The 124,325-nt window shown below is 33.6% G+C and overlaps 2 protein-coding genes across 2 annotated transcripts; both read right to left on the bottom strand.

The window, feature by feature from the left end:
* Positions 1 to 58,913: 58,913 nt before the first annotated feature.
* On the bottom strand, positions 58,914 to 103,788 carry stnB (stoned B). The gene is made up of 13 exons (XM_089642417.1): positions 101,685 to 103,788; positions 93,002 to 93,176; positions 81,579 to 81,760; positions 73,508 to 73,685; positions 69,989 to 70,204; positions 69,269 to 69,413; positions 68,936 to 69,170; positions 66,384 to 66,552; positions 65,519 to 65,633; positions 64,535 to 64,698; positions 63,654 to 63,808; positions 62,928 to 63,138; positions 58,914 to 62,447 (listed from the first exon to the last, which is right to left on the bottom strand). The coding sequence occupies exons 1-13, from the start codon at positions 103,786 to 103,788 to the stop codon at positions 62,303 to 62,305; spliced, it is 4,194 nt and encodes a 1,397-aa protein (XP_089498543.1). The 3' UTR covers positions 58,914 to 62,302.
* A 34-nt stretch (positions 103,789 to 103,822) lies between these two features.
* stnA (stoned A) lies at positions 103,823 to 107,477 on the bottom strand. The gene is made up of 2 exons (XM_089642812.1): positions 107,333 to 107,477; positions 103,823 to 106,507 (listed from the first exon to the last, which is right to left on the bottom strand). The coding sequence occupies exon 2, from the start codon at positions 106,478 to 106,480 to the stop codon at positions 103,823 to 103,825; it is 2,658 nt and encodes an 885-aa protein (XP_089498938.1). The 5' UTR covers positions 106,481 to 106,507; positions 107,333 to 107,477.
* Positions 107,478 to 124,325: the final 16,848 nt, after the last annotated feature.

Below are 124,325 nucleotides of genomic sequence, written 5' to 3'. Positions count from 1 at the left end.
ACTTTAATATTGTTGTGAGTTTTTGATGAGAGTGGAATTTTGTTGTAGAGTTTAGTACCATAATATAAGTAGATTTGTAATTACATTTTGTTTTTTTGTTCAATTGAGTGACTTCAATCTGTATTATTTGGAGTCAGTATGTTTTCTATTTCTGATCTCCCTATGTTTGGTATCCAGCTTTTTATTCGAGATTTAAATGCTATAATATTGTTGTGAGTTTGGAATGAGAGTGAGATTTCGTTTTAGAGTTTAAAACCATAGTATAGTAAGATTTACTGCCCAAAGTTCGTATTTGTAGTAGCTTGTGGAATACGTCTTTGACCCTGAGATGTAATGTTTCAAATGTAACTATTAGTTGTTATTTCTTGTGTTTTGTATTTATTAATAAAATGTTGTATTGTTTTAGAAAAGAGTTAATTAATTGATATGATGTTAGGATTGTTGAATATCTCTTCAATTTATTTTTTATCACGAATATGGGCTCATAATTTGTTTGATTGTAGTTGTCTAGGCTGCATCCTGGTTAACATTATTAATAATAGTCTGTAAATATAAGCAGCAGGAAATTCATGAATTCAATAATGGTGAGAACACCATCTGAACATTTCTAATAATTAAATGGTGAAATTAGGGTACCTAGATATAAAACAATAATTACATGTGAGAGGAGGTAGCAGAGATTTTTGTAGCAAAAACTTTGAGCCGGTACTTCCTCTAGTAAGGTAATATTTTAGTAAAATCATCTTGGGCTAACTACGAGCTCTGTAAACTTCTTGGCTCTATCTCCGTACATTAGTCGTCAAACAAGATCGAGAGATAAAAGCACATTAATGATCGATTATTGCCTTTGATAACGATTGTATAATAATTACTCGAATCGCAGTTACAACACTACAACAACAAGTTGAAATGAAGTGTGTAACACAGTGCTTTCTCCATGTTTCGGTCTATGACTCAAACCAAAATATTTATCGTAAATTATAAATTATTCATTTTTTTGCTTATTTTAACAGAACTGTTTTTGTGAAAGTTGCGCCGTTAAAAACTAGAAAGATGAAAATATAATAAAAACACGGTGACCGGATAACTCAACACAATGAGAACTAACTAACCATCACTCCGTTTCTACGCAGGGGTAGGCAGAGAGGACTGGCCGCCAAACAACTCGGTCACACCACACACTCCTTGCCTCATTCACATTCATACATATTCTTCTATTATTCTGACTCTTGACATGGCCCGACTCAAGTAACTGATTCACTTGGTCGTACCATACCTTCCTCGGGCGTCCCCGACTTCTGCTACAATTCACATTTGCATCGTATATATTTTAAAATGTGGTACTAATTCATTAAAAGCGGTGAAAAATTAACATATGAACTTTATCTAACCTATTTAACCTTGTTTTGGTTTCATCACTTTACATGACTTTATATCACTTTTCAAAGGTGTGTTGAATTGTCATTATGATGAGTTATACAGCTTACAATTCATCAACAAGCTTACTATTCAGCAACGAAGGTTGACAGCATTAAGAACAACCTCCGAAAATAAATACTACGCAAGTGTTAGCAGGGCCGGTCCTGTGCAGGCGCAATTGGAGCAGTCTGCTCCGGGCACCGACTTGCCAAGGCGTCAAAGGAGTCAAGGGGCTGATGATACCCAACACCAAATATAGCGTCCTTGAGGTTTTTACTAGCGTCAGGTGTTGTTTAGCTGAGGGCCGGCCCTGTGTGATAGGAAACCTGAAAAACATAAACACATAAAAATCTGCCCTGATGATGGACACTGTAACGTTGTCCGAAACATTGGCTAAAGAAGGAGTTAGCGCAACACGGCATAACACCCTAAAAACAAATCCAAAAAAAAACATTCCAATATTTTTTTCGTGGATGTATTTTGTCAACCATTCTCCTGTTTTAACTCGACCGTTTAGCATTTCAGATTTTTTTTAAAATCTGAAATCGTCATGTTTATTTGGTATCTCTTATTTAGAATTTTACCAATACTGTGGTACCTACCTGCCTGCCTAAAGAAAGTTTGAAAAAAAAAATTGACTTTGAGATACTGAAGTTCCTTTGAAAAAATTGTACAATTACTTATTTGATATATTTTTTAAATGTTGCATAAAATATAACAAGGTTTAAAATTAAGTAGATGGATATTGAAGTAACTACCAACTTTAAAAAAAATTAATTAGTTATCGATTTATTAAGAAAAATTAGAAATATGACTCTTTTTGGATGCGAGGTCAATATAGTTCCTAACTAATTTAATGCAACAAATATTAATTTGTTTACTGTACCTTTACTTTCGTGCTCAATGGAGACAGCGAAAAATAATAGACCAATTAAGAGTAAGACATGTGCTTCCGCTAATCACCGAAAACTCACCTGTAAACTAGAAGCCTTTAAGTTCACCGCCCAAATTGTCATTCGGCTCCTACCTGCTGTACTTATAGTTCTACTTGCCTCGCCTTGCACGCCAATGGGTTTTGTTTATGGCTCGCTTAATTACACCGCCGATTAAATCTCAAACAATCGATTAAATTGCTAACACAGATAAAGATATCAATTGAGAGGCGATTCGAATCAATTTTCTATTAGTGAACTTATTGATTTTTTAAAAGCATCGAGTTTTAAATGCATTTACCGAATTTGATGGGTGTTCATTGAAGCTGTTTCTTTGTATTTTTTCTGCGGGAACTCGAGACAATTAGAATTAGGTTTTGAGGTAAAAACAGACGGGTACAATGTATGAGTGAAGGCGTTTCTTATGAGCTGTAAAAACTCTCGACGGGTTTAGTCTGCAGGACGAATTTATTTAGGGATTAACGGAATCGTTAAGACGTTTCTTATAAGACACAAGAACTATCGAAGGGTTCAGATAGCAGGGCGGATTTATTCGGGATAGTGGAAAGTACAATAACACTCATCTGCTGGAATTATATATTTCGGAATAACTCAAATTAGGTTTGAGGGTAAAAATAGTATTATAGAGCGCAATAAGCAAGGAGGAAAACCTGTAGGAAGGATAGGATATTTCGAAGGGTTTAGTTTGCAGGACGAATTTTCGTCAGGATAACAGGAGGTAGGAGGTAAGGCGTTTTTTAGAGCCTTTAACAACTCTTGAAGGGTTTAATCCGCTGGAAGGATTTATTAACTAAAATAAGGTTTGGAGGTTAAAATAGCATTATTGGGCGCAACAAGCCGGAGGAAGAGCACGGGAGACCGGTAGGAGGGAAAACGTTTATCATTGGCTACAAGAATTAATGTTTATTACGCCAATTGTGATAATAATGAATGAAGAATAATACCTTTTCTAAACATCACAAAATGACCTGTTTGAGAACTTGGTGGGCGATTAATAAAAATGAAAACCACAAAATCCTTTACAAACAAAAGAAAAAATATGACAATGCATAGAAATTTTATATTACTCACGAGAAAGAAATTATTTAATTTTTAAAACCTACGACATCATCTCAAAGGTTGAAAAGTATTATATGTTTTAGTAAAGAGCTTTTATATGTTTGTTTCTATGAATATCACTCAAGAGTACCAACTGCTCACTACAGTGCAGAGTCAATGGGACTATGGCGTCCCAAATTGGGGTATTTTCTCTGAGTAAAGGGGTTTGAGATGAGAAAAGAAAGGTTGGGAAGTACCTGGCTATTTAGAACTAGTATGTATATAACCATACATGGCTAAAGTCATTTCAAGCAACTATTATCATTCGCTATCAATGTTTTTAAACACATCTATTTTTCGTGAATGAATGCACATATTGGAAGCAAAATCCCAGTTCCCAGCCTTCGATCGAGCTGAAATTCGGCAGATAGACTCTTTGTCGATGATAATGCATTTTGTCAACTTTTGGTGGCAATCACTTATACACAGACTCTGAAATTCGATGACATTAACTATTCGCAATAAATGTCGGTCCTATCCAATCGGGATTCGTTATGGTTGCTAGGCTTTTCGATTCCAGTTTCTGGGAAGGATGGTTCGATCCTCAGTCAAACCAAAAAAAAATTAAGATATTAAAATAGATATGTTATCTATCTCTCTATCTATATAAATAAAAATGTAAATGTTCGTTTGTTCAAAATCTTAAATCTCCGAAAGTTTTTCACCAATTGCTTTGAAATTTTGACACAACTTTGCATTCAAATACGTGTCTATTTTTCTACACCTATATTATACAAGTGACGATATGTAAAAACATGATTTTTAACGAAGTCCTTTCTCGTGCAATTTCTGTCCTTTCTCGTGACACAGCAATGCGTGGCAGGGTACAGCTAGTAGTAAATAAACTTCCTTTCTTACATTTTCATTTTTATTACATTTAAATCCTTAGCTCTGTGTGCCCAGAACCAATTTACAGTCTTATACATACATATCTACCACGAAGGCCATACAAATCATATATATTTAATTCAATTGAAATAATACGTTACACCTCTGATAGAGACACGTGATCAAACGTGCTTTAGATTTGTAAAGGTTTTTTGTGCCGACAAACGACATTTAATGGCGCTAACAAGTCTATGCATTGCGCAATGACTACTTTCTTGGTATTCGTTATATTGCTAATGGTTATTTTGCTGTAATCAACTCTAACTGTATTATTGTGTTAACTTCACGTTGAAATGATATTAACTCACTATGTGAGGCATAACGGCCTGTATTATTATGTTAAATTCGCGTTGAAATGATATTCACTCACTATGTGAGACATATCTCCCTGTGTTATTGTGTTGAATTCACGTTGAAATGATATTCACTCACTATGTGAGACATATCTTCCTGTGTTATTGTGTTCAATTCACGTTGAAATGATATTCACTCACTATGTGAGACATATCTCCCTGTGTTATTGTGTTCAATTCACGTTGAAATGATATTCACTCACTATGTGAGACATATCTTCCTGTGTTATCGTGTTCAATTCACGTTGAAATGATATTCACTCACTATGTGAGACATATCTTCCTGTGTTATTGTGTTCAATTCACGTTGAAATGATATTCACTCACTATGTGAGACATATCTTCCTGTGTTATTGTGTTCAATTCACGTTGAAATGATATTCACTCACTATGTGAGACATATCTCCCTGTGTTATTGTGTTCAATTCACGTTGAAATGATATTCACTCACTATGTGAGACATATCTCCCTGTATTATTGTGTTCAATTCACGTTGAAATGATATTCACTCACTATGTGAGACATATCTTCCTGTGTTATTGTGTTCAATTCACGTTGAAATGATATTCACTCACTATGTGAGACATATCTCCCTGTATAATTGTGTAAAATTCACGTTAAAATGATATTCACTCACTATGTGAGGCGTATCTCCCTGAATTATTGGTAATTCTGATTGCTTTATACAAATTATTAAATATTAGCCGTACCCCACCACGCGTTGCTGTGGTCAGTCTCTCTGTCAATAGAGAAACAATGGCGCGTGTTGCTTTTTCGTCCAACAGATGGCACTGTTTTTACCTGTCACAGGTGACATCTATGCAATATATTACAACACACGCGTATTCGAATCGTCAAAATTTTTAAGCTATCGGTGAAGGACATTCGGAGATTTAAGATTTTGAACAAACGAATTATTTCATTTTTTTTATTTTTTGGCAAAGTAGTTACTTTGTGGTTTGACATATTATTTAATAAAAATAAAAAAAAATTGTTTAAAAACCACGAATTATTGTAAATTTTATTAATACCGACTGATTTCGCTTGGTAGAAGCATCTTCAGGGTTCAAAGTATAATCTAAATTTTGAACCCAGAAGATGCTTCCACCTAGCGAAACCGGTCGGTCTTAGTAAAATTAACAATAATTAGTGGTTTTTAAACAAAATGCTTTTATTTTTATTTAATAATTACATTTTTATTCATTTCCACGCAAAATAACAAGCAAGTAAACAAGTTTTTGGAGTATACTCGGATATACGACGATTACATTGGTAAACTAAAATCAAGCTTTATAGCGATTAGGATAACCTTTACAACATTACAGTGACCATCATCAGGCAGGTGTGTAATTGAAGATTGTTGTTAAGTGTGTGATTATCAGAGATGTGCAAAATTGGTACAAAAAACCATTTGAAATGCAAAATGGAAATGGGTCAAAACTTTTCCATTTGAAAATGCAAAATGCAAAATGGTTTTTAGAAAAGCATTTCAAATGCAAAATACCTATTTTCAAAATGCATTGAAAATGCAAAATGGTTTCTCAGGTCAAATAATTATAAAATTTTTAAACAATTTTGTCATTTAATAATGGACATCAATGTAGAACAAACATTATACATGATGGTAAATCCAAAAACACAACTCTAGATTATGAAACCACAAAAAATTTGCGCGGGACTAATGTTGCCTACGTAAAAACATAGAAACTGCTATCTAACATTTAATATTACAGCGTCATGGCCATGTTCAGTATTTGAATCAGTATTTTTTGAAATGGTATCACTCAATTGCCAGGGCTCCTACCAGAGAGCAACTTGACAAATGGAAATTATCTCTCATAGCGAGGTTGAGGACCGACTGATATTTGGGGCTTATGAAAAAAAGATGAGTGGAGATAGTAGGAAGAATGTTGCAAAAAAGCATTCAAAATGGAAAATGCATTGAGAAAAGCATTTAAAATTCAAAATTCAAAATAGTTTTTAGAAAAGCATTTAAAATGCAAAATGGAAAATACCTATTTTGCATTTCCATTTGAAATGGATTTATTTGAAATAAAGCACATCTCTGGTGATTATCTACGCAGATGCAATAGCATTAGGAATTAGGACTGGTATAATTAGTTAATTTAAAGTGGTTTACGGCGTTTATTTTTTGGTGTAACTAATGAATTTCCTCCGTAATTAGATGCTGATGATGGTCACTTTAAAAAGAAGAAGGAGGAAGTAAAGAAGGAGGTAACGTAACACGACAAAATACCCCAAAAATAAAACAACAATTGAAACAAAATTCCAAGTAAACCTGCAATATTGTTTTTTTCCTATGTAAGTCCCACCGATTCTATTACGAAAGCCCATATTACGCGGGAAGGTGAACCGGCAACGCCGCCGTTTCTATTTACGCCTAATATGGTCTTCCACTTAGGCATTCACTTTGCGTTGTGTTCTACACGTCAACTATGACTCAACAAACCTGAAACCTCTAAACGATTATAACCCATAAACAACTATATAATAAACGCTCATCCAGCACAAAATAGAATAGCACTAACACTGTTCTGATTTTAGAATATATTTGACTATGACTCAACCTACTAAAAAATCTGCCAATTATAGTCCTTATTCAATTAGATGCTTGGATTTTATTATGTTAAAAATATGAGGAGTTGGATTGTTTTGATTGTTGGAAGAAAGAACCTTATTAAAATTACCCGATCATTGTTTTAGCTAGATATGGTTGATAAAGCACCCAGTGAGGCCCGCACTATCTACAACGGGTGGTCATTGCGGTTTCAGGTACCGGAGACCGATGTGGAACCGTTTCTCTGTCCAGTTACTTTGGAACCGTTTCCTTTGAAAATAAAAAAAGTATATGTTAATATATCTGAATAATACGTTATCGCGCTTTTAAAATTCTTCTAATATTTTTCATTTTGATAAATATTCCAAAATAAACCGGATAAAAAAGGGACCAGTTCCAAAAATAACCGGTTCCTCGGGAAAACAATATCGGCGGTTCCAGTAGAAGATTTGCATACAATATTAGTGGTAAAAATAGAGCATTTCTTTTCCATACTTTCTCAATTTTTTCTTCAATTGTATGCTTATTGCTGGGATTGTAATTCCACGTCAATTATTATCTGGATGACCACAAGATGTTTACAAGAAAGTATATCACTATTTGAGCTCCCGAGCCATTGCAGCACTTTGCCAAAGTATGTCGACAGCCTTAACCACAACTAAGCCTCCTTCCTGAGATATCTATTTGCTTATATAATTTTTTTAAATGGGTTCCAGCCATTGACGAGTCCCAGAGTTATTGCCACATTCCATCGATCCTACAATTACTATACTTATAGAGGTTCGAGTTATCAATTATTCAATCAGCGATGAATCTAAAATTTCTCATAACAAATGATAGTACTGAACGTTCCTAAATATACCGAAACACTATTTGTTCTCCCGTACTATTCCAGCGCTTCGAGGACTTGAGCCTTCCTCCTCAATTACGGCTCCCTCTTTTGCACGGCGTTTCTGGTCCAAATGAAAGGAAACCAGTGCAACAATTCCATCTTTCGAGAAAGGACCGACAGCGTTTGCACGAATGTTAGGACTATATAATATGTAACGTGAACTAAATACATCAATGTAAATAAGAATTGATTCCAATCTGAGAAGAGGGTTTATCACATAAGTACGTCAACTCAAAAGTATATATAAAAACTCATTAAAAACAAAAAATGTCAAAAGTATCTGTTTAAAACGAGTACCGTAATATTGCTTGATAGCAAGTACCTCCTTAAAACCAGATAAGTTTAATGTAGGTATAAGTATAATAATAGACATAGACAATGTACACAGCAGTGCGCAGGACTTGTGGACGCCATATACAGAGTTCCAGTTCAAGCAGTCAATAATTTTTCTTGCACCTGATGTATCCACTGGTTTATGTATTACGACAGGCTCTGGTTTGTACTGTACTCTGAGTTGTATGTCCAGGATGGGAGCAAGAAATCATGTCCGTTTATCGTACAACATACATTTTTCATATGATTAGTTTAACATTTGAATTTTTCCGATAAAAAGCTTTAGTTTCCCATGGTAAATGACATTATTAACTGTACCGAAAAATATTTTTAAAAGCTCCAACATGCATTCAATTTTAAAAAGACGAATTTCATAATGTTCCGATAACAACGCTATACTTTATGCTAACGATTGCAGTAAATTGAATAGTTAAAAGTGTAATTGATATCCGACTCTGTCACGCACGAAGTTTTTTTTTTTTTTAAACACGTGTTTACTGATAAAACAGTTCTGTTTCCTGTGTTTTTTTAAAAATCATTAACCTGCTTTCAAAATGCAATTAATGTTTCCTTATATTTATTTATTTATTGATACATTACTCTACAGTACTTCACATTTCAACTCAGCAACGTTGGCCTCACTGGGTTGTTCACCCGTGCTGAAGCCCCCATTTTAAAATATACGAATTTATACATTTAAACAAAAAACAACATTAAAATAAAGATAAATTTACACCAAAAATAAAGATTAGAAATCAAAATCCAATTCTCACACCAAAATAAAAACATTAGAAGGGAATGGAAATCGGCACTTACAATGATCTATGTGCTTGTGCGTGCCGCTTGCCTTATACATTTTTTTGTGTTGCGTGTATATGTTTTTTTTTTTTTTTTTTTTTTTTTTTATTTATTATAAATTTTTAAAGATACAGGTATATGCAGTCCCACAAAGCTGTCACACATGACGGCTTGTCTGTAGGTTCTACAAATAATATATATAAAACATTTTTAATTTTTAATACATGTATGACACAAAATTATACAATAAACAATATCACAAAATAATATATATCAAAGTACCTACCTATATACAAATTATTTAGGCAGGTACGTTGAGATGTTCAGGAATACATCAATAATAATGTTCAGAGAAACATTGATTCATCGCTTATTAGCCAACGCTTAGTGTTTTTGGGGCAGGGTCTCTCATTATTCTGAGGTTTAAAATAATTATTAAATTTATTGAAAATCTCTGGTATTAAATATTTAAGCGTTCGGCTTCCATACTTATTTGTTACTCTTGGAATAATGAGGCCCTTATTTTCAGTGAATCTTGTTGTGTGATTATGCACCGGTTGCTTTTTATATTTGCTATCTCCCTCATTATCCATTATAATAATGTACCAAAGAAGACCCTTTATTGGAAGTAGGCCCTCAGAACCATACAGTAGTTTTAGATTACTTCTTTGTCTGTAGATATTCGGTGGTACAATTTTTTTTATTATAGCAATTTGTAAGTTTTGTATATATTTAATATAAATATTGCTTGAGTGCCCCCAAGTTCGTATGCCATATCTGAGTATGGATTCGACCATAGAAAAATAAATTATTTTAAGAGTACAATGAGGCAAAACAAATTTCAGTTTATAAAAATTACTTGCAAAAGATCGGAGCTGGTTACACATTTTAGCCACTTGTTTATCCCATTTAAATTTATTGTCTACTATTAGTCCCAGATAAGTATATTCGTTAGTAAAGTCAATTGTTTCACAGTGGCAAATATTTTCAATTTTTCTATGAATACATTCAGAATTATGAGCAATTATTTTGGGTATATTCCATATTCCCAGGCTTGGTGATTTTACATACATACATTTTGTTTTTTTAACATTAATAATTAAACCAACATCATGAGCCCATTTAAGTAGCTCGTTAAAGTCACTTTGCAATTGTTGAATAGCTATGATAGGATTTTCATTGGATACTACAAGTGCAGTATCGTCAGCAAAAATGAATCTAAAGGCCTTTGTAAAGAGTTTTGACATAACAATAACATATATAATGTACAATTTTGGACCTAAAATTGATCCTTGCGGTACTCCTGATTTAATATGTCTTCCTTTACTCATATCATTTAAAATCTTTACGTTCATTTTTCTATTAGTTAAGTAGTTTTTAAAGAATGAGAGGAGTTTACCCCGGATTCCAATGTTTTCAAGAACCTTAATTAATTGTATATGGCTGAGAGTGTCAAAAGCTTTTGAGTAGTCAATAAAAAGCACCAGTACATGTTTTTTAGAATTAAGTTGAGAATTTATAAAATCAGAAAATTTTTCCAGCAATTTATCACAACTTTTTTTTTTCTGGAACCCGTACTGGCATTCATCTATAATATTCAAATTATTCAAATATTTATCTAAATTTATCGAAATATATTTTTCTAAAATTTTTTCTAGTGCCGGGAGAATAGAAATTGGCCTGTAATTGTTAATTTCGGAGTGATCTCCATTTTTGAAAATAGGTCTTACAATGCTATTTTTTAATTCATCGGGGATGAGGCTGGTATCGATTATTCTGTTGATAAAGTGAGCAATAACAGGGCTAAGTAATTTGACATGTTTTTTTAAATCAAACATACGAATTAGATCTATGCCCGGTGACTTTGAATTTTTCATACCTCCGATAATATATTCAATTTGCTTAGCATTAGCTCTAGGTAAGTACATTGAATGCGGTAGGGATTCTTGCAAGTGATTAGACGCTCGGAAATCACATTCATGTAACAACTTATTAACTCCTTCATCAAAAAAGTTAGAAAAATTTTCTGCCACTGCATCAGAAGATTGTGACTTTAGGAAATATTTAGATAAGACTTCATCGCAACCAGATTTATTTTTCCTACCCAAAATTGTATTAATTTCATTCCATGTTTTTTTAATGTTCTTGAAACAGTGATTAAATTTGTTATTATAGTATGCCTTTTTTGTGTTTAATATTTGTTTATTAAGTTTATTTCTATATTTTTTTAAAGAGATTTCATATTTTTTATTATTAGGCGTGTTTTTCCACTTTTTCCACATGGCATCTCGTATTAGAATACTTTCAGCGAGACTGTCATTCATCCAAGTTTTTTGGTTATTTCGAAATTTTTTTGTTTTTAATTTTGTAAAGGTACTTTTTTCATAAATATTTTTAAAAATCGATTTTAATTCTGCATAAATAATGTTTGGTTCAGACAATTTTAACATTGCATTCCAATCGGTGATTTCGATCAATAAATCAATCCTTTTGTCCGATAGTGCAGTGTAATACTCTTGGTGCGATTTGTCGACGGTACATTTATCATAGTAACAGAAGTTAATACTAGCTGCAGTTAGGTAGTGGTCAGCTATTATTGAATCGCATACGCATGAACTGATTTCGGTCGTCTCCTTCACTCTTACATAGATATGGTCTAAACATGAAGCCGTTACATAATTAGTCAATATCGCTTCTCTAGTCACATCATTTATACATCTGGTCATTCCAAAATGAGACATGAGGTTTTCATATTGCATAGTTATGGGTTCGTGTACATTTAATAAGTTAATATTCGTATCACCTAGAACCAATACGGATTCTTTTATATCAATATTTCCCAATATTGTCTCCAGCTCATCAAGAAATAATTTTTTTTTTGTATTAGGCGGTCTATATATTGCTAAAAGATGTAAGCGAATATGTTTGTTTACTGAAATGGTTCCGTAAACGCATTCAAAATTATTAGTCATAATATTTATTTTTTCAAATGTAAGGTGATCTTTCACGTACACAATAATACCGCCACCCGATCTTTTTGTTCGACAAAAATGGTACGAATTAAATCCCGGTAATTTATAAAGATTTATATTATTTTCATTAATAGACGTTTCGCATAGCGAAATTAAGTCGATGTTTCTCAAAGAGCTAGAAACAATTAATAGTAAAGTGTCCCAATATTTAGATAAAGATCGTATATTTAAGTTGAGGGCAGTTATTTTATTATTTCCTAACACATGTTTTTTTGTAGCCCAGTTTTCAAAAATTGACGTGCGTTCATAATCTATTTCTGCTGAATCAAAATCACAGTTCAAGTCACCCATATAGAATAATATTTTAATTGGCAGCAATAATATATAAACATGTATTGGGATTTATAAATATAAATACGATAGATACATAACAATATAGCAGTTAGTATTTCCGATATGTTCCAGGTTAGATTATAGTTTTGTACAGAACAAGGTAGGTTTACTAATTGGCAACAATAATTACATATTGAACTTTTTCTACACATACGAATACACGAAGAGTGCGCGAACATCAATATAATCATAGATTTCAGTATACTAGCGTTTAACACTGTGGCAATGGGATAATGCATTGTAACATAAATGGCAAAAATTTTCGGCAAGGATATGAAATATTTATGTCTCAATAAATTATATACATTACGATGCATAAATGAAAGTGATAATATGAAGTTAAAAAATGAAAAAATTGTGATTAGCATTGTAATTGTTTTTTAGAATTATAATACATACCTAATCATAGTCTATACGACTTTGAGCGATATGCATCATCTTTTTGTAGTAAGAACAATTAGTATTATTAGCTTTGTGATTGGTATTTAGGGTCATCTTGAATAAGGTGTTCTGATGTGCACAGTTACTACATTTTTCTTCAGTGTTTTTGTTAGGGCATTCCTTCCATTCGTGATCTTTTGCGCAATGTAAACACGTCGCACGTTTGTCCTTATTAAAACATTTTAATGCAGTGTGACCAAATTTGAGACAATGGTAGCATTGCGTCAAGGGGCTGGCATCTTCCACTCGTACTCTGCTAAAACCAATGTTAATTTTTTCCTTTTCCATGAGGTAAGACCTTACTGCTCCGCTGGTTTCAAATTTTATTCTCTTATGTTATAGAATTTTGGAAATATTGTATTTTTTGTTCTTTAATCCATTTTTTTTATTTTGTGTTTGAATTTATTTTTATTTTCCTCAATTTTTGTTTCAAGTGGAAGACTGTTGAATGCTTTAATAGCGTGGTATGTTACCGGCCATATTTTATATTAAATGCCATCCCGAACTTTGCAGATTTTCTGCGCGCCAATACTCGGTCCTCGAGTAATGTTCGGGATGGGCAGAGCATGAAACTGTCGCCAAGGCATGGGCACACAAAGGATTACAGGTTCTACTGATTGTAGTGAAATGAAAGCAGTAGTTTTGTTTTTGCACATTATAAAACATGGAGAATATATTTAAGTAAACATGTTACATATTATGACTCGGCACTTACCCCCAGGGATCAAAAATTGGTTCTTAATTCTATCTAAAACTGATTAACCACTTAATTACGGAAAGTGAGCGGGGAGCTTCCATACGGCCGGCGGTGGTCTGTCCCAGACAGATCGAGCTGGCACCATCAGGGCTTTGGTCCAGGAGACGGGTCCAGCGTCTCCGACAAGGTGGCTGATAAGCGGTTCTGGAGCGTATCGGGTCTATCGTTTATGTAACATTAATGGAGCGAATCCATCCATTGAGCTGATCGGCAGATTACTTGAGCGGGTGCCGTCCGGGCTTGTGATTTTATTATCCGTATCTTATTAAGAAAAATACGGCTTGTATCGCGCCACTTGAGGTGAATGCTTCATTTCCCGGAGTCCGCGGAATAACGATTTGCAAGGGATCGCGTATATAAACTTCAGTAGAACATTATTTGTGATCTTCACGAACACACACACGGTCATCCATTATACGGACGTTTATTTAATAGAGCCTGCACCGACTTGGTTTTTGTAAAAAAGAACCGAATAACCCGCATCAGGAATACTGATGTACACTTTTTTAATACGATCGCCCATCCAGGGTAAAAATGAATTATAATCTCATTGACTGTGCGATCATTACACGGCCGTCCCGCTCGTGTAACAATTCCAGAGTACCCAGCGAAAGGAAACGGAAACAAACAATAGACTGCCCGGCGGTCTATTTGTTGCCAGACCGTGCTCTCTATAATTTTAATCAAAATTAATGCTATGAATGGTACTTGTTCTGAAGAGGTGTTTTAAATAATTACTTTTAAATAAGACTTAACACCGCTTCATAACATTACCCCCCGCGCCACACAAATGTTTGTCCCCAAACATTAATACAACTCTAAAAAAAACTACAACTGCAATAACTAAGCTTGAAAAGATCCTCTGGGTTTCTAAAAAAAACAATCAACAATTATACATGAGCATCATAATTTGTAAGATAAGTAAGGAATAAGACAAAATCTACGATTTGGATAGCAAAACTTATGATGAATGGGTGTGCCGCAGCTTCAATCGCACCCATCGAGCGTGCAGCCGGATGGTTGAGCCTGCGATTCATCCATTCTAGAACTTAAAGATAACTTAAGATTAATGTAACTTAATTACAAATTTTAGAAGATATTACGTGAACGGAGTCTGCAAGCACCCACAGTATCGGAATACCGGGTGATGATAAATTGACGATTGTCGAAGACTGCCGTTAGCGTTACATCTGTGACGGAAAATATTCTTAAACAAAATTGTAGGTAAACCTGTAGGTATATAAAAAAATATTATTGTTCTTCTCAACACATCTAAACAACTTAAGCGTTAAAGCTTCACTGGCCCTTTAATAGGGCGATAAGCCACTCAGGCAACACTTTTTTTTTTTTTTAGGGAGGTAAACCAACCCTCACTTTTTATGGTGTCTTTGTCCAAAGGTAGTGTTTACCGTCGGAGTTTTTATGTTTTTTTTTATACGCTTTTCTGACCGGTCTATTAGTGATATTTTGTGTTTGTTGGGGATTGTTTTTTTGGTCGAAAATGTAGTTTAGTAGAGTTTTAACATATAATTGGCGTATATCAAGTATGTCACAGCTTTTAAATATTTGGTCTGTGTCGGTTAGTTTATGTTTTTTGAGTATTGCCTTTAATATCGTTTTCTGTGCGATTTCTATTTGAGCGATAGCTGCGTTTGTTGCTCCTCCCCAAGCAATTATTCCATATTCTATTATTGATTGGCATAGTGCATAATATATTGTTTTCAATTGTTTTATTTTATATATGTTTCTTATATTTAGGAAAATGTGTATTGTTCTGAGGAGTCTATTTGTGATTTGTTTGATGTGAAGTGTCCATCTAAGATTATGGTCAATTACGATTCCTAGATACTTTATTTGTTCTGTTTTTTCTAGAGGGGGGCAATCGCAGATGTTGGTGTTTATGCATTCGTGTATTTTTATGGTGTTTGTATTGTTTTTTGGCTGTCCTGTGTTGGTTATACTGTACGTTGTGAATTTTGTTTTCGATATGTTTAGTGTGAGTGTATTTGAGTCCATCCATATTTCACTTGCGTGATTCCTAGATTCGCTATGTTATAAACCTTATTCCAATCCTTAGATTTAAATAGTAAAACTGTGTCGTCTGCGTAACTAATTATTTCTCCATCTTTTTCCATGCTGCAAAGTTCATTTATGTAAATTGTGAAAATAACGGGCCCTAGTATGCTTCCTTGTGGAACTCCGTGTGTAATCGGCAGTGGTTTGCTAGTATAGTTATTAATTTTGACTTGTTGTGTTCTGTCGCTCATGTAACTTTTTAATAGTTGTAGTTCTTTGTCTTTGATACCCATATTTTCTACTTTTTTAAAAAGTGTTTTGTGGTATATTGAATCAAAGGCTTTAGCCAAATCTAGATATATCGCTATGCATTTAAACCCTTGATCTAAGTTGCTATGTATATAATCTATTGTGCTTGCTAAAGCTTCTTTTGTGCTTCTTTTTTCTCTAAATCCATATTGTTTGTCCGAGATTATTTTGTTTTCTTCCAGGTATTTTATTATTTGGTTTTTTAATAGGCTTTCGAAAATCTTTGATAGAGAGTTTAATAAAGTGATTGGTCTATAGTTAGTTATTTCCGTTTTATCTCCGGATTTATACATAGGTATTACCAGTCCTTTTTTAAGAGTATTAGGAAAGCAGGCATGTGTAATTATTATTATGTGTAATTATTGAAATTAACTTTGCTAAATTTCATAACAAATTATTTCTGACATAAAAATCTATTTAAAAATAATGTTAATCTAAATTAATTTTCAAATTCTGCATATTTCTTGATTTTTTTTCCAAACCCTTGCATATTTTCGTCATGTTTTCGGAACCGAATATTGAAACTACGAGACTTCTGTTAGCCAGGTGACTGATCTAGGTTACTGAGATATCGATACTATTTTGTGTCAGATAAATTTATTATTTGAATAATGCACAAGAGTTTCAACTGCTCCCCACCATCTGTAGCAATTGAGATTATGGCATCCTCCATTGGTATATGTTCAGAATCTGAAGGTAGAGGGGAGGGGAATGAGATGGGAAGAGGAAGGTGTGGGAGTACCTGCTATTCAAATCCGGTTACCAAACACGGTAAAAACCGTTTCAAGCAAAGTTTCAATTCTGAATGGTGGTCTTACACCAGGGCGATACTGAGAGTATCTTCTACTCTGGAATTTATTTCTAACTATCGAGATATTGTTATGAAGTCCATTCTGGGTGGCTATTTCCAGCTTTGTTGCGAACTATCCAGTTGTTCGCACGACAAGAAATTAAGTAATGCGTTGCGATACTAAAACTATTACTTCTGTGAATAGTAGACCGTTTTCTCTCATTTAATTATTCAAAATCAAAAATTGCCTCCAAAATCAAGATTATAAGAATACAAATTATACAATTTGTTCAAAGGAAAGTCACTTTCTCTTTCTTCTTCTTTATGTGCCGTATCAGGTCCCCCCGACGTTGGCGATCACTCTAGAAAATGTTTCTTTGTATTGCGCTGCCCGGAATAGCTCCTCCACACTTCTAATGCCGGTCCACTCTCGTATATTTTGCAGCCAAGGCATTTGTCTCCTACCAGGCCCTCTGCGACCCTCTATCTTCCCTTTCAATATTAACTGGAGCAAGTGATACTTCTCCCCTCGAAGTACATGACCCAGATATGAAATTTTCCTGATTTTTATTAATCTAAGCAGTTCTCTCTCTGCTCTAGCCCGCCTGAGAATTTTCTGTCACTTTCTCAATGAGAGTATTTTTTTTTTAATTCTTATACAAGCAGATAGGTACCATAATATTGAAAAACACGACTTTTTAAAACTTGAAAAAAGAATCTTCACTTGATCGTTAAAACGGCCACGTGAGTGGTTTATTTATGACGGCCACCATCTTGAACGGGAAAAGGAACATAAAACAAATTTACAGAAATGCAAAACGGAGAGTTGAAACAGATTTTTTTACAAAATAACACAAAATAGATTTCACACATTATTATAAAAGTATCATCCTTATTATTTTATTACAGTGTAAGCTTACAAATGAAGAAATATAGATACAGATTTCAATACAGCCCTGCTTCTAATATTTTCCTCCATTTTCGGAAAATCTATTAGCATTTGTTTGGTTTTGTAATAAATTTGTAAATGTTTGCAGTATTGCTCAAGTATTTGCATTTTCCAAACAAAGATACAATGGAAAAGTTTTAAGTTGACAACAGTATTGTGTTTCAATTTTATTGCATTGTCTTAGATAAATAATATTTATATTATTATAAACAGAAATTGAATGCAGTAAGCCGACGTTACTTAAGTACTGAATGATTATTGCAAATGTGATTTTTATTAATATTTTCACAACAAAATTTACTATAAGTTCTGTGAACATTAGATCTCATAAATCAAATTCAGAATTAACAATAATATCTTCAACAAATTTTTCCCATATTTTTGGCTGCTATCTTTTTTTATTGATTACCAAATTCTAAAGAGTTTATTTGAAACCTAGATAGTGTAGAATAGATAGTGAAAACCTAGATAGGATAAAAAATTTCGATTTTTATTGATATTGATTTACTTTTAAAAGTCTCAATGAATATTCAATTTTATAAGAATAACATATTTTAATAACTAAATTAGAGTCGCTGTCCCGGTTTAGAGATCGTGGATTCGATTGCCAGTTGAGAATGTTATCTTTTTTTCCATGTCTTGTTCTGTTTCATTTTTCGTTTAGATGTATCTACTAATATTATATTCTTATTTACTGATATGCTGCTTTGATGGGTATAACCCTAAAAGTAATAAGAATAAGTTTTTTCAATAAAATTGAATTGTATTTGTAAAAATCATTAAATTTGTTGCTCGTCATAATTAACAATAAAAAACACATAAATTTGTTTTTGACCACTTTAATATTACTTAAGCTCTATCGGTTTTAAAATAACCCTTCCTTCATCAGGAGAATATTAAAAACTAATGTACGAAACAAAATATTGAAATATATTAAAAAAAAACTTTAGGTGTATGAGGGAGAGGTGGACAAAGTGGAAGAGGTAATTACGGGATTTACAGGAAGAACAGAGCAGTCAACTAGAAATATATCTACAATCGGACTAAACGATAGATTAATTGGTAAATTAACAAAAAAAGGTAAATTTGCTCTGAAACACGAAAAGTAAAACAGGATATTTTACCTTTTAGCCCTGACAAAGTCTTACGATGGTTTTCTTACCAGTGGAAAACAGAACCACCTCATAATTAATATTAAATGATAACCACAACAGGATTACCCCTAAACTACCCCAGGCAGTCCTATCGGTAGCATTTCCTGAACGGAAAAGTACCTGTACGCACATTATCGCGAATGATCACTGTACTAAAAATGCCATTAGATTTACAGATTTAACGGCTTATTACGAGACATCCGTTGCCAGGGTTTATGTGGGGGTAATAAAATCTTTCCATGTTGTGGATACTGAACAAATCTCTTAATTCAGCAAAAAAAATGGACTGCACCAGTTTTAAACATTGTTTTTGTGTAGGGTGAAATGATTATAAAAATATCACAACTCCAACATTATTTATACCTACAGACCGTTAGTATTATTATTATTAAGCCCCTCATTAGGTAAGTAAGTTGTTTTTAAAATTATTTTTACTTACAGACCGTTAGTTTTAATATTACTAAGCTCCATCAATATGTACGTAAGTTGTTAAAATATTATGTATACCTAAAAACGGTTAGTATTATTATTATTAAGCCCCCTCAATAGGCACGTAAGTTGTCATAGTATTATTTATGCCTACAAACCGTTATTATTATTATTAAGTTACTTCCATCATATTTTCTGTCTTTTTACATCCTTGTCCATTGTATTTTGTTATAAAACAACTAGGATATAGTAACAGTCGTTAATAAATCTTATACCTGTTCATTTAATAAGGTTCTGCAACCATTATTTTTAAGACCATATTCCATAAAAAAACTTTCAGAACAGTTCTCCCCTACTGCAAAACAGGCTTAGCTTTAACTTTTCAAAGTGCCTTTTTTAAATTACTTTTTGTATATCTTTAGGGTCGGATTATTGCTTGGTTATTCATTAAACTAGATTTATTATTTAGGGATTTTCTGATTTCGAGTGCTTCCAAACTATCCAATTTTTTTGCATTTATTGTTACGGTGAAGAATTTGAACCCCTGTGTCCTTATTAAAAGTATGATCGGTGGAAATAAGATGAATTGCAAACTCTGAAAAACTATTGTTATTTAAATGTCTTAAATATTTAGTGATTCTAATATTCTTATTTCTAGTTGTCTTGTCTATGTAGAACGATGGACAATCATCGCAACATAGTTGGTAAATGCCTGAGTGGATAAATTTATGATCTCTAGTATTTTTAAGTAAGTTGTTATCAGTATAGAACGCGGGTTTAATGTGCGCAGGCAATTTTGTACTAAATGAAGAAAAGTTGGATATATATAAGATTGAAAGGAATTTATGATTTTTTTATTAGTTTCAGTTGTACCAAATAAAGTGTATTCTCAACTGTAATAATATACTATTGCACTAATTCATATTTGTGAAATAACTCATCAAGTGTGCTTTACAAGCTAGAAAACACTTAGGTAAACGCAAAACTTTAAAAAAATTAATTTGTCATCCTTTATAAGTATAATTTACCGACGAAAATATTATGTATACTCACTAAAACACAAAATAAATCTGTCGTAATAATCCTGATTTGGTCGCAGAATGAATTTATCTCCGAGAATATAAATATTTTTAAATTGTGAAACATCGTCGTATCGCTGACAGCCATCGACACAATCATAAGATATCGATAAATCAACAGCGATATGAAAGTGCCGTGTCTTCATTCGGAATTATTATTATTATCATTGTATTATGTCAAGTCATCTGGGATCTTCTCGGAATTACAGATATGATAATACCGGTAGAATGTCAGACAAAGTTGAGCAACATCAAAACGAACTTTCGTAGTCCGATGTTCAATTATATTAAAGCTCACATTTGGGGCATAAACATACGAAATAATTACAGTTAAAAAAATTGTTTAAGGGCGCCCGCAGACAAGAGACTTTAGTTGCGGAGACAGTTGCATTGCAACAGTTAAAGGCATCAAAATCCATTACGGTACACGGAGTTGCCATAAAGGTGCGCACACGAGAGACTTTTTAGTTGGATGTCATTTTAGTTGCGTCTGCCGGCAAACGCTACTTTCTCCGCGTATATATATATATATGTTATGGTTAAGGTTTTCACGGGTGTAAGATGTAGAATAATGTTCTCGGTTTACCCGCGTAAAGTAGTCCTTAAAAGGACTTTTTAATTTCTGACGTTTCGGACAGATCTCACTGTCCATCTTCAGAGGCCTTATGTCCTGAATTTCGTCTCAAACTGAACGCTTTCGCGTGTCTGTTCGGTCCGGAAGTCAAGATACAAGTGGGTGCTTATCAATTCTTATGTCTAGGACGAAGTATGCGTGTTGATAGTGATTTGACGGTAGAGGGGGTGGGGGCGGGGTTGGCAATATCAAGCAGTATGTGTGTAGCGACCTGATTGGGTTGTTTTGAACTTGTTGGAAGTGTTTCTGAGAATTTTGGAAATGTCGGTTTTGGGTTATTTTGGTCAATTATAACTTTCCAGGTCATTATAACGTCAGAAATTAAAAAGTCCTTTGAAGGACTACTTTACGCGGGTAAACCGAGAACATTATTCTACATATATATATATATATATATATATATATATATATATATAAATTACAAACAATACAAACAATACAAACAATATGAACCTCTGTCTGTTCAACTGGGAAGGATTCCCGTTTCAGGACAGCCAAATTGTGTATTTAGTACATAATATTCTTACAATGCAATGGCGATGCTGTCATATATGATTATATCTAAAGTCTTCGAATACTGTTCCGAATTCAAATTATGCACATACTACCATATTTCCTTCATGTACTTACTACCCAGAAATAATGTTTTTTTATAATTCTCCCTTTCGAGGGAATGGATAGACCCTGACCCTGCAATTAGTCAGGCTAAGACAATCTGGAGCAGCCACCTCATAACCCAATGCGGCACTTCCCATAACTTTATGAGCGTACATGAAGAATTTTATAAGGATAAATGCATATTAAATCATTTGCACATCATACTATGTTTTTGTAAACTGTGAAATTAATATTAAGTTAAAAAGTGGTTAGGGTAGGTCGTATAAGGTTAGGTGAGCTTGAAATTATTTGCTGATCAATCTTGTTCAACATGCTGACCACAAGTGACTGCTCAATTAACTATATTTGATGGTAGAAAAGTGACCGAAACCTCAATATAATGAAGCTAAACTAAAATATATTACAGAATTAAGTTATAATGCAGTCTGTTCGTAAGAAGGTACTCATAAAATAAATACATATTTGTAGTAAGCATTAACTTTGTGGCTCGCCATAATTTACAATAAAAATATATAAATTTGTTTTAGACCACTTTAATTTTAATTACACTCTACCGGTTTCGGAAGCACTCTTCCTTCGTCAGAGAATATTAAGTAGAGTGTATTTAAAATCAAAGTGGTCTAAAACAATTTTATATATTTCTATTGTATAATATTATTAATGATACTTTTACGGAGAATGTCTAAAGGTCAAAAGATCATTGTCCATCAATTCTGATAATTTTTTGGCAGGTTTATGGAAGGTTTCATGGTGCGTTTGGTGATGTTTCCTAATTCCATATCATGATCTCCTGCTGATATCTGAGCCATCAAGGTGGAGGACAGATGATTTGGTGCTTCTTCGAAATTCATATAATGATACTTTACTCTGCAATCAGATGAATAGTCCTACTAGATCCTTCTGTATTTTTCTGTATTTGTCAATTTTGTTTGTAAACTAGCGTGGACCCGTGTAAAATCATTGGACGCTATAATTGTAGGATTTGTGAAACGGAAAATATTTGCCTCGGGATCATTGCCTATCAAAAACATCAAATATTTTCAATTTTCTTTACGATGTAATTGAATTTTTTTATTGACCCGTGTAAATGTCCGATAAAAAATTTAGTCAAAATATAATATAATAAAAATAATGGTCAAAACTATTAGAATTAAAGAAAAACTATTAGAATTACCTTTAAAAAGTTAAAAAACTTAAAAATCATTAGTAATTCGGATATACAATATACTGTAAAAAAAATACACATATCCTGTATAAATTTACCATCAAATTAAAATAATTAAGTAACTACTTTATCGCTCGCCTGAATTGATCAGTTAAAATTTTTCATTACTTTACGCAGAAATAATTCACGCACTTACAACCGAAATTTAGAATGTTTGATGATACTACAATTTATTAAAATTATTTATATGTTATGTTTGTGAAATGTTAAATGTCTGTTTGTACTGCATCATACTGACTGTTGTGTTCTTCTTTATGTGTAACATATATATGGTGTTCTATACATATACATTCCACATATATACATATATGTGAAATGTATATGTATAGCATCAATAAAAACTGCTTGTGGATGTATTATTTTAATGAAAAATGCTATTTCTAATTGTCAAGTCTCTGACAGCCCTGAACTGTGTACTTATAATCCAATGTTTCACATTACTGTAAAAGCCTTTTATGGCGTTTAATAAATAAATAAATAAATAATAAAATGTATTTTTTTACATTAATTCCACACAGGAGGCCTTTAGGAAATTAATTTCCCTTTTATGTCATCTCTGAGGATGCTGTGAGGGGGTCTGTTTGGGGAGAGGAAGGAGTGAACATGGGTCTTGAAGAGACTTAGAGTTGTCTCATTCTCCATGCTCAGTGATAAAGTTTGCCAGATATTTAACCCCTTAGGCTAATTTGTTCTGTTTTGGGAACAAACTACTATTATCCGTTGAGTTATATTCCTTACCGTCATAGTAAGAAATATTATTTGAACGGTGTTAGAAAGAAAAAATACCATGTTTTATATTCCAATCCAGCAGTTAATCACAAAGTAATTTAAATTTATACCTCTATGAAATCAAAATTTCCAGCCGCAATTAGAGAAAAATTTATGATTTTTTAATTAATTTTTTCTATGTTTGAAACGACGAAAAAATTGAGATGACGGCAATGTTTTTAATATATCTATCTTATAATTTATTTATTTTTGTCAATACTTTTAGTTCAGTGTTTAGATGAAAATACATAAATGAGTCATTTTTTAACTTTTTATGTTTGGATTAAAAATGTGAATTGATGAAAAGTATAGGCTTAAGCCTTTTAATAAAATTTTATACAAAATTTCATCACCTTTCAAAAACAGTTCTTAATTTTCAGATACGTTCAGAAATATTCCATCATTGCGAAGCGGAAATACGAACAATTTTTTTTACCATCTGACATTCGAGCATCTTTAACGTTTAATATGTCAGAGGCCTTAGTGGTTAATTCTCATTGTTATGTAGAAATATAGTGCATTTTCGCATCGACATTTATAATAAATCGGATGTGCGTCCTGTAAGTTCTTACAGGCGATAGTTTTAACTGATTTTTGGATTGAAAATGGATGCCAGGGTGCTCGGGCCAGTTATTGTTGCATAGTATTTGGTTCTGTTGTTTCCCACCCGCGTTCCGCGCCTTTTTTACCTACATGAGTCAGTTGTTAAAGTATCGCGCCGCCCGCAAGGTTCAACCGACCGCTTCCGCATAACCTATCTTGAGTTATTAAAACCACCGCGCCGCGCTATAAACGGCAAATGTTATACCGCAAAGAACGCCGTGAAAAGTGCATAAAAATAGCAATCTATAACGCATTGAACCATTTCGCAAATCCAATATCACTATTCCTTTCCTTGACCTCCTCCAATACTAACAATTACCCCACCGGTGATTACCGCAGTGCAAAGTGGAAAGGTGCCGACAGCTTGGAGATATTGGTAAGTCGATCAAACAATATCACAAAATACCGCAATTACAGTCCATTCACGCCGCAACACAGGGAATTATTTTTTACTCGTATGATTTAAAATCTTTATTATTTATATCTGACCAAAAGATTGTGCGGAGATAACCCGCAGATAGTCGAGTATCATTTTCAATCTGTCATATAATTTGGCGGGAAGACGGCGTCACGTGGTCACGCTCTCCCGCCAAATATCTCCAAAACAACAATAACAATACGTGTCACAATAATAATATTATATTATGTGTAAAGAGAGAGATGGCCGCTGATAAGAGCCGGGTCGGCAAGGGTTAATTGCTTTCGCAGGGACTTTAAACGATGCATGAATATATTATAATCGATCGAATTAAGATAATACATGCAATTATCTACAACTTCAATCTCATTCTTACCCTTTTCCTTCCTCCCCACATTGGCTTCATGCGAAAAATGTTCTACGATACTAATGTTTACTTAGAATATTTACTAGGTACGAAAACCTTATGAAAATGGTCATAAAACCGATTAATATCGCTTATTTTAATTTTTGCGTAACTAGAATCGCAAATAATTGTACGCGAATTAGTTTGTCGTTTTATTATTGTCTGTTATCAATATTTGCCACAACTATTGGGGTAAGTTAGAATTGAAAAGGATATTCTTACTTACCCTTGGTCTTTTCTGGACTTGAGGGACACTGCTCGGTCAACATTGCACAAGCTTCCTTAATAGACTCTATTTAAACCCACTGAAGGGACAGGTAATATATAAATTTGATTTTTGACCAAATCTTATTATTTAAAATTCTTTACAATGGCCTCGACTCACCAGAGCTAACCAATTTAATAAATATTCATATTCCAACAAGATCAACACGGCAATCCCATTTGTTTCATTTACTTACATATAGAACTAACTTTAGAAAAAAATCACCAATTCCACGTATATGTGCCCAATATTATACTAAATTTCAAAACATAGACATTTTTAGCAATACACTTCACAAATATCGATTAGAAGTAACACGTACGATCGAAAATTAATACAATAGTATGGAATGTTTCCAGAGCATCTCCTATCCTCATCCTAAATTCCTATTCCTCCCCTCCTCACCTAAAATATAAACATATATTTTTTTTATTCAATAAAACTCCATCTCCAATCAATTTTAATATAGGAGACTTTTTTGGCTTGACTGTATTTAACATGTGACTATATATTTATATTTATTTTAATTTTAACCAATAAATAAATATATTGTTGTAATGCAACTGAATGTAGGTTCTCCACACTGTCAGACAGGGACAGGTATTTGAGTAGAGGAACATGTGTTAAAGGGAAATACATAGTTGCATCAACCTCTATTATTATATATTAGAATACAATATTTTTCCGATCAGGTTACATATTGAAAAATCCTTACAACTTGCTAAAAAAGCTATCCAACTATTGATAAATAAAACACATGTTTGTAAAATACCAAAATATTACTTATGAATTCTCAACGCCAGGATGGGAACCAGACGCGATGCCAACTCAGCCACTGACCTGTCAATGTATTTGATTAATTTGTGTTATTTCACAATTTATTTATTTAAAATAATATATTAGCGTAGTTGCGGTACGTTCCAGAGTGTGAGATCGACATGATAAAAGGCCACTCTTCAGAATCTAAACGTTGCTTGAAATGACTTTAGTCGTGTTTGGTGACCCAGAAACTTCCCCACCTTCATCTCCCCCACCTCCTTCCCCTCCAACAACATTCAGCCTCACAACATACCCTAATTAGGGGCACCACTGTCTCACTGGCTCTAGACGGGAGCAGTAGGGACTCTTATATAGTGTTCAAATACCGCTATCTACATTTATAAAGAAATAGGTACACGGGGAAAACTTACTGATAAAATATTGCTAAATTATTAAAAAACTCTTCAAAATATTCGCACTCCTTTTAAACAGGACTGCAGGCTTTTAACGAATTAATTGATAGATTTCCTATCAAACTATCAGATGCATAAACACGTGTTTCGATACATCATGAAAGAACTAATATTTTACTAGGAAATGGTCTGCTTTCAACTTTTTAACATGATTTAAATAAATCAGCAATACTCATTTTTCAACCTGTATCAGGGATGTGTTTTCTTACGTGCAAAATAACCTATTAAATACCGTGCTGTACCAAAATGACTGACTGAAAACAATTCAAATTATATTATTTTATTGTCTTTCAGTTTTCCTTCTTTTCACTGGCTCCAGATATTAAACATAATAAAAAATATTATTTATGATTATTTGACTACCCAATGTTAACTCGACGCTGTTAAACAGATCCATTCTACCAACTCAACATAACAATGGCTGTCTTCAAAATTCTCGTGGGAACTAAACGCAATCTTGCTAACAGTCGTCGGACATCATAGACAATGCGCCACAATACCGACTTGTGTCTATATTGTCTGCCGTGCGATGTGCGTATGCGGCGATTGTGAAACATCTGATATGATATTGTACCTAAGGATATAAAATAATGCCGGTCATACACCTACAGACCTGTTGTCCAACAGAAAACAGTTTAGTAATCTATTTCAAAAGCAGGTTCAATCGTACCTCAAAGATATCGTACCGTAAAAGCTTTAATCTGTAAAAAAAAGTCGGTTGAACCCAAATCTTGCCACTTCACGTAATCACAAATATAATCTAGACTCCCCTTGCTTCGTCCATTCATGTATAATTAATTACGCATCTGGGAAGTAATGTCTATTGCGATTAGAAATATTTCATACCCACTCCAGGAACCATTTGTGGGATAACCTACACCTCTCCCATAGGTCACCCTAAGTGGCAAGCTACATTTAGTGATTTAACAGTGGTGCCTGGGTTCAAGGGTGAGGTTTTTTTACCAGTTATTGACGACGGATGCGTCTACCGACCAACTCCGGTTAAGGGAGACACTTCACCAGCGGGACTCTCGGAATACGTCTGTCACTTCTGGACTCACTGACCCTCAGTTTCCTACCCATTACTCATACCTTTTTCCTTCCCAGAACCTCCCCTCCTTCATTTCCTTAACCTTCATAAACTTCACTGACCATCCACATAACACTCCACAAGAAGAAAAAGATGGACTCAACCTCTGAACTAGTCTTCATACATCTCAATTTCCCGGCCTAAATGGGTGATACAATATTTTTCTAATATTTTAATAAAAACATTGCACAAATTCACATAACCAATACTTTTTTTAACAGACGTAAAAGCTGTTTTGCCTTCCCGAGACATTTAGAAAGAAAATTTCCGTGATTTTACATGAGAAACAACACTAATTTACTTATTGAAGACAATAATAGCGATTCCTAAACGAAAATTTGAAACTGAAAAATCAGAAAAAGATACGGTCACATCTAGAACTCGAACCCGTGACCGTTGCCTTGCCAACTGAGCTAATGGAACTCTTTCTCCTTCGGTCATATTTAACTGTATCATACTTCGAATAAGAACTACCAACATATTCTTCATTTTTCTCACCTCACATTTTCACTGTATGATCTTTATGCATGGTCGCAAGATTCTACCTCATGCAAGGGTCCTGGGTTCGAGTCAAGATGTGACCTAACTTTTTCTGATTTTTTAGTTCAAAATTTTTGTTTAAGAATCGCTAATATTGTCTTAAATAATTAAATATTTCAATTTGAGGTTGTACTCATTAAGTTATTTCAAAAAATAAAAACTAATTTAAATCAGTTCTTAACGTATCGTGTTGGACGACACATCATAGTTGTACGGCCTGTTTTACGGGGCTCAATACATTGTCTCTATGCTAATGAAATGAGGACATCTATCTTTTAATCGACAAAGATAAACATCAAATTTCCAGGCAGATGAATTGGAAATAATGAGCCAGCTTTGTTGTCTGACATTAATGAAGGTAAGCTGAAATGATTCAGATTAAAAACGATTAGGTCACCATTAAAATCTTCGATTAATATCTCCTTCTTGATAATATTCATGAATTTAAGTATTAAGTTTTCACGGTGGTTCGAATTTCGAATATGAGATTCAATTGGATCATTAAGGTAAAACTACCTGGTGAATAAGAAAAATGCCATTTCTAATTGACAATTTAAAACATTGAGGTATGGAGATCTTTTGAAACTAGAAAATATACCTATTTACAGAAAATCATATTACATAATAAATCATAGTACAGTTCATGATAGCTTTTTGTTTGACAAGCCCCCAAAGGGCACACAAACTCCAACGGCTCGGAGGGCTTTGAAGCAGAGAATGGACGGTTATCTCGAGAGTATTTCCTCCTGGGGTAAAAATAATCTCGTCGAATTTAATGTTTCAAAGACCCAATCCTGTCTGATTACGTCTAAAAGGGATCCAAATGATAATCTAGTCTCCTTCAACGGAAGCAATCTTCCGAACAGGCCTTCCATTGATATGCTTGGTGTAACTATAAGTGACCAGGAGGGCGATTCACGTTCTTTTTAAGGACACCAAAAGTAACCTCGCCTTCAAATTTATCCTTACCTTCGAATATTTCGTGAAATGCGATTCTCGTTCTCCCAGTGACAGTCGATAACCGGCATATTCCTTACATTTTGAAACATAACGCTAGCGTTGGCCAACGCACCGTAAGGAGAGCTCGGGACCTGTCTTTGAGATGTCAATGGCTGACCGCGGCTGTCATTTGACAAAGGATTTGTTTTACTGTGATACGTTTTTTTATTTAGTTTTCCATTTTTAAGTGGTTTTAACACGAGAAAACTTAATATTATCGTGAGTATTGACTGTAAACATGATTTTTGAGTTAATTGTCGCTTATAAACGCTATTAAATGATTCGAATTAACGTAATTGTGATGTTTCAAAGTAGGTATGCAACCTGCCAAAATACCGATATGTCAGAAATATGATAAATACAATAAACTTCACTTTAACTTCACTTTTTATGTGCGATATACGTCTATTTTAACCATCATGGATATCACTCCTTAAATGTGCAAATGGTGATTTGGATCATTCTTTGTGTAATTTAATATGCACAAGAAAGTCCTATATGATATTATAATAAAAAATTAATGTTTCAGATTTGAGACTTGACGTAAATATGCAATGGCGGCTAAGATGGCAGTAATCTGGCGCGGAGTGAATTGATAACAAAGTTCTAACTATATAGCTAGGTAGGGTACCTATATACAAAACGTAAATCTTAGATAAACGGCTTTATTATGATGTTTAAAACTAAAATAAGATGTGGTTAAAATGCATTATAATATAAAGTGAATGTTTTAAGAAGTTTTGTTTATAAACCTTGCGTCAATAGATTATATTCGATATATCTTTGTTTTCAAGCAATCTCTTAACATCTCTTAACCACTCTTGCTCAGGATTTTTTTACTAGGTCTCTCCGAAACCAAGCCTGTAAGGATCGTGAATCGCTTAACGGTCGCACATGTGTTTATGGTTGACCTTACAGGCTAAAAAAATCCTTTCCTTACAGCCGACGGCTATCGTTAGCGAACGCTAGCCATAGGCAAAGTCCAAAAGAACGTGAATCGGCCTCCTGCTCAGGTACGGGGGCTCCATCGAAGCTAGAGTAAAGTTGGCCTCTCAGAAGCTGGGCGTACTGTACAGGGCCCGCAGATACTTTAATAGTACACAACTGCTCACCCTGTACAAATCGCAAGTGCGCCCTACTGTCGAATTTGGCAGCCATCTCTGGTCTGGAGCCCCAAAATACCTGAAAAAAACCCTTGACTCTGTGCAGAAACGGGCGGTCCGTTTGATAGATTCCCCAATCTTAACAAACGGACTGCAATCTTTAGAGCACAGGCGTCAGGTAGGTATGCTGTCCTTGTTCTATCGGTATTACAATGGAAGATGCTCTGAGGAACTAGCGTCATTGATCCCTTCGGCACCGGTGCGTAGTCGGGATACACGCCAAACGCGCGCCCAACATTTGTACACAGTTGACACTTGTCACATGAGAACGGGTCGCTTCTATGATTCGTTCTTAAGTTCAACAGCTCGGCTGTGGAACGAACTGCCGGCCTCTGTGTTTCCTCCCTCCTACAACATGGGACTCTTCAAGACCCATGTTCACTCCTTCCTCTCCACAAAAAGACCCTCCACACAGCATCCCCTAAGATGACATAGGCCCTGAGGGAAATTATTTTCTTCAGGGCCTCCTGTGTGGAGTAAATATAAAAAAAATATATATACAAGGTGTATCGGCACTAACCCGACAAACTTTAACCAGCTATTCCTTAGCACATTTGGAGTAAAAAATGTTATGGGCACTTTGCTGTCCGGTAGCATTTTTTTTTCAATTAAAAACAAAAAAATTTAAAATTTCCACACTACATCACTGTCATTGGCATTGCGTTTCGTGTTAAACAGCTGTTATAAGCAAGTGTGTCAAAAAGCGTCTTCGCTCTTTCGCACACACTAAATAATAATAGTTAAAAATGAGACGAATGGTGCCGTGCTATTTCGTTGTGACTGTAAACGTGCGCCAATATAGGTACACACGTGCATTATTCAACGGAATTCGAATAAAATATTTGCCAGATGGGTTTTCAAATTTTGTCAAAGGATAAAACAGTGGTGACATGTGGTGAAAATATGAATAATAAATTTTTTATTAAAAAAAAACGTTACCGGACAGCAAAGTGCACATAAGATTTTTTACTCCAAATATGCTAAGGAATAGCTGGTTAAAGTTTGTCGGGTACGTGCCGATACACCCTGTATATAATATTTATAAGTATTAAGCATTTCATTAGTATTTGCTTATCTACGGCATTACAGGTTGGGGAGGATCTTACAAAAACAATAAAAGTAAAAAATTCTTTGTTTTGACTTTCACCCATTCAGGGGATCTTGACCATACAAAATTAACATTTTTTCGTATGAACAAATACAACAAATGACAGAATATAAATATACAACATACACATAACACAACGAATCATAAATAAACCTAATATAAACATAACATAACATAACATACCTAACATAAACGGTTCAGAGCTGGTAACAGAAGGTAATAAAAAAATTATATTTAGGCAAGCTTACATTATCAAAATGTGTAAAGAAATTTTTTTTTTTAAATAACAAGAATTCTTCAAACTTCCGCAAATGAAAAATGGAAATCAGTTTATTACAACTAATTTTTAAAAAAAACGAACCAGCTAAAAAAAATTTATCAAGCCATAAAAAATTAAACGCTTTTTAGAAAAAACTAGATTAAAAAATATATATTCGATTTTATACTTATTACTAATTTATTATGCAGAAAAAATATGCCAGATACCTACTACTTGCGTTCGTTTAGCAAAATGCCAGGTATCTAATTACGTGCGTTCGTGTAAACGTAGGTACCCTTTTATACATGGTGTCCGGAAACTCGTAGTACAAGCGGGAAACTGGTGAATCTACATCACATTTGGAGTCGATTTTGTAGTATAATTTTTTTTTGATTTGAGCTTTCGTTTTCGAGTAAATCGAGTCAGAAGTTGATTTTTTTTTTGATCAAATTCTTATAAATCATTACTGAAGATCAAAGTACCCAACTAATTAAAACTATTTAAAAATTTAAAAGTAAAACAAATAATGACGAAAAAATTTGAACCCTGAAATAGCAGAAAAATATTTTTTTTTGTTTTTTTTTATTTTTTATAAAAATTCTCAAATCAAAAAACTTTATGTTTATTTGGGTTCCCCGTGTGGTATACATTCTCCAGTTTCCGGCTTGTACTACGAGTTTCCGGACACCATGTATAGTACATTTGCGTCAGGTTCCAGAGTGAAAGATACTCTATTTGAAATAGCTTTAGCCGTGTTTGGTGACCAGATCTGAATAGCCAGGTACTCCCCCACCTTCCTCTTAGACATCTCCTTCCCCTCCCCACTACCTTCTCCCTCACAACATTCCCCAATCGGGGATGCCATAGTCTCACTAGCTCCAGACGGTTGGCAGCAGTTGGGACGCTTGTGCGGTTACACATTATATATTTTTTTAAACCTCCGTAAATAAAATGAAAAACTAGATTCTTACTTATTTTTACATATTGTAGATTGAAAACATAAACATTTATAAGTAAATAGTAGTAAATAATTATTTTTCACTCATCGTGAATCTATCCCTTCCACCGCAGAGCAAGGCTATAGGGTCGAGAGAGTCCGGCTGGAAAACCGGCCACTCCCGATCCGGACCGCCAAGATTATCGCCTTAGTTGTTGGATAGACATCCGCCGCCAGGGCCTGAACAAACCTTACCCCATGACTCCGACACTCCTGCTAATCTGGTTGATTTGACAAATATCGAACAGTCGCGCATTTAAAACCTAAAAAAGCAGTAATACCCATTTGCAGCACTAACAAAGGAATATTTTAAAATGAAATATCGATTTACCAAAGCAAATACGGAACGCCGAACGGAAATGGCCGAATTCCAAAACAATTCAAAATAAGCCCATTACATCGCAAATGTCATCTGAAGAAACGTGAAATTCAGATTTTTACCCGAGTAGTATACGGCCCTCTTCACCGTGTATCTATACCAATGTTGCAGCGGCGTATTAGGGAATCTTTATAAGTAAGACTGAATATGTTTATATTATAAATAATGATGACACCCAATATAACAAGTGTTCACAACATCAACTTAACTTGAAAATATCCACATTTTCTTATAAAAGGCTCCTGTGGGCTTCCTCATTTAAGTGACAATCAAGAATGAACACAACTTTAGGTAGTAAGCAATAACAAGGCCTATAATGTCATAATTCAACACGATGCTGTAGCTTCTATAATGTTGTCATTGAATGAAATATGTTGTAAGGTCTCTGCGCGCGCGGTGGGGTTCGGTTTGAGTCCCGCAGTTTTAGTTTTGACTTTTTAATGTGGCAATCGTAAGTCTTTCGCTGCGGCTTTCTTTGACAAGTTTTTATTTATTTTAATGTGACTTACGAGTCAAGCAAGCGGGAGCTATTGGTTTTATTACAAACACAATGCTGTAGAATGTTCCGCTATAGAGTGGATTAGTGGGTTGCTTCTTGTTCATTTTAAAGCAAGTTGTATATAATTTGACAGCTATTTGAAATTTTAAGCATGATAAGAAATCTTGTCCGATAAATACCGAAAATATGTAAGTTTGAATAGATCAGGTTAGCTATGTTGTATTTCTTTATGTTCGCAGTGAAAATAGTAGAAAAAATCCATGTCTAAGTAAGTTTTATCTAAGTAACCATTTTTCTGACTTGAGGGTCAAGCAGAGTGAAATTGATAACTTTACATTATTGGATCAATAGGTGTAACTACCGATGATTTTATACCGATTTACCGGGCACGGTCGCGCTGTTAATACCCAGACCGATATAGATAATGCAAATTGGCGTACGCTGGCAACACTAGCGCATTTGTTTCTGAATTGACATTCCTAAATATCAGATGGCTAGGTAAAAGTTCAAAATACTAATAAATTGACAATGTCCAATTAACGTAATAATTTAAATAAATATTGGTAATCCGGATGTAATTTTTGACACTTAAAGAACAGATAATTAGTTCATGAGGTCTTTAATTTTGACTAATAAATTTTATTCTCCAAGTTGGAACAGAATCAATTGATCGCGTGTTAGATGCATTAATTAAGTAAATGCATCATGTATACGACTTCTTTCAATTCTAAGAGCTTAGTTAGTTCACATCCATCCATTTATAAGCCAGTAAGACATCATTAAAAAAATAATGCACATTGGCAGCTTATTCGACACCTTAGAGACCGCGCTAAAATAAGCGGCTTTTTTCTTCCGACTGTCGGAATCATATTCTGACCGGGCTCGCAAATATAGCTAACTGAACATAGATGATGGATTTTGGCAATATCGTATTGAAATAGGACTTTATCGATCGTCCAAGCTAGACCTTCTGGGCAGACAAAAGGGATGGAATGCCGAGTACCTGAATCGTGGCACACACTATTTGCTTCAATCACATTCATATATCGTCTCATACATACCTACTCTTCTGTTTATTCATTTATTGGAAAATTTGTATAGCGCCGCTTTTGTGAAATATCATCTCAGGGGCGTTTTACAGTTGATGCAGGTATTACAAAAATATAAAAATTACAAAAATCAATTTAAATTAAGTTAAATAAAATGAAGTACAGGAACAGGTGATGAAGTACAGAAACAGGTGACACGAAGATGGAGACTCTGCAGCAAGAATCCTAGGTGGTGAGGAAACTGGACCAACTGCTGCAGCGAGAGAGTGCACCGCGTCCACTAACAGTACTAGCACGAGGTTCGTCATCCGTCCAGGTATGTGTCTGCTGCTAACAGAGCGCTGACACAATATCCTCTCATAGATACCAGACCTTGACAGCCCCGCTGTGACATTCGACGAAGATAGAGGAAGGAGAATCTGCAGCAAGAATCCTAGGTGGTGAGGAAACTGGACCTGACTCTTGACATGATCCCACTTAAATAAATCGTTTACTTGATTGTACCACGTCCTTCTCGTCTATTACTCCGACTTTTGGAATAATGCGTCCCAACTAACTAACTCACTTTACCCTGTACCTTACTTATTTTCCCTTCCAGCTACATACAAACATAAAACTAAGCATGTTTATTCCAGGTGTTGATGCTATTTTAAAGAATAAACTATTCAAAAACCGCCATCTAAGATTGTCGTCTTAATTGTAGTCGCTCAGCAAGTAGTGTTACTGCGTGTTGTTATATTCACTGTCCATAATTCAAGTTAAATCTTACTCGATAGGGACACCTGACTCGTTGCTCGTTACTCGTTTCCCGAGAAGATAACAAACACAAAAGCACAGTAACATACACATATTATTAGTATGGCGGACACGTGCCTGTCGAGAAGTATGCAAACACGCTTTCCTACGGGAATGGATTTATGTCCAATGGAAGGTCTACATTCAAAGCCATACGAAACCATTATATCTCTACGGGCAGCCTGCAATAATAACTCCTCCAAAGTCCTGCTCAGCTATCGCGGGACTTTGAAATGAAAAACATTTTTTAAATTGTCATAGAGCGGTGACGTACAATGGATAAGTCATAAATTCTGTTATATTTCAATAAGACATGCGACACGTAGCTATACAAATTTATGTAAAACGTTTTAAGTTAGTTCCAAGAAACACATCGATTAACGAAGTAAATATAATTATGCGTTATTTAGTAATATAATGAAAATATATTACTTTCTAATCTTTACATATTGTTTATTAATAACTTTTTTGATGATTGCTGTAAAAGACAATGTTAGTAAAATTTAAATGAAACATAAAACAGAACGAGACACAGAAAATAAAAGGTAACGGTCAACTGGGAATCGAACTAAAGTTCGCTGTCTTGCAGGGACAACGCCTTAAACTACTAGGCCATTGAGATCTGATTATTTTATATAACTTTTGTCGTTCTCACAACTCAATCTCAGAATAATCAATATATATACACTCGAGGAATTCACTATAATTCACTATAAATTTCACTATAATTTTTGTCGTTCTCGTAACTCAATCTGAGAATTATCACTCGAGGAATCTTGCACTCATTTTTTGGCTGATATCTTTTTGTAAGATGATTACAAAGTACTACTCGTATTAATTTGTTTTCTGGTTATTGTCTCGGATATTTGTATCCGATTTTTTAAATTTAAATGGGACATCTTTATCTAGTCTATATCTATTCTAAAACTGTACTAGTATAATATTCTATTAGCTGCGAACAAAATTTTGAACCACACAACATTGAGACATATCCCACGAAAAATTGCAAGACTTTTAGCTCCCTTAACCTTTATAGGCATTTCATTAAACATTCAAAACCTTTATAATAAATATTGTGTTGTGTTCCAGGTAAATTTGTCGTTGCAGCTTCTCACGGGATAGCCATGATTATTAATACTGAAACTTTTTAACATATAATCAGGTAACATTTTATTTTCACTATAAAAATAAATACTATGGTATTGTAGACTAAGCGTTGCCATACACTTAGAATATTGAGTTGGCATTGCATTGTTTTTATCAGAATATATCTGCTTCGACACATTATAGACCTCGTGCCTCTGTTCTGAATTGTTTCCATTATTTTAACTTGTGTTGTATTGCTCAAAAAAATTACACTTGTACAGTAATTCAGATGGGATGCTACAGTGGTGTTGCATTTTGATTTTTGACTAAAACGATACATGTGTATTTATTGCTTAATTTGTTTTCCGAAATTGCGGCTCCAATGCGCAAGACCAAAGTGGACAATAGACCAGTTCAATCTTCAAACAATTATTAGGTATTGAATTTTCCTAAAAGAAGAACCGAATGCACTTCGCAGTTCTCACATCACGTCAAAAACAAAGTAGGACACTAGACACTATCCCGAATGTAGATAAGATCTGTAATCTCAGTACAATATCAAACCATCTCTGGGAAGAAGGCCGATTGTTGTTGCGATTGCGTAAAAACCACAAGTGACATCAAAGCTTCACCTTTTATAAATAAACTTTAGTGATTTGCAATAATTTTTGATGTGAGATTTTTTTAAAGAATTATTGAAAAAGATTCGAAGGATATAACAATGCGAGAGATTTTATTCATTTTTGATGACACTTATTGAGTAATATTGTAAGGCGAAAAATAATTATAAAGATGAAAAGAAATTATTGCAATTATTGTTGTTAAAGCCAAAACCATTTCAAGCAACTTTTCAACGTTTTAAATGGTTGTGTCTCTGTCTCTCAGAAAACAAAACATACTATTAAAGTTGTTGATGGGACCTTGTAGGAAATAAAGATATTATTAAGTTTGTAACACTTTAATGTGGATTCGTACAGCTTGGCAGTTAAATGTAGAAATGTATTCAATTGGCACAAAACTGTTACATTACTTTGCAAAACCATTGTCACTTTTTGAAATTTGTTCATCACATTCAGATTTGTTCACATTCGACTTTGTCAGTTCATTTTTAAAAATCAGTTTTTTACATTTTTATTTTAAACTAGCTCTACTTCACCTTGCGTTGCTGTGTCAGTCTGTGTCCAGTCTCTGTGTGCAGATAGAGAAACAATAGCGCGTGTTGCTTTAATGTCCTAAAGATGGCGCTTTTTTTTGGTGACATTTTATAATATAAAAATATAATCTACATAATACATATTACATTTAAAATGTAATCTTGTGTGTTTGTGAGTGATGTGTGTTTTATATTGTTTTTTTGTGTTATGTGTATTTTTTTTATTTTATGTTATGAAATTTTGGTAATATTGTCTTTTTTTGTTCTTCACTCCATTTTGTAATTTTTTGTCTGAATTTATTTTTGTTTTCCTCAATCGCAAACGGTGTAGATCTTTCGGAGATTTAAGATTTTGAACAAACGAACTTGTTTAATTCTAAAGGGTGTCCGGGGGAAAAGTGCGCTAACTTCAGGAGTTGATTCTACATGGCGGTGAAAGAAAAAGATGTAATTATTTTTTTTCGAAATTCTTTTGACAGGATTCATATTTTTAAATATTTATTAGGATAAGTCTATTATTTATTTAGAATAAATTAAAGTAAATGTTAGACATAGAAAAAGATAAAACTGATAAATCCAAACGAAATATGAAACAGAACAAGAACCAACATACTCTGATATTAGATTCCCGACATTCGACAAGAATAAATACATCAGGGGGAATATACTCTGATATTAGATTCCCGACATTCGACAAGAATAGATACGTCAGGGGGAATATACTCTGATATTAGATTCCCGACATTCGACAAGAATAGATACGTCAGGGGGAATATACTCTGAGATTAGATTCCCGACATTCGACAAGAATAGATACGTCAGGGGGAATATACTCTGAGATTAGATTCCCGACATTCGACAAGAATAGATACGTCAGGGGGAATATACTCTGAGATTAGATTCCCGACATTCGACAAGAATAGATACGTCAGGGGGAATATACTCTGAGATTAGATTCCCGACATTCGACAAGACGTCTTCCTCTTTTAGAAGTCGCTTCTTCTCTTGCCCTTTTCTAAGGCCCCGTATATCAGACGCTAACGTATGCAAATAAAATGGTATCACAGAAGCGGAGACAGATTTCCGACGATAGACCGAAGATGGACCAAAGACGGGAAAGGAATTCATGTTATTTACTCTTGGATTGCAAAACAATTAATTATTACTAAGTACATTTTTAGTACTAATTTAGTTATTTATATTATTCGCCCATACGTGCTTTTACAAACATATTATATGTACACAATAAACTAGTGGAAGAGTACCAACCTAATCATGAAGTAAAATTTGCTATTAAAATTAATTATTATCCTTATTGTTATATGTTATTATAGCCTTATTGTAACTATATTCCGTGCAGTTGAACACAGCTACAATTTCTGCGTAAATATTGCCAACTGCATGCAATCTAGGCGCAAGCGAGTATCTAAATGAGTCAGTCCTGATATTGTTATTGCAATGAAAAAGAATTTTCGATCAAGTAATTCTAGTTGGTATATTGATGGTGATTTGGCTGAGTAGATCAGGGCTGTCTATATTAACTTTTAAAATCTATCTGACCCATAGACATATAAATATTAGTAGACCTGCCCTAAGTGATTAAAAGCGTATTATTCCCCACTCCCCATACCGGTTCCATTGGAGCCGGCTGGGCTCGCGTATGGCTTCCCGTGAATCTTGAGAATGTGACGTCATCATTCTTGTTCGAACTAGCGTCGAGCTATGGTCGAGGCATTTTATGAAATAACACGGCAAAATAGTGGCTTGTGATAGGAAAACTTGTAAAAATAGATGTGAAAAAGAGAATAAACCCAATTGTCGTATTACATTCCATATATAAGCATCATTTTAAGCTTATTCACGTCGTATAATATGAATCAGTTGTAGAAACATATACTATCACATCGAGCCAACATTGGTCGAATGTAGCGATTCTCAAGTGTGCGCATCGTTGTTACTGGGAAGTAAATTATGAACACTTATAAAAGTGTCTTAACTAAATACTTAAACAAATATTCGACTCTGAAAATAGAAGAATTTTTTTTTTTTGCCGAATTTGGACTTCGTTGTTCATAACGTGGCGAGTAATTTGCGCTCCCATGTAAAAATGTCTATTCATTCAAAAGCAGATTTTACTTTTAAGAACTAAATGGTGATATTATAATGAGAGATGCCTATATACTGTCAGATTGATTTATTGACGAATCACAGTCAGCTTTACCCCCTTCGTTCTTCAACAGTTGATTTTACCCCTCACCTTTAATTTCTAGTCTATATATTCATATGTCTGTGATCTGACCCTATCCAATAAAATAATCATCAGTGACTTCATCGAAGCCAGCGTCAATTTAGCCTACTGGACTCTGTATTGTACAGGACCCGCAGATCCTTTGATGGTAGGTACACATCAAAGGATCTGCCTACCTGCCTGCCTACCTGCCTGCCTACCTGCCTGCCTACCTGCCTACCTACCTGCACACCTGTCCAAATCGCAAATAGGCACCACTTCAGATTTGCACTTGCACTGATAATAATTATAATAATATCGGAAAGCATCTCGAATGAGATACTTTCAAAATATGTATGCTAGCGGCATCTATCGACATCTTGCGTAAATAGTGGAAATGAAAACTAAACTAATAAATTGTCCCTGCTTTATACGTTTGAAAGTGGTTTGAAGCCTTGCTGAACAAATGAGTTTTGATGTGTACAAAATTCCAACTAACGACATCTAGCTTATTTCAGGACAGAACCAAAAACATTTTCGACCAGATTGGCCGAAATGGCGTAAAATTCAATACTCCAGACTTGTGATGGACTCAACGGGACAGGGACGCTTGGTGTCCTTGAGGCGCCTTGTCGGCGATAAGGGTCTGTGACCCAAATTAAAAACCTATTGAAACCCTCAAGTGCGCTGTATTAGGTGTTAGGTTTTATCAGCGCCTTGTCTCCATGACTCCTTGGCTCCTTGGCAAGTCGGCGTCTGGAGCGGACTGCTCCATTTGTGCCTGCACCGGTTAACCCTGTGACGAGGGCAAGAAGACATTATATATGAGTATAATAATGTTTTTTGACAATATTAAATCATTAAATTAGTTTTCACATTGTGTTTTGTTTCTCTTATTTAGAAACGGGGAACATAATGATGAAAAATATTTTGTATCAATAATTAATTATGATTTAAGAAAATATGAAATACGAACATAAAGTAATTAAATGAAAAAAATTATATTAATTAAGAATATAATTTCTTCATTTAAATATTTTTACGTGGAATTGTTCCTTTTAATATCTTTTAGAAAGCTTTCTCCGATTATTCTGATATTTTCGGGTAGGCTGTTGAAGGAATTTCCCTTATACGTTACCTTAATGATGTTGTCCAAACAAGGTGTTTTATGTTGTAAATCATTGATGTAATTATTAGTCTATGCTGTAAATATATGTTTTGGACATTTGAAAAAACTTTTCTTTTTATATTTGAATTATTATGTTTTTTGGGATAAGATCATTAAATTTAAAAACATTGAATTCTTCTAAAATAAGGTGTTAGGGATAATCTCTTTGTTTTTTTTTCAATATTCTTTTTATAATTAGACGTTGCACAATTTAAACAAGCAGTAGTTTTTTTTTGTGTGCAGCTCCCCAGCCGACTGCATCGTATACGAGATTTGCAGCAACTAGCAGTAGAAGAAAGACCCACTGCCGCGGTTTTTTGCTGCTAGGCCCAGCATGCGGCTTTTTGATGGGCTTCGCTCAATTTAGTAAAGTTCTCTGATAGTAGAGTTTTTCCCCTTTATATGTACAACAGCAATTATTTGTAAGAATATTTTTGATCCCAGAAATTTTTTTCTGAAAATTCTTTCCTAGAAAATTGGTGCAAAATTCTCGGAAAATGGGACGGGAAAAATCGTTTTAATCTGAAAAATTTCAAGTGTTTTTAATTTACTTTTTGACATTTTCTCATTGAGAATGCTGTTTGAAAACTAAAACGGTTCTTTTTTTAAAATAACAGAGGGCACCACTTCCGTTTACAACAATCCAAAACTGTACATTCATTTACATAATAATACTGTAAATGAATATACGGATGATGATGATTTAAGTGTAATAATATTGAGATGTTTAGTATACATATTTTTAAGTTACATATATAAGGATATGTGAGGAATAAATAAAGCAGTTTTTTATTATATTTTTAATGCACATATTATTATTCCAAATACTTTCTACAATATTGTACGGGTTCCATAAATATTTCATTACGAATTACAAATAATACAACACTTTTCATATACATTGTGATTATAACTTCAACATTTGTGAATTTCTAAACTAGTTCATGTATTTCACACTACATACATACACTTATATGTCATAAATATACCCAAGAAATAATACTATGTACTTTCAATAAACTTACCGTGATCAAAACATATTATTATAATCATTTTTCACTCTCCGAGATTTGTGTGTTGCATAAAGAGTTTATTAATCAATCGTCAAAACTTTTATATATTTTGAAACTTTCACTTGGACCAAGTTTAACACATTCAATATACACGCTTTAAACATTACAGATATATTTTCAGTTGAACAATTTATCAACAAGCATGTATTTTATTTATATTACAACCAAGCTTTTTTTGATATCATTTCGTAAACAGTTTAATAAATTTTATTATTTAATACATTTTGATAAACATTACTTCAATACAGTTTGATAAGCATTTTCAACACAGTTTCATAAACATTTTTTCAAAACGTTTTTGTAAACATGATTTTAATACATCATTTCTTAACTTATATTATATAATACAGATGAAGATTGTTAATTAATATTACATCATTGATTCTATTCTATATTTTGATACAATACCGTTATGATTCTTTTAATATATATCTAAAGAAATAAAAACATCTTTATTATTTACAAAATTTTCGGAATAAAAGATCATTATTTATTTGAAATAGCATAATATTTTACTTTTATAAAACTAAAAATATTTATAACTGGTGTTATTCTTTCTCCCAAGGAAAAGGTAGTCCTCTAATAAGCATAATGATTGTTTTTATTTGAAAAAATAATTTTTGAACACTTAATGTACACACTATTACATTAAGTGATCAAAATTCTTTTAATATGATAGTGTGTACATTAAGTGTACACATTATTATATTAAGAAGTGATTAATGTACACACTATCATATTAAGGGATCAAAATTCACTTAATATGATAGTGTGTACATTAAGTGTACACATCATTATATTAAGAAGTTATTAATGTACACACTATTATATTAAGTGTTCAAAATTCACTTTATATGATAGGGTGTACATTAAGTGTACACATTATTGTATTAAGAAGTGATTAATGTACACACTATTATATAAAGTGATCAAAATTCAACTAATATGATAGTGTGTACATTAAGTATACACATTATTATATTAAGAAGTGATTGATGTAAACACTATTATATTAAGAAGTGATTAATGTACACACTATTATATTAAGTGAATTTGATCAAAATTATTTTATCACACTATGATAAAATTGTGAAACGTGATGAGGTTATGAACTGGAAATGTTTTTTTTTTATATATACTATAAGAGTTACATTAATAATAGCGTTTGATGAATTTTTGATTATAATGATAAATGGAAAAATACTGAATTGTAAAATAGTTAAAATCTTATTTAAAATTGTCGAAAATGTAGAAATCCAGATGTTTTAATGTATGAATTATCGCATGTTAATGCAAACAGAAAATGCATTGTTAGGTACACGTTTATGCGTAGCGCACGAGCTTCTATTAAATTTATTTATTATGAATAAGGCATCAAAAACGGTAATCGTATCAATATGTCAAAATGGAAACATATTTCGTAAAGTCATATTTAGCTATATTTAAAAAAAAATACATATTGGTTGAATCGCAGTGCTTCTCGGGAATATTTTACTATCAAGTAATGACGAATTGTGTTTTAAAGAAAGACGATTTGAAATAGAAGATATTATACGCAAGAAATATTTTTTTCTCATTTGTAAACCTGGTTATTTGTAAATCCATCAACAAAACAAAATGGAAAAAAAGTCTTGTTTTCAAAGCCACCAAAATTTTCTAATGTAATGCAATTGTATTTATTTTTCACTGCAGCCTGACCTTGGTAAATAGAGCATGCCACTAGTAATTTCATATTAATTATTATGGAAGCATTATTATATTTTTGTAATATTTTTAAAAATATTAATAATAATCGGTAAAATAATTTTCAAAATTTAAAATAAATTTTTTAACGGTGTAGTTACATTTCTTCATACATACGAATATATATTTACAGGCTACTTAGGCTACTAATAGTGTTGATCGCATTTATTTGAACATCTGTGTTTAACATCATTCATAATTATTTACCATCCTAGTCCGTAATTTGAACATGGTCATCGAAAGAGAAGAACGTGCTTTTAAAATGATATATCTTAGTGTATATTTAAGATATTATACTAGTATTCTTTTCTTTATGTTACTCAGACAAATTTGACGAGTTCACATTGAAACACGGCAAACGTCTAAGATCTGAGCGATAGTTGTCGTTCCTCCAAGAGGCCTAGCACGGGCGATCGATAAAGAACTACGTCAATGCGATATAAACGAAATACGTCTTCTATGTTCAGTTAGTAATATTTGCGAGCACAGTCAGAATACGATTCCGACAGTCGGTAAACAAAAGCTGCTTCTTTTAGGGCGGCCTCCGAGTTGGATTAACTGTCGATACGCACAACATTTTAGATAATGTCGTTCGTTGTGAAAAATAACTGGCTCATTAATGAATAGGGGTGAACTAACTAAGCTCTTAGAATCGAAAGGAATCGTATACACGATCCATAGACTTAATAAATTCATCTAAGACGCGATCAATTGAATCCGTTCCAGCCTCGAGAAACAAAATTTGTTAGTTATGACTATGTCTAAAGACTTCGTGAACTAATTAACTTCCTTTTAGTGTCAAAAAGTATACGCTGACTGCCAATGGATGTTACAGTTAATATTTCAATTGGACATTGTCAATTTATTAGCATTTTTTACTTTTACGTAGCCGTCTAACGTTTAGCAATGTCAATTCATGGAGAGAAGCACAAGTGCTGCCAGCGTATAACACATTCTGATTTATCGCGTTATCAACATCTGTCTGGTAATCAACAGCGCGAGCGGGCTCGGGAAATCGGTATAAAACATCGGTAGTTACGCCTGTCGATCCGGTATTGTAATGTTATCGATTTCACCGTGCTAGACCTCTAAGTACGCTGAATTATATCAGGATTCACGGTCGCAATTACATTTGCATATCCCGGATTTTTTCTGAGTAAACAAAAGGTCGGGGATTCTGGGCGGCCAATTGCGACCGTGACTCCTGGTATGATTCAGCGTACCTGTAGGGAGTTTAAATGTAGCTTAGATGTTTGCCTTACAACAGGATGGACTCGTAAAAATTGTCTAAGTAACGTAAAAAAAAATCTGCGTGTTTTGGTGTAGGTATAAATAAATAGTAAACCTTTAATACAAACTTAAATATTTCACGTAATTGTAAAAAGCATTCACTTTGTGGCTCATCATAATTTATAATAAAAACACATAAATTTGTTTTTGACCACGATAGTTTTATTTTCACTCTACCGGTTTCGGAAGATCCCTTCCTTCTTCAGGAGAATATTTAAAACTGATCTACTACACAAAATATTGACAAATAAATACAAAAATGTTAAGTGTTTGAGGGAGATGTGGACAAAGTGGAAGGGGTAATTACGGGAATTCCAGGAAGAACAGAGCGGTTAACTGGAAATTCCCGTAATTACCCCTTCCACTTTGTCCACATCTCCCTCAAACACTTAACATTTTTGTATTTATTTGTCAATATTTTGTGTAGTAGATCAGTTTTAAATATTCTCCTGACGAAGGAAGGGATCTTCCGAAACCGGTAGAGTGAAAATAAAACTATCGTGGTCAAAAACAAATTTATGTGTTTTTATTATTAAATATTTCATTTTAAAATCACGAAAATCTTTTGGACGACCCGTACATGCAAATATACATATTAGACCAGATACAACGTTCATAGTTTATATTAGTATTTGTTTAATAACTTATTCATTTAATGACGTTTATCGTTACGCATCTGCGACAATACAAGAGAATATTTACATTTTTAGCATTTGTCGATTAAAAGAGAACTCATAACATAAATAAATAATCATCTTACTAGCTAAATTACTACTTATTTACAGGCTACTCATCATATCTAATTTTGCATGGGTTTGTGTTTTAATCTTAACTTAATTAAAGGGTGCCATTCAAAACGGAGCGCTATCCGGAACCTAGTTCCGGTAATTGCTTACGCGGATTCACTTCACCCTGAGAAACAACTGACTTTTATATTCATTTAAAAATAATCATTTTGTTGATTGTTTTATTTTATTCTGATATGTTTGACTAGTAAATTTATCAGTATCACCTGGGTTCAACCACCTTCTTCTTCTTCTTCGATGGCGCTACAGCCCATATCGAGCTTTGGCCTCCTGCAACAGTCGCCTCCATCTCCTCCTGTCCTCAGCGGCTGACTTCCAGTTTGTCACCTGGAGAAGCTGTGCTGCATCCCCTCTTACCTCATCTTCCCACCTCAGTCTGGGTCTTCCCACTTTTCTCTTTCCACCTGGGTGACCAGTCAGAATTCTTTTTGGGACGCGTGTATCCGGCATTCTCTGTACATGCCCAGCCCATCTCAGCCTGAGGAGTCTCATGTGTGCAGAGATGCTAGGGGGCCTTATATATATCGTACAATTCTATATTGTGCCGGATACGCCACTGTTCGCCCTCTTTCACGGGTCCACATATTCTTCTCAGCACCTTTCTTTCAAAAGTATCCAGCATTTCAGCCATCTTTACCGTCAGTGTCAGCGCCTCACATCCATATGCCAATACAGTTCTTACAGTGGTCTTATATATGGTTATTTTGGTTTTTCTGTGGACACTACGTGACTTAAACACTGGCAGCAAAGAGAAGTATGTTTTGTTGGCTGCTGTGATTCTCCTTCTGAGGGTTCAACCACCAATTACATTTAATTCAAATAGTAGAGAATTGTTAAGTGGAATAAGACTGGATTGTTTTATGTTGCAATTTTGATTTTGATGCAATAGTCCAACTTTGATTTTGTAAGCTGCCGTAGAGATTTTGGCATTGTGGATTTCACAAGTACAATTAAGGTTTTGTATGCTACAGTTCTGATCTTGTAAGTTGCAGTTCGGATTAACAAAGTTGCTTTATGTTAAGTTTTTTATAAGTTGTACAGGGTTTTGTTACTTAGCTTATTTCAGACAGAGGTTTTGAATAACGCTCGACTAAGAATGGCATCCTTGCGTTCCTAAAAGCTAAGTTTATTCATTAAATATTCGAGGTTCATTGCCGGATCAATTTTATAAAGTTAATTGTTTTAGTCAAACTTTGGAGATCACGTGTCATCAAACATTCTCCCCACAAAAATCGTTTGTTTTAGCTTAGGGTGTAAGATTGTATTTTTTTATTTCCTTTTTTGTATGAAGTATTTGTGCTGATTTTATAACGCACAATATGGAAATATTAGGTTGCTCTATGACCGTATTTTTCGTTAGAAGTAATTATAACCTTAGCAAAGACACTTATTTTACTTAAGTATAGATAATCAACCATCTAGATAGCACATACTAAAAAATTACATTTGTGATGTTATAGAACTTTCAACATGTTACATAATAATATTAGCAGAGTTCAATCAATTCAGATTTACATAGTAAAGTTAGTTTAGTAGTACATAAGAGACATTTTATAATTATTCAAGTGAGATCATGAGACATTATCAATGATTATAATTTCATAAACATATTTCCTAGCAAGCTAAATCATGGTACAACTGAACTCGCCCGAGGTGCAATAAACTGAAGGGGCCAAAACTGCCCAACAAAAAAATACAACACTTAAACACATCGTTCACGAAAGGTTACCAAAGTACTGAAATACCTTAACCCGGCTCTGGCAGTGCTCTTGCAAAATCAGACAATTCAAATAAAGTACAGCCATCTATAAATCTACAACAACACATAACTATGTATTTACAGGCTACTCAAATGTCGGGTTTCACACATTTTTGTTATAAAGATTGTAGTCTTAAAGTTAAAATACGCCATTCAGAGAAGACCGTGTTTCGATACCCGATCCGGATTTTTAAAAATTATCTGTTGTGTTTAATTTCCTTCACAATATGATGTTTCCATCATAAAGTACTCTGTGGATAAAATCATGTTTTCCACAGCTGCTTCTTTACTCATAATCATGGTATAAATACAGTTTCCGACAGCTGCTGTCTTGGTCGGGACCGTTGAAATCGTCAATATTAATCTCTGCGGATGGGTATACCGGCCGAATTATTAGCTGTCATTTTATTATCATTGTGGTGCCGGCAATATGAAGAATGCACGAAATTTTTTTGCAAAGTTTGACAAATATCGATCCGTCGCGTAGTGAAAATTCAAAAATTAGTAATACCCATTAGCAAAGCACTATTGGAAGGATATTTTAAATTAAAATATCGATAACATTACGAATACCATCTGAAGAAATAAGAAGTTAGCAACAAAACGTGAAATATGATATTGAAGATGTTTGAGTTTCGAAACAAAGTTTAAAAAAATCTGGCATGAATATCATTAACTATTTTAACCTGAGCAGTATACGGCCCTCTTCCTCGTATATAAAGAAAACTGCAGCGGCGTATTAGGGAATCTTTACAAGTAATTAAGTTAAAATTCTTAATTCGAATGTTTGGGTTCAATTTTTTTATCACGAAAATGTGTCCGATAGTTTATATATAAGTATTTATCTTGATTTTATTAACATTTTGAATACTTTTTACTCATACGAATTTAGTTTAAAAACACGGTTCATAAAAAATATAAATAAAGTATTCAGATTTTTTTCAGAAGTCGTATTTTGTAAATAAAGTTCGGTTTCTATATATTGTGGTAACAATTGTGTAAGTTGTAGTCCCTATTTTGACCATAATCCTTAAGGTGAAAGTTTTCTCAGGTATTATTACAAGAATCGGGTTTCGGAACACGTTCAATCGTAAATGTTCTTTCACGGTAAATGCGCATTTAATACATTTGTTATAGTATAAATATTATCTTAATACATTTGTTTTATCATTCCAAACATTTCAAAGTAAAGTTGTCATCATACATGTTCACCTCTCCTTAAATACATTTTTTATGAACTAACCTAATCAAATGTTACACACTTTTATAATAAATGTTCATAGATTTGTATTCAACCAAAAGCTAGTAAACGTTATTAAAAAAACTGAATTCTTACGAAAAAATAACCAAAAAACAAGCCAAATTCTAACAGGTCCGATTAGAATGGAAACAAGGCAAATACTTGACTGATATCGCATGTTATCGAGATGCAGATGGCCTTATGCATAATTTGCAAGCTTCAATAATCAGTGGGCTTAATCTCATTGGGGGACAATCTAGTGAACCATTTTAATGTTAAAGGTCTTACTAACTACAAAGACGCTGAACTATATATGTACAGGCTACTCATGTTGCAAAATTTCGAACTTTAAACTTTATCACTCAATAAACGACACAGTTCACAGAAAAACTTGATTAGAAATCCAGACCCAAAAATAATGACAATGTTAAGAATATAATACGAGAAAAAAATGTGAGACCGATTGTTTTAGAAGTAAACAGTTCAATTTAAGGGAATTTGTATTTATTAACCAATTCAACCTTGATAGAGATGCTGAACGTCCCGGTTGGATAGCGAAAAAATGTTTAGACATCTCAAAAAATTCTGATACAATAAAAGTTAATGCATCTTGGAAATACATTTTGTAGCATCAAACCGTATTTCGAAGCAAGTTCATTTATGAAAGGCATAGTTGATTAATAATCTCTTTAAACCTAATTTAAGCAATAGTACGGTTCGTGTTTAGAGTCTTAACAAATACACATGAAAATGAATTTAAAACGTGTTACATATCTTTACAAGATAAAACATTTTGTTATTATTCCTTTTATTACAATGATTAGAGTCAAATATACACTTAATGAAAAATCACGGCGGGAGAACCATCCAATTAATGTAACATTAACAAGTATTACACGAAGTTTTTTTCATAGCAAATATGAAAATGTACAAATGGTGCAAAATTGATTTGAATTTATTGCGCTGATTTCATTTGTTGAAGTAGAAGAATGTGTTATTATTCTTTCGGGATGTCTGTAGTCATTTTCCTTCCTATTTTACCTGTTTTATTCTTAAAACAGGTAAAATAGGAAGAATCTTACTTGTATGTTAAAATAGCTATTTTTCAAGTTGGAAAAAGTAATTCTTTACACCATTTGCACATTTTAGTACATAATCTTACAAACTAGCACAACACAAAACTATTTATTTACAGTCTACTCAAGTTTTTTCGGTTTTGCAATCATCATTTAGTACTTAACTATATAAAATAAGGGCGTGACTCACATTTGAATCCTGCCTGGGAACCGGAGCGTGACGGGCATCTGGAACCAGGTTCCGGTTGCCTATCACTAAATTATTTAAGCTTCACGGAAAATTAAAAGAAAAATTTCGTCAAAAAAAGAAAGGATATTCGACTCCGGTAGGAGATCTCTCGATTTAACTGCATATTTTGCGATTTCAACTTCATTAAATTCAATTGAATTTGAAATTTAAATTGTAGAGCACTGTCACGGAAAGACAAGGGTCCTGGGTTCGAGTCCCAGATGTGACCGTTTCCTTTTCTAATTTTTCTGTTTCAGATTTTCGTTTAGAAATCACTAATATTGTCTTCAATATTTAAATATTACAATTTGAGGTTTAACTCAATAAAGTCATTCCGAAAAATAAATATTCATTAAATTCAATTATGAGTAACGCACTTACTAGGTACATTTAATATAACAGGTATCATTTCGGAAACTTTCAATTCAAACGATCAATTTTCATTGAGGATTAATTTATTTATATTATGGTAAATTTAATTTGATTAAATATCAGCATTCAAATTAACCCGTGATCAGAGCAAATGGTTTTTTATGACAGCATGAGAAGTTTAATTCTGATAAGATTTTAATATTTGATACAGTGCAGGTATATTAAAAACTGATTTTTTTCACCATCAGGTTTAAAAACATCTGGTAATTAGCTGAGATTATTGCAATCAGGTGTAAATTAGAACAGTGTTAAGAATTATTTACATATATGACAGAACATTTTATTTCATCCGCTTAATTTATTATTTTTTTCACCCTCTAGTTTATTGTGATTCGAGAGATCGTAAGGTCTTAGTCTTAAAAATGTATAACCTTATAATTAACAGTAGTATTAATTTATAATCACGTCATAACTAACTATGCTATTTCGGTATTGTAACTGGTTGATTTTTTAAAATTGTACAAACATAATAATAATACAACAAAAATCTTATGAGCTACAATATAATATGAAGATAAAAGGAGAAAAAAGGCGACGAAATGAATTAAAAGATTTGAACGATTTCTTTTAATTTAAAATAAATCAAATGTATTTCAGATTTTTGTATTATTATGATAACTGTTTTGGCGTTCAAAGCTGTGAACTCAGATGAAGTTTTTGTTGTTGCCAGAAATAGAATTACAAAGCACGAAGAAGTGAAAAATATGCATTTTCAATATTAATTTTCTCCCTTCATCTTCATAAAATATAGCCACTCTAGTTACAACACTCTAATTATACACAGGCTACTCATTTGAGACGCGGATAGTTATATTTGAACTTATAAAAAAGGAATTTAAGTTATATAATTTAAAACGTTTAATAAATAACATCACATTGAAAAAATACATGCAAAGTATAAAATTCACGGTAACTTTTAATTCGTCCACAATACACAATATATCAATCATTTATACATTACATATTGAAGCCAATCGCACAACATCATAAAATAATGCATTTACAATACACAATATATTAACCATTCATACTTCACCATACTGAAGTTATCATACAAAAATTAGTCCATCATCATAAAATAATTAATTTACAATATATTAGCCATTCAAACATCACCATTTGATGCCAATCGCACATCATCATAAAATAATACATTCTAAATACACAATATATTCAACATTCATACATTACCGTATTGAAGCCAATCGCACATCATCGTAAATCATCGTAACATCACGTCATAATAAAGTAATTCATTCGCAATACACAATATATTAACCATTCAACATCACCATTTGAAGCCAATCGCACATCATCATAAAATAATACATTCTAAATACACAATATATTCAACATTCATACATTACCGTATCGAAGCCAATCGCACATCATCGTAAATCATCGTAACATCACGTCATAATAAAGTAATTCATTCGCAATACACAATATATTAACCATTCAACATCACCATTTGAAGCCAGTCGCACAACATCATAAAATAATTAATTTACAATACACAAATATTAGCCACACATACATCACCATTTGAAGCCAATCGCACATCATCATAAAATAATTCATTCGCAATACACACTATCTTCATCATTCTTACATTACCGTATTGAAGCCAATCGCACAACATCATAAAATAATGCATTTACAATACACAAATATTAGCCATACATACATCACCATTTGAAGCCAATCGCACAGCATCATAAAATAATTCATTCACAATACACAGTATATCTATTCATCATTCGTACATTACCGAATTGAAGTCAATCGCACAGCATCATAAAATAATGCATTTACAATACACAATATATTAACCATTCATACTTCACCATACTGAAGTTATCATACAAAAATTAGTCCATCATCATAAAATAATTAATTTACAATATATTAGCCATTCAAACATCACCATTTGATGCCAATCGCACATCATCATAAAATAATACATTCTAAATACACAATATATTCAACATTCATACATTACCGTATTGAAGCCAATCGCACATCATCGTAAATCATCGTAACATCACGTCATAATAAAGTAATTCATTCGCAATACACAATATATTAACCATTCAACATCACCATTTGAAGCCAATCGCACATCATCATAAAATAATACATTCTAAATACACAATATATTCAACATTCATACATTACCGTATCGAAGCCAATCGCACATCATCGTAAATCATCGTAACATCACGTCATAATAAAGTAATTCATTCGCAATACACAATATATTAACCATTCAACATCACCATTTGAAGCCAGTCGCACAACATCATAAAATAATTAATTTACAATACACAAATATTAGCCACACATACATCACCATTTGAAGCCAATCGCACATCATCATAAAATAATTCATTCGCAATACACACTATCTTCATCATTCTTACATTACCGTATTGAAGCCAATCGCACAACATCATAAAATAATGCATTTACAATACACAAATATTAGCCATACATACATCACCATTTGAAGCCAATCGCACAGCATCATAAAATAATTCATTCACAATACACAGTATATCTATTCATCATTCGTACATTACCGAATTGAAGTCAATCGCACAGCATCATAAAATAATGCATTTACAATACATAAATATTAGCCATACATACATCACCATTTGAAGCCAATCGCACATCATCATAAAATAATTCATTCGCAATACACAGTATATTCATCATTCGTACATTACCGTATTGAAGCCAATCGCACAGCATCATAAAATAATGCATTTACAATACACAATATACTAGCCATACATACATCACCATTTGAAGACAATCGCACATTATCATAAAATAATTCATTCGCAATACACAGTATTTTCATTATTCGTACATTACCGTATTGAAACCTATCGCACAACATCATAAAATAATTAATTTACAGTACACAATATATTAGCCATACATTTATCACCATTTGAAGCCAATCGCACATCATCATAAAATAATTCATTCACAATACATAATTTATTCATCATTCATACATTACCGTATTGAAGCCAATCGCACATCATTATGAAATAATTCATTCACAATACACAATATATTAATCATTTATACATTACCGTATTGAAGCAAATCGCACATTATCATAAAATAATTCATTCACAATACACAAAATTCTAATCATTCACACATCACCACATTGAATTCTCACGTCATAATAAAATAATTCATTCACAATACACAATATTTTAATCATTCAAACATCAGCAATAATTCACATGTATCTATGTATTGAAACCATCCCCATTGGAATTAAATATATCACTTTCAGTTTTCATCATATGATTTCAAAATAAGCATATCCACATTGATAGAAATATCACATGATTAAATTTCATACTACGTTCATTCGGTCACCGTCGTATAAATTTAAAGAAGTTGGTGGTTAAACAAAAAGTTATGATTGTTTTAGTTCACGTAAAAATATATGGGTGTTGAAGAGCGAAGTCAACAACGGGATGATAAAATTAGGGAAATAATAAAAATAAAATTGTTTCTAACAAAACGTGTTTACAATTTAATTACGTATTAAAAAAACATTCAGAACATCAGTTGTTAGTTATTGTTCATTCAAGAAATTCTCATTTCATCCAATATTATCACTCATATAATATAAAAATATATCAGACATCATTTTGGTGTATTTTCGGTAAAGCGGTGTTATTTTTTCGGAAAAAGCAGTGGCAACAATAGTGATGTCATGTCAACTTGCCGGCAACCCGGGCGTTTATTTTATTTTTATATTTATGTCACATAGTTTTCTTTACCCGTCTGATCTGAGGTATTTATTGAGTTCATTGTTATTCAAGCTTGACAAAGAAACAATTCGAATATTTACTTTTAGTACCCGCAAAAATAAAAATTAAAAAAATCGCATTATTTTAACGGGAATTGCGGATTTCGCGTTATTCTCGTGAAATGCTCGCGTTTTTCGCGTAAAAGTTCGCGTTTCATTCATAAGTCATTCAGGATTCAATTCAGTGCATTCTTATCATTTTCACTTCATCAACAACAAAATTAATGAATTTCATTCATTCAAAAGATAAAACGATAGTGAATCCATCGTATTCATTCAATCATCAACAATAATTGTTTTTATTTCATGACATCTTAAACCTATTTTTAGATAAATTATTCTATTCTACTTTTTTCCCGTTTCAACCAGTGGCTAATTAATTAAATACATAGTAAGTACACATTTTGTTACATATTAAATTATTAATCATCAATACTTATTCTAGACATGTTTATTAATCATTGTACTAACTTATTTACAAACTACAGTTTTGACTAGATTTCACTCGGAACGAGGACGCGCTTTGCAAATTCGTTAAAAAGAAATAATAAATTTAAAACAAATTATAAGTTCCTATCTCTATGTTAAAAACTATAGATATTTATAAAGAGTTACCACACTTTTCTCAAACATACAGCTTTCATTCCTTTCAACCAATCATTTTTTTAAAGGGAAAAGTTTCAACATTGCATCCTTCAAATATGTAGGTCATTTCAAGCTTTCTTCTCTTCGGCCATGCATCCTCAAATCTTTCCCCGTAAATATGTATCCTTTCAACATTGCACCACATCAGAAATGTTACTTTCCATCTTGCATCATTTCGATCCTACATCCTTTAAACATGTGCCTTTTAAACCATGGATACTTTCGACCGTGCATGTATCCTTTCAACATGGCACAACTTTAAATATGTATAATTTCACTCTCGCATCCTTTGTTCATTTTATATATCAGTGCTACCAACCGGAAAGAAGTTACTTTGAATTAGCAGGTTTTACACTGACGGACACTTTAGGGAACTGGTGACGTTATTGAGATGTTTAGTTTTGGGCATCGTCCTGAATGATATAAGATTATGTAAGCCGAATAAGTTCCAAAATAAATAAGTTATTTGAAATTTTTGTTTATTTAAAACAGCTGAAATATTATACTTTGCCATTCAAATTTTGTTTGTGTTTGGTGGTGCAAGAGTCAGAATTAGTAAAAACTAACAAAGTTTAAAATTGCTCCCTTATAAAATTGCTTCCATAATGGTTACCAAATTCTTCCAGGTTGGTGAAGATAATATTATGTAGTTACATAAATTTAAACATGCTTTCCTAACAACGCGTTTTCAGCCTAAAATACTTTCAACCTTGTATACTATATCCTTTACAACCTTGAATCCTTTTAACCATGCAAGCTTTCAATCTTGAATCGTTTTAACCTTTGGCACTTTCAGCTTTTATCTTTGCATCTTTCAAACTTGCACACTTTCATCCTTGTATTCGTTCAACCTTATATACTTTCAACCTTGCATACTTTGAACTTGGCATACTATCAACATAGAATCCGTTTAACCGTGATCAAATGTTTTAACCTTGCACACTCTCAGCTTTAGTCCTTGAATACCTTTAACCTTGTATACTTTAAACCTTGTTACTTTTCATCCTTGAATCCTTTCAACCTTGCATACTTTCAACTTTTAATATATTTGACCCTGCATGCTTTCAACCTTGAATCATTATAACTTTTGTACTTTCAACATTGAATAATTTCAACCTTTAATACTTTCATCCTTGAATCCCTTTAACCTTGCATACATTAGGCTTTCAACCTTGCATTCCTTGAACATTGAATACTTTCAACTTTATTTTTTTTAACCTTGCATGACTTCAACCTTGAATCATTTTAACCTTACATACTTTCAACCTTAAATCCTTTCAGCTTTGTATAATTTCAGCTTTGGATCATTTTAACCTTGCATACTTTCAACTTTCAACCTTGAAACTTGTCAACCTTGTATACTTTCAGCTTTCAACCTTAAAACTTGTCAACCTTGCATACTTTCAGTTTTCAACCTTGAAACTTGTCAACCTTACATAATTTCAGCTTTCAACCTTGAAACTTGTCAACCTTGCATACTTTCAGCTTTCAACCTTGAGACATGTCAACCTTGCATAATTTCAAACATACATCATTTTAACCTTAAACCATTTCAACCTAGCATTCTTTCAATCTTGCATTCCACCTGGCATATATCATATAAACCAAGATTAATAATAAAAACTCAACGTTTACAATATTTCCTTAATTATTAATATATCATTATTATATAAACTAGCTACTTTTTTTACTGTCGCGCTGCCCGTGTCCATTTTATTAAATCTAAGTACATGGTTATTCAATTTCATTTCTAAACCTAAACTAATTTTATATCAAATTCATTTCAAACAAAGCACATGGTTATACAATTTCATTTCAAATAAAGTACATGGTTAGTCAAATTCACTTCAAATAAAGCACATAGTTATACAATTTCATTTCAAATAAAGTACATGATTATACAATTTAATTTCAAACAAAGTACATGGTTAGTTAAATTCACTTCAAATAAAGCACATGTTTATACAATTTAATTTCAAATAAATTACAAGGTTAGTCAAATTCACTTCAAATAAGTACCTACATGGTTTTACAATTTAATTTCAAACAAAGTACATGGTTAGTCAAATTCATTTCAAACAAAGCACATGGTTAGTCAAATTCATTTCATACAAAGAACATGGTATGTCAATTTCATTTCTTAAACTAAGTACACAAGTAAAGAATATTACTTTTATATCTAAATACATAGTCATTCAATTTGATTCCTTAACCTATAGGTACGTGTTATCGCATTTTCATTTTTTTACATTTTAATCAATTTCAATCATAAATCCAAGTAGCTGGAAAATCATCTTTATCTCTTAACTTAAATAGACATGTTTTCATTTTCAGTTCCTAATTTAAATTCATTGATTTAATGAAGTGCACACATCATTTCTTAAATTATTAACAAATCTTATTTTAATTAAGTACATTTTCATTCACTTACATTTATTGACCTTTTATACAGGTTTACTCAAATTCATATCATGATCAAAAGAGTATGTATGTAATGAATATATTTTTTTCAAATAATTTATAGAAAACCCATATGTTTAGACATTTTCACTTTTAACAACAAACAAAAAAATTATATTAATTCTTTAACCTAAGAACAAGTGCACGATATTTTACTTCGAATATCGAACTAAGTACATATTTATGCAATTTCATTTTTAACCAGTGTGGGCACATTATTAATCATTTTAACAGTATGTTTTAATTATTCATGTAAAGTATTTCAAACATTCTTATAGCATATATATGAAATACATTTCTAAACCTAGGTACATGTTCAATATGAAATTCAATTTAGTAAAATTACATAATTCTTTTCAATTTAAATACAATTTTGGTACATAAAAAACACTTTTTTTAATTTTAAATAAAGAACATGGTCAGCAGGAATTAGAATTCTTAACGTATTTTCGTTTAGTAATGATCAAAAGCCAACTAAGAACATTTTTCATAATTTTCGAACAAATTGTTAACAAGTGATCAATTTCAATATATTTCAGCATTTTATAATTATTAAATTTAACGTACGTTATAATCTACGCGTTCATACATGGCGTTTATTTAATTATTTAATGCAAATAACACGCTTTGCAAGTGGTACTTTAAAATAATAAGAAGAATTATTTGTTTTCGCCCATACATATGCAATGTGAATATGAATAAATAGTTGGTCCTTAAAAAAACTCAATTCTTACAAGAAAGGTATACAAATACAAAATTGGATTGCATCACAGGGACAAAACTATTTATAATAAAAACACATAAATTTGTTTTTGACCACGATAGTTTTATTTTCACTCTACCGGTTTCGGAAGATCCCTTCCTTCGTCAGGAGAATATTTAAAACTGTTTTAAATATTCTCCTGACGAAGGAAGGGATCTTCCGAAACCGGTAGAGTGAAAATAAAACTATCGTGGTCAAAAACAAATTTATGTGTTTTTATTATAAATTATGATGAGCCACAAAGTGAATGCTTTTTACAATTACAAGACTATTTATTCGTATTGCATATGTACGGGCGCAAAAAATAATTCGTCCAAATATTTTATAGCTTCACTCGCAAAAAGTGTACTTTGCATTAAATAATTAAAATAACGCCCTTCTTTTTAAATAAGTAACCAATAAAATCGGCAAATTTCAATCATTCTCAACCTAATGAAACTTTATTTCTAGCTTCTGACCAATTCTGAGGCAAAAATAAAAAAAAATATAGTTTATAACACAAAAATCAACTGAAAAACGTGTTTAATGTAACCATCAAGTATCTAAATCTGAGTATATGCTCAATAATTAATTGTACATATTTGTTCGTAGGCTCAATGTTTGGTTGATGATTGAATTATTATTACTAGTCTACTAAACGTTATATGGAACCCTATTCGCAAAGCCTCCAACAAGGAAATAATTAAAAATATTGTTAGAAATAAAAATTATTAGAAAAAAACATATTAGCGCGTTTACCAAACAACAAAAAACATATCTTGTGAAATATTTCTGCTATTAATGAAATCTGTATAGTTTGGCATAGTTTTTATTGTTTTTTTTTATTCTAGTGAACAGAGCTGAAATATTCGGTAGATAGGATAGTTCGATAAAAGAGCAGTCACATAGAGTAACAGTCACATAGTATATAGACAACCAGATAACAAGTAGAACTTCCAACCTTTTCTTACCTACCGTTTTCCTCAGGAGATTTACTGATTAAACAATATATTTTTTATGTCTGTGTTTGAAAATATTTCTAAAACATTACAAAAATGTGTCTCTTTGATATACAAGCATAATAAACATTTAAATATCATTACAAAGTACCTACTTAAAAATAAACTTGTTCTGTTTATATGTACAGTTTGAACAAGTTAATCTTTTGTCTTACAACTAATATTTGGATCAGCCGCATATCTGCCTCTTCTTGAAGAAGAGGCTTATAAAAAACAAAAAATGTTTATATACAAGAAGAAACCAATTCAAAGTGTTACACAAGATAATACAAAACATGCGATTTATAACAAAATAACGTTTTCATTGTATCTACAACTTCCAATCTTCTCAATGATGCATTTAAATCCGAATTCAAACGGTGGTAAAAACAGCACCGCGTATTTTTCCAGCCAATAAGAGAGATTAAATTACAAACTTTACACTATCATTAAGGTTTGGCTATTTCTTCATTTATAATTTAATAAAATTAGTGTCCATTTTAGCCACCAATTTAGCTATCTAGAATCTAGACTGTGGATAAAACCCACCGCAAGGCCTGACAACTGACATTACTTCAAAGTAGTCATAGACAGTAGTAAACAATTGGTTGAGGTCTAGTGAAATGAGATGAAATTATTATTTATCAAAATCAATGTTTGATCTTTGGTGGCTCTTAATATCCAGAAAAGACGCCGTGCTGTTTTTTAGTCCTAATTGAATGAATCCTGATAGAATAGATGATCAGATAAACTTTTCCAAAGATTAATGACGATTTTTAAACTTTATCTTAATATTCTTTCAACTTTAACAACTCAACAGGAACATTTATAAAATGCTTTATACATGTGGTGATTTAATGATATGACATTAGATATTATGCAATATTATTAGGAAGAAATAATAATAGTATATTTAAATTATGAATGCATGCATATTGTCTCTTACACGTGATAAATAAGGTCTGACTTCACAAAGAACATGTTGAGGGCGTTTTGGTTGGTTCGGAAGAGGTCATGTATTAGAAATTACAGGAAGTGGAACATATTCAATGTCCAGATTTATGTGCTAATTCTACGTATTATCTACTGGTGTATTTGTTGACCATCTCAACTCCATTCACAAACATATACTCGAGAATAAACAAACCTTTGCATTGTGCAGTCATAATACTGAACTTCCGTATATTTAGTATCGTCAATAATCATCTATCTTTATTATAAATTACAAAAACATCTCCAACACTCTTCAATAAACAAAATGAGAGTTCAACTTTACGACTACCAATTAAAATATATTATTATGTAACATACATCATTTAAATTCTACGATCTACTTTATTTTTCTCACTTCGAATGTTAACTTTATTAAATACTAAAATTTCATGTGGTAACTTTTCATTTTTCCGAATTTACACGCCTACGTTTTTTTTATATTTAATTCAAGCAAAACTTTCTAGAAATATCTATTCTCTTATGTAGATGTAAGCACCAAATAAAATAAAAATTTAAAATATGCAAAATATAGTGCCCTTGAAGCATAAAAGCACATCGTTACACAGATTGAATTTTCTAAAATTTAATTACTAACTGCCGTTTTTTACTTAATATTGCATTTTTTTTAATTTTATATTGCAAAATTATTTATAAAATTCATACTTTTTCTGTATTTAATGTACTTGCGCATTCCTCTTTCCAGACAGATTTTAATAAAACATTTCATTTTTGCTCGCATTAAATATTTAACATGTTTTATTTAAAACTTTTGTCTATATTTTGCATTTGAATAAATTCTTAATACAAGTGTGATTTTATAGACATTTTGAAATACATTTCAAATCTTTAATAACGACACACATATAAACGTTTGATTCGCACAAGAAAATAGAGACGTCCAAAGACAATTTATGTACAAAGGGAGAAGTCGACTTGGTCCAAGGAATCTAAATAATAATATGTTGATCACGTTTGTTTAAAAAATTTCAATGATTGGGTATTTAGAAACATTCGATATATTATGAATAACTGGTTCAGATTAAAATTGCAATAATATAATATGTTTAATATATTCGCAATTTTTTTATTTCACCAAAATTCGTGTTGTTACCAAAAACTGATTCGCATCACCGCAATTATAATATATGACCAATGGAAGCTGGAAGATACAAGTATAATTTCAAAGATTCGTATGTTTCTTGTTGAAAAGAAGAAAAGAGATCCACATATAATATCTCTTGGAATGGTAAAAGGGTTTCATTCACAAAATGTACGCTGATATAACTTGACCAAATGACTCCATTGCTCAAATAAACGTCAAATCCGTCGCCGTCTTTTATTCGAATAATAGAAAATAGTTCGGAATAGTGCCAGATTTTTCAACAACAGCACTGCGCTGGCTTCAGTCGTAGAATACTAACAAGTTTTCAATCGAAAAATGAGTAAATATCCACTAAACTTGTTAAAAGGTATTCCTCAAGGTCGGGTCTTAAGACCTCAGGTATCTTGGTTTAAATTTAGGATTTTAAATTCATTGGTAAATTAGCACCCAGCATTTCCTTACTATTTAAATTATTCGAATAACTTGAATAATTATAACTTTACTTGACGACATGGTAACGATGCTTTGGTAATTTATTTCATTATTGCGTTTTATAAGTAGTACAATAATGCTTTTGGTCAATTTTTAGTCTGAATCAGAGTCGGAGCTGGGTGGTGCAGGAGTGTGTTCCTGAACTTCTGCAACTGGTTCTTCTCTGATGGGTGCTTTCGCAATAGTGGCTGCAAGATAGGCATTTGGTCCTTCCCCTTGAGTGTGCTCAATTCCAACCCTTGGAAAAGTATAAATAGTTAACATACAAAAAAGCGAGAATAAGTTCAAGCACGAAAATAATTTGGATTCTTTTGCTTGGATTGTACCTCGTTTACAATAAGCAACATGTTTTAGCTATCAATACTCCTTCCTCAACACAGTCAAAAATAAAACATCAAATTGAAAACCACGGTGTTGAGGATTTATGTAGGAGTGGGAGAGCTTCATCAATCTCATAGCAATGATTTATGATAGAATATTGTTGAGTCTGATATGTTTTAAGAACCTTTTATAAAGTTTGTTGTGCTCTCAAAAATACAATATTAAGGATTGCGGATGACAGACAAATTTAAAAAATAAACCATATTTTGACATTTTTATGCAGGTCTGGGTCACACTATTACACCGATAAATATTATTACACTACGAAAAACCACTGAAAAGGAACATTAAAAATATCCTTCGAATCCAGACGACAATCAACACGTAGGTCACTTACTTGTATTCGTGCCTGGCGAGGTACCGCACGTACTTCTCGGGAGGGTCGTCCGAGTCGTGATTCTGCAGACTGACCGAACGCACCACCGTGTGGGACACCTGAGTGGCAGGCATGGTGAACTCCACGTAACACCAGTCGGCCAACTTGTCGGGGATTTGGTCGTAACTGGTCAGAGCCATGCGGCAGACAAGGTTGTGGGTGGTATAGGCTCCTAGGAAATTAATTGGATTATTACTAGATCCATTTCAAATTATTGCTGTGTCGTTCCATGTACCATAAGGTGTTCAATTATGGGATACGAAATGTTAGATTGAGGCATTTAATAAATCCCCTGCAATTTGCTTGATTATAATATTTTCAGCACGATAAAGCTTTCCGTACTTGACAAGGAAACTATATTGCAGAAGGTTCTGTACAAAAGGATTTATTTTATTTTCGGTCGTAAAGAGGCCCACATTAAAGGAAGGGCGAGAAACAAATAAGAACAGCTTGATCCACATGCGTGCCGTTACGTATTCCTAGTCTTGTGTGTGTAGATGTTTAAATGAAAAAAGTTTTTAAACCAGAAACATTTTTCTAGGATAAGTGAAAAATTATAATGCAGATAATAATTTTACCATAATAATAATATTAAAAAGTACTCTAAATCTGCCAACGTTCCAATAACCTTCGTTAAGATTGGAAACAGTAAGCATGACAAATGTATGTAAATAATGAAATGTTTACCTTGGCCTTCCTTTGGTAGTCTGGACATTCTCCACACGATGGATCTGTGCTGGTGCTCGTACTTAGCCTGCCCCGAGGTGACTTCTATGAGCGACTCTTGCAGCGTGTCGACCGCTCCCAGGAACCTCTCGATTCCCTTCACCTTTCCTGTTCGTCTGCGGAAAGAAGTAAACATAATGAAATATAATTTTGTAACATCACCGCCAAAGCATTTTATTATACCACATATAAAACCACATTCGATGAATGAACCCCAAAAATAACGTTTTTCAGCCAAAAAAATGAATAACCTGAATTGATTTTTTTTTACTTTTGATTCAATTCAAGCTTGTCATATTTTTTTGCAATAGCTCTACCCAAAGAGCCCTGAGGAAAATAATTTTCTTTTAGGACCTATGTCATCTTTGAGGATGCTGTGTGGGGGTCTTTTCAAGGAAAGGTAGGATAGGTAGTTTAGGGAAAGAAAAAATGTGAGTTGTGTAGAAATCTGGGGGTCAGTGTGTCCAGGAGTGACGGATGTATGAATCCCACTGCGGTGCAAGGCGATGGGTCGAGAGAGTTCCGCTGGAGAAGTCAAATAGTCTCCAACAAACAGTCTCACCCGATCCGGCCCATCACCCAGTAATTGGACAAACGCATCCGCTGCCAAGTCCTAAAAAAACCTCAACCCGTGAAGCCGGGCATTCCTATTAAGTCACCAAACGTAGTGAAATACTTGGGGTGATCTATGGCAGAGGCGTTGGTTATCCAACAAATGGTTCCCGCGGCGGCATTATAATAGTTAATCAGGTCATCAAACACCAGAGACTCTTTACACACTCATTATTGGATAGTATGGGCACAAAGCTTTACTTTACAATCTAACGTATCTATAATTTTACCTGTGGGCCGACTTGACGCTTCCATATCTGAAGTGCTTCTCTATTCTGAAAAGATAGATCCAGCATTCTGGAATGGGGAATCTGATCATCACATCTTCGCAAGGAACCTGCCCGAGGGATCGGGAAGTAAACCCTGGAACGAGCACATCAGCTCGAAGCTCGACCTGCCGAACAAAAGTAATACGTAAAATTATAATAATCGATAACTTCCGTGTAATGTAAAAGGTGCGGCAAAACAGACAGCGCAAAAACCGACAGAGCAGTTTTGTTATTAAGGGCTATTAAAGAAAAAAACTGTTCAACTTAAAGAAATGGAGTTTATTTTATTTTATTTGGTACATCGTGCCGTTTAATTTATCAAATTTTGAAGATGACATCAGAAAGATGATGGCCCCACTAGCGATACATTGATGAAGACGATTTCTGAAGTTTTCTGCCGCATTTTGATACATATCGAAGGGTATAGTGGCGATTTCTTCCCGAATTCAATCATTGAGTTTTTCTAAGGTATGAGGCCGATGTTTAAAAACATTTTCCTTCAGGTAGCTCTGAAGGAAAAAGCAAATGCTAAAATCAGGTGAGCGCGCAAGACTGAAGTGCATCCGGAAAGCTCGCTGGGTGGTGATGAAAGAACGGCCATTTTCAAGAAACATGCCAACGGCGAAGCGTGTCCGGTGTTGTCCGGACCAAACCATGGTAACGACTGAAAACGGCACGACCCTCCCAACACAAGAACTGAGGTGCATCCGGAAAGCTCGCTGGGTGGTGATGAAAGAACGGCCATTTTCAAGAAACATGCCAACAGCGAAGCGTGTCCGGTGTTGTCCGGACCAAACCATGGTAACGACTGAAAACGGCACGACCCTCCCAACACAAGGAGACCCCTCCCTGTATTGAGTATTGTCTGGAATCGGATAGAAACTTTTGGGAGAAGTAATTATGGCTATTTGAGAGGTAAAAGTTAAGTTGAATGGTGAAGCTTACCTTATTTCCCGTAACACACATGACTGCTTTGACCTGGAGGGGGAGTTCCCTGTTCTTTGGCGGCCTCACCCTGAATCTCATCAGCTCGATATAGCACGCATCTGGAGGCTTGAACCTAACCAAACAAAAAAATGTGCATGAAAATCTGTTTTTTGTTGTTTTAAATACCCACCAAACTAGGCGAATCCCCTAATATTGTTCCAACCCAAGTTAAGTCTGTAGTTGTCACGTTGGATAACAGCAAAATGTAAGTAATTTGCTCCTTCAAATGCAATCCTTTGCAATCCTTCACGATCTCAACTATTCGCTGCTGGTCTGATGAGCTCTTATATATTGGATTATTGGACTGCAGGGGATAATATATGACCCATCCTATGAGGGCGTAAAGTGTATTTTTTTCTTCGACTTCCATAGCTATTGGTTGAATTGTATTTTATTCAGTTAGACAATGATTTCATTTAGGAAATTTTTCAAAAAATTTCAGTGCTATTCATGTAAGACACCCACAAGAAAGCGGGAAATCTATTTATTGGAAGTAAATTCCACCACCAGCCATTCGCAACTCTTTATGGGCCTTATGATGATGCACATATATTTCTCTTCTGATGCCAATGTTGATCAAGATACGGTGATAATTACTCTGCCGTCATAAGCAAAAGGGCAGCTAGAAATTTGCGAAAGTCACAATTCCGATGAACTTATTTATAAAAGGTGATAGGTCTCGTACATCAGAATGTGTCAATTGCAAATTCCTAGTTGTTTTTTGCTTATGACGGCAGTATGAAATGATTATAGAGGTTCTTTGTTTTTATGTCTATTATAATTTTGCAATGTTTGACCATTTAAAACATTTTATTTGACATACCTAATAATCCTTGTCCTCCCGTATTCGTCTTGCTGCACGCAGGAGTGGAATTCCACCACCTCTAGCCTGATCCACTCCTCGGTGGCGACAGGAATGATGTCGTGTCTGCCAACCACCTCCTTACCCTGCCTCCACATGTCGTTCACACCTAACTCTACGTCGGGCATTCCTGGAGAAAAAAAACTGCAATTATTAGTCTAAATCAAGAGTGTGGTTTGTGTAAGGAAACATTTATTTATTTATTTATATATAATTTGTACATTTATTTATAACAATTACAGGTAATAAAGCCTAAGACGTTATAATTGTACCATTTATGCAGTGTATATGCCATGCCAAAAATCTCGCAAATGCGCTATAGGACACAAAAAATAAATCTAATTTCTTATCTACCGCATTCAAAAAGCACGTAGCTCTCCCCACAGGTGAGTTCATTAATAAATTAGTGCGGCTTGCTCTACTATATAGAAGATTGTGATGACGTCCTCGAGAGTGAGACTCTGGTACAAAAAAATTTAATTGGGCCAGTATCTCATTATTAGATAAGTGACCGTTTATTAGTTGGAAAAAATATTTAAGCAAAGCAATACCTCTACGTGTCTCTAGAGACTGGTAATTGGTCATGCCTAATATATAAATCGATGGGTAAAGCCAAGGGTAACGTCCATAGAGCCGCGAGAATAAAAACCTTAAAAAAATTTTATGGACTCTTTCAATGCGTAAAGTGTATGTTAATTCATGTGGAGCCCAGATGATCGAGTTTGATTCAAGTACACTTAGGACTAGTGTGTTATATAATAACGTCAGTGTTTTTGTTTTACGAAACGGATATGAGTTTCTAATTACGAAGCCGAGAAGCCTGTATCCTCTGCTTATTAAATCATCGATGTGTTGGTGAAAGGTTAGTTTGCTGTCGTAAATAACTCCTAGATCTTTGATTTGATTTAGGTGTTGGAGAATAATTTCATTGATTGTATATTCAAATACATGCGGTTTCTTTGATCTTGTATACGAGACGATATTGCACTTGGGTGTACTGAAGTTTAAGCCATTTATTTTGGCCCAGTTTGAGATGCAGTCGATATCACGTTGAAGGAGAATACAGTCAAGATGGTTTTTTATTGAACGATATAGTTTCAAGTCATCTGCAAATATTAAATACAGCGAATGTGTGATGACTGAACCAATATCGTTGATAAAAATCAGAAACAGAAGTGGTCCAAGGATAGACCCCTGAGGAACTCCAGAAAAAACTGTGAATTCCAAAGAACTGGAACCCTTATAATAAACAAACTGTCTACGATTTCGAAAATATGAAGCAAAAAAACAGAGTAGTCTTTTGGAAAAACCAAATGAAGCTAGCTTATTTAGAAGAATGTCGATGTCAACCTTGTCGAATGCTTTTTCCAGGTCGAAATAAGCAACATCCACCTGTCCCCGATTGTCGAGAGTTTGTGATAAGAAATCTGAGATGCATAAGAGGTTTGATGTTACTGACATCTGGGGTCTAAAACCATATTGACGGTCATCAAGAATTGGATTAACGTGATTAAGTATATATTTATGTAGAATTTTCTCGAATATTTTCATGATGGAACATAGAACGGCAACTGGTCGATAATTCCGGATGAGAGATTACATGAGACAAGCTTCAAATATTTGAAAAACAAAACAATTTTTTACTGATGCACGTTATCACCAATAAGAGGACAATCCTTTGAATTGAATAACCCGTAAAGCCATTTGCATTTGCACATATTGCTTGAAAGGATTAGCAACCGATGGACTATGTTTAATTTCAAAGGCACCTAGAAGAAACCAAAAGGACGGAAGACCATCCTAAAAGCTACTGAATTGGCGGGATCCAAATAACGTAGCGTGCAAGGCGAAGAACTAAGAAGAGTGAAAGCTTCCAAGGATAACTAGGAAATAATATAAAATATAAATAATAAAAAAAATGATATAATTGTCTGGAAGTAGTTAATCAGTGACTCATGATGATGAAAGCAGATTTGTCCTTGCTAACAATCTTAGAAACCGCAAAAATAAGGAAGTCTGTTAAGTATAAGATAGCAGTGCGGTGTTATCACGTGTAAACAACTGAACCCTTAACTAAATAAATAATGGAATATTTCGTAACTGTCCATTCATTGAACCCTCAAAACCGCTATCAATAAAATAAAATTGCTTATTATTTTTTTAATGATAAACTAATGTTTATAAGACAAGGTTTTATGCATAGCACAAAGGATAAAAACATATTATAAGCAATAATTAGTTGGTTGTTTACAGGTGGAAAAAATATTATAAGCAGTAATTGTTGATTGAAGTACTAGTACACATTGAATTATGTTGGAAATAAGCCGACGGAGCTCAGTGGTCCAGAGCACTTGACCATATATCAGAAGGTGCGGGTTCAATTCCCGTCAGTGTCATTTATTTTTACTTAGGAGATATTTTCAATTTGTATTGATATTTCAGGCAACTAATTATTGCTTATAATAATTTGTTAAAATTGTTTAGGTTAAAATATATATTTTTTAACATATTACCTGAGAGGAATCCCAGAAACAGAAGTCTAACTCTTGCGATTTGTTTCAGGACGTGACCTTCTGCATCTTGTTCCACGTAAATCTCATCAACTGCTGTTATTTGGACTTCTTCCATTTTGTAGTGGAGTGCTCTGTCTCTGTGCGCGCTCAGTCTGAACAAAGCCTCTTCGATCACCATCGAGAAAGCTTTCATATCTTCATACGTTGTGGACCCAATTTTGAAGAGCTGAGACACCTGGTGAAAAGAAGAAGAAGAGTAAGACTATGAGGCATTTCGGCAACAAGCCAGTTTTTCCATTCTAAAATAATAATAAAAAAATAATATATTTTTACCTGTGGGGCATGTTCTACGGGAAGCCCAAGTTTCTTCAGATCACTTCCGAACTCCTTACATCCTTGATAGTCTCCTTGAATAGCGTAGGCAGCAAACTGACTCAGTTTATTGGTAATCCTTTCGGCTTTGGTCACCTGTCCAGGTCTGAAACAAAGATACTCCTTTGTCACTCTAACGGATTTAATGAAAATGTTGGGCTTGTTTAATTTTTTTATTATAACGCATTCTTGTGTTCTCGGAGAAAAATAAATATTGCTAGTTTATTAAAAATCTGTTCAAATTATTGGTAATCCAGTTTAAATTGGGATTTTAGGCCGTTTCCTGACAATCTTTTATTAAATATCGGAACACGTGTGTATTCACCTGCGTTTATCTTGATACAACACGTGTTTCGGCATCGTGATAACACGCTCGTATTTTACTAAAAGTTTAATATAAAACATATCAATTCATTCGTTAAGGGCCTGCAATCCCGTTTTTAATCGGATTACGAATAATTTGGCGATATTCTTAATAAATTAGCGATATTCAAATTACCCTATTAAATACGTATTTTTTATATACGTGATCAAGGTGATAAAAATGTATAATAATTATTACAAAAATATTTTTGAATGACATGTTTAGAGTACAGAAAAATCTTTGAATGGCGCTTTATTTCGCTGTATGGCGTCAATGTGTAATTTAAAGTTTTCAATATAAGTATTTGATCTACCAACCTGACACCAGGCCTCTCCTTATAGAAGATATACTGCAGTTTGACGGTAAATATCTTTCCATACTGGTCGTACTGCTGAGCAGCGATATCAGATACGGAGTAGCAGGCCTGCAGTGGAAGTTCCTGGAATGGTTCCTTGTCGCTGGCAGAGTTGAGTAGCTGAACAACTGGATTGTCTCCCTGCAGCACCAGCCTGATGAATATCTTCTTCCAGAACCTGGGAATACATCAAATATTAGCAGTCTATCAAAAATAAATATTTTCATTGATAATATAATTTTACATTTTTTGTCAAATAATTAGAGAGACGACTAGAATAATGTTTTTTTTTATTGGTGCCCTTTTTTACTCATTTTTTTACTCACTTTTTTACTCCTTTTTTACTCAGTACGCTCTAGCGTGTTTAAATCGCACTTTATGGAACGCGCGTTTTTTAAAGTTACCATGGCAACATCAACAAATCAACAAAATGTGAAGTCTAAATGTCAACTTTTAACTATAAATCCAACTATTAATCTTATGTGACAGATTGCAAATTAATGTTTGTGTTTTTCATTTCCATGACAACAAGATATTGTGATGTCACATCACGAATTCATTAATAGTTCTTATTTCCCTAATTTTTAATAATAATATCAATATTTATGTTTTCAAAGTGTACCAATAAAAAAAATAGCGTAAAGTATTCGTGGAAAACTGGTCTTTAAAACACTTGCTTTATTTCGATCACTCGGCTACGCCGTCGTGCTCGAAAAATCGCGCGTGTTTTAAAGACCTGTTTATCCACTTATACTTTAATATACTATTTGAGTGAACACCGTTTTTTTATTTAAAACCGCACAATAGTCCATCTGGAGCCAGTGAGACTATGGCATCCCCAAGTTGGTTATTTTGTGAGGCTGAAGGTAGTGGGGAGGGGAAGGAGATGGGGTGGAGAAAGTTAAGAAGGTACCTGGTTATTTAAATCTGGTCTTACATCTGAGAGTATCTTCTTTGGAACGAGCCGCAAATATACTATATATTATTTTTAATGTAATTTGTTAAATAACACAAATTAATCATTGAAAGCATTACCCCTCGACCATGAAGCCGTCAAAAAGTGGTTAGTAAAGATTAAAAAACATCAATAATACTGATTTTGATCTATCAAACATTCAAACTAAACAAATACACATTTCAAAAAGAGCATTATAAATTTATGAAAATAAAAATAAATTACCTACTTTATTGCTTTTCTGATTTATAATTATCGGTTCTAATTTTGGATAATAATAGTTCACTACGCATTACTCGGGAATATCATTGCAAATCTAGAATCCAAGCACCGTCAACCGAAATTAGAATGTTTAATGAAATGGCTTTTACAGTGTTTGGTGACCAGATCTAGAGAGTCGGGTACTTCCCAACCCTCCTATTCCTATCTTCTTATCTTCCCCATTTCCTTCAGCCTCATTCGACATTCCCCAAATTGGGTAGCTACGCAATAGTCGCACTGGCTCCAAGCAATTGGAGATCATGTGACGAACTCACATTAAAAAAAACTATATGAATTTGTTTGATAAAATCTTTAATAAGTCTTATATTGATAGAGTATTATGCCGTGTTGAGCTACCTCCTTGGAAAATCTCAAGTCATACCTTTAATAAGTCGTTGGAATTACGAAAAAATTTGATTTTAATGATAATTCATCAAAGAATTCCGACTTTACCGAATATGAACCCTCGTGATATTGTCCCTTCTCTAATATATTTTTTACCTAATATTCTCTCTATCTATTATTAAGGTGATACGTACTAGCAACGGACATTTGTCCAGCCTCATTTTAATTAATTTCCGCCGAATCCGTAACGATAATATACATTATTTTTAGACCTATCTCAACGGGTGTAAGTTATTTATATTTAATACCTTACAATTAAAATGTTTTATGTAAGTAAAACGGTTTGAAAATTTTTCAACTATGAAATTAGCTGAAAGCACCAGATTAAATTTTTCTAGGCAATGAATTAGTAATTTCCCGAAGGATTCCTATAAAAACATCTGAAATTTGTGTAATACGTCAATCAGAAATAAACCCCACGGAAAGATCACTTTTTTAGGCTTGTCAAAACAAATTAGACCATAGGTCCGTCCATGACGCTGGGTCTTGCGCTGAATATTTTTGGACACGACTTCTTCACTTACGTAGTTAAGATTCCCATTTTATTTTTGGGTACTGTCCCGTCTTGAAAATTTGCCAATGTATCTATTGTCACAGACAGCTATATAAAACAACAAATCATTCATTTATCTTCATTACTTAAACCATTTGTTGGTGTTCCAAAAACTCTGAAAACAGTCAAAGAGATAATATCATTTATCAGATATCACACCTTTTCTCTGAATCTGGGACCAGAAAATAAAGATATAGCACAGAGTAGATATTCATGTTAGATTTGAAAGCTTTCACTGACACTAATATATAAGAAGACAGAATATGTACGAGTATATTTTTTTATAGAACTATTGTAATAGGAACTCGTAAAATGTGCATAGTATGTCTGCGGATCATTTTCACACTCTACAATTTAATATGTAAATTTTTCTTTTTTTTCTGTACCTACTTACATCAAGATTAGTTTTCTTTCCTGGATCCCCTCTTATGGTTATCGGTATGAAGGTTATGTTATTGAGAGAATGTAACTTAAAATAAGCAATTAATTTCACTCTTACTCGTGTGAATTCTAACGAATCTAAAGAATGTAAACATTTTGGAGTTAATGTGCTTTTATCGGCAATGCGACTTGCAATTTGAATTTTCAAAGAGAGCTTGTCATCAAAACATCACGTTAAAAACATTCCCATCCGAATATTTATTTAAGCGGTTAATATCCTCTGGCAAGCGTCTGAACAGATCGGAGCGTTTGCGTAATTTAAGGAATATTGTGAGACTGTGGTAATTCATTTAAGTATTAAATCGATGGATGTATCTACTGCGTACAAATATAACTTCTTTATTTTATAATGTCTGGATTTGGACCCGCAACCCGGAAGGTAACCCTTACCGGTCAACAAACAAACTGATGAAGTTTTAATAGTCGTCCCCGTACCATCAAGCACCTAATTTGGACAATGAAAACATTTTGCTTAAGCTCAATCAATTTATGAAGTTAAACCTCGACACAGGCTTAGTCCTAGTGAGGTTGATTTTTATGTGAAAAAAAATAGTTTTTTATGTATAGTGAGATGCAACAAATAAATAAATAAAACATTTTAGAAGTAGGCAACAACGATATGCATAATAATAATTCCTTAAATATATACGGAATTCGTGAAAACTCTCCATGAGATGTGGAATAAATATTTGTTTAAATGTATGTAAAATGCTTATTTCGGTTGTCAGTGTGTCCTGTGTAACTGTCATTTTCAAAATTGAAACTGATCGTATTAAGAATTTAGACAAGCGATAAAATGCCTACCTATTTAATTTCAAAACTGAAATTACAACATAAAATAATATATGAATATATCATGTTTTTACCTTTGTCCCGTGATCTTTTTCTTATTAGGCTGTCTGAGCTGCACCTCCCAGCCGGGGCCCTCGTAGTTGATCCTGGGGAACTCCTCGAGGGGCTGCGAGGTGTCTTCGTCGAACAGGGGCGTGGGGGGCGTCTCGGGCTGCGAGTCGGAGCGCTGCATGGGGGCCCTGCCCTCAGCCTCTGAAATGGGGATACGGTAAGAATTCTACTGAACCGACTAGTCTCATAATGCACCACATTCAAACAACTCAATTTTTTAAATATTTTTAATAAGTCAGACAGACTGACAGACTTGGAGGGAGGTCGGCTTTCGCTTAGACGTGTATAGTGCAACAGGAGGAACTCACATCGAAATTGTCTAAGAAATGTTTTAAAAAAAGATTTTCTGCCTGTTTTGGTTGATAAATAAACAGTATGCCTTTATTACACACTTAGATAATTCATTTTAAAATCACGGACACCTTTTTCGATGACTTATTATTATTTCTGCAATAGTTGCAAAATTACTTTGTGGTATCATTTTAATTGTATGAAAATTAAATTCTTTGTATGCACAACTTTTAATTACTAATAATCTACATATTTCAAAACTATGGATCCTTTGTCAGGATAATGAGAATTAATTACCCTGAATTATATTAACTTTTTTTTTGTTTAATTACTTTTTTTATTTTTTTAATCCACTTAAAAAAAAATCTTATTATTTTTAATTAATTCACAGTTCATTAAAAGGTTTGTATTTTTTTAAATATATCTATAAAAATATGTATCATTGAAGAAGAAGATAATAACAACAAATCTAAACGAAAAATGAAATAGATTTTTTTTTTACTGTTTTGTATGTGAAACTTTAACTTTGATATCAAAATATAAATGTTAGATTGTACCTATTAACTCCCACGTTAAGTTCCTCTCGTTGTAAAAATAATAGTCATATAGAAAAGACACAGAACATTAAAAAGAAAACCTTCTCAACTGGGAATCGAACCCAGGATCTCTGTCTCACCGGGAAACGTCTCTTTCCACTCAACCATTAGGACCTAATTATTCCATGTCATATTTCAAAATCAGAGTTAACAATATTATCTTGCAACTAATTTTCCCATATGATTGGCAGCTATCTTTTAGAATGATCACAATGTTCTAAAGAATTGGTTCGTAACCAAGTAAGTGTCTCGGATAAACATATCCGATTTTTATTTATATAGGATAAAAATATGTATTTTACCCCACCTTTATCTTAGCAGAATTACTGTGTAGGTTTATAAGATTAGTTAAATTACTATGTAGATTTGAAACATTTATTTAATATCAACGGTATAAATATACCATAAACAATGATAACATGTCACAGTTAAAATCGTAGAAATATTTAAAAAAAAGAATTACAAATATATGTGGCATTTGATTGTGATATGACATTAGAAAGTAAGTAAGTAAGTAAACAAGAGATACAAGTACATAAGTTTCTATAGTGCAAATAAGGTAGAATTAGATTAAATTAATATTGATTGAAAAGATTTGATAGCATAGCCAAATAACATAACCAACATTAGCTAAATACTATGTAGGTTTGTACCATTAGCTAAATTAATGTGTAAGTTTTTAACATTAGCTAAATACTTTAGACTTTTAGTCAATTGTAGTACAAAAATATAAAGTAGTAATTGTAGTACAAAAGTATAACAAAAAAAAACAATACCAACTCACAAATTCCTTACCAACAATAAGGTCGCGATGATGTCTTACTGTACACACATATAGTTATTAATAATCTGATAACGTTTAAATTATTATTAAATGTTTTCTCAAATATGCGACGTTACTTAAATGAACGTCTAAATTTATAACGGTTTAATATTCTCGGTAAAACCAACCTTTACTTTTGCGGTTGGGAAAAATTCCCTGCCGGCAAAATCGTAATTACAGTTTAGTGATTTTGTTTTATCAATTCATTAATTATTTAGTTGTGGGTGTTGTTACTCATATTTAAGGATAAATGAGCGTTTATCTGTTTTTAATTTTATTTACATAATTTGAAGAAATAAATTTCAGTCGAAAGTTTTATTGTGAAATGTTATGTAACGTGTGAAAACAGTTGCAAAGATGAGTTTGTTTGCGGATATGGTGAGATACTATTATTTATTAAACTTAATAAACGTGCATTATCTGTTTAATTGTATAAATGCGCTCTTTTGTAGGTGGCAATTTATTCCAACCAACCAATTGTTTATACATGTGATTTTTTTTTGTTTTCTAAAAACGCTTCATGAAATGTTTTGCAAATTGATAATAATAAATAATAAGTGTCTTCCTTTTTTGTAAAAAATGGAGATCCTCACTGGGATCTCCCGTGCTGAGGATTTCATTTATATGTATTAAAATGTAGTAATATGGATAGTACGAAATAATTATAAACATATTCCATGATGTTTTGAGTGCAGTTGAGTGATTCTGTTTTCAGTCTGTATTTAGTGTAAATATATTTTCCATGTCTGATCTCCCTATGTTTTGTATCCAGCTACTTTGTGAGATCTAACTTTTATAATGCGTTATAGTAATAAGGTGATTTTTAAGAAAACATATTTCATATGTAAACCATTAAATTATTATTTCTAGATCTGGCTAAAGCCTTTGACACCATCTCTCATGATATTTTATACGAAAAACTTAAAAATATTGGCATCAATGGAAAACCGCTCAAATGGTTCATCAGTTATACAAAAAATAGGAAACAAATAGTTGAACTTAATAAATGCTTGAGTGACACAGCAGAAATAAAGTACGGAGTGCCTCAGGGTAGTGTCTTAGGCCCTATTATTTTTCTTATCTATATTAATGGTCTCACTGATATTAAAATTCCAACACTCTGCTATAATGTGATCAGCTACGCAGATGATACTGTACTTCTTATTAAAGAGCAATCTTGGGAAAAGGCATTTAAGAGCGCCGAATTTGGTATGAGGGAGATAAAAAAATGGCTCGACAAAAATCTTCTTACCCTAAACACCTCGAAAACCAAATTTCTAACATTCAGTAAGACAAATATTGGGCAACCAAAAACCGTCCCGCTTTTACACCTGTATCCATGTACTACATCACAAACCAAAAACTGCGACTGCGAAAAAATTGAACATTCAGATAATATTAAGTATCTTGGTTTAACAGTGGATTGCAAACTAAAATGGGTACTTCACATAATTTCACTTGCAATGAGAATCCGGAAACAAATATACATTTTTAAAACGATTAGAAACATTATGTCACTTAAACTACTAAAAAATGTCTACTTTTCCCTTTGTCAAAGCATTTTAATTTATGGTATATCGGCATGGGGTGGTGCCGCAGACACATACATCAAGCTACTTAATATAGCTCATAAAGCACTTATTAGAACTATGTTCAAAAAACCATATCTTTATCCCACTGAAAATCTTTTAATTAAAAATAAAATACTTGATATCAGGAAGCTATTCGTAAAAAAAATTATCCATACAAATTGCATAAAATCGTCACCTTCACACATATCTCACTCCCAGAACACTAGAGCTAAATCTAACAATCATTTACAAGTGCCAATAATTAAATCCACTCTTGCTAAAAAACATGAATCTTACCTCGCACCTTCCATATTCAATATTTTCTTAAAAGAAACACAACATACAACTCAAATCAACAGAAAATGTACATATAAATACTTTAATACGTGGCTAATGAACAAAAAAAGAAATTGGATTAACAAGTTACTCGCAAACCTTCCATGCTAATTTTTATATGACATATTAAAATGTTCAATTACTGTTACATATGAATGTAATAATTTATATTTAGATTATTTTATCTAGGTAATCTTTTATTTTTTAATTACGTTTCTTTTTCCTGTATTTTGTATTTTTATTTATTTACTTTGTATTTTTATTCACTTTTATTATTATTGATATATGTAAAAGTAGATACTGCTACCCGGCTCAGAACAGAAATTGTCTAGTGAGTCGGGTAGCGCACATAATTTGTAAACAAATATTGATGTCAATAAACGCCCGGGTTACCGGCAATAAAAAAAATAAAATAAATTATTATTATATTATTATGAGTTTTGAATGAGAGTGGGATTTTGTTAAAGAGTTTAGTACCATAGTATTGAAAGCTGTATGTTCTAGTTGCTTGTTAGATATATTTTTGACTCTGAGATCTAGTGTTTTTAATATACGTGTTAGTTGTTATTTCTTGTGTCTTGTATTTATGAATGTAAAGGAGTATTCGACCCTATGAAATATTTTAATAAATTTTATGATAGGTTTTCAAGCTCTCCGCAAAAGCATTATGTTCAACCCTTGTAGATAAATTAAAAATGGTATTTGATTCATGACATTGGAAACAAGCATCGATTTCCCATAGAAAACGAATAAATGTAATTTAATTAAAACAAACCAAATTTTGGTTTAAAATAGAAAAAGAAAAAGTTGTCTAAAAGTCTTGAAGTTATTATTTTCATTATGGCAAGCAATATAATTAACGAAAAACAACTCACATTAAAGTTTAGTTTTTATACTAGCCTTTTCGAATCGACTTGAGTACAATTTTTCCGTCCGGAACTCACATTACAATATTCATGTAGAAGCTCTAAAATAATATATATTAAAAAATAATTATAACTTTTTGAAATTGGTATTCCAGCTATTTTGTTAAACTAAAACACTCTTGATGATGATATGAATTTGCTTAAATTGTCGGACAAAAGGATTTTCACTAACTTGGTATTTTTATATAAAATTCCAATTGATGAATTTGACAGTCCAGAATTATTGCTTGCATTGATAAGCTTTCGGATTCCACTACCTAAAACAAGACGTCATTTATTTCAGAGCAGAAATTCTGGGACTAACTGCAGTATTATGAATTCCACATGCCCAGAATACTATGCCAAGTCAGTCGAAATCTTCAATTTATCACTCAACAACTACAAAAGATTATTACTGAGGTACACCAGTATAATACTGTGTAAAGTTTACTATTCTTAAAAGGGGCGTAAATAAATAAATAAACAGTCAATTCTGACGCTCCTCCCGATTATTTAAAACTTCATAATATTTATAAATGTATGTGGTCTGAGAGTACTTACGTACCTACCCTTTTCATAAACCGCAAATAAATATTGTGGCAAATACAATTATTTTTACGCACGTACAAAATTCTTACAAGATTTTCCACGAAAATATTATAACAATCAAGAAAAAAAAACACAATAATAATAAGGAGTTTATTCCGGAAAATAACTTTTCCTTTTTAGCTTAACTTTAATATTTCTGAGATCTTTTCAGAAATGTAATTTAATACTCAGTCGAATAATCCCCATGGCTTGCGCACGTTCAAACAATTTGGAGACGGCGATAAAATGAGGAAAAGGGTCGCAATAGAGCAATTGAAAGAGTTCTTGGGCATAAATATTATAGCCAGACGGTATTTCTCACTCTTTGTATGATTAATTGACTTCGCTACGACCGCAGTTATAACCTTGATGAGATCTCAGTGACCATGGCTTTCGACGCAAATGACGTTGCTAGCTAAAAACTGTTGCGTAGAAAATTTACATCGCTCACCTTTCGAGAGTACAGATTTTAACACTATCTACGAGTATATATACATTGTTTGTGCCCTATAGACTCAAAAACTACTGGACAGAAAATTTCCAAGCAAGTTCTTTGTTCTTATTAGTACCAGAAGTGGTTAGAGAGTCGTAGAAGAAGTCGGAAACGTTGAGGAAGACTTCACGCATTATCTCTGCATTTGAATGAGATACGGAATCGAATAAAAATCGATATGATGTAGTTTTTTTATAGTGATAATATGGTTAACATTAACGAATGGTAGACAAAGTAGGGGACACGCTAGGAAGATTAGCACGTTCGAATTAATCAATTTCTATAGTGTGTTAAAATGTGGCGTAGGTGATGAAAAAAGAAAGGGGTTTTCGCCAAAGGCAGAAATGGCACGATCAATTGAAACACAGTAAGCTTTTTCAAATGTCAATTAATTTAATTAATAAACTAAAAGATTTTTTTAAACAAGCCCTTAATGGGAAGTGTTAAGGCAACCTATCCACTCAAAGTTATAAGCTTACACAGTTACTCTACGGAAGCTGAATATAATCTTAACTTCTTAATTCTTGATATATTTAACACATCAGTCACCAAATATAAACAAGTCATTACCCAATTTATTTCAGAAAGAAGAGCATCAAATTCAATACAATTTAATTATACAAACTACGTAGCTCTGTTTATCTTACCAATGTATTGTAATTTTCCTAGTTTTATATTTTTCCATCTTGCATGGTGGAGTATCTAGTTTCGATTTTATTTCGTATTTGAATTTGTTTTTGTTTTAGAGTTGTTTTTTATTTTTTATTTTATTCTGATTTTTTTTATCTTGCTTTGATTTAGTTGTGATTTTTTAGATGTTCTTTGCAATTAATAAAAAAATAACATGTAAAAGCCCAGCCGGACATGATATTAGAAACAAATAGATTACACAGAACCGTTTTCTTCTCTTTTATCTAAAACACGATATTATTAAAGAATTATACTATGAAATAATCGTATAAACAGTAAATATCGCACAACAATCAAAAGCATCCCCTATATATTTTCACTTCCGGCGTTTTCTCAACTCATATATTTACATCCTTGTATTTCATGTGCCACACTGAAAACTTATTTTTCTTTATGTACTTCAAATCTGTCAATAAATCTTTATCACCTTGTCTCACTTCTAATCTCTTTTGTGACAGCTGATTGCCAGTAATTTTTAGTTTTGGAGGCAGGTATGGGTACCATTAATTGGATAGCCAATAACTCTGCCATAGGTCACCTCAAATGGTTCGCTTCGTTTGTTGACTTATTAGTGGTGCCCGGAGAGAATCCGAACTCTCTCGACCCAACGCCTTGCACCGCAGTGGTAGGAATGGATTCAGACTGTTCACACTGACCCTCAGGTTCCTACGATCTCCCTACGCCTCCCAAAACTTCCTTCCTTTACTTAAAAGAAAACCTCTCATTCAGCATCCCTAAAGATAACAAGCCTTGTGGGAATATCATTTCTTCGGGGCAAGGGCCCCATGTGTGAAGATAATTTAAAAAAATATATCTTGATGAAATTTAAAAAAAAACCTAAATACAATTTAAACTTTAAACACATTTTCAAAGTCGATCATGTTTTTCTTCAATAGCTTCTTCAGTTTGTCTTTCAAAATATTAGAAATAATCGGTACACAAAAAATATTGGTTCGTTTCAAAAATCGTCTCAACAATACACAATATAATTATATAAAGGAGAGTGTCTGTTTTTTTATTTGATTTTTATGCAAATCTACAGTTTTATACCGATATTAATGAAATTTGGACACAACGGTGGGACTAGTATGCAATCGCCCTTGAGGTGATTTTGCACAAAACCGGCGCTATACAAATCATCCAAATATTTTTTTTTTTATTTCTTTTATTTTTCCCAATTTTTACATTAACATGGGAACCCACTAAGGCGCAGCCTGTGCGTGGGTAATATATTTAAGTTATTATTTTATTGTACCTAGAAATAAACAAATTGTGGGCATATAAAATAAAAACAAGATTACATTTTGTCTAAAAATATAACTAGGTTTGTATAAAAAGTGTTTACAATAGTGTATAGTTAAGTTATAAGTGTTTAGTGTAATATATGGTGAATATTTTATGAGAAATATAAATTGATACAAATTAAATAAAAAAAGTTTCAACTGCTGTGTCGAAAAGCCATAATTTTAATTATTTTAAATGTAGAGGAAGTTTAGTAATCACTTGAATATTTTTCGGTAAAAGATTGAAAGTACGAGGTCCAATGAAACTGCAGTGTGTTTGCATTTGTTTTGTGTTCGTTTGGGGGGTATAAAATACATTATTATTTCTAATGTTGGTTCTGTTTTATTAGTTTTATATTTTATTTATAATAAGTATTACCATTTATATTCTTATTATTTTTACTAAAACAGGCGACAAATGTAACTGCAAAAATAAACAAATATGAATGAATACTCACGCTGGTCCATATGCGCCCCGAAGGCAGCCTCGGCAAAGTTGGCCCCCTTGTCGAAGGGGTTGACCCGCGGGGAGGTGTCCGTGTAAGACACCTGCGCAGGGCTGCGAGCGGGAGGGGGTGGTGCGAGCACGGGGATGATGCCCGACCCGCTGCTATCGTAGGGGATGTCACCCTCGCGAGGCCTAAGAAAAAATACATTGATAAAATTAAATTTTTAAATATTTATTTCAATTTAGGAATGAATAATATATAAGCGTGGAATGTAAATTTCATTTAGATAGTAGTAATAGTATTAGTAGGATAGTAATCTTGTTAAATGAAACAAAAAATTTAGTTTATTTACAAAAGGACACTTTAGTTGTTAACGTAACTAACGGGAACAAAAATATCAGGAAAATTCAGGATAAAATAACAAGGATAAGTGGTTGGTCCAGGAAATCACTCGACCAAAATAACACGTAAGCGAATGTTCAAACGTTTATACTGTTTTTATCCTTGGGGATAAATAACTGAATTAAATAAATAATATTGTAAATAATAATGTAAGTACTTAATACAGACGGCCTCGGTGGAAGGCTCCCGACTACGATTCCGGAGATCGCAGGTTAAAATCCCAGTCTACACAAGTAAATTTATTTGTTATTTAAAATAAAACGACTGAGTAGACGCCACTTTTATGTTTTATGCTTAAAACGGACCTGGTTTGCTACAACCGTAGCTTCTTCGGGGCTATTTTTTTTTTAAATTGCCCTACCTAAAAAGTACCTACTTGTTTAAAATAAATTTTGATGGGCTTAAATTGAAATTTAAATGTTGAAACATGAATATGTCGTATGTAAATTTAAAATTTTCATCCGAAAATCGCTTAATTTGGCGATATTTTATTTTTTTATATCAGATTTCACTATATTTGCCTGGCATTTTGCATATGCAAAATTATTATTCTTGTGCGGAGTATCATTAAAAAATAAAATAAAATATCCTACGTATTTCTGGAAAAATACTTTTTGCTTATTTTACAAGCAATAATTATTCGCCTGAAACACTCATCCACATTGAAAAATCTCCTGATAAAAGATACATGACGCCAACGGGACACGAACCCGTGTCCCTTCGATTTCCGGTCGACAGCTCTGACAACTGAGCTATGGCGGCTTATCTCTTATCCGCGAAATAATTCAATATATACTAGTGTTTCATTCAACAATTACTGCTTGTTACATTTTTTTTTACTTTTTGCTTCTTCGTAAACCAAATAAAACCTTTTCAAATATTATTATTTGTTGTTTTCAAAGCAAAGTTGTTTTCTGTTAACAAATTGAATCACGAAATAAGCAATCATAGATTCCCAAAGGCAAAGTCGTACACGATCCTGTGAAACGTTTCTCCAATAACACCGATTTCCGTTACTTTGAGATTAGGTGGTCTCATTATTCTGTCATCTAAGCCCGTCGGCGTCATCCCACTGGATCGGTAATAGAACGAAATCGGAAAAAACCCACAATGACTGTTCTGCAAACGGTGTAAGCCGTGTATTTTTCTACGCAGTGTCTCTGGTTTTTGTCGATTTCGTAAACTGGCTCGGTGCAGTGAGACTTGAAAAGAGAAGACAATGCGATATGACGATTTAGATTCCTGGACATATTGGCATCGTGGGTAATGATATTAACCTTGTCAAAACAAGAAGCATCCAACCCTATTGTTACCCTCGTAAACCACATTCCCCTTTTTTATGTTTTTTCCATCCTCAAATATTGGGTCAGAGTATTGGCACATTGCTAGTCAATCCAAGGGAGCCTGCTATGCCTCAATACAAAGGACTAACGCATCAAAACCATGGTTTCAACAACTCTCCCATTTCTCCAACAAATACATTTACTCACTTATCCAAATGAGGATTGGGCATTGTTTCGTTCTTTCTCATATTTTTGAAATTCAGATTCAGTCTCCCAGATTGTACCTTCTGTGGTCTACAAGTGGAAACTTTAGAACGCATTGGCTGTCCCTCTCTAAACAAATAACCTCTCTTCTATCAAGCCTTATCAAAAATTGCCTCCCCTCCATTCAACATCTCATCTCTTCTAAATCTGATTTTTTCCGACTCTAATCTTCCATATACTTTTGATATTTTCAATTTAAACCAAATAAATATATAACTTTACCTTCCCTCTCTCGACAATTTGACATAATGGCCTAAAACACTGCTGAATTATGAAAGCCAGAAAAAGATATAAAGCCACTTGAAATTTAATATTCTCAGCTTCTAGAGTAACAAGTTAAGCACCTCAAGGTGTGGATAAGCACGATCACCATTTTTACTCTTATGTGAGAGTATGCTAAGCACGTAGTACGGTTAAAGGTGAAACAAGATGTCGTCAGCTTGCGAAAGGACCAATAATAAGACAAATAATAAGAAATTCGAATAGCTGGAAACATCTGTAAGGAGGTATATGATCAAAAAGGCTGTACCTACTAGAAAAATAAAATTCTGTAATCTACTAAGAAGATTTAAAATTTCCCTAGCCGATCTTTGAGTCTCAAAATATAACGTTTTTAAAACGTACCTGACTTAAATGTAAATAAAATTTAGGTTTGCAATGACATTTTTTAATGATAAACTAATGTCTATCAGACAAATTATTAAAAACATTAATTACTCGCCTGAAATATCCATAAAAATTGAAAATAAAGCCATGTCCGGTCAGGTCCAGAACACCTTCCCGTCGCGTCGGTGGCATTTATTTTTACTCTGGAGATATTTTCAATTTGTATGGATATTTCAGGAGAGTAACTAATGCTTATAATATTTAGTGAGATTTAAAAAAAAAAAAATTTTTTTTTTATAAACAAGAAAAAAAAATATTTCACACATCGTAACTGGGTATTCAGACATGTAAACGCTCAACCCCCCAACCCGACTTTTAACTGTCCAATACCTAATGATTTATTTTTACCTTTGAATCTAAATATGGTATATTACAGTTCTAGTTCTGATACTTTTGATAAAGTTTATAGCAACCGCAACTGTTATACCATTACATATTTTATTTGAATACCGCGCAAGAGTCCCAACTGCTCCCAACCGTCTGGAGCTAGTGAGACTATGGCTTTCCCAATTGGGGTATGTTCTGAAGTTGAAGTTAGTTGTGCGGGGGAAGTAGAGAGGGAAGAGGAAGGTGGGAAGTACCCATCTATTCAGATCTGGTCATCAAACACGGCTAAAGGCATTTAGCTAATTTATTACTTGGACACGCCGAGATTTGAACCCGCGACCGCCGGATTCATATTCGAGAGCCTTAACCCTCGACCACGAAATTAAGGCGAATAATATTGAAACACCAACAATATAGGCATTCGAACGATACCATAATACTTTGGTGAATATTATAGCGACTGTAACAATTATATCTATTTGATTATTCTCTCATACATATTACATCACGTATTTATTGTCCAGCGACAGTGCTGAAACCAATATCTACAATTCAGAGGCACAAGTGGATTTACGAATGCCCGCTTTGTATGCAGAAGGCTTGAGATATCGTAATTCTATCCCAGCTACTAAATTCCAGACACGTCAAGAATACGTATGTCATCGTTCGATCTGAATGGAGGTTTTTGAACAAGGGTGGGAAGCTAAGTACCTAAACCACCCACACTAGGGATTGAACACAAATCTCAAGAAGGGACGTAAATTACAAACGGGAAAATGAACACCAGTGTCGTATGATTTAAAACATATTTTTGTTCTTCTACTGGGAGTAAAGGCTTACAGAAATGACTGCAAAAACGTTGGAGAAAATGAGTTTTTCTAAGAATTGACAGAGATTGAAAAATAACAAAACAATACAAAGAACAACGAAGCGAAATTCTTAATATTTATTTTAAAAAATGTCATAATATATGAAAGACAGCATTAAATAGATTTCACTTAAAATATATGTTTTTTTTTTTTTTTTTTTACAGTAATACCGCACAAGAGTCCCAACTGCTCCCGTCTGGAGCCAGTGAGACTATGGCATCCCCAATTGGGGTATGTTGTGAGGCTGAGGGTATTGGGGAGGGGAGGGAGATGGGGAAGAGGAAGGTGGGGAAGTATGTATTTAAGTGAAACGTTTGAACATATAATATAAAAGACAGCTTTAAATATATTTAACTTAAAATGTATGTAGGTATTTAAGTGAAACGTTTTAATATATAATATAAAAGACAGCTTTAAATATATTTAACTTAAAATATATATAGGTATTTAAGTGAAAAGTTTGAACATAACATATGAAAGACATTTTTGTTGTTTGTTTTTGGGGTGTTATGCCGTGTTGCGCTAACTCCTTATTTAGCCGACGTTTCGGACAGCGTTGCAGTGTCCATCATCAGGGCAGATCCGGTAGATCCGAAGATGTGGATCTTCGGATCTACCGGATCTGCCCTGATGATGGACACTGCAACGCTGTCCGAAACGTCGGATAAAGAAGGAGTTAGCGCAACACGGCATAACACCCCAAAAACAAACAACAAAAATGCTTTTGGCCGTGAGAATCTAAAAACTTATATGAAAAACAGTTTTAAATAGATTTCACTTAAAATGCATGTAGGTATTTAAGTGAAACGTATGAATATATTCTGGTCTAGTAATGTGTAATTCCTATCACCTAAGAATTTCTAAAAATATAGTACTATAGGATTCATATGTCTTATACTGATTTATAAATGTGTAAATTCTAACTATACAATTGTAAATGTTCTCCAAAATGCCCTGGAAAGAATCTCAGACTTGTGATGTCCCGAAAGAAACCATTCATCTGTTCTGAATGCAATTACTAATGTTATCCAAATTGACCCTGGTACTAAATTACATCTTTGCAATTCTTTCAAGGATAAAGAAACCATCCTTTCACTTCGAATGCAATCAACAATGTTCTCAAAATTTATTTTGACAGCATCGCCATTCCATTGTAAGAATATTATGCACTAAATACACAATTTGGCTGTCCTGAAACGGGAATTCTTCCCAGTACAGACAGGTTCATTTTTTTGTATTGTTTGTAATTTATATTTATATATATAATATCAAAATAAATAATATTATTATAAGGATCCATAATTTTAAATAAATACTCGTTCAACTAATCAATGCAATTAATTGTAAATTCATTGAAGTGCTGAAATTGTGAAACCCATAAAAAACTGTCAAAGCTGCTTCTAAAATAAAGAAAAATTTAAATCTTCAGTGGATTTATATTTCATAATCTTAATTTACAAAAAAATTGCCTGCGTATGTTTGAGCTTGCAGAACTCAAAAAGCAGTCCACCGATATTGCAGAAAATTTCAAAAATTGTTTTTATTAGTGCAAGGAGTGTTTAGAAAGTGAATTGAATGGTAATAGAAGTCGGAGACGCCCGAGAAATACTTAAGTCTGCACTGTAATGAGGCGCGGAGTCGAATTAAAGTAAATGTAATGTAGTTTTTAACAGTAACATTTTCGTATTCAGTAATGAAAGAAGTCGGACATTGCGGCATTGCGGGGTTCACTAGTTTAAAATAAAATAAAAGCTGAAAAATTAATGGGTTTTTCAAAACACGTTGAGGCTTCAAAGGATAATGTAATAAATATAATTCCATAAAGAAAATTGCTTTCCCATTAACCACCGTTTAGATTAAACAATTCCCATAATACTGGTATATGCTCAATCATACTTCGTCCAACGTCACACTAGCTACAAGATAAGCTACATCACTAATTAATCGTTGGTTTTATGAATAAGTGGAAGATGCATAACTGCATCGCTGTCTAGCTTAGAGGGCATTATTATGGTGTACTGTCTGGCGTAGGCAACGTCGCGTGTCGTAGCCCGTGGAGCGTAGCGCGTGCTGGCGGCGCACGATAATGTTTCAGCGTGGACGCATTAATAATGATCCCACAAAGGCCCACTATTTCGTGTTTCCCTTTGTGGAAATTGCAATCATTTTCCGCATTTACATTGTTTAGCCCCTTCGTAAATTAATTAATTAGGAAAATATGATGTTATTACTTATATGTCAGACATCTTAAGATATATATGCTATACTATGCCTACAGCTCGTAATATGTAAACGTTTTTACAATTCCAGATATGTTGACATGACATTGGCGTAATACAAGGTTTACACAAATTCTGCTATTACCCAAACGAACGAAATTTTAACATCCAGATTTTACCGTTTATCCCATATTTTTAGGTTCTATAAAATTTGCAGATTATGGCAAGCAAAGATATTAGCAATATCTTTGATGGCAAGCGATCACTTAAGACGTTTTTCAAACATACCATAATATGGCAAAAATCGTTCGAGTGGCATAAAGGGATCTCGTTAGGTCCTAATAATAAAGTAGACAAAAATCCATACGAGGACGTTAAAAAAGTTTATTGTACCAGCTTCTTTAAAATATCAATAACACTGTTGATATTCAAAAAATTTTTTAACAAACTTTAATCTTTTTTTGTAACAAACAAGTTGAGTCTTTCATCCAGGTTTCAGCCTATCGCGGCCATCTTCAGACTTTTTTTTAACTATGGTATATACATATATAGGTAAGTTTTAGGAAAAATTGTGCGATTTTGAAGATGTCCGTGGTAGGACAAAACCGTGATTCAATTTGAGATTTTGAAGATGTCCGTGGTAGGACAAAACCGTGATTCAATTTGAGATTTTGAAGATGTCCGTGGTAGGACAAAACCGTGATTCAATTTGAGATTTTGAAGATGTCCGTGGTAGGACAAAACCGTGATTCAATTTGAGATTTTGAAGATGTCCGTGGTAGGACAAAACCGTGATTCGATTTGAGATTTTGAAGATGTCCGTGGTAGGACAAAACCGTGATTCAATTTGAGATTTTGAAGATGTCCGTGGTAGGACAAAACCGTGATTCAATTTGAGATTTTGAAGATGTCCGTGGTAGGACAAAACCGTGATTCAATTTGAGATTTTGAAGATGTCCGTGGTAGGACAAAACCGTGATTCAATTTGAGATTTTGAAGATGTCCGTAGTAGGACAAAACCGTGATTCGATTTGAGATTTTGAAGATGTCCGTGGTAGGACAAAACCGTGATTCAATTTGAGATTTTGAAGATGTCCGTGGTAGGACAAAACCGTGATTCAATTTGAGATTTTGAAGATGTCCGTGGTAGGACAAAACCGTGATTCAATTTGAGATTTTGAAGATGTCCGTGGTAGGCCAAAACCGTGATTCAATTTGAGATTTTGAAGACGTCCGTGATAGGCCGAAACCGCGATTCAATTTGAGATTTTTAATATGTCCGTGATAGGCCGAAACCATGATCCAATTATGATTTTGAAGATGTCCGTGATAGGCCGAAACCGTGATTCGGTTTGAGATTTTCAGAGCCAAAAGTACCACAGTGACTCATTTTTGCATTATAATGCTGTGTTGCGTTTCCTCTTTCTTTAGCCAACGTTTTGGACAGTTTTACAGTGTCCACTATCGGGGCATATATGATCACTTTGTTGACTTAAGAAGGAGGACGCCCAAAACGGCGTAATAACCCACAAACAAATCTCTTCAACCTTTTACGAATATTTATCATAAACTAACTTTGGACAGATGTTTTATTTTTGTCCTATTTCTTTTAAGATGAAAGTCTTAAGCTAAATCACACCTCGTTGAATTCCTTTCGACTCAGCATTTCATTCCAGTGCAGAGATAATGTATTAAGTCTTCCTCGGGCATCCCAACTTCTTCTACTCTTGACACTAATAAGAACAAACGTTGAAATTTTCAGCCAAATCAGTCCAGTAGTTTTTGAGCCTATAGGGCTCAAATAAAGAAATTTTCATTTTTTATGCATAGAAGATTTATACCGTTGATATAATTATTAAAAGAGTCTTTTTATAACTTCATTTAAAAAACAAACACTAATAAACCTTTTATTCAGTTGGTCAAACAAATTCTCAGAATCAAATCATTTCGTATCCATCAAATACAATTTTGTATAATTATGTTAATTATTAACAAATAGGCACATCTGGCTTATGATACACATTTGAAAGTTCTCCGTAATTGTTAACCCTTTCAGTACCGTACTTTTGTTTCCACGTATAGAGGATATTTTATACTTAATAACAACTTACATCATTTTTGTAATATTTGTTTTTGCTTTCTTATTCGATTTTTATTATTTTCTGACCTCAAAGAGTTATTTTTATTACCAAAGAAAAAAAACCTATCTCAAAAACATTTGTTCAATTTTTTTAATAAATATTTTCAGTGTAACATTGATGAATATAAAACAAAACTTTAAAAAAATAACCTAGTCCAAGCAAACGGTCGAAACTGGATATATTATTAGATTTACGGTATTTATCGCTGGAATAAAGCTTGAAAAAACAGACGATATGAGAAATATCCTTCACAAGCGATAAGCAAAATACGGAGCGATTTGTTTCACAAAATCAAGAGGAACTCAGGTATTGAAAGGGTTAAAAGAGGCGAACACAAAGTAAAGGTTAAGAAAATCGGTTTTTGACAAGGTGTGTTTATAAATCATATGTTTTATCCAGAATTGCAAATATTGAACGCAATACATACTAGTGAATTTATCAAATTACTAGAACTTCGTTGTGTTTTTCATTTCGTTCAATTTTAAAATAATATTATTTTAGATTTTGGTTTCATTTCAACTCAATCAGATTGAATACGTCCCACGAGAAATCATGGGAAAATGAAGGTTCATAATTAATAAGAGAAGCCTTGTAAAACAAAATTTCCTTTAAAAAAAAATTACATTGTTCGTATTTTGTTGGTTGAAGAATTTTTTAACAACATCCATCAATAAACGAATGGAGTTAAACCGATCTGCATGTGAGCGTAGCGAAGTCCTGTTTAAACTTGACCATTTTGCATTTCTCTCACTGTAAATTTTTTTGTGCGTTCCAGTTCCGTTTTTGAAAAACTGCTGCATCTACTTTATTATTCAAGCATGCCTTACTTTGAGCAGATGGCTAACTTCTACTATGGTTTAGTAAAGATTCTTTTTACAAAAGTGAAATCGTTGTGTTTATTTAAACTTTCTCATATGCTTTTTTTTAATATTATGGTTACCTACCTGCCTGAAGAAAGTTTGAAAAAAGAATTGTCGTTGAGTTGGTGAGAGTTGGACAAATCGAATAATTCCTTATTTAAAATTTTATTTAAATGTTTCATCAAATATATGGTTCCTAATTAAATAGGTAGGTATTAAAGTGATTACTCCTCCTTCTTCCTTTCTGTTCCTTCTACCGTCCTAATGATGGAAACTAAAGCTGTCCGAAACTTTGGGTAAAGAACTAACTATCGCAACACTGCATAATACCCCAAAAATAAATCACCACAATACTTTAAAATACTGAAAATTCTCAAATCAAATAGGTAGGTATTTAAGTATCTTCCCACAAATCTTATAATTTCAGAGATAATTGATTTTGATTTATTTAATGAGAAAAATATAAACATACATTGTTGGTACTGTTCACAAACCTACCAGTTGGATATTATTTATCAAAATGGGACGCTTTTTGCATATTGCAATAATATTTGCTTTTTGTAGGTACACTGGGATAATATTTGAACTTTCGGCTAACCTTACTCTGCGCAATGAATACAGAAGATGGCTTGTTCATTTTATCGATGACTTCCGTCTTGGTAATTGCAATATATGGTGACAAGAAAACTCAAAATAGAAAAAAATCAAAATGATAATTCAACACACCTTTAACTGATTCAAGGCGTCGTTTGTGTAGTGAGTTTCGAGTGATAATTTTGTCTTATATTAAACGAGCAGAATAAATATAGAAAAGTTATTTCAGAAAATAACTGAAAGTTCACAAGTTTTTTAGTTACAGCGATGGGATATATTGTCCCTTCAGTCATCAACGGTGGGACTTATCAATCCCTTCAGTCATCGACGGTGGAACTTATGAATCCCTTCAGTCATCAACGGTGGGACTTGTGATTCCCTTTAGTCATCAACGGTGGGACTTATGATCCCCTCAGTCATCAACGGTGGGACTTGTGAATCCCTTTAGTCATCAACGGTGGGACTTATGATCCCCTCAGTCATCAACGGTGGGATTTATTAATTCTTTCAGTCATCACCGGTGGGACTTATCAATCCATTCAGTCATCAACGGTGGGACTTATGATCCCCTCAGTCATCAACGGTGGGATTTATTAATTCTTTCAGTCATCACCGGTGGGACTTATCAATCCATTCAGTCATCAACGGTGGTACTTATGATCCCCTCAGTCATCAACGGTGGGATTTATTAATTCTTTCAGTCATCACCGGTGGGACTTATCAATCCATTCAGTCATCAACGGTGGGACTTATGATCCCCTCAGTCATCAACGGTGGGACTTATTAATCCCTTCAGTCTTGAAATATACATATATGGGCTAACTCAAAAGAAGAATAACCAAAGAAGACCTTTATGATAAATAGGTAAGCGATAAAACAATCAAAAAAAATTCCCTGTCTTTGACATCAGAATTTGTAATTTATAATATTTTAATCTGAAAGAGGTCTTTGATCTGCTTTCAAAACCAGTAATTCATACAGGTATACATTGAAAACCAGTCATTCATTGAGGTTTACATTCAAAACCAGTAATTCATTCAGGTACCCATTCAAAACCTGTAATCCACAGGTGTATACATTCAAAACCAGTAATTCATTCATGTATACATCCAAAACCAATAATTGATTTTAGTATACATTCAAAACCAGCAAATTTTTCAGGTATACATTCAAAACCAGTAATTCATTCAGGCATACATTCAAAATAGGTAATTCATTCAGATACACATTCAAAACCGGTAATTCATTCAAGTACACATTTAAAACCAGAAATTTATTCAGGTACACATTCAAAACCAGGAATTCATTCAGGTATATAGTCAAAACCAGTAATTCATTCGGGTACTCATTCAAACCCAGCAATTCATTCAGGTATACATTCAAAAACAGCGAATCAATTAGATTCACAAATTTCTGATAGCAAAACATTTTTTTTTTTCATATAGTACGAGAATTTAAGGGCCGCGTAGATCTGCGGCGTGACTCTAAAAACAGCCGATGCAATGATGCCAATCAAGTAAGTCGTTTTGAAAAGATAATATGTTATTCAGTTTTATATAATGATTTATTAATTCTACTTATGTAATTAAACTTATATATTCAGAATCGGCGTGTGTTGACCTATATGAATAAATATTTTTGAAGCCACAGTATATACAATACTGTATATGGTAGCACTGGAGCATTCCGCTCCGGGCGCTGATAATACCTAGCACCTAATACAGCGCCCGCGAGGTTTGCGCCGTTTGACTCAGGCCCAGCTCTGACCCCACCATACAAAATACGAGAGTAAAATGGATGGACTTACTTGATGAAGACATTGAAGTTGCCCTCCTCGGACTCTTGGCTGTCGTTCTTGCCGAAGAGGGCCGGCGTTCCGGTGGGCACTGGCGGGGGCTCGCTCAGCGTCAAGAAGGCGTCGAACGAGTCATCAGCGAACCCGTCGCCACCCGCCGAAAAACCGGCCGCTGAGTTACCCCAGGCTACAACATGGGCAAACAAATTACAAAATAACGTTATTTCGAAAATGCGTTTCCATGTAACATTGTGGGATCCACTAACATCGAGGGTCAATAAAAGAAAATAAATATATTTAGGGGAGAAAAACATAAGTCAACTTGTTCGTTCTGTGATTATTGATTCGGTCGGAGATTCCCAACCTTTTCTGGCCCATTGCCAACTTTTTAGTAAATAAATCATAACGAAATCTGCAAAATTCAAATATTCGTGAACACGTCTTCCAACATATTCGTAATGTACTAAAAGATTTTTTTTTGTTTTTGGGGTGTTATGCCGTGTTTTAAATTTTACTGTAAAACCAGCTCGTAGAATAATGGAGCTGGCAACACAGTATCGCACAGACGTCCTTAGGCACACATTTCTCCACTATCAATTACACATCTGCCCTGATGATGGACACTGTAACGTTGTCCGAAACGTTGGCTAAAGAGGGAGTTAGCGCAACACGGCACAACACCCCAAAAACAAATAACAGAAATACTTTTTACCGTGAAAATTTTAAATCATACTAAAAGTTTATCAAAAAATCAGTTAATCCAATCATAAGGCCTGCAATCCCGTTTTAAAGCTTAATTACCTTTAATTTGAAGAGATTCTTAATAAATCAGAAATACTAATTTTTCTCGGTGTACAGACCTGTTGGGGGAGGCTTTTTGACCTTTCTCGAGCCATCCCCTTGTGGGAGGGATGGATTCATACGTCCGTCACTCCTACAAACACTAACCCCAGATTCCTACCCACCCCTCAAACCTTATTCCTTCCTAGAACTTCTTCTCCTTCCATTCCTTAAAAAGACCTTCCGCACAGCATCCCCTAAGATGTGGAGCTAATGTAAAAAAAATACTTAAGAATCCTTCAGCAACCGAGAAAGGTTTTTTTTGGTTGCGTTTTCGACAGACGATTGGTCAAAAAATGTTGAGGAGCAGTAGAAAACGGTTATTTTATTTGGTGACCGATAAATCATCACAACGATAATTCATCACATCTTTAAAATGTTATATAGGGTCATGGAAAGTGATGAAACAAAAACTTTATTAACTGGGTTAAGTAGGTTAGGTTAGGTTAGATTAGGTTAGGTTAGGTTAAAAATAATACTTTCATCGTTTCTAATGACTTTTTATCACTTTTTAAAAGTGTGTTGAATTGTCACTGTGTTGAGTTATCATGGAACCATTTTATTTAACAGTTTTGTTTTGATGTACATGATTTCATTCCATTTATAACCAACCCGATGATGTTTTTTTTGTTGTTTCTAAATTGCGGAAACGTTTAAATATATATATATACTGAAGTATAAATAAATAGTAAGGTATGTTATTTTTGTGGTACATAAATACCGCTTGCTCCAGGCAGTTCAAACTTGTGTTGACATTTATAAAGCAGGGTTAAAAATACTGACTTAAACACGAATATGCATGGCCTTCAAAAGCGTGAAAAGCTCTTAGCGTATGAATGATATTGTGATAAAAATAACCTCCGAGGGATGGTCGAGGTCCCCTTAACTCTTGCACTCTGACCTCTTACGTCCTAGAGTACCCTCCTCCCTCCCCGTTAAGAATTATCTCAGATGACGAAGTAGACAGTTTCCGCAAAATGCTTATTTGAGATAGAAATAGGGTGGAATTTTACGAAGTTGAAGCATGCCCAAAGCATCCTTGTAGTGAAAAAAATGTTTATACTTTTACTTTTAAATTTATAGTGTATTATATCAAAATATTTTGAACGGTATCGCGTTTGGGTTCACCCAGTCGTCGTGAGTTCAATTTCTGGGTTAGCTTAGTCTTCCATCACGACACATGCAACATTTTCCGCTTTTTGTGGTGGTAAGAGATTTCCAAAAATGATGATGTTATTCATAACCCGGGAATGCTTGTCTTTTTTTAATTTTTTTTTATAATTATGTTTTATTATAGAGACTGTGATGTAGTCACTTCATTGATGTAAATATTAGTCTATGAGTCACTTTTATCCTAGAGTTTAAGAGGTGACCCATAGATGGCATATAGCTGTAGGTAATGCATTGATTGAAACTTTGATGAATACTCGGAGAAAAATTAGTATTACTAATTTATTAAAAATCAATTTTCCGGTTGAAAACGGGATTTTGAACCGTTACCTGGTGATAAATCGGAACACGTGTTCATACACCTGCATATATGTTTGCACATTGTTTTGATAATGTATAATGACGAAATGCGAAAATATTAGGATAGAAGACATATCCGGACATCGTGATAACATATTCGTAATTTGCTAAAACTTATATCAGAAAACCTGTTAATTCATTCCTTGAGGCCTGCAATCCCGTTTTGAACGAATTATTTTAAGAAATTCTTAATAAATTGGCAATACCCATTTTTCCACGTGTGCAGGTTGCAACCGCTGAAGTCCTTGGAAGATCCAAAACGCATTAGAGACGAAGGATCTAGGCTTAATAGTTCATGGTATACTTGACAGCTACACCAAAACCAAATGGCGAAAACCACATTAATATAACTAACTTAAGTATTTTAATTAAGTTTTATTATAAACATATTTTATTTCACACAAATCTTACAAAAACTGAGCAATCGGTTTGAAATACCGGCCCTAAAATAATTGATGCGCGCAACACGGTATTGCTTCTACATACATAAACACAAAACTTCACCACAATCGACACTAGTTAGAAACATGAAAGGGTATTGTTATAAGCCCTAGCTAGTTAGAGGATTCGAAAGAAACCATAAAATCAAAAAAAAAAATCACAATCGACACTCTAACGTTGTTTGGAACGTTAGCTAAAGAAGAAGAAAGCGCAACACGGTATAATATCCCAAAAATAAATACTATTGGCCTTGAAAATTTTAAATCATATCCGATACCGTTCAGTTTGCTGGAAAGAATAAACGCAAAACACTTATTATAATTATAATTTACAAAATTCAGCAAAACTTTTAAAATGTATTTATGATTGCCGTGCCAAAGCGGTAACTTCATTTGACACAATGTCATGCTTTTCAAAAATCAGCATTGCGCAAATATAAATGTTAGGACAGGGTTCAAATTTCAAGTTTTAGACGGTATAAATTAGACAAAGTCACATTACAGTTTACGACAACCTGGCCTTAATCTACACATTTCCCACAAATTGCGTAATCTTATATTAACCTGAGCTTCATAGTCATACGAGCAAGTTTTCAGGAGACATTAATGTATTTGCGATACGTGATTCATAAAAGGTCTCTCTCACGTTTTTCTCTGGAGAACCATCTGCTATTATAATAATATTTACGCTTTGATTTGCAAAACGATCTTTCATTTTAAAACGAAACTAGTTTTTTTACGGCCTTGTAGTTGACACGGTTTTCTCCGAAAACGGTATTGTTCAATTATTTTATGTTCTTACCGTGGTATTCAACTAACTATATCTCTATCGGTGTAATGGCGAAATTGCACGGTAGTGCCAGAATTACGCATGAAGAAATGGGCTTAAATTTTAGAATGTACTCAATAAATTTCATAATTGGAAAAATAAAACTTCTAGTTACATCTAGGTCAGTGAGCCACTCTAGAGCATCAGGCGTTGCCCTGTAGATCTCATCAATCCCGCCGGGGAATGAATGCAGCGGGAATTCGTCAACCACATCAGTGTGTAATTCTAAAAGTATATTATTGTTACCTGATATTCACGCCTACTTAATTTCGCCATGTTACCGTATCTATCGATGAGGTTAATCACTATTTAATAACATTTATTACCTACTTATTAGGTTTACTTATATATAGATCTAATTGTTAGAAGAGATTTTATTTTTCGCTTATTTTCTAATGGTAATAGTAGAATATTTTAACTATACTGTGTGTTGTATCGATTGTAAACGTATAAAATTATTATTTTTACAAAAATACACTACCTCGTAGTTTTACATTAAAAAAACTATTTACAATAGGTTTTTAATTATTATAATACTTAGTCGTTTTCCATCCCTTAGCATATTCGTGTACACATGTGTGTAGCTATCTATTACCCAAAGAGCGTGTCCATAGTTCAGTATAATCACACCGTTACGAGAATACATTAAAAGGCTCTATTCATTAAGGGATAAATTATAGGAAAGGGGAGCTTTTATATCCATTGGAAACATATCGGCTTTGTAGATAGGAATTGTGTATTTACATAGTGTTACTGTTCGTGTTTTATCTAAAAATAAAGTTTGTTTTTCTGTTAAATTCCTTTGACATCGTCATTCAATGTTATATGAATAATTTTACGGTTTTATCAACAGCAAAACATTTGCATTAACGTTCCCAAGTTCTCGACTGCTTATGTATCTTTGACAAAAATATTTTAAAATTTCGGAGGCGGGTTTGGGTACCGCCTCCCCGGGAACCGTTTATTGGATAACCAACACACCTGTCGTAGATGGTTATCATACAAAGTCATAATATTTGTGTTTAGTAACGATCCATAAGAGTAAAGCTGTATTTATTTAGCCACTCCTCCTTTACTGTTTTTCCTTTACTCCTCGAGAAGCCTACCTCACAAAGCTCCCCAAATCGGGAAAGTCATATAATATTATTCTCACTAGTTAATAGTACATGAACAATTATACGATCAACAAAGTATATATTTTAAATCAAAATAATAATAAAACCACAGTTTATGAAAACCTTGAGACATATATTGTAAAACTAACTAACCATCACGCCGTTTCCCCGCACTGGTAGGCAGAGAGGACATTCCGCCAAACGACTCGGTCTTGGCACACACTTCTCTCATTAACATTCATACTCTTCTATTATTCTGACTCTTGCAATGGCCCGACTCAAGTGTATGATTCACTTGATCGTGCCATGTCTACCTCGGGCGTCCCCGACTTCTACTACCATTCACATTTGGGTCATATATTCTCCTTACACTCATTTCTTCGTTCATTCGCTCTACATGCCCAAACCATCTGAGCGTCCCTTTCTTAATTTTACTCTGCGGATCGTCACATTTCTCACATAATCCTACACGGTTTTACCACACATACACCTTAGAGATCTCATCTCTACAGCATGCAGTCTACTTTCATCCATGGTCTGACAATTCCACCCCTTCATATTTGTATAATGTCACAAATGGGTAAGGTTAGGTCTGCTATGTGAGTTGAACTTTGTCAAAGCACAAATGAGGCACTTATCCACAGCTCCACAGTACAATAGCTGGTACCTACTTCAGTCGTAAAGCTCGCTGTCTAATTGTCAGGAGAGGCCAACGCTTAAAGCTCGTTTATATTTTACATAACTTAATTATGTTCGGTACTGATAGCTTCGTGGATATTTTCTTATAAATCGAATATTGTCCTCTAAATAGTGTCGATTGATTTTCGTAATACAATTCTTCAAATAAATACAAGGAGAAAACTTACGGATATAAAATATTGCTAATTTATATATATTGGTCCTTGATATTAGTGTAAGAGCTCACCCGTAGATGGTACTACATTAGTCTATCAGGTTGCCCATAGATGGCGCTTAGCTATCAAGTGAGACCGAGTGTATGATAAATAATGTGGGAACCTCAAGGTCGGGGTCTATAATATTCAAACCGCCTGCTAACTAAGATATCAGATCATCAGCCAATCTATCACATTAAAGTAGGAAGTTTTTAGTTGAGCCGGAGTTTTATTTAGTAAGAAAGTTTGTGGGAAACCCCGGAGATATAACAGTCGGATATAAATATGGCAGAATTCGGACTCCCGAAGAATAAGTGACTGGATCAAGTGAATCAATTACTTGGTTCGACTGATCTCAATATTCAGAATAACAGAATAGTATGTATGAGACCATCTACGAAAGTAAAAAAAGCAAAGAGTTTGAACGAAGACAAAGTTGTGCATTTGATAAATCATAAATTTGCATTCAACACGCTTGATCAAACTGTTGTCCACTCCAGCTCTATATTAATGTTTCGCAATACATCCACGTAGGAAATAATCTTTATTGAATACTACAGGGTTTTCCAATAAGAGGTGTTATTTTGAATAGCCCACTATTTCGGTAGATGTTACTTTTGAATATGTCATTTTTTGACATTAATTTTGACAAGTAGAAACTACGCCATTAATAAAAATGGAACGATACACGCTTCAACAATGCAATGAAATTATTAAAATTCACTTGAGTGAATCAAATACAAATCATCTTGAGTGATGAGGCCCATTTCCACCTCGGTGGCTTCGTCAACAAGGAAAATTGTCGCATCTGGGGCTCGGAAAACCCAAGAGTTATTGTTAAAAAGCCTCTGTATCCCCAACGTGTGACTGTTTGGTGCGGTTTATGGTCCGGCGGAGCCATTGGACTGCTATCGAGAGATGATATTGATCTGGACAACGTTTACTTTCAACAAGACGGCGCTAAGTGCTACACAAGCAACGAAACCAATATTTTACGATTGAATATCAAAATAACACCTCTTATTGGAAAACGCTGCATTAATATCATTTTTTTGTTTTTCGATGCGCATATTTCAATTATTATTATTATGAAAATCAATTACGGGGTTTTTTTCGGATCTGTTGGGAAGGTATATTTATTTTAACGCAATTTTATTTAAACCTGATTTTAGTCAATTCATTAATTCGATGTTTCAGGGTTTTTTTAAGTACAGTAAATACTATATTTCGGTGTGAATTTAATTTTAAATCCTTTTGAAACTTTGGTAATACAAATTATAAGAGTTGTGAAATTAGTTCGATTGATAGACTCTGTTTCTAAATTCGCTAGACATAGCAGTAAAATAGTAACCATATTAGTATTTCGTCATTTACTAATCACTACAAAATACTGATAAGATGTAAGGATAAGAAGACTTCCAGACAATATGTTACATTACAAAAACATTATTTCCACCTATATCTTGTAAAATGAGATTAATGTACAATCCAATACATGTTATGTAACATATTATATAAATTCATATTTACTCGGAGCAAAGAAAGGCGTATTATTGTTACAACTTACAATTCGATGCTGTCAGCATTCCTACATCAGATTACAGTTAAATAATCGTCGGGTTACAACTTACAATTCGCTACTGTGAACATTCCTAACACGGCTATTCCTATTTCAAGCAACACTGATTCGGAATGATGGTTTTTCACCAGATTGATTCTAAAAGTATCTGCCACCTTGGCATAAATCCTTTAGTGAAACAACAATTTTGTGTAGATTCCGAGAACGTGTAAATTAATTTTATTATAAAAACTAATATTCCTTTAATAATTAAATCAAATACGTACAGATAGACGTACCTGACTTATTTATTAATTTACAAAAAAATACTTTGTTTACAAACAAATTCTGCTGAATAAGCATTGCGAAAAAAAACTTTAATAACCTGGCTTACTTTCTGGTTATTCCGCGGTGACATTTTTTCATTTAAATGCATAATATAATATATCAGTAGGTATTTTCTAGTTAGGGGGGACGGACGTTTCATTAAATTTTGACTTGAAATAAGGTCAGGAATCACTCACTGGTTAAAGCAAGTTAATTACGTCTTTTAACATTCTGTATATTCAGGAAAAATTTTGATGACAGGTCATCAAAATTTTTCAATTGTCAAATAAGTAAAACGAGTTTCTACGTATCTTAACAAATTGGTGGGTGATTAATTGATTTTATACGGTCTGCAGTTTGCACGCATCCGATACCTTAGAAGTCTCCTGCAACTTTGTGTTTCACGAAACCTACCAACGTTCCTTGTCAATTAGAGTTTTTTTATATACAATAGGCCTTTCTGGTTAAATGCGCGTTCAAAAAATGAAAAAATTGCCACAATCCATGACGTGCTTACGGGTGACATTTCACAGCATACGATAAAAAATAATCACTTGCGTTACATTAATAATATGTTGTTGAACTCATGCATCGGCAGAACACTAAACAAAACGAACGGATCACGCCATAACAATTTTATGCAAATTTATTGAAATGGGTAACTTTCTCCGTTGGTTTTCTTCATTTACATGTTCGTCTACATCAGGGCAAAGCCAGAGAATACATCTGAATCGCCCTGCTAAAAGATTTTTATTTTACTCATTTCTCTTTATTTTCATACTGGAGTCCATACTACGTAGGTCACTATAGACCTGGTCTGAGGTGAACAAAAGCATAAAAGTCACATTATTTCATTCTGGTGAATTTATACAACATAAGAAGATCATTTGATTGTAAACAGACCAACTCAGGTGCAAAATATGACAAATTACGCTTTTAGTCGATGAAATAATATTGTTGATTCTTTCTTAATGCAATAAAAGTTAACTAATTCAGAAAGTTTTCATGTTCAGTCTTCCATTAAGGTAATAAGAACGAACAACCCGTAAAAGTTCCCAAAAACTTATTTAGTCATGATGAGGGTATTACTTTCTAAGATAATATAAATTAAATTTGCAACTTTACAGAAAGCTGTAAATTAATGTGAACAGAAAGAGACTCACCATCATCTGGAACAGCTCCCGCCGGTCCTCCAAATGCATCTCCACCAGATCCTCCAAACGCGTCAAATCCAGCTTCCTTGTTAGCAGTGGACTCGAACTTGGCAGAGAATGCATCGAACGCATCTGCTCCTGATGCTGGGAAATGGTCTGACTTCGGAGAAGGATCGGTTCCAAATGGTGGCTCTATTATCTGCGGCTCTCCTCCAAATATTGAAGCGAAACCTCCACTATTCGCGTTACTTTGAACAGGATCACTCCCGAAGATATTTGGTGGTGGATTGCTGATCGAACTACTAAACATATCATTCCCAATTGAACTTTCTTGAACGCTGAACGGATTACATTCTGACGCATTAAAACTCATCTGAGTGTCTTGTTCTTCTCCGAACGCGGGTTGGGGATCAAAAGCCGGTTGGGGATCAAATGCCGGTTGAGGATCAAATGCCGGTTGGGGATCAAATGCCGGTTGAGGATCAAATGCCGGTTGTGTGTCAAAATTTTGCTGTGGCCTGAATTCAGGCTGTGTATCTGTTACCATCGGTTCAATGTTGTACGGAGCTTCTGAATTTGTGAAAATCGGTTGCTCATAGAACGTTGAATCGATATTTGGTCGTGTCACGTGAACATTATCCGAAATGCTAAAGTTGTCCAACGATTCGGCTGGTTCTTCAACGATTGTGTCGTTACTATGTTTTGCATTATCCAGTTTTTCATTGGAGGGGTTTTCTTCGGAATTTGGGGTTATATCCATTGGCTGTGGTTTATCAAATTCAACATTTGCTTGTTCAGTTAGAGGATGACGCTCTACTACATTTACACGTTCCTCTTGATGAATTGGCAACTCAGGCATATCATCTGTAAGAAAATCTATTTGTCTCACTGGTTCCTCCTGTTTCTTGGGTGCGTAGAGACTTAGAATATCTTCTTTTGTCGATTTCGTTGGTGCAGCTGGAACGGGTGGAGCATCAAACAAGTTGAAATCATTACTTGGAGACACTGCTGGAGGTTTGACATGACTATCGATATTTGAAACTGGTACAATAGGTGGTGGCCTATGGGGAATAACGCTGGGAGGGGGAGGTTTCTGTGGTGGATGAGGTGGAGTTGGTCTAGCTGGTCTAGCTGGGGGAGATGGTCTTACAGGTGGGCCAGGACGTGGTGGTGGAGGCCTAGCGTGGTTATTTGCAGCAGCATTATTTTCGTCTTTAGGTGAAGCATCACGACTAGGAATGGCCGTAACTACTGGAGATACCGTATGATTAGATGATTGTACCGCCATAAGATCAACATCATTACCTGGACTGCTGTTTTGTTGAGGAGTGCAAGAAACTTGGGTCACCACGTCATCTACATCAAAAAGATTCATTTCCGAGTGATGATTCCCATCGTTATCTTTCCTTAAGTCCGTATCTCCAAGAAAATCTCCGTAAGCATGTTCAGGTGTTGGACTTGGTGAATGTAAATCTCTCATTGATACCGGACTGGGTGTTCTTGTCGGAGGAATTCTGTCCAAAAGGTGTGAACTTGTATAATCCATATGCCCTGTTACTGATAGAATAAGATCTTTTGTTTCCGGAGCAATCGGCCGGGAAGGTATCGGGGGTCTTTTGGGTTTCAATTCTTCATCACTCGAATAGATATGACACATGTCCTCATTCCCCGCAATTGTATTAGTCATAGTCAATATCAGCTCTGTCGGTTTCTGAATTGAACTTGGAGCGGTTGAAGGAATCATCAAAGGTTGTTCATGAATAGTTGTATCGAAGAAATTTCCAGAAACAGTTGTAACCGTTGAAGTTGAAAATAATGGCTCCGGGCCAGGGTGGTCGTATGCATCGTGAATTGTTGTTGAAAAGAAGTTATTAGCTGTAGTTGTGGCGACCGGTTCAGATACTCCAAAAAAGTCTATTGAGGTTGTGACAACGGCACTAACATCAAAATCTGTTGCACCAAAATCGGAAAATGGATTACTTGCCCCAAATGGATTTTCTCCTGTGGTGGGTTCTGGAGCCCCAAAGTCTCCCGTTAAAAATGGATTTAATGCATCATTTGCAGGAGCCGCACCAAAGTCCTCGTTCATGGCCAAAAAGGGATTCCCTGCCATTTTTATGGTAGAATTGGAAAACAGTAAAAAAAGATTAATTCATCAGCTCAGATTCGAGAAGCTTAAGTTCAGTCTTTCCGGGGACCAAATTCTCTGCTATGGTTGTGTCAAACGGATCTATATCATCGTCTTCAGTTCCAATAAGAAAACCTGTTACTGGATCTGGTATTTCAGGAGTAAGGGCTTTTATTTGAAAAGCGTCGTCCGATGGAGCAAGCAAATCAACTTCTCGTGAAACTAGTTCTCCTGAACGGGGATCAAAATTGCTGTCGAATTCTTGTGATAAAAGCTCGCTTTCTAAGACTTTTAGTTCTGTCTTTCCAGGAAGAAAGCTGACTACTGACGTATCAAATGGATCACTTACTAGGTCGATACTTCCCCTATCTTCTAGGTACGGTGTCAACACTTTAGTATCAACCGCTTCTTCTTCTGTTATTGCCAAAAAATCTTTCTTTTGACCTTTTTTTCCAAGATTCGCAAAATCTATCGTCTTTGAAAAATTAACGGGAAAATCTGAATGCCTCCTTAGTTGAGAAAAAGATTTATTTTCTATGAAATCGTCTTCTTCGGTATTTAAATCTTGATCGGACGTGCTGCGTGTAAGATGCGCAGCTTCTTGCCCTTTTTTGAGAATAGACTGAGTTGGTTTAGACGAGGAGTAAGATCCCGCAGAGGGACCACACGTTTCGTCAAAAGAGTCTTCTAGTGTATCAACGTCTTCATCTGTGACAGAAGCTTCACGAGCATAATATGGAGTGACGGGTTTCTTTTTGTTATCTCTTCCAATGTCAAGAGAATCAACTCCTTCAGCTGGAATTTTAAATAAAACAGTTTTACTAACTAATAAATTTTCAGGTCTTGAAGCCTTTCTCGGGCTATCTTTATAAGAATTCTCAACTATTTCTTCCGCCCGTGGGTCAAAATCAGGATCGCTCAAAGACCCTGGTGATTGGATAACTTCAGTTTCTCCGAGAAGCTCGTTTTCAATGAATTTGAGTTCAGTTTTACCAGGTGCAGTAATGAAGTTAACTATGGAAGTATCGAATGGGTCGGAGTATTCCAACGATTCGCTTTCCGTTGATGCTGATGGCGCTATGGGAGAATCTGCGAGTTGAGAGAGATCAGTGCTGCTGCCCCCTAACAAATCACGGTGTGCATGCTTAAGTGTATCAAAATGCCCTACGTCAGCATTTTCATACGATGAAACAGATTCACGAATACCTGTAGGGTCAGTGATGCTAATGTGAACGGTCGATTTCCTTCTATTATTTGGGTATGAAGGTTCTCCTTCCCTAGGATTGAAATCAAAATCACTGTCACTTTTGGGGATCTCTGTATTATCAGAATTCAAGAGTTCTTCCTCCAAATTTTTCAATTCTGCTTTTCCAGGAAGTATGTTTTCGGCAAATGTTGTATCAAATGGGTCGGGGCCTTCGTCATCACTCTCAACTGATGCCGGACTGGCGTCGAAATTAGTTTTAAACTGATTTGGGCCTGCAGTTGGCCTCGGTGGCGGAGGACGAGATGGCTTTGTCTTTGAATCTTCAAAAGCTGCCCAAGAGCTTTCTTCACAAATAGGCTCGGTGGGTGCAAATGAAACCTGTGGAACTTCGGCTACTGTCGGTTTGCTTAAAGACTCGGATGCTAGTTTCGCAAACTCATCGTCTTCGTCGTCACTCTTGTTAATTGTATCAAACACATTCAAAATATCCTTATTACCAGCATCTGTGTCGGGCTCAAATGTAGTTTTCTTTATAAATTGTGTATGTAATGATATGCTCAGATCAACAGGGACGTCTTCTAAGTTTCCAGTGTCATCATCTAAAAGACTTTTAGTTTTAATCGGTTCTTCAACTGGTGCGTCTGGAATATCATCGCTAAAAGAAGTTTCAAACAATAAATCTTGAGGTATTCGGCGTTTTGCCTTTTTTATAGCAGCGGGTGATGTGTTGACAGAATCTAGTCGTCCAGTTAAAACCTCTACAGCGACTCCAATATTAACTAGTTTCTTTCCTTTTTTGGATACTTCAGGCCCTCTGATGACTTTATCTGCGTACGATGTATCAAACGGATCAGGTCCGTCGTCTAGATCCTCCTCCGGAGAATCTGGAATATAAGCGAGCTTGACTTCTCCTTTTTCTACAGCTTCAACATAAGATGTGTCGAATATGTCATCAAAGTCGTCTTCTTCTGACTCACTTTCAGAAAGGACAAATTCTACGGGAGCTGGAGAAACGGCTTCAACTTTGGCAGTTTCTTGTTGTGGTCTCTGTTGTTGCTGTCCGTTTTCTTTCTTTTCTTCAAACCCTATCCATTTTTGGCCATCTTTCTGTGCATCTCGTTGGAGTGGTACGTCTTTACCGCAGCGATCAACAGACTTGGGACCTGCCGGAACGCGTTGGAAAAATGATGTTGATTTGATGCGATCTAAATCCCCTTGAGTTTTTTTGAGGATGGAATCTACACCGGTTGTTAACGCGTTGAACTTTGACCACTCGTCGTTGTTGGATGTTTTAGGTTTCTCGGACTGTTCCTGGTCGCTGTCTAGTTGGGCTGTTTCTTGTTGAGGTTGTGCTTGGTGTTCCCTTCTGTACTTCTCGAGTTCCGCCTCAGTAAATAGTTCCTCTTCTCCCTTCCGTTTTGATTTCTTTCCCTTCTTCTTTTTTTTGAGGCCTTTAGGTATCTTGAGCATTATCTACTCTACAACGCATTGAGGCTTCTGTAACAAAAGGAAATATACCGAATCTTATCATATTGTATAAATCAAATATTTTTTTATTGTTACAGTTACGGTTTGTGTATAAAGGCGTGGCCATTAAACTGCTAGATAACAAAATAATGTATGTATAATGCAAGATAAAAAATTAAATTGGGTGCAACACTTATATTAAATAATAATCTGCTTGTCTAAAATTAACACCTCTGAAGTATATAAATTAGTTACTCACTCGCTGCTATTCAAGTATGTATATATAGCTCATATCTACCTCAATAACTTATTTTCCATTCAAATAAAAGTTTATAAATAAAACAATGTAGGTATATTGAATCCGAAATTAAACTATTTTATTTATAAACAAAAACACGTTTTAAATGCTTGTAGTTTCTGGAAAAATAAATCATTACATTTCAATAAATTTTCCTTCTCGTGACAAGCAACATAAAAAATGCGAACAAATGCCTTATTTTAATGGGCATTACTTTATTAGATAAGTGAGTCTATAAATAACTTCATTCAATAAAGGAATTGCTAGACTTTACTTACATAATAATGGAAGTCGGTAGTTAAAAAGTGCGCTTCCAGTGTCTTTTATAGATTGGCCGATATACGCTTCACAGCTGATGACGTCAGAAATTTTCACGGAGATGAAAAGGAAGAAAATATACACCAAGGACAATTGCATTATCGCAAATGTTGCTTTAATGAAATACCTGGCTTGGTTTTATTGAATTGGAGGGTTAATGTGTCGTTTATGTAACGGTAAATACACTACATGGGAAGGACAAGGAATAATATTTGTAAAAGCGATTAGTGATGACTTACTGTTGGGGCCTCATTCTTTGTACGATCCTACATCGGCGTAACACTGTTGGGTCCTGCACTGCGAGAGTACCTGCACACTTTCAGCACATTATTTGCAACTAGTAAACTGTGCACAGCGAAGTCTTTAATATCCCGACCGTTTTGCCTTGCCGTCGGCTTTGAAACAGGAGAAAATCAGCCGAACGATCGGCTTTCGAAGCGAAGTTATGGCTTATGAAAAATCGAAGCGCGCAGGCGTCAGATAGTATCGATCGGGGAGGTTCGCGCACGCGCCGGGTGTTACATGCGCCCCTTTTGGTATATATGCCACATTCAAGAGGGGAGACTTCACTGGCTCCCCGTCCTCGGGCGGGGAGGGTCGCCGTGGGAGGGGTGGCGAGAGATGCTAGGTGGGTCATCTTGGCTCCCGACTGTTGCTTGCCAACTCTGCCACCACCGTGACGCATCTACTGTTTCTCGGTACAGCATCTGTCCATGACGTAATGTAGCGTGATCGCCATGTTGTCTCGCCGATATAAAATCATTATATCATTTCATCTCAACGTTACTTACGTTACGCTAAACCAAATCATTCATTTATTCTGTAAAGAATTCCAAGATTTCAAATTTTATTTTATAAATTCTAAAAGACAAAGATTTTTTTTTGTTTTCCTTTGGAATAATCTATTTTGAAGTTTTTCGATTGCAAACAATCATTTGAAATAAATTCTTTGTTATTTTGTATCTTAATAATGAAGGTACTAAGATATCACTAAAAGCTCAAAAGTTTCGGGTAGCACCTTAATTTATAGTGACCATTTATTTACAATAACAAAGTTCTTGAAATACAGTTTAATATAAAAATATGATAAGTAATTATAAACTCAATTTACACAAAAAATAACAAGTGTTTTTCGATAAATAATAAATTTTTTTGAGATTACAAAGAATACCTACATATAGCTTTTATTACCTACTTGCATATATCCACATATATGTATAATAGCAGCGATTGGAAATCTTATATCAATTGTTGAATTCTATTCATTCAAATTATATTACTAAATAACACAAAATTTGTTCATATGGGTAATAAATGAGAAAATATTATTTTAAGCAATTTCATTGAGAAAAATTAGTACTGCTAATTTATTAAGAATATTTTCAAAATATTGGTAAGCCGGTTAAAACGGGATTTCGGGCCGTTTCCCGATAAGCTTTTAATCCGGCGTGAATGAGGTGAGAAATTCTTAGCTCTGAGGCGGGTATGAGATACCCGAAACTTTGATGACATATTGTATATATAATTGTGTGATAAGTATTTTTTACTTGGGATATTAATAATAGTATCCATTCAACAACATGAGTTTAATATTGAAAAGCTTTTTTTATTGAAATAACAAAGATAAATAAATAACTATATTTTCTTGGAAAAAGTACAAGTTTTGGTAGTTTAACATTTTTTCAAGTCGGAAAAAATTACTTTGGTTAATCAACATGACTATAGTATCTTCTAATTATTAAATATAAATCAAATAATACTATAAAAAAGTAACACCGACTACATAATCTGTGGTCGGGTGTGACGTACCCCAGCCAACTTTGCGTGTGTGCATCTCCCGCTGACGCCGGCCGATGAACACTAAACTCAACACTGCATCTCGCCCCCCACTCCCTTATCTCCAGCTACAGTGACTACTGTGATTTGCATGGCAACAATAACATTCAACAAAAAAATCTCGGGTATGACATACCCAACCTCACTCACGCCAGGTTAAATTTCTAATATTTCGGAACCCTCGTTCCTGCACCTGCATTTCCCTTGATAATATAAAATGACGTAATCAAGTGTGTCACGAAACCTATCAATTCATTCGTAAAAGGCCTGCAATCCCGTTTTTAACCGTATTCCGAATAATTTTAAAAATATTAATAACTTAGCAAAACTCATTTTTTCTAAAAACACTAATTTCTGTTGTTTAAATCCGGTTCAATGATCTCTATATAGAACTCTGAATTGCTTTAAATTTCAAACATTTTCCAAAATTGGAAACTGTTTGAACCTATGATGTATTATATTTGAACCCTTCAAACCTCGGAAGGACATTACTAGTCACAAACATCATATTCCATTAAAACCTCTGAAGGACAGATCTGACCGGGGATCCATACATTATAGTATTCCATTACACCCTCTGGAGGACAGATCTGACCGGGGGGTCCATACATTATAGTATTCCATTACACCCTCTGAAGGACAGATCTGACCGGGGATCCATACATTATAGTATTCCATTACACCCTCTGGAGGACAGATCTGACCGGGGGGTCCATACATTATAGTATTCCATTACACCCTCTAAAGGACAGATCTGACCGGGGATCCATACATTATAGTATTCCATTACACCCTCTGGAGGACAGATCTGACCGGGGATCCATACATTATAGTATTCCATTACACCCTCTGGAGGACAGATCTGACCGGGGGGTCCATACATTATAGTATTCCATTACACCATCTGAAGGACAGATCTGACCGGGGGGTCCATACATTATAGTATTCCATTACACCCTCTGAAGGACAGATCTGACCGGGATGGTCCATACATTATAAAGTAATGTTATTGATTTCACTGTGCTAGACCCCCTGAAGGGTTAATTGTCATTTTCAAAATTTGAATTGTAATATCTCGTGATTTTTGATAGCATAATATAATATGAGGGTTTTGTAAAACAATCACCCTATGTCAGGCACGGGCTAAACAGAGATAAGGTTTTATTATCTAATATCTAATCAATCGTTACGATTATGACTTTGCGTGTGGCGGCACTGCAACAACACATGCCAAACAATCACATGGGTAAAGCAAGATTCGATATGATTTGGGATTTTCACGGCCAAAAGTATTATAATCAATTTTTGGGTTACTATGCCGTGTTGCGCTCACATTTCAGGTGATCACATCTGCCCTGTAACACTGTCCGAATCGTAGGCAAAAGGAGGAAGCCTAACACGGTATAGTAACCCGAAAATGAATCGCGATAAAGGCAACGATCGTTTTAAAAAATAATCTACTGATGAATTCATATATTTTTTTAATTAGTAATATAACTTGGTGAATCTTAATCACTTTTTAGTCGATTTTATTGTATTACCTTTTTGATTTGAGCTGTCGTTTTTGAGTAAATCGAGTCAGACGTAGAAATTTTCTAGGGCAAAGTGGAAAAACATCGGTCATTAAGGGGTTAATATCAACTGTTTGTCTTTTAAAATGCATCGACGCGTAGACCCGGCAGCATTTTTTTTAACCTTTAGTTGCCGAAAAACATGGAAAAAAATCGAAACGATTAGATCGGAAAAATAAGTTTTTTTGGGTTCTCTGCGTGAAGTAGATTCACCATTTGTAAAAACCTACTTACACCTAAATCCTTACAACTCAAATACAATATTCGTTTATTTACTTCAACTAATTCCTTCTGAATAATCAACACCTAGGCTTAACCGCTTAACCACGTTTATTGTTTATATACAAACGAAATACTTCGTAAGCAATGCTCACTTATTCAGGATTTAATTTAATTAAAATGGTGTCATTAATAAGTTTGCGGTGTTTGCAGAAGTAATTCTTTTTTTTGTTTGTGATTATTTTACTTTTGGGTATTTTTGTTGTTATTTCTCAAAAAGTACGCAGGTAGGTACTACATGCTAAATATTTTTTTAAAAATATGAAGGTAGGTACTACATACTATTTAAAAAATACGCAGGTAGGTACTACATACTATTTTTTTTTTAAATACGCAGGTAGGTACTACATACTATTTAAAAAATACGCAGGTAGGTACTACATACTATTTAAAAAATACGCAGGTAGGTACTACATACTATTTAAAAAATACGCAGGTAGGTACTACATACTATTTCAAAAATACGCAGGTAGGTACTACATACTATTTAAAAAATACGCAGGTAGGTACTACATACTATTTCAAAAATACGCAGGTAGGTACTACATACTATTTAAAAAATACGCAGGTAGGTACTACATACTATTTAAAAAATACGCAGGTAGGTACTACATACTATTTAAAAAAAATACGCAGGTAGGTACTACATACTATTTAAAAAATACGCAGGTAGGTACTAATAGAAAAATTGAAAATATTTGCCACTGTGAAACAATTGACTTTACTAACGAATATACTTATCTGGGACTAATAGTAGACAATAAATTTAAATGGGATAAACAAGTGGCTAAAATCTGTAACCAGCTCCGATCTTTTGCAAGTAATTTTTATAAACTGAAATTTGTTTTGCCTCATTGTACTCTTAAAATAATTTATTTTTCTATGGTCGAATCCATACTCAGATATGGCATACGAACTTGGGGGCACTCAAGCAATATTTATATTAAATATATACAAAACTTACAAATTGCTATAATAAAAAAAATTGTACCACCGAATATCTACAGACAAAGAAGTAATCTAAAACTACTGTATGGTTCTGAGGGCCTACTTCCAATAAAGGGTCTTCTTTGGTACATTATTATAATGGATAATGAGGGAGATAGCAAATATAAAAAGCAACCGGTGCATAATCACACAACAAGATTCACTGAAAATAAGGGCCTCATTATTCCAAGAGTAACAAATAAGTATGGAAGCCGAACGCTTAAATATTTAATACCAGAGATTTTCAATAAATTTAATAATTCTTTTAAACCTCAGAATAATGAGAGACCCTGCCCCAAAAACACTAAGCGTTGGCTAATAAGCGACGAATCAATGTATCTCTGAACTTTATTATTGATGTATTCCTGAACATCTCAACGTACCTGCCTAAATAATTTGTATATAGGTAGGTACTTTGATATATATTATTTTGTGATATTGTTTATTGTATAATTTTGTGTCATACATGTATTAAAAATTAAAAATGTTTATATATATTATTTGTAGAACCTACAGACAAGCCGTCATGTGTGACAGCTTTGTGGGACTGCATAAAACTTGTATCTTTAAAAATTTATAATAAATAAAAAATAATAAAAATACTATTTAAAAAATACGCAGGTAGGTACTACATACTATTTAAAAAATACGCAGGTAGGTACTACATACTATTTAAAAAAAAATACGCAGGTAGGTACTACATACTATTTAAAAAATACGCAGGTAGGTACTACATACTATTTAAAAAATATGCAGGTAAGTACTATATACTATTTAAAAAATATGCATATCGATACTACATACTATTTAAAAAGCATTTTTTAATGTTATAATATTATTTTGTTTGTGGTTCAGCGCACGAGTGAACGTTAGCGCGAACCATGCCTTGTCACAGGCATAATTCTTTATGGCTAATTATTTATAATCTTCATCCTTAGTGACTAGATATTAAAACTGAAAGACAGGTGTTTTTTTTAACACCCTTTTTTGCCATAATGATTTTTTTCAAGCTTAAGACATTCCTGAAAATAAATTTAAATCTGCGTTCGTGCTTGTGATAGTTTCAAACACATTTGGAGTATTATATCATTTTAATTTCATTTATTGATTGTAATTAATTATTTAGATGCTATTCCGAATGGAAGCACCGTTGTGCAATGGAGCGCTAGTGAAAACCACTATCAAAATTTTAAACGTTACTTAAAAATGCTTTCAGTGGTTTCAATTATATTAAATTTTATACCTCACAGAAGTAGCAAATGCCAGGGGTCAGTGCGATTATAGAGTTCGCATAAGGGGGAAAGTTTATAGGCTGAAGTATGTGTGGATCTGGTCACTAAGCAGGGCTAAAGCCATTTCAAGCAATGTTTAGATTTTTAATTAGAATGAATTTCCACCGCCATGTTTATTAGTTGACTAGCTCTACGCCGCCACTCGATGCTGAGGCTTAGTCGGTCTGTGTAGATAGAGAAACAAAATCGCCTGTTGCTTTTAGTTCCAACAGATGGCGGTATTAAAAAAAGCATTTTTTTTCCTGTGACAGGTGACTTATATAAAGGAAGTTTAAGATTTTAAACAAACGAACATTAACATTTTTATTTATATTGATGGATGTACATTTAATCTCCATTATTTAATTATTACATTATTTATTAATTAGTTATAAACGTGGGTGTGGGTACCACCCCGCCGGTAACCATTTATTGGATAACCAACATCCCTGCCACAGATCACCCCACGTCTTTCGCTACGTTTGGTTACTTATCAGAGGTGCCCAGGTACATGGAGTGAGGTATGTCTTAGGTCTTGGCGGCGGATGCATTTGCCCACCTACTGTGTGGCGGGTAGGATCGGGAGAGGCTGGTTGAGGCGAACCTTTTGACCTATCCAGCAGGATTCTCTCTAGACCTGGGAGGGATGGATTCATACATTCATCATGATAATATAATAATATGTTTGCAAATTACCAAAAGTTTTACAAAAAACCTATTCATTCATTTGTAAGGCCTGCAACCCCATTTTCAACCGGAATTACCAATAAACTGAACAGATTCTTAATAAATTAGCAAAGATCTTTTTTCTCCGTGCACTGACTCCAGAGGGTTGAGAGGAGTTGAGTTTCTTGAGGGGTATTCACATATTAAAAAATCATTTATATCATATCATTTATTCAGTTATCTACAACAATCAGTGGAAGTCTATAATATATTGACTAATTTATTCAGTTATCTACAATAATCAGTAGAAGTTTTTTTTTTTATATAATTAACTTTGACTTTTTTATTTATTTTTTTAACCACCCGCTAAACTGCCAAAGCAGTTTGTCAGCGGATAATATATTAGTAAATGCAGTCGATAATATATTTACTAATTTATTCAGTTAACTAACAATCAGTGGAAGTCGATAATATATTGACTATTTTTAAATACGCACAATAATTCTTAACGCAATTCAGGTCATAATATCATCAACTTCCTATGTGTGTAATTCAACACACCCTATCTTTGGTCAATGCACCCCACTGTTGTAAAGCCTAAAGGGTATAGAACGTAGGAGCTTTGCATGGCAGAGGGACATCCATCAATGGACAGTAGATAGGTGTTAAAAGTTTTGAAAAGCTTTTCCAGTTGGCTGAGGATGTGGAGAAGTTTTAAAAGATGTTCTCCATAAAATGTTGTTTGAAAACAAGAATTTAAAATACATAATGGCAATAGTTATTAGACCACGGATAATGCATTAGGTGTTCAATACTATACAAAGGAGATAAACTAAATTTGATATAACACTTACAGCAAAGTCAGAAAAAAACATGTTTCGGAATTTAAGCTATGAAGGCATTAGATTCTTGAAAATTATTATTTTATTTTTAAATTTGCAGTCGATTTTGATGAATAATTTTTTGATTTGAGCTCTCGTTGCCTTGTAAATCGAGTCCGAAGTTGGAATTTTAGATCAAATTTGAAAAATTTGGTTGCTTTGAAGTCAATATCAATTGTTTATTACCCTTTAAATGAGTCGAAGTGTAGACCCGGCTCTAAACGTTTAAACCCTTTAGCTACCTAAAAAAATGTGTAAACGTTCAGATCGACAAAAGTTTTTTTGTATCTCCAGGTCATCATTTCTCAACGAGGTCGCGAAGGAGGGTTGCGAATTGTCAGGTATTTTGGGTCTCCAGACCAGAGGTGGCTGCGAAATTCAACATTGGGGTGCACTTTCAATTTGTACAATACAGTACGCCCCGCTCTGAGAGGCTAACTTGGCTCTGGCTTCGATGGACTACCTACGACTTTCCAGACACCGTATATAGATTAGAAAATTGGACATTCTTAAATAAATCAACAAACTAATTACTCATTATTTTATAAAACATAACACAAAATATACATGTATATGATAGTTTCCAATTGCTACGAAATCATGACGAGGTTTATTTTGATTATCCAAACCTATGACTAGTTTTCACAGTGAATCACCCAAACTTTACCTACATAATGAGCAGATGGGGAGAAAAAATAGCACCTTAAAGCTCCCACGCTAGAACATTAGCAGAGGAAAAAGCTCACGGGTTTTCCTGAGAAACGTTAGCCTACTATGAGTAAAATAACCTTTCACTTTATACATATATAAGATGCGTTTATTTTCATCGAGTTTCAGTTGTAATTCCGCTGCTCGACTAAATGTTGATAAGTCCTCGTGATATTGTCGGAAAATATAGCGAATGAAATAATAATAAGCAATACAATTTCCTCTTGCGTAGATACCTACGTGTGTGACGTGCGTGTCGTAAAAAAACTGAAAATATAAAAATAACAATCTTGACAATAATTATTATATTAAATTTGAAATGTGCAATACTTTTTGATTCCGTAGAAACAAAAACTTTCAGTTTTCATCTTGGCAAATGCATTCGGTGATTTTTCACTAGTGTGTATTTCATTAGTAAAATGTGCTAAAAGTGTAAACGGAATTGTGCTAACAGATGTTTCGGCTTTCGAAGTGTTTTCAATCTGAATTTCTTTCACTAGCTGAAATCCCCGGCGTTGCCCCGGCTTCACACTGAGTTTTTGAAAATCTGATGGTAGGCAAAATTGTATTAATCTCTTAAAAGGAAGCTATAAGCCAAAATGTGTATATTCATGGTATACCTTATATTGTAGGTAATAGGCTTTAAAATCGCTTGACAAACGGAGTCTAGAAACGTTCGATTTCAAGCAAAAAACTGTTTTTTATTTATTTTCTAAATAATTTTATAAGAAAGCAAAAAAGTTAATCAAGTGAAACTGTCACAGATAATCTTAGCTGCAATAAAAAAATTTTTAAGTTGTTTCCTTTATGCCTTCATACATATCTATTGAAAAAATTTTTTTTTAGTAGTTTACATTTATATTTTATTTGTATTCTACTCAAGCGAAGCGATAGGAAAACTTTCAATTTATCTAAAGCATATTTTTTGATATTCATAATGTTCACCAAATCGTTATAAAGATTAATCAAAATAGTGATTTGGCATTAAGCTTCGCCTTAAACTCTTTTAATTCCACGAAGACAGATTTAATTTTATTAGACCATTAAATTAATATTTCAAAGATGCACAGCTTACGATTGAAAAGACGTGACGAGTTAAAAATAGTTGCACTGTCTCTAAGACCTTTCCGTTTGAGATTCCTTAGTTGGTTCAGCAGTGACACACAGTTTTTTTACAAAAAACATCGCACAGTAGTCTTAACTGCCCGAAGCCAGTGAAACTGAGGCATCCATAATGATTGAGGTACGTTGTGGGCCTAAAGTTGGAGGGATAGAAAGGAGATAGGGATATTATATGCTCAGGAAGAACTTAGCTTTGTTTTGATGGCAATCATTTGACAAATAACATTCGCCTTACATAAAGTATGACTGAAAATCATAACAACGTACAGTCCATAAACATAATAATAGTGAACTCACGTGCTTTAGACACATGTTAGACGTTAACGAGTAATATCGACCTGACATAACCTAATAATACATTGTCTGTCGGAAGCAGACGCTATCCACTAGATTGCTAGTTCTGTTATGGACAGAGTGAACTAATAACATGACTGGCTGAGTGCAAAAAGTGTTGCTAAAATCAGTGGGGTTCAAAATCAGTTGCATTTATTTAGGTTCTCAAACAAACAATAAAAAATGTTGTTTTGTTCCAAGACAATATCGGATTGTTTATCAGGTCGAAAATAATAATATTGGTAAGCCTTCAATTTCCTAATAAAACGTCAATCAATCAATGTAAACAAAATGTATACAGAACAGTGTTCGTTTTCAACAAGTTTGTCAACCGGAACGTTCCTGTATAAAGATGGAAAACTACGTGCTTAAATTTCCAAACAATATCTCCCACGTTAATAAGGAAGGAAAGTAATTTAATTTTTACTACCCATGAAAAGGTTTTCAGAAAAGTTACAACAACTGTGTTGTGTGTTCTAATAACGGGTAGGTACAACTATATCAGAAAATTGATGATGCTTCGTACTATTTTTTTAAACTTATACGAAAACTTTTAATGTGTATATTGGAATGGTCGTACGCTTTGGCCTAATGTCTTAGGCTGTCCTAAGTAATTAGCTGTAATTTTGTACTGTTTATACGCACCCTTACTAACGATTCGATTTTTTTTCTATCTCTGCCTATAGATTATTGTACACGTGTTAAACAAACTAATTATAAGCTATAATTAGTCGCCTGAAATATCTCCCGAGTAAAAATAAATGCCGCCAACGGGAATTGAACCCGTGCGTTTTGATGTCCGGTCAAAAACCACTGAGCTATGTCGGCTTATTTCCAACCCGCCAAATGATTCAATATGTACTAGTACCTCAATCAACAATTACTGCTTATTATATTTTTCCACCTGTAAACAACCAACTTAATTTTTGTAGGAAAGGCTTTTTTAGTGCTAAATTTCTCACTAGATGGCGTCGAGACATATAATATCTTCATTTATTGGTGAAATATTTTTGACTTGTCAAATATTATTATTTTTTTAATGTGAAACCATAGACATATGAATATTAGTAGACCTGCCCTAAGTGATTAAAAGCGTATTATCCCCACTCCCCATACCGGTTCCATTGGAGCCGGCTGTGCTCGCGTATGGCCTCAACTGAATTTAGAAAACGTGACGTCATCATTCTTGTGCGAACTATGGTCGAGGCATCATCGGTTCATTTTACGAAATAACACGGCAAAATGGTGACTTGTACTATGAAATCTTGTAAAAATAGTTGTGAAAAAGAGAATAAACCCAATTATCGTATTACATTCCATATATAAGCATTATTTTACTTTATTTTAAGCATATTCACATCGTATAATATGGATCAGTTGTAGAAACATAAATACTATCACATCGAGACACGTCTGGACGTGAAAAACAAAGCTGGTTGGTTGCTGGGAAGTAAATTATGAACATTTATAAAAGTGTCTTAACTAAATACATAAACGAAATATTCGACTCTGAAAATAGAAGAAATTTATTTTGCCGAATTTGGACTTCGCAAATTTGTTCATAACGTGGCGAGTAATTTGCGCTCCCATGTAAAAATGTCTATTCATTCAAAAGCAGATTTTACTTTTAAGAACTAAATGGTGATATTATAAGGCGAGATGCCTATATACTCTAATATATATATATATATATATATATATCAGATTGATTTATTGACGAATCACAGTCAGCTTTACCCTCTTCGTTCTTCAACAGTTGATTTTACCCCTCATCCTTAATTTCTAGTCTATTAATATTCATATGTCTGTGTGTGAAACTAATGTTTATGAGACGAGGTTTTATTCATAACACAAAGGATAACAAATAATTATTCAATTCCCGTTGGCGGCATTTATTTTAACTCGGGAGATATTTTCAATTTGTATTGATATTTCAGGCGACTAATTATTGCTTATAATTATTTTTTTATCTTTTATGCTATGCATAAAACCTTGTTTCATAAACATTTGTTTATCATTAAAAAAATAATTATTATATTTTGTTATTTGTAAGTTGAAGACTTTTATGATAATAGATTTAGGTATTTGATATGTCTTATATAAGTTGATAGATTTAATTCATTTTGATTCGTCTTATGAATGAATTATCTGAACCCCTCATCCATGTATGAATAGAGACCATCAATATCAATTGTTAATAGTTACGTTATTCTACGCCATTGATGCGATTGGCAATTGCATTAAAAGTTTACAGAAGCAATTGAAGTGACTGATAATTGAGATTTCTCGCTAACGGGGGAATGAAATGTATTTTGATTTATCGCATAGACAAGCGAAATTGTCGAAAGGAGAGTATGTATGAGACGATGTATGAATGTAAATGAGGTAAGGAGTGGTTGCCAAGGCCGTGTTTCATTATATCGCGATTGTTCAGAGTAATAGAAAGAAAAATCCAAAGATTCGCACACTTTAGGTTATGTTTCCAAAATTTCCACAAAGCAACTGGGGCGAAAGTATATAAGTAGGACGAGTTGATTGAATCATCAATCGTTTGTCGGACTTCAATGCACAGTGTCAATTAATATTGACCATCTCCGGTCTTCTTTAACAAACCTCTTGTATTCGTATATCTGATATTCGCACATATCAAAAAATTTTAAATGCTAAAAAAAATACGTTAAATGTATAAATCTGGTTACATCGTTCTAAAGGAATATTACTTTTCGAACTCCCGGTTACTTAGCAATATATTGTACCCATATTTTGAATTCTTACCCAAAATATTCCAATTCCTTGGTTGACTAATTACTTCATTTTAAAAGACGACAGAAATGAGTTGTTATGCACAAAGAAAGTTGGTTTGCATTATGAAATTTTACGTTCGTGGTATCTTTCATTATATTCAACTAAAATGACAACAACAAAAATGTATTTATACGATTTTTCGCCAACGCAACTCAACATCCTTAAAGTGACACAATGTCGGCAGCCATGTTGTTTTCCAGGAGGGTCCGAGCCGTGAACTGCAGTACCCATCTACTAATGTTCTGTTTTACTAATGATTTCCGTAGCAATTTACATAAAAGATACGAAGCCAGTGAAATAACTTTAATATAGCACAAAAAATTGCAATTTTTCGCAACAGATCTGGTAGTCATATATTTTTGTTTTTTTTTTTCAATGCCGATAAACCGGCGTTTATTGAAATACATTTTCATTCAAAAAAAGAGATTAAAATTACTAGAACTTACCATAGGTAATTTTCTATTTAATTTAATTGTAAGTTTTACATTACCTACCTCACTAGGAATGACCAGTTTGAATGTATGTGACAGGAATGAACCGTAAACTATTTAATTGCCATTGTTATTGACAGAAAATTAGGAAATATTGAATTTTGATAAATTTGATAGAGAAGATTGATAAACTGTGTAGTGTTTAAAAGAAGATTAAAAACAGCACATTTTTAGACTCCTGGTTAAAAAATCAATGATTAAGTTTTATAAAAAGACGTAAAATAATATAAATTTTAGATACAACACATATGTATAAGCAAAGCAAAAAAATGAACAAGTTATAAGCTGTTATTTTAATTAATACCTCCCTAATTGAGAATAAATCTTTGGGGAGGAAGTGTCGTTTTAAGTTATTAACATTAATTTATTTTAGGAATACTACCATACATATAAATATTAAACTTATGAACATACGAGTATAGAATAACTCATGTCAAATTAAAATAAATGTTTGACATAAAAAAATAATAATAATTAAATGTGTATGTGTACAAATATTTTTAGCTCTGATTTTTATACAATAATATACCAAACAGCCAAATTAGTCTGAGGTAAATTGTATGTTGAGTTTATTTTTAAAATATTCATATTTCTTTTCTGTTTGTATTTCTTTAGGGAGTTTGTTAAAACATTTTATGACATTAACATCTAATTATTGGAATAATGCTCGAGTCGAATAATCTGACGGATTTTTAGAATTATGTTATCTTATTCTTATCATTTTGCATTCTATCTTCTTTGGACTACTCGTACTTCCAGTGGGGCTAAGTTAGTTTTATATGCTCCTCTCCAGACTATTATTCCGTATTGTAGAATTGATTTAGAGTGTTAAGAGTCAATGGTTTTAGCTAGATTCTCTCCGACTTTGACGAAGTAGTTGTTAAAAATGTTTAGCAATATAGTTTTATCATATTATGATAAAACTATTATAATAATATAGTTTTATCATAATATGATAAAACACTTCCGATTTTATGTCAGGGTTAAATCTTCCCCATAGGAAAAACTAAACCCTTCCACACACTTTTCCACAAATGATCATCGAGTCAATCAATATTATGCAAGTACATTATATAAGCAAAATAAATACAAAACAATACAAGAACAACACGTCAACTCACCAGAGATCAAATGGGAAAATAATTCACCGACTCCAGATATTTTCATATCAGAGGGTTCGGCTCGGTAGAACTCCTAACAGGGCCTACAAATCCTACTGATCCCTCAACATAAATATTTAAAAAATCTTTCGTTATCCTACATGTATTCAAAATGACCGACTTTTGCATCTTTATATATAAATTTTTTGATAGATCTAATACGCCTAAATTTTTAATGAGAGAGCTAGGTATAATGCCAGTAGCCGAAATAACGAATGGTAATATTGTTATAGTCTGAGAATGCCAAATTCTTTTTATTTCATTTCCTAAATCTGTGTATTTTCTTATTTTTTCATTAACAGATTTTTGAATATTACAGGAATTTGGAATAGCGACATCAATGATATAAGTTGTTTTTTTAATTTTGTCATGTAAAACTATATCGGGTCTATTATGACTAATCATTCGGTCTGTTAGTATAGTTTTATCATAATATATTTTATAAAATTCGTTTTCTAAAAATGAATTTGGTTCGTATTCATAATATGGTACTATATTACGGCAGTCAATCAAGTTATGTTTAATTACCAAACTTTGGTGAATTATTTTTAAAACTTGATTGTGCCTAAATGTATACTCGGACGGTGCTAATATAGAACATCCCGATATAATATGTTCCATAGTTTCCGGAAAAGCCAAACATTTTCTACATAAATCATCAATTTGATTTGTATCTTTGATTATATGCTTTCTATAATTTTTAGTATTAATGACTCTATCCTGAATGGCAAGCATAAATCCTTCTATTTCTGCGCTCAACTCTCCAATACTCAACCATTTGTTTGACGAAAAATTGTCAACATACGTTTGGTTGAGATAATACTGTTTTGCGTGTAAAATTTTATTTGACCAGGAATTTAATAATTCCTGGTTGGGATTTATAAATATATTATTATTTGTTTATTTTTTTACCTTTGCCAATGATGTTAATGATTATAGCCCAGATTTTTTATATTGTCTTTACCACTTTCCTATATTTATTTATTAACATTTTTCTTTTGTTTTATCAAGTTTGTAAGATGGTTTATATTTTTTTATATAATTCTAATATGGTAAAATTGTTAGGTTATTTACGGGTTTGATAAAATAGTTTTTTGTATCTTATTGATATAATAATCCCATGGGTTATCCAAGGTTTTATTTTTCTATGTTTTGATTTGGTTTGATATTTTTATGTTTAGTCGCTTTGTGTGTTTAAGTGTGTTTTCAAAAGAGAGAGATTTTTCAGCATCCCAGTCTACTAATTTCATTTTTGGTCCCAGAATTTCAATGTTTATTTGTTCTGCTGTATTGCAGTTATGGAAAAGGATGTTTTTTTCAAATCGATAGTTAAAATACAAGTATGGTGATCCGTAATGCTAGTTTTCCAAATGATGTTTGCTATTTTTGTAATTTTGTCAGCTTATGCCCAAAACTTATGTATGCACGATGGAATTTTGTCGGGGCAAAACTCTGGTGTAATCTTTTATACATGAAGTGAAGTTACTTTCAGCCATCATATTAAGTAGATAATTTTTTTTCAACGCTGTTTGAGTTTTGAGCTATGTTTAAATTAAAGTCACCCATCACTATAGTATTTTGTCACTATATATTTGTTGTTATTTATTACATCTTTGCAGAGGCGGATTTGCCCTTAGGCCTATGTAGGCCCGGGCCTAGGGCGGCCAGATATTAGGGGCGGCCAATCGTGACAAAAAAGTCACAGATGATAACAAGAAATACTTCCTAAGTACCCAAATATTCTACGTACGAAATAGCGAAAATTAAAACGGTTTTGACCCTAGGAACATACTGAAAAGTTTGGATACTCCTGGTCAATATGATGGGTACTGAGAAAGGGGCGGCTACATGGTCTGGGGCCTAGGGCGGCCAAGACTGCAAATCCGCCTCTGCATCTTTGGGGTTCGCAATAAATTGTTTGATTTTCGAGTGGTGTGTTCAGTATACAGCAATAATCTGATAAACCTGATTATTTCTTTTTATTTGTAATGCTAGACAGTTCGTGAGTGTCATGTTTATTTCTTTATAAGATTTTAGTTTTTGTTTTATGTATTTAACTATACCAATATTCTTGTTAAAGCGTGTTTTCGTGGTAATAGGTACATTATATAAAGTTCAGTAATTATTGTATATTATCTAAATTTATTAAATTGAGATGGATCTCATTTAGAACTATACAGTCATGTTTAGTTTTTAAAAAGCGTTCAAATTGTTTTTTTTCTTTTCAGATGCGGAACAGAATAGTAGGGCAAAATGGACAGCTATTTCCCAGGATTCCCCTGGAATATTGATACGACAATGATCCTTAGTAACAATATGCGCACCTGGTCACTTGCAAAAAGGAGGCATAGCATTCCTGTGGTAAGACCTTTATATTTCTGCACAATCACTCTACTATATTTATTTTATTTTTGATTAGAATTATATTATATTATGTACAGTTAACCCCAGCGTAAGTCCGTCGTAAGCCAACGACAAATAATAACATTTATTGAGGTAAATTCTTCCACAATTATACTCCTTCTGACACCTTTCGCATTCAAACGAAAATACCAAAATGTCGAACGTTTCCCATCAACAACCCAAAAAAATTTAAATCGCACCTCTTTGTGGATCGTTCCTTTTTATTGTTATTATTTTATTCGTGAACTAGCTGAAGTCCCCGGCGCTGCCCGGGATTTACGCAGAGTTTTCAAAATGAGATGTGGACAGTAAAGGGCTGTTTATAATAGGAATAGTCCGTAATCCGTATTCGATAAGCCCTAGGCCGTAAAATTTGGAAGATAGGAAACCTGTGTATCCGTTTATAATAGATGGCAATAATCTGTTTTTTTTTTCCATAAACGAAAAGATGGTCCAACTTTATACACAGAGATTTGTGTATTTTCGATCGATACTCTATGGTATTTACTATTTGACAATCGAACAATAATTTTGGAGAGATTTAATAGAAATTTTACGGAATTTTATATATATTTGCTGAAGACGAAAGTAATAAAAATATTGAATATTAATGACGGTGGAATTGATTTCTTGGGTTGAGCAATTTCGTTATTTATATGACTGAATTGATCGTTGTCTACTGCCGCCATTTTTTTAAATTTAGACAAATTATGGAAATG

Source organism: Hesperophylax consimilis, chromosome 18, assembly GCF_061612785.1.
Source record: "Hesperophylax consimilis isolate HC1 chromosome 18, BYU_Hcon_1.0, whole genome shotgun sequence".
NCBI classification, from domain to species: domain Eukaryota; kingdom Metazoa; phylum Arthropoda; class Insecta; order Trichoptera; family Limnephilidae; genus Hesperophylax; species Hesperophylax consimilis.
Note: the sequence above shows the minus strand (reverse complement) of the source record. Positions and strands in the feature narration are given on the sequence as shown.

Bases quoted from the DNA above. Each gene is read 5' to 3' on its own strand.
- stnB (XM_089642417.1), bottom strand. From the start codon at position 103,788: ATGGCAGGGAATCCCTTTTTGGCCATGAACGAGGACTTTGGTGCGGCT. The intron at 65,634-66,383 runs GTATGTCAAATA...TTGTTTGGTTAG, and splicing joins GGGAGGACAAGGATTATTAG to GTTCAAGCCTCCAGATGCGT. The intron at 63,809-64,534 runs GTAAAATTATAG...TTCTTTCCGCAG, and splicing joins AGCGTCAAGTCGGCCCACAG to ACGAACAGGAAAGGTGAAGG.
- stnA (XM_089642812.1), bottom strand. From the start codon at position 106,480: ATGCTCAAGATACCTAAAGGCCTCAAAAAAAAGAAGAAGGGAAAGAAA.